The sequence below is a fragment of the Bos taurus genome, chromosome 12 (genome assembly GCF_002263795.3).
Source record: "Bos taurus isolate L1 Dominette 01449 registration number 42190680 breed Hereford chromosome 12, ARS-UCD2.0, whole genome shotgun sequence".
Classification (NCBI taxonomy): domain Eukaryota; kingdom Metazoa; phylum Chordata; class Mammalia; order Artiodactyla; family Bovidae; genus Bos; species Bos taurus.
The window spans coordinates 15,643,857-15,765,424 of NC_037339.1; the positions used below are offsets into that span (position 1 = coordinate 15,643,857).

At 47.0% G+C, this 121,568-nt stretch overlaps 1 protein-coding gene across 3 annotated transcripts; it reads right to left on the minus strand.

Moving 5' to 3' along the window:
* Nucleotides 1–3,815: 3,815 nt before the first annotated feature.
* On the minus strand, nt 3,816–81,565 carry ERICH6B (glutamate rich 6B). Of its 3 annotated transcripts, none has more exons than XM_059892212.1 (16): nt 81,266–81,565; nt 69,901–69,952; nt 61,954–62,075; nt 57,470–57,847; nt 50,506–50,551; nt 46,603–46,721; nt 40,266–40,340; nt 39,586–39,624; nt 35,968–36,059; nt 28,460–28,596; nt 26,099–26,160; nt 21,076–21,254; nt 13,800–13,885; nt 13,493–13,645; nt 6,879–7,104; nt 3,816–6,135 (listed from the first exon to the last, which is right to left on the minus strand). In XM_059892212.1, exons 4-16 carry the CDS (start codon nt 57,798–57,800, stop codon nt 5,821–5,823), a joined length of 1,860 nt encoding a protein of 619 aa, XP_059748195.1. In that variant the 5' UTR covers nt 57,801–57,847; nt 61,954–62,075; nt 69,901–69,952; nt 81,266–81,565; the 3' UTR covers nt 3,816–5,820. The 3 variants fall into 3 exon arrangements, with proteins under 3 accessions (XP_059748195.1, XP_059748196.1, XP_024855798.1); XM_059892213.1 differs by having other exon boundaries at nt 3,817–6,135; nt 46,603–46,718; XM_025000030.2 differs by lacking the exon at nt 61,954–62,075 and having other exon boundaries at nt 3,817–6,135.
* Between the last annotated feature and the right edge of the window lie 40,003 nt (nt 81,566–121,568).

A 121,568-nucleotide genomic window follows, 5' to 3' on the forward strand; every position in this document is an offset into this window, starting at 1 on the left:
GCACATATAGTTGTGTTGAACTTTAGCATTATTGAAGTCAGAAGAAAAACAAGCCTTGTATTTTTACAACCCCCTATCTAAATTCTTCTCTGCTGTTAAGAAGGAACAAAGAGTAGTCAGCCTTAGTTTTTAAAAAGAGGCCGTTTGTCAGAGGAGCCTGCGGGTATTGGTGGTGGGAAGGCTGCTTCTCAGAAAGCAGGAGCTTCATTGCTTCCTCTCGGGAGCACTTTCTTCTAGTGGTGGTTCTTCCCCAGCTTGTCTGTCTGCTCCCCCTCAGCCCCCTGGAAAGGAGGCAGCTGCTGGACACGTGGTAAACGGGCATCTGTTACATAGTCATCCAATAAATACATTTGGGATTTTAAAAACCATTCCCAGTTAAAATATGTTCACTATTAGACATTTCTACAGTGTTTGAATTTTAACATAAAATGTGAGTTTGGTAAATGAAACTTGAAAGGTAAACTGCTGTTAAATGTTTGCATATTGCTTCCAGATTTTTTCTATGTATATTCTAAGTAATTTTTCTTACAATATTGGGCTCTTTTACACTTTTAATCAGGTGAGTTTTACTTTTTTATTTTGGTTGTGCTATGTGGCTTGCAGAATCTTAGTTCCCTGAACAAGGATTGAACCTGGGCCCTGGCAGTGAAAGTACCTAACAGCTGAACCACCAGGGAATTCCAGTCGGGTAAGGTTTAATTATCAGTTATTAGTGGTGTTTGTTACTGTTCATTCACTGACTCGGGTCCAACTCTTTGTGACTCCAGGAACTGCAGCACGCCAGGCTTCTCTGTCCACCATCTCCCGGAGCTTGCTCAAACTCACGTCCATTGAGTCAGTGATGCCATCCAACCACCTCATCCTCTGTCGTCCCCTTCGCCTCCTGCCCTCAGTGTTTACAGATAGGCATAGTCTCATCTCAGTTTACAGATAAGATCCCTGGGTTGGGAATATCCCCTGGAGAAGGGAAAGGCTACCCACTCCAGTATTCTGGCCTGGAGAATTCCATGGACTGTATAGTCCATGGGGTCAGGTCGCAAAGAGTCAGACATGATTGGGCGACTTTCACGTTCATTTGCTGAACTATTTGAAAGTAAGTTGCAGGCATCATGACATTTTACCCCTAAATACTTAAGCATCCATCTCCAAACAGTAGGCACAGTCTCCTACATAACCCTAATACCAATATCACACTTCAAAAAATCAGTAGTATCTCCTATGTAGTCCATATTTCACTTTGCTCAATTGTTACCCAAAATGTTTCATAGCTTTTTCTTACCCAAGTGCTTATGTGTTACTTGGTGGTTACATGTCTTTAGTCTCTTTTAATGTAGAAATTCTTAAGGTTTCTGTTTGCTTGTTTTCATGGCATTGGCATTGACTTTTTTTTTTAATAAATCTGTCTCAAGAGTTGGACACGACTTAGTGACTAAACCACCACCAGGTTAGTTATAGAATGGACCAGAGTCGATGTCCCTGCGTCTCCTCATTGCTTAATTCAGAATACTCAACTGTTGCAGAATACATTCTTCTCAAGTATATGGGACATTTGCCAAGACAGACATGTGCTGGGGCATCAAACAACAAAACAGAAAACCCAAACACGATCTACAACAGTAGTTCTCAATAAGATGACCCCTGCCCCTGCCACCAAGAACACATTAGGCAACATCGAAAGACGTTCTTGGTTGTCGTGACTGGTGTGTATGTGTGCACAGGGGTAGAGGTTTCATTGGTTTCTATTAGTAGCTGGAGAAGCAACTAGAATGGCCAAATATTTTATGATGCATAGGCCAGCGTCCTACAACGCACAGTTATCCAATGTGGAGAGTGGTGGAGTTGCAGAACCCTGGGATATACACAGCAACCCCCAATCTCCAGCACTTGCTGTTCCCTCACCTGTTTTCATACCAACAAATGGTGTCTTTTGCTAGTTTATTGTCTGTCTTCCGCACTGCAGGTTGTAAGCTGCTCTGTTGACAGCTTTGTACCTGGTGCCTAGAATAGATCCTGCAGTAGATGCTCAGTAAGTACGGGTTGAAAGAATCCCCGTGGACCCAAGTCACATAGCCTTCCCTTCCCCATCCCATTCCTACCGAGTCCTGCCTGTCCTCTACCCCTCCTTCCCCCCTCCTTTATTCCCTCCCCTCCTCTATTTACAGTGCCATTGCCCTGAGTCAAGACCCTCATTTTCAATATTCCTTGCTGGGAATATTGAGGTATTTTTACTACAAGAACCTAGGCTTACTAACGCTCTCCTTTCCCTTTGCGTACAACTCCTGACAGCACGCAGGCTGTTCAGACCCCTGCGCATCTATGTGTCCAGCCCCATCTCCTTACTGCTCGTGCTCTGGATCCATCAGGGTCCTGGAGTGTAAGCATCAGAATGCATCATGTCTGACTGGAGCAGGAAAGGGCTATTGGAAGGAAATGTGGGTATGGGGGACAGACCAGAAGCCGGAGGACCAGAGGAATGAGAAGAGGAAGCTTTAGAGGTGCAGAGGTTTTGTCGTTGTTTCCAAAGCAGGAAGTGTTGGTGCACTGCCTTGGCAGTGTCCTGGCCTTGGCATGATTGCAGCTGCTTCCGTCTTGGCCAAGCTGACTTTGTGTGTGTGTGTGTGATTCTCCATGCTTCATTAATGCTGGAGCAGGGAGAAGGAAGATCCTCTGTGTCAGTATCCATGGAGTGCCTCTCACCTCCAAATCCACCCCCTTTTGGCCCTGCTTTGAGATTCTGGAGCCGTGCCCAGAGAACATTTCTCCACCGCCAGCTGGTGCAGAGTGAGGCTCTGTAGCGTGCTGATGCTGTGCCGACAGGCACGGGGGAGGGGGTTTCTCCTCCTACACTGCCCCGGGCAGTGGTGTGGGGCGGGAGGTGTGGGGAGGTCAGGGGGCACTTGCTGTCTCGTGAGTTCTCCTGCTACCCAAGCAGCAAGTGTCTGTGAACCAGCTTGTTGTTGCAGATGTAGTTGGCTAAGACACTAAAGAGGCAGGTCCCTCATCCAGCATGACTGGTGGTCCTATAAAAAGGGGAAATTAAACAAACATTTACTTGGCTGTGACGACTCTTAGTTGCAGCTCGCGGGCTATCTAGTTGTAGCTCACAGGCTTATTAGTTGCTTCTTGGCATGTGGGATCTTAGTTCCCAGACCAGGGGTCGAACCCACATCCTGTGCGTTGCAAGGCCGATTCTTAACCAGTGGGCCATCAGGGAAGTCCCTGGAAAGGGGAAATTTGATCCAGAGGTGCGCACACAGGGAGAAGGCCATATGAAGACTGCCAGAGAAAGGAACTCCTAGAAGCTGGGAGGTGGGCCTGGGCTACATTCTTTCCACACCCTTGATCTTGGACTTCCGACTTCCAGACCTGAGACGATCAGTTTCTGTTGTGTAAGCCACCCAGCGTGTGGTCCTTTGCTACAGCAGCTCTAGCAAGCTAACACAGAGGGTGGGGGCTGGGTTTTTCTAGTTCCCGGTCACCTAGCTGCTTTCACTACATTCTTCATCGGTTAGGGGCCTCACTTTTCCTTATGAAGTAGTCCCTGGCTGCTGGGTTATTCTGTCTGGTCCATGATAAACTCACACAGAGCAACAGCTGCAAGAGAAGTTAGAAATGCAAAAAATCTCTGTGAAATATCGCATCTAAGTAAGTGCTGGCAACAAGATATTTTAATGGTTAAAGATTTTTTTTAATATTTATTATTCAATTATTTGGCTGTTCTGGGTCTTAGTTGCAGCATGTTTGACCCAGTTCCCAGACCAGGGACTGAACCCAGGAACCCCAGCGTTGGGAGCTCGGAGTCCTAGCCACTGGACCACCCAGGGAAGTCCCTAAAGATTTTGAAGAGATATTTATCTGCTGGGCTGTGCTGGGTCTTAGTTGCGGCACACGGGATCGTTAGTAGCAGCATGCGGGATCTTGTTCTCTGACCAGAGATAGAACCCGGGACCCCTGCATCGGGAGTGCAAAGTCTTAGCCACTGGACCAGCAGGGAAGTCAGAATATTTTAAAACAGGGAGCTGACCAAACCCAGTGCCTCTTTGAGGCCACCTGTTGACAATCTCTGCATTAATGGGGTGAGTCACGCTTTTGGGTTTCTTGGAAGGAGCAGGACCAGGGGAGGCACTGGCTGATGATCCTAAGCGCTCACAGCTGGGAAGCCCCACGCCGAGCACTTCCCCAACACCATCTGTTCTCATCCTCTACCTGCGAGCTGTGTTCTGTGGTTGTCCTCCTGTTACAGAGGAGGGAATGGAGTCCCAGAGGGGCTCCCTGCGTTGGTTGAGGTCGCACAGCTGGCATGTGGCGGTGCCAAGACCCCCACCAGGACCATCGGCTTCCAGGGCACATGTTGGAGAAATGTCGGGGCTTTGAGATGTGGGCAGGCCTGGAGGATTTATTTGCTGCTGAGATCGACCCCGGAGCTTCTGTCTCCAGCGCCTGGTAAGAGAAGGGGCCCCTGCCCACACCCAGCAAAGGTGTAAACCAACAAGCTCCGTAAATGTGGACGTTGGCCCGTGATGCTTTGCTCCCCACAGTGGTCACTGGCAGCGTTTGTGGCTCACTGCCTGGCAGCAAAGTAACTGTAGTAGTAGCTGGTGATGCTACGTGCCAATAAGATGTGAGAGTCAGAGGGGAAGTGGCCGGTAGGGCCCGCTGCTACCAGCCCGACCACCCCGGACCCACCCCAGGTGCACAGTTGTCTGGGTTTGGAGTGAGGATGGGACTTTGGTGAGGGTTTGGAGGCAGGAGAGCCCAGCTGCAAAAGTAGGGCTTGTGTGTCTGTTCACAGCAGGGATTGGCTAGTTGCTAGGCTGAGCAAAGAAGAAGGGGTTTTCCACACTCTTTTGGTTCAGGCTGCAGTTGGGGTCATTTTGGAAAGTCTGCAGTGTCTCAGGGATGTAGAAAAGGCATGCTGTACAGGACCCTCAGCTCCCAAACCCCCCTTTTCTAGAAACGACTGCCCCTCCCCATGCTTGACATCAACTAGGAGCTATGGTTAGAAGACATAACCCCGCCCTCCCTACCACACTGGATTGAACCAAGAGTGACCTAATCAAGCCAGGCCAATCGGAGACCACTGGAGTCTTTGAGAAAGATCAGGAGACAAAGCCACACAAACTGAGATGCCTAGAAAGCACGTCTTTGGAATAAGACGAGTGTCGCTGAGCTGAGAATGATAGTCCTGGCTCTGGAGGCCTCCCACACACCAGTCCTTTCTGGACCGGAGACCCACTGCACCTTCCACCCAGATCACACGTTTCCCATTTTGCTTTACCTACTCGAGTTGGTAACTGTTACCAATGACCAAAAGGGGCCCAGAGATTGAAGAGGCTTTGATTGTGGGTCCTTTTGGGCTTCCCTCCCCCAGTTGAGGGACTGGCTGCAGGCTGGTGCTGCTTTACTGAGTGAGTGTCCCTCTGACTTGGCAGGGGCAGAAGAGGGGGTGTTTGTGAGGCTACTGTTTCTAGACCCATTTTACAGGTGAGGAAACCGAGGGAGGAAACTACATGCCCAAGGTCACACAGTCAACAATGGGTGGAGCTAGGCTTTGAGACAGTCTGTGTCTTGAGTCAACCCAAGGACTAGAAAGAACTTCTGCATTCAAATGACCAGTAGAAGCCAGCGGGACAGGTGTTGACATGTATTCTCTGAAACAATTTGCCTCTGATACCCTCAGGGCACATGCTTAAGTCTTCTGTGCCCAGCCACAGGTGCTGTCAGTCCTGTCTCTGCCCCCCACCCCCCAGAACTCTGCCCCACCAAACCAAGGAGCTGTGGTAGGTACCAAATTACAAACCAGCTCTCATGAGATACAGCTTAGGGCTTTGGGGGTTTCCTTGGGGCTTTTGACAACTCCACCTCCCCCAGACATCCAGCACCTGCCAAAGCCCCTCTGGGACAACTGGGTGATGGCTTGAGCTTGGCGGGAGCGAGCTCCTGCTCGGACCTGTGTCGCCTTGTTGGCAAGATCTTGACGCACCAAATGAAGTTTTCCAAGTCGGGGATGGTCAACAGCCTCAGGATCCTACTCATTTTCCCTAGAAGGATCTGGATCTTCTGAGCCGTGGGACTGACTTCCATCTCCAGAACTGATTTCTTTCTCATTTCGCTCAGCATCTCCAGGGTGATGTACTGGGGGAATTCACAGAAGGCTGGGTGAGGATTAATGTTGCCTGGATACCACGTGCCCCCCACAGCAGGACTGGGACCCTGTGGGCAGAGTCTTCTTGGACCCTTCCAGGACCGAGTCTCTCCAGGGCAAACCTGAGTGCCCAGTCCTGCCACCAGTGACATTTCTTCTGCTTCCCCAAGACACTTGACCTGTGCCTCTGGACACACAGGCTACAGTGATTGGGCTGAGGCCACATGCCAACCTGACCCCAAACCAAAGGCTGTGCCCTCCTGGGGGCATCTGGCTGCTCCCCACGGACTCCCTAGCGCAGCAGGAGACAGCCCTGCCACAGCCAGGGGGCCAATGTCTGCCCGTGAGCCCCACCTCCATCTGGGGCTCCCCTGGGGCCTGTCCAGGATGAGGATGTCAGTTTCCTCAACTCTGAATCTCAGGGTGTTCGGATGTTAGCTGATTGCCTCTTTGTTTACATACGTCGTGTTGGCTTCTGCCATACAACGTGAATTGGCTGTCAGTGTCCCCTCCCTCTTGAACTTCCCTCCCACCCTCCACATCCCACCCCTCTAGGAAATGACGGCCTTTGTACATGGTCACACGTTGGTCCCTGAAGCTGGTCTCATTTCCCTAGGGGCTGGGCTGAGGCAGAACATAGCCCGGAGGCCAGGGCGTGGACCACCCCCAACCCGCAGTGGCCAGGAGCAGGTGGTTCCTGCCTGGCAGGCAAGGTGGGGAGTTGGGGCCGAACCTTGTACTTGGTGCCCAGGTTTAAGCAAATGTGCTTCTTGCGGTGGGTGAAGTGGAAGATGATCTTGTCCTGGCTCCTGATCTGCACCTCGATGTACTGGTTGATTTTCAGGGAGATGGGCTGGATGGGGGGCGCGTGCACGTGGAGACTGAGATCCCACCAGTTCCAGGCCTTCTGGTACTCATCTTTGGCGAAGTAGTAGCCCAGGTTTTGGCTCAGGCTCAACCTAGACCAAGAAGGCATCAGGCAGCCGCAATGCTGGGCCCGGGGTGGGAGGGGCTGGGGGGCGTGGCCTCCCCCTGCAATGCAGGCCTGCCCTTCCCCGGCTCCCGCCTGGCCCAGCCTCTGCCCCCAGGACCCAGACTAGGTGCAGCCCCTCAGCCAAGGCCTGCCCCTAGCCCCTCACACCCAGTCGCTCCTTTCAGTTCCGGGTCATGTGTGCTTTTGACCTCCTCAAGGCTTTGCCATGCTGTCCCCTCTCCCTGGAGAAAGTGTTCTTCCAGCCTGTGTGGTACAGTGGGTTCTAAGTCTTGGCTTAAATGTCACCTCCTCCGAGAAGCCCTCCTTGACCAGCCCCTCTGGGTCCCAGTATGACAATTCAGCCTTAGTTAGGTTTCTTCGTATAATTTACTAATACACGTTAATTCTCATTATTTGCTATAATTAGATTCCATAAAGTTGCCTCAAACACAGAGTTAGCAAATAGTAAACCATTGCTCCCCAGGGAAAGAGGTGTGTGTATATACATTATGGGGACTTCCCACGTGGCTCAGTGGTAAAGAACCTGCCTGCCAATGCAGGAGACGCATCAGACGCAGGTTCGATCCCTGGGTCGGGAAGATCCCCTGGAGGAGGAAATGGCAACCCACGCCAGTATTCTTGCCTGGAGAATCCCATGGACAGAGGAGCCTGGCGGGCTAAATTCATGAGGTCGTAAAAGAGTCAGACGTGACTGGGCAAGCACCGCAGCAGCACACACATGGATACGCTCACGTCCTAGAAACACCCCATCCTGGCTCCCACCAGCCCCAGGGCTGGACTTCCCAGCACCACCTGCCCTTCCCCTCCCTGCTCCATCCCCTGTTTCCCGTGTTAAGAGCTGCGTCAAGAAAGCAGAGCAGCTGGGAACGTGCGCACCAGGCAACTCAAATTCTGCCCCGTGCACGTTTGTGACTCGATGTAACGTGTATACAGGCATCCTTCCCCCGGAAGCAACGGTTCAGCGTTTGCTAGTTCATGTCCTTGAGACTTGACAGAACTGAACTATCTTGAATAATGAGAATCGGCCATCCTTGCTTATCATCCGTCCTTCCCACTAATATGGAAACATAATTGGAAGTCCAGAGTGCAGGGTCCCCATCCGTGTGGCTCCCGGGCGGATGCTGTCCCCGCACGGCGCCTGGTGCCCGCGTAACCAGCCGTGGGTGAGTGTGGACTGGTGGGTTCCTCCCTCTCCCAGCCCAAGCCCTGCTCTCCTGCGAGCATCCTCTCCTGGCATTTCAAGCCCATCATATATCCATCTGCCCTGGCTTCTGCTTTTCTCATCCCACCGGTCTGTCCTGAGAACCGGTGCAGAAGGTTTTCTCGGGAACTGAACACAGAAGGGGAGAGAATCTGAGCCCTGGGCTAGTCAGGAGAAGGCGGGCTTTGGGGCAGTCTGGGTCACTCAGATCACCTGCCAGGCCTCATCCAAGCTGTCCAGGGGCCTTTAAGTTCGGCTCAGAGGGAGAGGCCGGCTCAGACCTGCTCAGGGCAGCCTCGGTCACCTTCTGGTCAGTCCCCAACACTAGGTCCTCCTGTTGCTTCCCACTCCTATTGAGCCAAGTGCAAACTATTAAGTCCCTTCACCGTTGAGCCCAGCCTGTCGACCACACCCCTCTTCACCTAGCCGAGAAGCTGTGATGCGTGTAATGAATTAGAAAAAAACCTAGACTTTTGTAAAGCAATTATCCTCCAATTAAAAAAACAAACAACAAAAAAAGACAAAACAACCCGGACTCTGGAGTCAGACTTTCTAGGTTCATAGCCTGACTTGGTCACTTGCAAGCTGTGTGACTCTGGGCCAGTTACTTAAACTCTCTGTACCTCAGCTTCAGTGGTAAAATGCAGATAATAACAGTATGTTGCTCATGGGGTATCTGTGAGGATGAAGCACCTGTACAGAGAAGGCCCCTCTCCAGCCCCGCCCCAGATGGGCAGAATCGGAATCTTGAGGTAGGGGGTAGGGAACAGCCTTTCCCCAGCTCTCAGCACCGCCCTTCCCCCTGGGTTTGGGTGTGCTGCCCTAAGATGTGCTTTCTCTTGCAAACTTTATTTGATCATTGAAAATACTGCTTTAGTTCAAGCCGAGTCAAAAATTCCATAAAACCTCTTTCCTGGGACTTTATGTATGACTCGGGGCAAACGACTCATCATTTTTTCTGCACCCAAGTTAAAAAAATAAAGTCAGCCACTGTTTCTACTGTTTCCCCATCTATTTGCCATGAAGTGATGGGACTGGATGCCATGATCTTAGTTTTCTGAATGTTGAGCTTTAAGCCAACTTTTTCACCCTCCTCTTTCACTTTCATCAAGAGGCTTTTGAGTTCCTCTTCACTTTCTGCATAAGGGTGGTGTCATCTGCATATCTGAGGTTATTGATATTTCTCCCGGCAATCTTGATTCCAGCTTGTGCTTCTTCCAGCCCAGCGTTTCTCATGATGTACTCTGCATAGAAGTTAAATAAGCAGGGTGACAATATACAGCCTTGACGGACTCCTTTTCCTATTTGGAACCAGTCTGTTGTTCCATGTTCAGTTCTAACTGTTGCTTCCTGATCTGCATAAAGGTTTCTCAAGAGGCAGGTCAGGTGGTCTGGTATTCATGGGAAATAGATGGGGAAACAGTGGAAACAGTGTCAGACTTTATTTTTTGGAGCTCCAAAATCACTACAGATGGTGATTGCAGCCATGAAATTAAAAGATGCTTACTCCTTGAAAGGAAAGTTATGACTGACCTAGACAGCACATTAAAAAGCAGAGATATTACTTTGCCAACAAAGGTCTGTCTAGTCAAGGCTATGGTTTTTCCAGTGGTCATGTGTGGATGTGAGAGTTGGACTGTGAGGAAAGCTGAGCGCCAAAGAATTGATGCTTTTGAACTGTGGTGCTGGAGAAGACTCTTGAGAGTCCCTTGGACTGCAAGGAGATCCAACCAGTCCATCCTAAAGGAGACCATCCTGGGTGTTCATTGGAAGGACTGATGCTAAGGCTGAAACTCCAGTACTTTGGCCACCTCAAGCGAAGAGTTGACTCATTGGAAAAGACTCTGATGCTGGGAGGGATTGGGGGCAGGAGGAGAAGGGGACGACAGAGGATGAGATGGCTGGATGGCATCACCAACTCAATGGGCATGAGTTTGGGTGAAATCCAGGAGTTGGTGATGGACAGGGAGGCCTGGTGTGCTGCGATTCATGGGGTTGCAAAGAGTCGGACATGACTGAGTGACTGAACTGAAGTTTCCTTATCAAGAAAATAAAAGCAGATTTTCCTCATGGTCTCTTATTTCCAATATTTAACGATATTTAGGAGAAGAGCCCCTACTGTGTGTAGCAGATACTGTTGGAGATAAAGTTTCTTGGCCCCATTCCTTGGTGCTTCTTGTATGCAGTGCTTTCTTCTCACTTTAAGACAGCAAAGTCTTTCTTTTAAAAACACTTTTCTTGTTGACATACCGTTGATTTAAAATATTTGTGTTACACTGAGGAAACCAGAACTGAAAGAGACACGTGTACCCCAATGTTCATTGCAACACTGTTTATGATAGCCAGGACATGGAAGCAACCTAGATGTCCATCAGCAGACGAATGGATAAGGAAGCTATGGTACATATACACAATGGAGTATTACTCAGCCATTAAAAAGAATACATTTGAATCAGTTCTAATGAGGTGGATGAAACTGGAGCCTATTATACAGAGTGAAGTAAGTCAGAAAGAAAAACACCAATACAGTATATTAATGCATATATATGGAATTTACAAAGATGGTATTGATGACCCTATGTGTGAGACAGCAAAAGAGACACAGATGTATAGAACAGTCTTTTGGACTCTGTGGGAGAAGGTGAGGGTGGGATGATTTGAGAGAATAGCATTGGAACATATATATTACCATATGTAAGACAGATCGCCAGTCCAGGTTCGATGCATGAGATGGTGCTTGGGGCTGATGCACTGGGATGACGCTGAGGGAGGGATGGGATGGGGAGGGAGGTGAGGGGGGTTCAGGATGGGGGACACATGGACACCCATGGCGGATTCATGTCAATGTATGGCAAAACCCACTATAATATTGTAAAGTAATTAGCCTCCAATTAAAATAAATTAAAAGAATATTGTGTTAGTTTCAGGTATATATGTAGCAAAGTGACTCAGTTTTATATACAGATTCTTTTCCATCACAGGTTATTACGAGATACTAGTTCCTTGTGCTGTACAGTACATCCTTGTTGTTTATTTTATATAGAGCAGTGTGTATCTGTTAATACCATATTCTTAGTCTGTCCTCCTTCTACCCTTTCCCCTTTGGCAACCATAAGTTTGTTCTCTCTGTCTGTGAGTATGTTTCTGTTTTGTACATAAATTCACTTGTATTATTTTTTTAGAATTCACATATAAGTGATATATATTTGTCTTTCTCTGACTTAGTATGATAATCTCTAGGTCCATCCATGTTGCTGCAAATGGAATTATTTCATTCTCTTCTATGGTTGAGTAATAGTCCACTGTATATATATACATATATATATACACACATATACACACACACACACACACACACTACATCTTTATCCATTCATCTGTTGATGGACTTCTTTTTGGATTAGGTTTTTCACCTTTTCTGGACATATGACCAGGAGTGGGACTGCTGGATCATACGGTAGCTCTATTTTTCGTTTTTTAGGAACCTCCATACTGTTTTCCATTGTGGCTGCACCAGTTTATATCCCCACCGACAATGTAGGAGGTTCCCTTTTCTCCACACCCTCTCCAGCTTTTATTATTTGTAGACTTTTTAATGATGGCTATTCTGACTGATGTGAGGTGATATCTCACTGTACTTTTGATTTGCATTTCTCTAATAATAAGTGATGTTGAGCATCTTTTCATGTGCCTATTATCCTTCCGTAGATCTTCTTTGAAATGTCTGTTTAAGGCTTCTGCCCATTTTTTTTTTTTTTTTGTTAGGTTGGTTTTTTTTTTTTTTTATATTAAATTACATGAGCTGTTTGTATATTTTGGAAACTAAACTCTTGTTGGTTGCATCATTTGTAAATATTTTCTCCCAGTCCATGGATTGTCTTTTCATTTTGTTTATGTTTTCCTTTGCTGTGTAAAAGCTTTCAAGTTTTATTAGGCCCCATTTGTTAATTTTTGCTTTAATTTCTTTTGCCTTGGGAGACTGATCTAAGAAAATATTGTGATGATTTATGTCAGAGAAGATATTGCCTATATTCTCTTCCAGGAATTTTGTGGTGTCATGTCTTATATTTAGGTCTTTAAAACATTTTGAGTTTATCTTTGTATATGATGTGATGGGGTGTTCTAACTTCGTTGATTTATATGAGGCTGTCCAGCTTTTCCAACACCACTCGCTGAATAGACTGTCTTTTCTCCATTGTATAGTCTTGCCTCCCTTGTTGAAGATTAATTGTAGATGTGTGGGTTCATTTCTGGGCTCTCTGTTCAGTCCCAATGATCCATATGTCTGCTTTTGTGCCAGGACCACACCGTTTTAATTACTGTAGCTTTGTAATATTATAGACATCAATTTCTATACAAATGGCCCTCTAGGAAGAGCAGATCCACCTGAGAAGAAAGTAGTCAACTAGCAAATGGTGTTGAAAACCTCATAACAGGGAAAATATTCCTAAAAACCAAGGCCTGGAGGGTGAAAATATTTCTTTGGAATTAAAATTTGGCCTTAACTATCAAGAAGTATAAAGTTGGCTCAAGAGACTAGGCATTCTCCACTTTGTGACCACTAGAACAGAAGGCAAGGGAGAAATCCTGAAAAGACAGAGTTCTTACACCAAAGAGATGGAGAGAAGTTCTAAAGTGACTGAATTACCTTGAATGGGTAAGATGAGGTTCCCTACCATTACCAGAAACGGGAACATAACAGCCAAGTTAGTTACAATGAAATTTTTAGAAGTTATGTTTTTAAAATATAATACATGTACCTCCAGTGCACTAACCATACCTTTCTCTCAGCGGCACCTGGAACAGAGGGGGCACTGGATCTTTCTAAGGTCATTCTTGTGAAGTTTGATTCTTAAGTGAGAGGAGACGAAACCCAAAGCTTACTCCAGCTTTTGAGTCTGTGACTGCTATGTCCTGGAGGGGAAGCAATGGTGCAAAAAGGCTGAGGCACCATCTGAGGTCAGGGGCCTGTCTTACAGGCTCATCACAACACCCAGCTCCCCACGTATGGGTTGGACGGATGAATTCTAAGTGAATGAGCGAGAGAAAGGCTTACCCAGAAAGAGGACGGCTGTGCAGACTGGGAATCAAAACCTTACTCACAGTGCTTCTCCGCAGGGAGGGGTGTTTGGGACTCATGCCCCAGGCTTACCAGATGTCTCCATTTTCATCATGGAAGGTGGCATGGCCAGAGTTGTTGATAAAGGCCCGGATGCATGTTTTTGCACTGTCTTCCAGAATGATGTACATGAACTTGCCTTCTTTTATACTGAGGATGAGCATAGCCAGGTGTCCCGATGGATAACTGGGAGATGGTTAAGGCACAAGTAGTCCCTTGGGGTTCCCTGCAGAAGGCAGAGAGCCCTGAAGAGCGATGCAGGCCCCAATAAAACCCATGCCCTGGCCCGGAAACACAAACTTTCCTGGCATCGTATTTGTCCCTGTGTTCCAGTGGATACTATATCTGGCCTGATCCATCAGGAAAGAGAATTTGGAAGATAATCTCATCGGGATAGAGAATTATTTTTCCATCACCTTGAAGTACCTAGGGAGAAGAGAGAAGCCTGTGTTGTCACCAGAAGGCTTGACATGGGTCTATTTACTCTCTGATTCCTGCATGCCACCCACCCATCACTCCCCCACCCATCAGCACCACCAACTTGCTGGGGATTCCAGAAGGGAACCTTCGCAGGGGCCTGGTTTACCTGTCTTGGTGTTTGAAATGGACCACTCTGTGTTTATGTGTGCAGGTTTTAAACTATCATTTCAATCTAATGGTTATCAGTTATATTAATTTCACAGGGCTACCACAGCAAAGTACTGGGCAATTTTAAATTGTAGAAATTTATTCTTTCACAGCCGTGGAGGCCAGAAGTCTAAAATCAAGGGGTCGGAAGGGTCAGTACTTTCTGGAGGCTCAGAGGAAGAATCTATTCCATGCTTTCTCCCAGCCTTGGTGACGACCTGCTGTCCTTACTCTTCTTGGTTTGTGTATGCAGGGTTCCGAAATCCGGCTCCATCTTCCCCGAGTCTCAGCCTTCACTGTCCTTCATAAGGACACCAGTCATACTGGGTTAGGGGCCCACCCCACTCCAGCATGACCTCATCTGAACTAATTACCAATTTTCCAAACAATGTCATAATCTGCGTCAGTGGGGTTTAGGATTTAAACATCTAGGGAGGCACAGTTTCACTGATAACATTAGTATATTCAGGTATTGTATCTCTGTTTGAATCAGTTTTAGTGAATTCTATTTTTCTGGGAAATTGTTTATTTTATGTAAATTTTCAAATTTTTTGTCATAAAATTTTGTGATATAATATTTTCAAAAACCCTCTACTGTCTCTAAGTTGGGCTTCCCAGGTGGCTCAGTGGTAAAGAATCTGTCTGCCAATGCAGGAGATGTAGGAGACGTGGGTTTGATCCCTGGGTAGGGAAGATCCCCCGGAGGAGGAATTGGCAACCCATTCCAGTATTCTCTCCTGGAGAATCTCATGGACAGAGGAGCCTGAAGGGCTACAGTCCAGAGTCAGACACGACTGAGCATGCACACATGCACGTCTCTTAGTCATGCCCTTGTCTTCACTCTTTATAGCATGTATATGTTTTCTTTTTTCTGGATCATTTGCCTGGAGATTTGCTTATTTCACTCATTTTTTTCAAAGGCCTAGCCTTTTGGTTTGCTCATTCTAATATTTTTTTGTTTTCCAGTGTATCAATTTTTGTTTCCAGCATTATTTTCTATATACGGCTGCTTTCTGTGGGTTTTCTATGTTAGACTATGTATTTTTCTTCTAATTCCTCGAATTGAACGTTGAGCTCATTGATTTCCATCTTGCTGCTTCTTCACGACCTTCTTCTCCTCTTCTTTAAGATAGGCATTTAAAGCTATAACATTTCTCTCAAAATTTTAGCTCTTTCCTCCAAGTGTAGATACTCACCTTTCATTTCATTCTGAGTATTTTAAATTGCCAATATGCTTTCCTCTTTGACACACAAGTTATTTACAGGTGTGTTTTTGAGTTTGCAAATGTACGAGTTGCTTTTGGCTACGTTGTTAATATTACCAATTAAAATCCATAGGGTTGGGCCTTCCCAGGTGGTCCAGTGGTTAGGAACCCACCTTCCAATGCAGGGGAGGCAGGTTTGATCCCTGGTCGAGGAACTAGGATTCCACGTGACTCAGGGCAATTAGGCCTGCAAACTGCAACTAAGACCCGACACAGCCAAAAATTTATACAGAAATACTAAAAAAAATCCCCAGGAATAAGAGAGCAGAGTACATATGGTATCAGCTTCCCATCCACACCTCCATCTTTGGCTGTGCTGGGTCTCACTTGTGGCAAGTTGGATCCAGTTCCCTGACCAGGGATTGAACCCTGGTCCCCTGCATTGGCAGTGAGGAGGAGTCTTAGCCACAGCACCACCAGGAAAGTCCTGGTATCAGCTCTTTAGTGTTTGCAAAGTGTTCTGTGGTTAAATGTGTCACCACTTTCTGTAGCTACTTCACTTGTGCCTGAGAAGGATACGTGTCCTCCAGGGACCTTGAGTCCCCGTCAGACATTAAAAGGCAAGCCTTTTCTCCTGCTTCCCACACCTCAGTCACTCTCACTATTCTCGTTTTCCAGTTTCTGTTTCCGGTATTACCTCCCTTACTTTCTCATATACCCTTCTATGTGTGTATGTGTGCTCAGTCGTGTCCGACTCTTTGCTACCCCATGGACTGCAGCCAGCCAGGCTCCTCTGTTTGCGAAATTTTCCAGGCAAGAATACTGGAGTGGATCGCCATTTCCTTCTCCAATACACTCTTATATACTGTAGATTTAAATACTGTACATATATACTTCTGCATTTAAATACTATACATTTAAAAGGACTTTTTTTCTTTTTACATTTTATTTGAATTTCCCAGGTGTTTGTAGCAGGATGCCTTTTCCGGTCATGTTTCATCCTGCATTACTCTAGCTAGGTGTGGCTCAGACAGTAAAAAGCCTGCTTACAATGCAGGAGACCTGGGTTTGATCTGTGGGTTGAGAAGATCCCCTGGAGAAGGAAGTGGCAACCCACGCCAGTATTCTTGCCTGGAAAATCCCATGGATGGAGGAGCCTGGTAGGCTACAGTCCATGGGGTCGCAAAGAGTTGGACACGACTGAGCGACTTCAGAGGAGAGGAAGAGGAGGTGTTAGATCAGTGGTTTTCAAGCTCTTATTTTTAATGACTGAAGAATCCTTCACTCAAGAGAGCTCACTGCAAAGTGCCAAAATCTGAGACAATGAAAGAAAAAGGTGCAGCTGGTTGATGAGCTGCTGTGGACTCCGCAGGGCGTGGCCTTCAATGCCCAGGAACCGCTTCACCAGGTGATGATGAAGATCCTGTAACTGACTCTGTCCCCACATCCAGCGTTTGCACTCAGCATGTGACTTCTACAACACAGTGACCCTATAGGAGGCGCTATCATTTCCCCCATTTAAGAGAGGCGCCTCCACTAGATGGCGCTAGTGGTAAAGAATCGGCCAGCCAATGCAGGAGACACAGGAGACGCCGGCCTGATCCCTAGGATGGGGAAGATTCCCTGGAATAAGAAATGGCAACCCGCTCCAGTATTCTTGCCAGGAAAATCCCACGAACAGAGGAGCCTGGCGGGCTACAGTCCATGGGGTTGCAAAGAGTCAGACATGACTGAGTGACCTACACAAGGCTATCCAATGAAAGGGGAGCCAGACTCCCACAGTCTGTCCCTGCGGCCCCCCAGCCCGCAGGCTCATCCTTGGAAACGCACCACCTCCAGCCATTAAGCTCCCAGCCACCTTGCGCATTTACTCTACAAATCACTGCTCTCTCTCTCTTTTTACCCTAAAGAAAGCACTTTATAAGGACATCTATGGTTGGTTTCTTCCTTAGAACTGGTAAGAAGCTTCTAGATTTTGCTCACGGGGGAGGATTTTATATTTTAGGTCTTATTTTCATAAAGCCACCCGAAGCCAGAATTTCTCGATACACTTTCTTCTCTCATCAAATTCACTTGTCATGGAATGACATTTTCCTAAAAACAAGAAGCCACGGGCAAAGAAAAATCCCTGACACAGAGATAGAGTCATTCCATTTTCCCTCACTGGGAAATATACCACACAAAGCCAAATGGAGGAATCTAAGAATTTTGGCCCGAGCAACTGAGAAAAAGCTGTATTATCACTTAGTAAATTGGAGAACACATGAGAAACTAACATTTATGTAACATCATGCAGCTTTTAAAGCACCTCTGCATATAATGTAGACTTAGCCTTTTCCAACAATTTTGTGGGATAAGTATGGTCTTCTTATCTTCACTTTAAAATTCAAGAGAGTGAGACCCAGAAAAACATACATGATGGTCTTAAGCACAGAGGTTGTGTTATTAGTCAGGGCTACTTAAAAAATACGCCCAGTGAGACAGCTTCTCACCACCTCCTTCACCAGCCTAGTAGAGATGCACGTCATCTCTCACCTGCATTAATACCTGGCTTCCAGCCGAACTTCCTGCCTTTCCTCTTGCCCCCTTAAGCCTGTTCTCCATAGAGCAGCCAGAAAGATTCTTCCAGAGCTTAAGCCAGATGATGTTCCTCCTGCTCTAGCCCCTCCAGTGGCTCCACAGCATCCTTTGGATAAAACCAGGACCCACAAGGCTCTACCTGACCTAAACACCGAGCTCATTTCCCATCCCTTTCTCACTTGCTCACCACCGTCCTTTAGGCCACGGGCCTCAGGGCCTTTGCATGTGTTAGCTCTGCCTAGGACACTCCTCCTCCAAGTCTCTAGTGGCTCACTCCCTCTTTTCGTGCCTGCCTAGGCTCAAATGGCACTTCTGCAATTGCACTAAAAGCATGACAGTTACTCCTTTCTCAGCCCAGCAACTCTAGAGCCTCTCATCCTGCTTGCCTTCCTGCGGCACCTAACAATACCTGCCTTGGCACTGAACAGAATTTTGTGCATTGACTGTTCAGTCACTCAGTTGTGTCTGACTCTCTGTGACCCCATGGACCGCAGCACGCCAGGCCTCCCTGTCCATCACCAATTCCTGGAGTTTACCCAAACTCATGTCCATTGAGTCGGTGATGCCATCCAGCCATCTCATCCTCCATCACGTTGACTGTGTGCTCAACTAAAACATAAGTTCCCTGGCTCCCAAGGCTTTGTTTGTTCACCCTTGTGGCTCCAGCACCTAGAAGAGGGCCTGGGGCACTGCACGTTCTCAATATATATTTACAGAAAGCGGAGAGTCTATCACATCTTCCTACTTCCCCCTTGAGTGCCTTTTTTTTTTGAACTCCGGACCTTACTAGCTCATGTGACTAACTGAGACTAGTTTTCACTCATGGCTTTATAGTGTCCATCTTTATAAATATACCATGTGATTGGCTTTTACAGATAGGCTTTATTTTTTAGAGCAGGTCACAGCAAAATTGAGTAGAAAATACAGAGATTCCCCATAAATTCTCTGCACCCCCACACACATGCACAGCCTCCCCCCCACTATCAGCATCCCACACCGTGGTGTACATGTATACAAAGAATCTACACTGCATATCACCATTACCCAGAGTCCATAGTTTACACTGGGGTTCACTCCTGGTATTCTACATTCTGTGGGTTTATACAGATATATAATGACATATGGTCTTCCCTGGTGGCTCAGCTGTAAAGAATCCACCTGCAACGCAGGAGACACAGGTTCAATCCCTGGGTCGGGAAGATCCCCTGGAGAGGGAAATGGCAACCCACTCCAGTATTCTTGCCTGGAGAATCCCATGGACGGAGGAGCCTGGTGGGCTACAGTCCATGGGTCTCAAAGGCTCAGACACGGCTTAGTGACTAAAGAGCAGTACTAATGACATATATCTACCGTTACAATACAGAATGTATGCATGGCCCTGAAAGCCCGCTGTGCTCCTCCTGTTCATCCTTCTTCCCAGATACCTGCCAACCACTGGGTCTTTTTACTGCTGCCATGGTTTTGCCTTTCCCATAGTGTCGTTTAATTGGAATCATACAATATGTAGCCTTTTTGGATTGGCTTCCTAGACTTAGTGATACAAATTTAAGTTTCCTCCATGTCTTTTCATGGCTTGATAGTTCATTTCTTTTCAGCACTAATATTCCATTGTATGGATGTACCACAGTTCACATACGCATTCACCATGCAATTGCTTTTTGATATAGATTTTAAATTTGTTAAGGGAGGGACCTACATATTATAGATTTACTTTCCTCTACTCCCAATTCCAACCAGTTGGTTACTGTAGGCCCTGCAAAGAGAAGTGTTTCAATGACAATGATCCCAGTTAAAGTCCTGGCCAATCTGTGATAAACCACACACTCAGCTGTGCCTCGTGTATATGGGACATATTTGTCTCATTTGTGTTCACATTGTGTATTGGTCCTGACAGCTCTCTGAGGGTATGTGTATATGTCCCACCTGAACCACCCCCAGCCCCCCCACCCCCAGTTCAGTTCAGTTGCTCAGTCGTGTCTGACTCTTTGTGACCCCATGGACTGCAGTATGCCAGACTTCCGTGTCTATCACCACCTCCCGGAGCTTGCGCAAACTCATGTCCATTGAATCAGTGATGCCATCCAACCATCTCATTCTCTGTCATCCCCTTCTCTTCCTGCCTTCAATCTTTCCCAGCATCAGGGTCTTTTCCAATGAGTCATTTCTTCCCATTGGGTGGCCAAAGTATTGGAGTTTCAGCTTCAGCATCAGTCCTTCCAATGAATATTCAGGACTGATTTCCTTTAGGATGGACTGGTTGGATCTCCTTGCAGTCCAAGGGACTCTCAAGAGTCTCTTCCAACACCACAGTTCTAAAGCATCAATTCTTTGGCGCTCAGCTTTCTTTATAGTCCAACTGTCACATCCATACATGACTACTGGAAAAGCCATAGCTTTGACTAGATAGACCTTTCTCAGTAAAGTAATGTCTCTGCTTTTTAATATGCTATCTAGGTTGGTTATAACTTTTCTTCCAAGCAGCAAGCATCTTTTAATTTCATGGCTGCAGTCACCATCTGTGCAGATTTTGGAGCCCAAGAAAATAAAGTCTGTCGCTGTTTCCACTGTTTTCCCATCTATTTGCCATGAAGTGATGGGACTGGATGCCATGATCTTAGTTTTCTGAATGTTGAGTTTTAAGCCAACTTTCTCACTCTCCTCTTTCACTTTCATCAAGAGGCTTTTTAGTTCCTCTTCACTTTCTGCCATAAGGGTGGTGTTATCTGCATATCTGAGGTTATTGATGTTTCTCCCAACAATCTTGATTCCAGCTTGTGCTTCCTCCAGCCCGGCATTTCTCATGATGTACTCTGCATATAAGTTAAATAAGCAGGGTGACAATATACATCCTTGACATACTCCTTTCCCAATTTGGAACCAGTCTGTTGTTCTGTGTCTGATTCTAACTGTTGCTTCTTGACCTGCATACAGATTTCTCAGGAGGCAGGTAAGGTGTTCTGGTATTCCCATCTCTTTCAGAATTTTCCACAGTTTATTGTGATCCACACAGTCAAAGCCTGTGGCATAGTCAATAAAGCAGAAGTAGATGTTTTTCTGGAACTCTTTTGCTGTTTTGATGATCCAATGGATGTTGGCAATTTGATCTTTGGTTCCTCTGCCTTTTCTAAATGCAGTAAACCCCCACCCCCAACGCCAAACAAACAAAAAAAAACCCTGGACAAAATGCAAACACCAGGGCATTACCTTAAGCTTGCTGTTGATCCAGTCCGTATCTAGTTCTAACGTCTTTGTACGGTGAACAACACGACGAGCTTTTTTGACTTCTTTCTCTGGCTCCACCTCCTCCTCCTCCTCGTCTTGTGGTGGTATATTACATAAGTGAAACGTGAACGTGCTCTCTGCAGTCCTTTGGCTAAATATGGCTTTGGTAGAAAAGAGAAAGAAAACTTAGATCTATTTCTCTCAAGGAACCCAAAGAGAGTTTGAGGAGTTGGGATATTGACCATATTTCCCCAAGCTCTCTCATTTTTTCCCATTCATTCTTTCATTCCACACACAATTATTAAGGGCCTGTGAGGTGCCAGCTCAGTGTCAGATGCCTGACACCATGGTGAATGCCACACAGTCCAGACCTGGGGATGCGAGGGGTGACACACCAGCCATGTGCCAGGAACAAGTGAGGCTGCTGAGTCTGGTAATTGAGAAAAACAGGCTAAAGTGGGAGTCATTAAAAAAAAAAGGAAACATGCCTTAGGCATGCTGCTACTGCTAAGTCGCTTCAGTCGTGTCTGACTCTGTGCAACCCCATAGACGGCAGCCCACCAGGCTCCCCCATCCCTGGGATTCTCCAGGCAAGAACACTGGAGTGGGTTGCCATTTCCTTCTCCAATGCATGAAAGTGAAAAGTGAAAGTGAAGTCGCTCAGTTGTGTCTGGCTCTTAGCGACCCCATGGACCGCAGCCTACCAGGCTCCTCTATCCATGGGATTTTCCAGGCAAGAGTACTGGAGTGGGGTGCCATTGCCTTAAGCATGCTATTTTAACTTAAAACACAAATGTATACTAACAATATTTTAAAATTTTATTTTGAATTGGAGGACATTGCTTTCCAATGTTTGTTAGTTTCTGCTGTACAACAAAGTGAATCAGCTGTATGTATACATATATTCCCTCCCTGTTGAGCCTCCCTCCCACACCCCCATCCCACCACTCTAGGTCATCACAGACCACTGAGCTGAGCTTGCTGTGCTGTATTAGCAGGCTCCCACTAGCTAGCTATTTTATACGTGGTAGCTAACACACCAATTTTAACTGCAGGACTCTGTGATCACATTTGCTCAAACCCCATTCATAATTTATCATTGGTCACTTTCAACTTTGGCAATTTCTACATAGTTTGAGTGCAGGATTGTAGACTTGAAAAAAAAATCTATATATCCCGCAGCCTTTTGTGTATGTTTGGTGCACGCCTAGTTCTAAGCAGTATTTGTAAAGCTACTTACTTTTTTTTTTCATAGCTACTTTCTTATTGAATCTTCTCAAAAGTATTCCACTTAGTTTTCACAGCAGCAGCAGGGTTTTTTTTAGTCTTCATTTCAGTCCATTTTTATAACTATTGAATTTTGGAGTAAGCTAGCAAGGACTACTTGCCTGGAAAATCCCATGGGTGGAGGAGCCTGGTGGGCTACAGTCCATGGGGTCGCTAAGAGTCAGACACGACTGAGCAACTTCACTTTCACTTTTCACTTTAATGCATTGGAGAAGGAAACGGCAACCCGCTCCAGTGTTCTTGCCTGGAGAATCCCAGGCGGAGCCTGGTGGGCTGCCGTCTGTGGGGTCGCACAGAGTTGGACACAACTGAAGTGACTTAGCAGCAGTTAAGAGAGCTTGGTTGTCCCACCATTGGGTCCAGCCCAGCGTTGGAGGAGGTGTTGGAGAGGACGTGACAGCTTGTTGACCCAGGAGCTAGACGGGGCATGGAAGTCTCCCCACCCCCTTCCCGGTCCTTGGAATGTACGTTCTGACCACAGTTCCCACACTGGGAACCCTTTGCAAGGATGCAGCTTCGCGGGCACTGTGTTGTTGAGCCCACCTGGATGGATGCCTCCCTGAAGTCAGGTAAGGCCTCCATTTAAACTGTAAGAGTCTGGCCAGTGGAGGTGGAAATCCACAAGTCTTGTGCCGCCAGAGAAATGCACACGTCGGGTGTAAGTTCTCTTGCTTTTTAAACCTGCCACCTACAATTCGGAGGGGACCGCCTCTCAGGCCTTTCCTTGCCCTCTGCTTCTTGTCGTTCAGTTGCTCAGTCATGTCCAACTCTTTGCGACCTCATGGACTGCAGCACGCCCTGGCCTTCACTGTCTCCCGGAGTTTACTCAGACTCGTGTCCCTGAAGTCAGTGATGCTATCTTACAGCGGCTGATTTAGAATTTCACCCCAGGAACTCTGAGGTTGCCAACACAGAGGGCAAGGTGCCATCGGAGCACACAGGGACCCTATCCAGGCCTGGAGGTTGTGCACAGAGTGGAAATTGTCTCTAGTTTGCCAGGTGGAATTCCTAGCATAAGTGCTGCGTGGTTGAAGGCTAGCGTGAGACCAGCTTAGTAATAACGGGTGACTCTGGAGAGAGAGGCAGGGCTAGGTCATTCCTTTATTCACTCACTCAGGAAATATCCATTGTGTTCACGTATGCCCAAAGCTGTCCTAGGTACCGGGGGTGGCACAGAGCCTGCTGCCCGTTCTAGTAGGGGCATTGGATGCTACACAAGTGAACAGGTGAAAACTTCACCTGCTGGTGGCTAGGCGTGCCCCTAAGAAACGGTAAGCAGATGAGAAGAATGGAAAATGATTGTGCGTGTGTGCACACTGGTTTGTAAAGGGTAGCCAAAGAAACAGTTTCTGAGAAGGTGACTTTTAAGCAGAGACCTGAATAAAGTGAGGGAGCAAGTCACAAGAATATTGGCGTGCAGAGTGCTCTAGCCAGAGGACCGCACATTCAAAGGCCCTGTGTCAGGGAGGGCTGCTCATGTGATGAATAACAGAAAAGCCAGTGTGTCTGGAATGGACAAGAGCGAGGGGCCTTTGAAGCCACGTGGGGAAAATGTGGAATTTTCCTGGAGGTAGTGGAGGGCCAGGGAAGTGTTTTGAAAAGATTTTGCTGGAAAGAATGTGAAGAAAGGACTGAGAAAGGAGAGGATGGGAGTCAGGGACACTGGGGCAATGAAGGTGTCTGAGGTGGTGTCGGTGATGTCGGAGAGGTGTGGAGTGGGGCTTGGGGAGAGGAGAACACGGCTGTGTGCCCCTGAGGAACGGGAGGAAGCTGCTCCTTAGAGCTCAGAGAGGAGCTTGTCCTCAGGGAGATGAGGAGAGAGGTGGGTGGGGGCAGAGTCGATGAGAGCGCTTTGTGAGAGGTCTGGACGCGGGCCTCAGTCTCGCTCGGAGGAGCCCTTCTCGGTGCTTCCTTCTGGAGTGGAGGCGATTTGTGCAGGGGGAGGCGAATGTGAGCCCGGCTGCTCTTCCTGAGGGTCAGTCAGAAATGAACAGACAGCATTCCTGAAATGGTCACGGTAACAAGGGACACAGATATGCTCATTTTTTTCCCATCAGACGGCTAGAAGCACGGATTTTTTGGTTTGTGCTGTATAACCAGCTCTGTCTTTAATGGGGGAGGTGTTAGGCTGCCTGTCTGAGCCTCAGTTTCCTTAAAGTGGGGTCAGGCTGGCTGCAGAGACCTGTCAGGTTCCTCTGAAGTGATGTTGCTTGGAGGCTGCTGCCCAGAGACGGGCCGCAGGCCTGTGTCCTTCACACGGGGAGCTTTGGGGTCTGGTGGCTCAAGACACGAGCTGTGTAGTATCTCCCACTTCTTTTCACCCACGGGAGAGGCTATATAATTTCAAAATGCAGGTATCCTTGTTTTAAAATTATTCAAGATTTCGGGGACTTCCCTGGTGGTCCAGTGGTTAAGACGCTGCCCTCCCAGTGCAGGGTGCATGGGTTTGATCCCTGGTCAGGGAACTAGAACCCCGCATGTTAGGCAACCAAAATAAATTAATGAAGGATTTCAAGACAGTGGCAGCCGAGCATTAAAAGCAAGCGCAGGGCCCTAAGTGTGGGGCCTGTGTACCTGCACAGCTCACATGCCTGCGAAGCCATCCTTGGCTTGGAAATAGGAGGGTTCAGAGACAAGGGGCTGCCCACAGCAGTCATTCTATAGGAGTTAGGTCAGGGCATATACTTACTGGTATGGGGATGGGAGCACTTCTTGAGAGGGAACCTGGGGTTTTGTCCTGGCTCAGCAAGAAAGAGCGCCGTGATGGAGGAGGTGTGTCAGCTCTGGCTGTCGTTGCCAATTCTATGTCAGTGGGATCTGGTCATCTGAAAGATGTTCCAGCTGGTGGTTTGGAGTTTCTGAATTAAGTAGCCTGGTAGCTTAGGCTCTTGGCTCAGAGTTTTTGATTAGACCCCCAAAGCTGGCAGAGTCCATGATTGGCAAGTCTTAACAGCTGGACCTCCAATGCCTTTCAGTCCAGTTCAGTTGCTCAGTTGTGTCCGACTCTTTGCGACCCCATGGACTGCAGCATGCCAGGCCTCCCTGTCCATCACCAACTCCCACAGTTTACTCAAACCCATGTCCATTGAGTCGGTGATGCCATCCAACCATCTCATCCTCTGTGGTTGCCTTCTCTTCTCGCCTTCAATCTTTCCCAGCATCCGGGTGTTTTCAGATGAGTCAGTTCTCGTCAGGTGGCCAAAGTATTGGAGTTTCAGCTTCAGCATCAGGTGGCCAAAGTATTGGAGTTTCAGCTTCAGCATCAGTCCTTCTAGTAAATATTCAGGACTGATTTCCTTTAGGATGCCTTTAGTATCTGGTAAGGGGCTATTTCTTTCTTAAACTTTGTGTTAATGACTCTTAGAACCTCCCCCAATAAAGGTTAGATGCCTTCTTGTGTGGTCCTATAGTATCCCCTTCCCACCAAAGCATTAACTATTTTATGTGCAAATTCCCTGCTTTCCTGTTTATCTTCGCCTCCTGCCCTCCCTGCCACCCTCATCACAATCAAAGGATAAGCCCCTTGAAGTCCCAGACTGTGTTTGGCTTGCTCCGTATTTTAGTCCCTGGCAGCTGAGACTTTACTGGCCCAATGGATGCTCAAGTGAGGGAACGAGCATTTCTGCCTCCTTGAGGGACAAGGGGGAAGGTGGGAGACGGCAAGAAGCACCCGGGGGAACCAGGTGATTGGATGGAAAATGGGGAGAGGAGCTCTTACTTTCACGTTTCCTCATAATCCAGAGGATCGTCTCCTTGTATTTTTCAAAATTTTTCTTCAACCTGGAAGGAAGGGGAATCGTCTTTAAAAGCTGAGACCGAATTCGTGTTTACATGTCATGCTACGCGACAGACAGAGCTGGGGCCGGCTCCATCGTTTCCTAGGTGGAGACTTGGCTGGATAGCTCTGCCTTTGCAGCCAGCTTTCTTCCAGTCTCTGCTCAGGAATAAAGGGCCAGCACTTGGTGCTGTGCGTCCCTCCTGGCCTTTAACTGGCCTTCAGCCTCGGCACCTGGGCTGACCCCAGATCCTTCCAAATGAATTCAGTGGGGTTCCTCTTGGGAATGAAGCCAGGGTCGGGAGATCCAAAGCCAGCCAAAGCTGACTCTATGAGTTCAGCTCGTGCAGGCTGTTTTTTTTCTGTGGCTTGAGCACATTTCAGTAAAGCCTTATTCGGAAATAGCTTAGAGAAACAGTATTATTTGTGAACCGGACACAGCCACCTGAAACTCCTTTACACTGAGTAGGAAATTTTCAAATAAACTCACTCAAAAATGACTCACCATGAAGGCCACATTAAGGCACAGCTCTTCAAAATGATCAAGCCTTCAACCCTCCTTTCATGTCAATATACAAAACGAGTCATCCTGGCATTTCAATGGCTGGGACTGTTTTCCTGCCAAATAAGGGTGGTCTCCGGAGACAGCAGCCTTTCCTGGTCCTCAGATCAGAGACCTTTTGAAAGGGAATCTGCCGGAAGGAGGGAGCTTCCAAGGCTTAATTGGATCTGAGCAGAGGGCCTTTGACACGGCAGATTTTAAGTTCTCGCTTCGGAGTCCTCGAAGAGAGTGTAATAATTTAACCCCGAGCAACCTCAGGAAGCAAATATCATCGGCTGAAAAGGGCTGGACTGTTTGCCTGGCGGAAAAGAGGTTTAGTGTCTGTACTTTAGAAGCTATTTGCAAGTTGAGAATGAGCTCCTCGTGGCCCATTTGTGCCAAGAGTTCCTTGTTTTATTTGCAAGCACTGTGAATGGAATTGAAGCAGTTACCTCGCCTACCATCACTTGTAAAAGAACAAGGAGGAAGAGGGTGGGGTGAAGCCTGTCCAGGCTGACAGCAGGATGCCAGGTGCATGCAAGAGTTAGATTCCAGTGGGGGGATCCCTCCAGAGGCACCCAGTGCCCTTTGGGGAAGGTTCTTTCCTTGGTTCTTTGCTCAGCTTGGCAAGCTAATGGAATCCTTACTAGCCTTGCTAGTAAGGGTACGCACTACTGTACAGACCAGCACACAGTAGGTGCGTTCCCTGGGTGCAGTTAGGTTAGAATGAGCCTCGGTTATGGGCTTAATGAGAAAGAAGGGGAGAAAATGTAACCTAGCATGTAGGATAACCTACAATGGTGTTATTTGGAATTTTTTTTTTCTTGTTTTATGAGGATCTGAAAACTTGGGTGTTCTTTGTATTTTGCATTGTGTATTTAGCCTTCCCTTTTCCTAGAGAAGCCTTAGGGGTCTCTGGCCCCAGGACTCTATTGAGCCCAAAGCAGAAGTTGCTGGCAGTCAGTGTCTCCCTGATTTTTTGGGAGTCTTCATTCAGCAAGGAGGTTATGCATGGCACCCCATCCCCCACAGCCTGTTCCTCGGAGCCCCTGCCAGAGAGTGCCTCAGATGCCTGACCATGTACCTTGTTCACCAAGGCTTCTGACAGCTGGATAAGTGAAAATCCAGGCTTCCTTGTACCACAGGCTGAATGTGCAGATGGGGTTCTGGAACATTTTGTGACTGGGGTCATGCCAACTAGAAACATTTGGTGCCAGCAGCCATCTGCAATAACTTTATCCCTCCCCAAGCCCCTGCCATGAATCCCAGGTCAGTGATGCTTGGGGCTTATCCCCCTCAAGGAGCATGGAGATGCAATGGCTAGCCTAGGATGAAACTAAGGAATTTCTTGGAAGATGCCCATGATCCCCCCAATGTCCCTTCTCATCAAAGGCTCAGGGGTCTGAGCCTTGCCTCCCAGACTTCGGTATAAGTTCACAGTCCCTTCAAGACTTTTTCTTGCCTGGGATTTCCAGCCTGTGTCCCTGCTCACCTTTGATGCTATCTTGTACATCGCCTGTTCATAGATTTCTTTGCCTTTGAGTTTTGGCAGCCGGATCATCCTGTCCCCTGACCCCTAATCTTACTCTTGTCCTGTGTCTGGCTGTGCCAGCTCTTTGACACAAGGAAGCTTCTGGACCCTGGCCTTCCTTGTGCTCTCGTGGCCCAGTTAATACTTTTCTCTGCCGCTAGCTTTGGTCTACCTCCACCCAGTGACCAGCACCTTCCCAGTGACCACCAGTTCTATCCCTCTTGTCACTTACAGAATTCCCAGTTTCCTTCTGGTTTCACCCTCCAGATGACCAGTCAGGGGAATGGTAATATCCTCCTCCAGTTCGTCACGAACAGCCATTTCTTTGAGCACGGTCCTGAACACTGACTGATAGGAGGTGGTCGAAACCTGCAAAAGAGTTAATCTTTAATGTGTATAAATCTTCTTCATCTACCTCTGTTTAACTTTGCATATCTCTTCTTGCTTTCTTTTCCTCTCAAAATATTTGTTAGTTTTGTTTTCATTGCTTTATTCCCCACTTGGCACCTTGCTTTTGTTTTGTTTTCCAGTTTGTGCTTTAGTTAGTTTTGTTCTTAACTGGTAAATATAATTTTTGATTTCCTTTGTTTGCCGGGTCAATCTACTGTATTTTATTTTTGTTGGACTGCTTTAACTTTGCTCATGGGTGTATATATATGTGTGTATATTCCATTATTTTAATTATTATTTGCCTGATTTTGTGACTGCCATTTGTCTGGGGTTCATCTTTGGTTTCTTGGTTTTGGGTATTTGTTTTAATCTCACTTAATGCCATAAAAAAACATTTGTGGAATCCTCCTTCCTGACCAGAGATCAAGCCCTGGGCCTGAGTGGACTCCAAGACCCTAGACCACCAGAGAACTAACCCTAGAGAGTATCAAATAGCGAGAACTCACGCAAAGGAAACCACTTGAAAACAAGTCCCGACATCACCCAACCACCAGTAGCACCTGTGCACCCTCATCTAAACAACAAACAAAACAAAAATACAAACCCAGTCATCGGCAGACAGGATCACCACCTCACTCAGCCTTGCCCATCAGAGGAAAAACAAACAAAAAACTCAACACAAATTTCACCCTGTACGAAGCTTACACAACCACTGGACCAACCTTACAAAGGCAGAAACCAAAGAAAGAAAGAATTCAATCTTGAAGTCTGGGAAAAGGAGACCTTAAACACAATAAGTTAAAAAAAATAATGAAAAGGGTGAGAAATACTACGCAAATGAAGAAACAAATTAGAAACACAGAGGTCCAAATAAATGAAGAGGAAATAAGCAAACTACCTGAAAAAGAATTCAGAATAATGATAGTAAAGATGATCAAAAACCTTGAAAACAAAATGGAGAAAATGCAAGAATCAATTATCAAAGACCTAGAAGAGTTAAAAAATAAACATACAGAGACAAACCACACAATTACTGAAATTAAAAATACTTTGGAAGGAATCAGTAACAGAATATCTGAAGCAGAAGAACGACTCAGTGAGCTGGAAGATAAAGTGGTGGAAATAACTTCTGAAGAGCAGAATAAAGAAAAAAGAATGAAAAGAACTGAGGATAGTCTCAGAGACCTCTGGGACAATATCAAATGCACCAACATTCAAATTATAGGGGTCCCAGAAGAAGAAGGGAAAAAGAAAGGGTATGAGAAAATTTTTGAAGAGATTATAGTTGAAAATTTCCCCAACAGGAAAAGGAAATAGTCAAGTCCAAGAGGCACAAAGAGTCCCATACAGGATAAACCCAAGGAGAAACATGCCAAGACACATACTAAGTGAACTAACAAAGACTAAACACAAAGAAAGAATATTAAAAGCAGCAAGGGAAAAGCAACAAGTAACATACAAGGGAAACCCCATATGCTATCTTTCAGCAGAAACTGCAGGCCAGAAGGGAAAGGCAGGATATATTTAAAGTACTGAAAGGGAAACATCTACAACCAAGATTATTGTACCCAGCAAGGATCTCATTCAGAATTGATGGAGAAATAAAAAGCATTTCAGACAAGCAAAAGTTAAGAGAATTCAGTATCACTAAACCAGCTTTACAACAATTGTTAAAGGGACTTATATAGTCAAGAAATACAACAGAAGGAAAAAGATCTACAAAATCAGTTTAGTCGCTCAGTCATGTCCGACTCTTTGCGACCCCATGAACTACAGCATGCCAGGCCTCCCTGTCCATCACCAACTCCCAGAGTTTTCCCAAACCCATGTCCATTGAGTCAGTGATGCCATCCAACCATCTCATCCTCTGTCATGCCCTTCACATCCTGCCCTCAATCTTTCCCAGCATCAGAGTCTTTTCAAATGAGTCAGCTCTTCACATCAGGTGGCCAAAGTACTGGAGTTTCAGCTTCAATATCAGTTCTTCCAGTGAACACCCAGGACTGATCTCCTTTAGAATGGACTGGTTGGATCTTCTTGCAGTCCAAGGGACTCTCAAGAGTCTTCTCCAACACCACAGTTCAAAAGCATCAATTCTTCGTCTTTCAGCTTTCTTCACTGTCCAACTCTTACATTCATACATGACTACTGGAAAAACCATAGCCTTGACTAGACGAACCTTTGTTGGCAAAGTAATGTCTCTGTTTTTCAATATGCTGTCTGGGTTGGTCATAACTTTCCTTCCAAGGAGTAAGCGTCTTTTAATTTCATGGTTGCAATCACCATCTGCAGTGATTCTGGAGCCCCCCCAAATTAACCCCAAACAATTAAGAAAATGGCAATAGGAACATATAGATCAATAATTACTTTAAATGTAAATGGATTAAATGCTCCAGCCAGAAGACACAGACTGGCTGCTGCTGCTGCTAAGTCACTTCAGTCGTGTCCGACTCTGTGCAACCCCATAGACGGCAGCCCACCAGGCTCCCCCGTCCCTGGGATTCTCCATGCAAGAACACTGGAGTGGGTTGCCATTTCCTTCTCCAATGCATGAAAGTGAAAACTGAAAGTGAAGTCGCTCAGTCGTGTCCGACTCTTTGAAACTCCATGGACTGCACCCTACCAGGCTCCTCTGCCCATGGGATTTTCCAGGTAAGAATACTGGAGTGGGTTGCCATTGCCTTCTCCGATAGACTGGCTGAATGGATACAAAAACAAGACCCATATATATGCTGTCTACAAGAAACCCACTTCAGACCTCAAGACACATATAGACTGAAAGTGAGAGGATGGAAAAATATATTCCATGCAAATGGGAAGCAGAAGAAAACTGGAGTAGCAACCCTTAGATCAAACAAAATATACCTTAAAATAAAGAAGATTACAAGAGATAAGGAAGGGCACTACATAATTATCAGGAGATCAATCCAAGAGGAAACCTGCAAAGGGACCGCAGAATGAAATAGCCCAAAATCTGATTCCCTAATGTGCCAGATGAGATTTCAACATGCTATTGGAAAAAGACAGTGGGAACAGTAGGGTGACTAGCAAGGTTTGTTCTGAAGATTGTCTCCATAATGGTCACACCCTCTTCTCATTCCTTAGTTCCCTTAAGAATATTTTTTTAATAGTAGCATACCAAGAAATCTTTTGAGAGCATAAAATTACCTCCTTCTTCCAAATGTAGAGAAGGCTCTAGAACCTAAAATTGGATCCATGGCTTGAGAGCATAAAGCTTTTTTAGTTCCTGGAACGACCAAGCTCTCAGTGGTTGGTTATTTATCGTATCATAAATAACCATGAAGGATACGAGTCTTCAGGAAACCAGGGTAGCGCATTCTTGTAGTGCATTATTCTGTCTTTAAAGATTCTTCCAAAGTAATGACACTGCAAGCTACCTTTTCATTTTGTAGATTTGTTCATTCTATCTCAAGTCTGTGAGGTTAACCAGGACTGACCCCTAGGTTGGTCTTCACAAGAGTTTCTTTTTTCAGCTCCGTTTTGGTAGAAGGTGAAGTGTGACTTGGTGTCCAGAAGAACTGCAGGTTGTCACATCGGCCTGCTCACTACAGGTTGAGGTTGTTATGGAGGTTGTTCTGCATCTGATAATGTACAGTCTGCCATTCACTTATAAGCCTCCTAAAGTAAGTAGTGGGGGCAGGGGGGCGGCTTCCCTGGTGGCTCAGTGGTAAAGAATCCACCTGCCAATGCAGGAGACGTGGGTTCAACCCCTGGGTTAGGAAGTTCCCCTGGAGAAGGAAGTGGCAACCCACTCCAACATTCTTGCCTGGAAAATTCCATGGACAGAGGACTGTGGTGGTTTACAGTTCATGGGGTTGCAAAAGAGGCAGACATGACTTAGCAACTAAACAACTACACCGAAAGGAAGAGGGCGACCCACATATCCAAAGTCGCAGTGACCTGGGGCAGATACAAGAATGGAGCTTGCGGTTGGCTGGTTTTTCCAGGTTGGGGAAAAGCTGGGGTGTCTCATGACTGACTTGCTTGATTCTCAGCTGCATCTCTTCTCATTGCTGGTGTTCAATTAATTAAACACAGAGGCCATCAGACTGAGGATGCTCTGAGGCCATGGTGCCCCAAGTTAGCAAACAAAAACCTAAGCCTGTAAATGCCTCAAGCCTAAAAGATCAAAATCCAAGGACAACCACTCACAAGCAGCTTTAAGCTTTAAGCCAGTCAGTCAATAATTTCCTTGTTCTGCTTCTGCCTTTTCTGTCTCTCCTCAGCTCCTGTTGGCCGAGGGCTCTTAGCCACTTCCGGTCTGGTACTGCCTGATTCTAATCATGAAAGTGAAAGTGAACTCGCTCAGTCATGTCCGACTCTTTGCGACCCCATGGACTGTAGCCTACCAGGCTCCTCTGTCCATGGGATTTTCCAGGCAATAGTACTGGAGGGGATTGCCATTTCCTTCTCCAGGGGATCTTCCCGACCCAGGGACTGAACTTGGGTCTCCTGCATTGTAGACAGACTCTTTACCATCTGAGCCACATACAGGCTCAAATAAACTCTTCAGATTTTTAATAGGCCTCAGTTTATCTTTTCACACTGGAATGTATCAGTGCTTCAGGGCGGATTGAGGTGATGGCTTGTGGTCCCAAAATTTCTGCCTCTAAATTCTTTATTGTGGACCATTCCTCCCTTGAGTTGGAGCAATGACCCAATTGCCCAGGCCGGTCTTTCATGAGTCCTTTTTTCTTTTTTTTTTTTTTTTAATTTTATTTTTGGCTGTGCTGGGTCTTTGTTGCTGCCTGAGGGCTTTCTCTAGTTTCTGCGAGCAGGGGCTACTCCCTAGTTGCTGCGTGCAGGCTTCTCAGTGTGGTGGCTTTTCTTGTGGAGTGTGGGCTCAGTCGTTGCAGCTTGGTAGTTGTGGCACTTGGGCTGGGTTGGCCCGAAGCATGTGAGATCTGTCAGATGCCACTGTCAGAATAACCACGGTCTAGGGTGATGGTGGCCTCCAAGTCAAAGGACCTCAGCGACATCTCTCCCGTGGGAACCTCAGTGGCTTCTGGTGCTCCCCTTCCCAAAGGCCTCGGAAGTCCACACAGACAAGTCTTTCAGCTGCAGGTATCCTGTGGCATTGACTCCATTCCTTCTGTTCTGCTCTGGCCCTGTTTGGGCACATCTGCCGCCCATGGGATGTGGAGAAATGGTGCTTTTCAGGGTATACTGTAGCTGGGCCACAAGTGCTGCCCCGTCATTCACCTAAGTGTCTGATCTTTGGAGGCCAGGTTGTATAGACAGCAGGGGGTCGTACCCCCCTCTCTGTGCCATACTTTGTCACCTGAGGCAAGTCCCTGAGATGGCAAGGCAAGGTGTTTGTGACTGGGGCTCATGTACACAGGCCGCGTGTCACCCAGAAGCCTCCCAGCATCCTCTCTCATCCAGAACCTCACACAGCTCCATGGCGGGTGTCCCCTTGGCTTACAGCTGCAGCCCCACCAGACACACAGAACCTCAGTTGACAGCTGCACTGAAGGTTTTTGAAAATTTTGTTTCTAGTTAAAACAATTCCTTTCGATTTCAATTCTTGCTAAAAAAATCTCTCTAAAATGCCTGAGTTTACTTTCCTGTCTTATTATATTCAGTGCCGTGAATCTAGGTTCACGTAATCCCTTCTCCACTGTCTGACATGGTAGTTCAGTATTTGAAAAACCAGTAGGTTTTTTTCTTATTAAAATGGGATTCTCTGGTGGCTCCGATGGTAAAGGATCTGCTGCAATGTAGGACACCTGGGTTCAGTCCCTGGGTGGGGAAGATCCCCTGGAGGAGGGCACGGCAGCCCACTCCAGTATTCTTGCCTGGAGAATCCCCATGGACAAGGAGCCTGGTGGGCTATAGTCCATGGGGTCGCAAAGAGTCGGGCATGGCTGAGCAAAAATACTTTTGCTTCTTATTAATATAAGTGTATAGAAGCATGTCTGGAAAGTAAGGAATTTAGGGTTAAATAAGAACTGAAATCAGAGAATTTTTTTCAATTTAAAGTAAGAGCAAAAACTAAATGCCTCGGTTATTCCTCGCTGTACCCCCCGCCCCCCGCCCCCGCCTTTTTAAGATCAGGAAAATGTATCTGCTTAATTTTGAGTTTCAGAGACACAAGCTCTCACTTTTGTGATTGTAGTTAGTACCTACAATCCTGAGAAAATTTCTCAGCTATAGTGGAAAGGATATATAACTTGAGTAAACAGGTGTTGGAAGCCTTGGAGGTAAGTTGACACAGGAAATTATAGCCACCAAGCTGCAGTAGCAGGTAAAACATTTGTGCAGTAAAGACAGTACAAAACTTTCTGTAGATGTAAGACTATTCAAGTTTTTGGAACTTCCCATGGTGTCTCTAGTTATTGGATACAGCTGGGAAAGGACCGCCATTAAACTTCCAGGGCTGGTTCTGTGCTGCTTTGAAAAGTGTGGGGGCAGGACTCAGATCTGTGGGCTATGTTCCGTTGCTGTTTGTTGCGGGGTTTGCACTGAGGACGCTGTTGTCTGAAGTTTCCGTCTTCTGGGCTGCTCCATGCCTGGTCCTTCAGTTGGAGATGGTAGGCTTTTTGGGGGGCTTTGGTCTGTGCTTGTTGGGGTTTCTGATTGTGGTCTTTTCAGGAGGATATGAAGCCAACAGAAAACTCAGAAACTCACCTCCATATTGTTCCTTGGATCTCACGGTCCCTTCTTTTCTGTCTTCTTTTCTCTGTCTTTTAAAAGCTGCTTGTGTTTGTTTTATATATAATGTCTAGAATTTTAAGTGGTGTGTATATGTGTGTTAGTCACTCAGTCGTGTCTGACTCTTTGCAATCTCATAGACTGTAGCCCACCAGGCTCCTTTGTCCATGGAATTCTCCAGGCAAGAACACTGGAGCAGGTTGCCATTCTCTTCTCCAGGGGATCTTCCCCACCCAGGGATCAAACCCAGATCTCCTGAATTGTGGGCAGATTCTTTACCGTCTGAGCCACCATTGCTTAGCAGGAAAATTACATCTAGTCCATGTTTCCAGGGTCTAACTTCATTTTTACACAAGGTTTCTACAAATAAGTATCTGGGTAGCTTGTGTGTTTTGTTTTTAACTTTGCTGCCTTCAAAAGCAATCTTGAGGGGGGTTTTATTCATGTTACTGAATGCAGGGCCTTGTGGTGTCATCCTTGGCTTTCTTTTGACCCTCTTTGGATTAACACATGTCATTTACACTTCAGCCTGTTTTAAGAGAAGCTCTCTTGGGCTGTGATAACAGTGGAGCAACGCTGTGACTCCCGGGGCTCAAGATGCAGTGTCCAGCTGGCCCCCGGGCCACCCTACCCCAACGTTCAGAGCCAGTGTTCCCAGTTTTTAACCCAACTTACTTCATCTTCGAAGACCTCATCACCTTCCAGTGTGCTAATGGGGTCTTTTAATACACGATCCCAAAAGTTCTCTTTGTAATCAAACTCCGTGGCTTTCAATGGTGGAAGGCACGGCCAAAGGAGAGGCATTTGGAAAAGGAGCCAAAATGACAAACAAACAAAAACAAAAAGAGAAACAGATTTACGGCATTTACACTTGACCTTTTAACTACAAATGCATAGGTCATCAATAAGACTTTAAATTCATCAAACCACTTAAAATTTGACTTGGAGACATTAGTAAAACAGGAATGAAAGGGTATCTCAGTGGCAGATTTAGGAAAGTGTGTGTTTCTGGTGGTCAGGGAAGGTGCATCTGACAAGGTGACATTTGAGTGAGTCCTGCACGAAGCAAGGGAGTGAGCAGGCAGATGGCTGGGGAAGACCATCCCTGGGAGGGGGCAGAGGAGGTGCAAAGGCCCTGAGGTGGGAGGGAGTGGGAGCATGTTGAGGCATCTGACAAACTGCAGGAGGCGCAGGATGTGTGGAGGGCAGTGAGAGTGAGGTGAGCTGGGAGGGCCAAGGCCAGCTCACGGAGGACCTAGTAGGCCCTGGCGAGGAATTTAGATCTTATTCCCAGAGAGATTTATTCGGAGTGTGATTTTCTCTTGGAAATCCTGAGAAATATTCCCATCTCCTGTCAGTTTTGTCAATTTTTGTCAATATTCCCATCTCCAGAATTGTAGATGGTTCGTAATTGCTAATTAAAGCATAAAAGAGAATCCCCAAGCCAGTGAGCTAAAAAAAAAAAATAAAAAAGTGTCTGGGAGATAGCAGATGCCTTTGTTCTCAAGGTCAACCACAGCCTGGTGACGGTGGGCCAGGAGAGGGGCTGGAGACCTCCAGTGTGGACGGGGTGCAAATTGAATGGAGGAACGGATAATTACAACTTGGGCCTGGATTCCCTGCTCCAGGAAAGGTGTGGATCCTGAGGCGGAGCTGGGGGGACAGGGCTCGTACACGATGATTGGATCCCCGGGGAAGTTATGGTGGCCTCTGTCTTGGCTCCAGGATGACACCAGCCCCTGCTTGCTGGGCCATCCAGAAAGCCCTGAACATCTACCGGGAGTGGCGCTGGGTTGACTGAGTCTGTCTGATGTATGTCCCTGTTGGGTCTCTGGGGGTGGAGGGGGCATTCTTTGTGATTTCCATACACGATATCTCTGCATTGCCTCTGGACTTTGGTTCAGTAATGGAAACGCTGACTCCTCTGGGCCCCTGGAGGGATGGTGAGCTCCACCCAGCTGGATCTGCCTGTCCTGACATCAGGCCAGGGGCCTCTCTGCCTGCAGACCTCCCACCCCAGCCTTGGCTTGTTCCTGGTGGAAACCTGCCTCATTGCAGGGGCCCCTGTGTGGCCAGAGTACCCCTTCACCCCCACGCTGGTAGTTCTTTCCCGCCAAGTCCTTCCAAGCACACACCCTCTCCACTGAGGGGCTCACAACTGGCAAAGGCAGGGGGGCCTTCCAGCTACATTCCAGAACACTGCGTCCCCAGACTGTCCACCTGGGCTGTGGCCTGGAGAAGTTTCTTCTTGTTGAGAAAACCTGACGAGAACCCACGGGGATTCAGGCAAGCCCTCAGGAGAAGTAGTGGAGGAGCTGATAGAACGCAAGTCTGGGCAGGCCGGGTGCAGAGCCCCCGAGCAAGGTTCTTTGAGGACGTGCCTGCCGGCCGGGGAGGAGAGGAGCCTGCCTCTGACCCTGCTAGCTCAGCAGCTCCCTGTGATTTGTCAGTGCTGTCTTTTAATAGGCTTTATTGAATAATAGACACTTAATTTGAGGGGGGGAGAGAAAGAAGTAAGTGTTTGTCCAGGGAAGAAGGGGACTTGGCAGGCCGGAATTGGGAGCAGCCGTGTTCAGAGCCATTTGTTTCCTCGAAATCATTAACCTTATTAATGCCGTTTATGGGGTCGCACAGAGTCGGACACGACTGAAGTGACTTAGCAGCAGCATCAACCGTCCCCGCCTACATGTCAAGACAAGCCCAGTCAATCCTCAGTAACGCAGCCTTAACTGGGGCAGGAGGAGAAGGAAGAGCTTTAGTCCTAATTAACTTTCCCTTTGGGGATTTCTGTCAACCTCTACCTTTGTTCTAGCGGGATTATCTTCCCTCGAAGTCTCTCCTATGGGAGGACTGGGGAGGCGGGGGAGGTGTCAGGCCAGGTTCCCGAGTGGTGGCCCTGTTACCCAGGGCCTTCCCAGCGGGTCACTCAGCCCTTTGCACCCTGGGCCCCTCGTCCATGTAGCGGACTTCAGGGCGGCTCAGGGGACCAGCACCAACACGACGAAGCCGGGCACACAGCGCTCCCTGGAGTGGGACCTCTCTCCCGGACTGATTACCAACAAGTCTTAACTCCTCTCCTCCCAGTCAATAGCTTGCCTCTAACAGCTGTTTTTTTCCTGACAGAAGGATGCCTCCAGAATTTGGGGTGGATATTGGAGTCCTGTGTGTTTGCTGGGCAGGGCAGATCCCCACATTCTAAACCAGGGCACGGAGGAGAGAAGCAGTAGGCGACTGCCCCCGGGCCGGCTCGGAGAAGTGGGCACAGGGTGAAACTCGGGCCTGTTGTCTGCTCCTCCACCCTGCCTGTAGGAGCTGCTGCCGGGAGCTTGTGAGAAACGCGGACCCTCAGGCCCCTGGACTCAGGGTCTCCGTTTTAACACACGGCCTGGGTGAATGCCTCTGCACATGAAGGTCTGAGCAGCACTAGCCTACCCTGGCTCTCTCCTCTCTGGAAATGGAATAAGATCCAGAAGATTCTAGAGTGAGAAAGAGTTTGTTTGATAAGCCTCCTGTGCAGGTAACCCTGCTCCTCCCTGCCCCCATCCCAGCAATTCACCATCCCTCCGTTGTTTCTATTCAATAAAAGGATGTGTGCATGCTAAGTCACTTCAGTCGTGTCCCACTCTTTGCGATCGCATGGACTGTAGCCCGCCAGGCTCCTCTGTCCATGGGATTCTCCAGGTTGGAATACCGGAGTGGGTTGCCATGCCTGCCTCCAAACCATAGACTAGGTCTGGTTAATTGTAGGACTTTGGTGGAGCGATGTGTACAAGTTAGGATTCTGCCACCAAAACCCAACCTGCTCCCCTGTCCTTCTCCCTTAGAGGATTCAGCTGTCCCCTCCTTTAATAAAAACGGAATTAGGCTCTAAGGGTACCATTTGAGGGCTCTAATTCATTCCCTGCCAAAGTGCCATGGAATGAGTCTGTCTGGAAGGACCCATGCATCCCAGTTAAGCCCTGCTGCCCAGACTTCAGAGAAGCTAGTAATTGACTGGCTGGCCCCTCTTGAAATGTGGGTGTCCCTATAGAGACCTTGGGTAGAGAGAGATGGACTTCTGGGCTGTTCCCAGGCCATTCTTTCTCACCTCCAAGACCCTCTTTCTATCTCCCCTTTTCAGTTAAGGGCAGGGAAGCACATCCAGGTTCGTGGACTGTGTGCCCAGCACTTCCCTCGATTTTCTCTAGGACTCAGCACTGGCCAGACCAGCAAGGCACCCACCCACCCGGGGGGCACCATTCCCAGACACTCTGCAGGGAGCAGGAATCTTTAGTTAGGTTCTGTGGGACTCACCATTTTCTGCCATTTGGGGTTCTTCACTGGGAACAAAGGCTGAAAACAAATAGGAAAAATGATTAATAGGAGGTGGAATGGTGAACTCTTCACCCTTAAATGTCTGGAGAGACCAGGGCGGAAACTGCATATTCTAGGATAAGAGGCTCCCGTGACTTTCAGCAGTTGGAGCGGTAGCTTATGCTCAGCACACGTCGAGTCCCCTCCACTGGTTCATGGTTCGTCTTTTCCACTAGAGTTTACGTTCTGAGAGGGTAGGATAGCTTTGTCCATACGAAGATGGACATACCACTGCCGAGTACACGGTAGGTACACAATAAATATAATTTCATACACAGAAGATGTCATGGAACAAATTGAGTATGGGTAATCCATTATCATCCTTTCTAACTCTAGTGGTAAATAGTATTCCCTCCCCTTTCAAAACTCAATTTTAACTCACGATTAAAAGCATTTTACCCTTTGGTGAACTTTCTTCCCTGAGCCTTGACATCAAGTTCTAGAAATAAGGCTTTGGCCCACTGACCTTAATGAAGGCTGCCCTAGTCTAAAATGATCACACGAGGACTCTCTTTGGCCTGCGGCGTGCTAATTCTGTGCTTCTCACCATCTCATAGATGGACCTGAAGCTTCCACGAGTCATTTAAAATCATCGTAAAATTATAAAGTTAAAATGATACCTTGTGACTCAGACTTGAAGGTGGCCAGCGTCATTGTTGATTCTTCCTCTCTTAGAGATCTTGATTTTGAAAGTACTGTTAAAAGACAGACGATGATGGCCATTGACAGTTTTAACCTTATTCTTTTCAGTGGGTTCATATTGGACAGTTAGGGTCTGAGGTTCTTTCTTGGCACCCAAAGTTGATCCACAGAGGAGAAAACTTGGGTTGGAGGCCCCTGCTGAGGTATACTGCATGCTTCCTCTGCCCAATTCCTCCTTTTAGCTTTGCTGACTTACTCTGGGGCTGCAGTAAACAGTGGCTGGGAAATGCAGGCCCTCTTCTTGTCTGGTCAGTTAGGGTCCCCAGGACAGAGGGGATGGCTGGGGAGACCTGAGGGATATTTCTCCTTCTATAGGAACCACAGAGCCAAGTGGCTTCCAGGCCGTGTAGGCTTATAACGGGGTGCACCTGTCGCTGCAGGAAGTATGTGTCTCTGGTGTTCTGTGGTCAAGAGCTCCCAGAGAGGAGCAGAATGAGGGCCAATGGGGAGGCCCTGGGGCCTGGTTAGTACAGATGAGTTATGTCACGAGAGGCTACTGTAGTTTTTGAGAACTTTCTTAAAGTTCTTGGTTGAAAGTGAAAGTGTTAGTTGCTTGGTCATATCTGACCGCAACCCCATGAACTGTAGCCTGCTAGGCTCCTCTGTCCATGGGATTTCCCAGGCAAGACTACTGGAGCGGATTGCCATTCCCTTCTCCAGGGGATCTTCCTGACTCAGGGATCAAACTCTGGTCTCCCGCATTGCAGGCGGATTCATTACCATTTGAGCCAATGTTTTCTAGAATTTTGTGATCCCTGCTCTCTCTCACACACATACCCACACACCCACACACCACACACACACACACACACACCACACACAAACACCACACACACCATTCCATTCCTAATAGCAGGGAGGAGCAGGCCCATGATACGAAAGCCGAGGCAAGCTGCACCCACCTCTGCTTCCCTGCTCATGGGAGCATTAGGATTTGAGCCCTTTCTGTGGACATGGATCTTGTCTATGGAGGCAAAGCCTCCCTGACGAGGGCAGGATCCATGCTGCCAGCCTGTCAGCTAAGACTGAGCCCTCCATAGACAGAGAGCTCTCTGACTACTGAAAAGTGAAAGTGAAATCGTTCAGTTGTGTCTAACTCTCTGTGACCCCGTGGACTGTAGCCCACCAGGCTCCTCCGTCCAGGGGATTCTCCAAGAGTACTGGAGTGGGTTGCCATTTCCTTTTCCAGAGGATCTTTCCGACCCAGGGATCGAACCCGGGTCTCCCGCATTGTAGGCAGACGCTTTACCGTCTGAGCCGCCAGGGAAGTAGTTCTCTGACTACTAAGAACATGCATTCTACCGCGCATGGCTCCGGCTGTCGGGACCCATTTCGTTTTCTTAACCAGTTTTCCTCAAGCTGCCTTGTTCTAGCCCTTCTGTGCAGGTGGGTAGGCCAGGTCTCGTTTTCTCGTTTTGTGTGGCAGCTCATCAGATATTCGAAGGCACTTATTCTGTCTCAGACTCACGTGTCTTCCAGACTTAACGGCCTCGTTTGCTTCAGCAGTTCTCTGTGGCGATGTTACCCCCAGGCCGGCCTCATACCAGCTTCTCCTCTGAGTCCCAGCCAGTCCACTTCTGGCCCCCATGGAGGGTGGAATGCTTCTAGTGAGCAGCGCCCTGGGCTGCTCTTGTGCAGGCTGGAGCAGGACTCATCTCCCTCTACATACCCTTGTAGTTGTTTCTGCTTATGTCAACCTTCTGGCCGTCACATCAGTCATCCTGCTGACTTCTGGAGCCTGTGGTTGAGTAAATCTAGAGCAGACAGGGCTCCCCCGCCTTGTCCTTCTCCTTCCTGTATTTGTGGGCCTACAAGCAGGGTCTAATCTAAAGGAGCATTCTATTTTATTTAGCCAGTCCTGAGCCAGTGTTTCTGGCTGTCAAGATCTTTCAGAATCTGATCACATGATCATCATGACTCAACCGCTTCCAGTCGTGTACAGATATCAGTATTCCTCCTATATCTGTATTTGAGTCTATGATAAAATATTGTGCTGGACGGAGCCCCGTGGCCCCCAACTGGAAAACGGATGGACTCGATCCTTAAACAGACTCTTTGGATGCTTATTCCACAGCGCTCATGCAGTTGTGATCATGATGCTCCCACCTCGTGTTTGTCTACTTTGCCTATAGGAACATCAGGAAGGCTCTGAAAATGAAACATGTTTTGGAACTCAGGCCTCCTGCTTTACCACAGCTCCTGATTTAATGACCTTGTCAAAAAGTGACGTAAGAGCCAGCATCACTCGATCTGTTCTTTTTTCTTAAAGTATTTGTTTATTTATGGCCGCACGGTGTCTTTGTTGCTACACGGGCTTTGCTCTAGTCTCGGCTGGTGTGGGCCGCACTTCGTGGCCGCATGTGGGCTGCTCATGGCGGTGGCTTCTCTTGTTGCAGAGCACAGGCTCTAGGCGGGCAGGCTTCAGTAGCTGTGGCTCATGGACTTCATTGCCCCTTAGCATGTTGGGTCTTCCCGGACCAGGGATGGAACCTGTGTCCCCTGCATTGGCAGGCAGATTATTAACCACTGGACCACCAGGGAAGTACTTGATTGGTCTTAACGATCCTGTGCTGGCTCCTCCTGGTCATTTTGCTCTCGATATTTGGCCCAGGTTGATCATAGCTGTTTTCCACGTGTACGAACGTCTGCATACAGCTCCTTGCCTACCAAGACCGTCTCTTGAGGGAAGGGTGCACCCTCTCATCATCATGATCGGGAGTCTGGTGAGGACTCAACAGCAGTTTCACAAGCATGTAACAAATATTTATAGGTGCTTATTGTGTGTGTGTGTACGGGGGGCACCAAGTTTTGAGGATTTCTACCAGCGGGGATATAATGCTCTGTGTTAGAATTTCTGGTATACTTTGTTTATGACCCTGCTCTGTGCTTGGTGGTGTAGACACCTGGGGCCATAAATAGTCGTTCTGGTCCTCCTCCAGCCTGCTTCATCACCCAAGCCATATTATTTAGCCAATAAAGCCAAATTTATTTATTTATTTATTTATTTATACCTCCATGTTTGTTTCAAAGTGCTGTTTATAGAGTCCATGTAAAATGCTGTCTCTGGTGTCTGGGGTTGAATTTGTTGTTCAGTCACTAAGTCCTGTCTGACTCTGTGACCCTGGGACTGTAGCATTGCCAGGCTCCTCTGCCCTCCACTATCTCCCAGAGGTTTCTCAGATTCATGTCCACTGAGTCAGTGATGCCATCCAACTGTCTCATCCTCTGCTGCCCCCTTCTCCTTTTTGAGTCTTTCCCAGCATCAAAGTTTTTTCCAATGAGTCAGCTCTTCTCATGAGTTGGCCAAAGGATTGGAGCTTCAGCTTCAGCATCAGTCCTTCCCATAAATATTCAGGGTTGGTTTCCTATAGGATTGACTGGTTTGATCTTCTTGCTGTCCAGGGGACTCTCAAGAGTCTTCTCCAGCACCACAATTTGAAAGTGTCAATTCTTCAGTGCTCAGCCTTCTTTATGGTCCAAATCTCACATCCGTACGTGACTACTGGAAAAACCATAGCTTTGACTATACAGACCTATGTTGGAAAAATGATGTCTCTGCTTTTTAATATGCTGTCTAGGTTTGTCACAGCTTTCCTTCCAAGGAGCAAGTGTCTTTTAATTTCAGGCTGTAGTCACTGTCTGCAGTGATTTTGGAGCCCAAGAAAATAAAGTCTGTCACTATTTCCATTGTCTCACCATCTATTTGCTATGAAGTGATGGGACTGGATGCCATGACCTTAGTTTTTTGAATGGTGAGTTTCAACTCCATGGAGAGTATGGGGTGAATAGTCCCGTAATAAAAAGAGGCTTTAAAAGTGGGAATCTATCACCCATGAAATCCATTCTGCCTTAGAGCTTCGCTGGTTCTCCAGCACTCTTGTGCTGAGTATCCTCTGGGGATGTAGTTAAGGATGCAGGCAGGGATTGTTAGGAAAGCCTGGGAATCTGCATCTTTACAGGCAGCGGGTGCTGGGGATGCCCAGTCCTGGACCCTGAGCACCATCACCACCAACACTCACCTCCGCTCATCCCTGGGGATCCTCTGCCCCCGACAAAACCAGCACTTTGAGTTGCTTTAGCCTCAATTGTGTTTCTCCAACTAGTGGATGGGCGGCTTTTGCCCTGGGCCAATCAGTTTTTTTTTTGCATCTGCCATGCTCAGGAACCCTTAGTATCCTGTCCTCCAGCTGCAGGGGGACTGGCTTTTCTTCATGGCGGGGGTACGTCCCCATCACACACGGAGCATCTTCCCTGTGTCACTCTCCTCCACCTTCTCCTAACTAGATTTGACCTCCTGTTTGGAGCTCCATACTTCTGGGGTTCCCCTTGCACCCCACTCCCCATCGCTTCCTTTTCACTCTTCACTCTTTCAGAGAAGTCTCTTAATGAGCCTCTTTGCTCCATTCCCCTGGCCAGACACAATCATGTAGCTATTGCCAGTAAAATCTGTCCAGTTATTATTTTAACACCCTCCAAAAGATTGATTGTAAACCATGGGCAGAAGGGAAAAGAAAAACCTTCATAAATTTTAGGAAATTGCTGACTTTTCTTTGTGTTCCAATCTCGGCTGTAGCCACCACCCTTCATGTCTCTGTAGGAGCCTGGGGTGTGACCTTGACCCTGGCTTAGAGGCTCAACACTCCACACCGTCGGTCCAGGCCACCAGCATCACAGGATCTGATCAGTAGGTATTGCTGTGGGTGGCCAGACTTGTGCTAAACACTAAACACATGTTGGGGACTTCCTTGGTGGTCCAGTGGTTAAGATGCCACACTTCACTGCAGGGGGCACCCCAGTTCCATCCCTGGTTGGGGAAACTAAGATCCCACACGTCATGCGGTGTCATCACAAAGGAACTCAGTAGTGGAAAGAGACTTGGCTGGAAAACATGCCCCTACAGTCCAAATGCACAGAGCACTTAAAACCTAAATTAGATCCAGACATAACTGGCTCTATAATTAAGCCTGGAGACCAAAAGGATCGTGAATGAATATGGCAAATGAAACATTGATTTCCAGAGGGCCTCCCTCTGAAGGAAGGTGCCCCGTGGAGTGAACAGGCTCTGGTGCCCCCCCTCCCCCACCTCAGCCTCCCTCTGTCTCCTTTTCCTATCCCACCTCCTTTCAAGCTTAGCATTGGCACTTTACAGGCGATTACCCAGTAAATGACTTCCAGAATCCTGCTTATGAATATTTAGATAAGTGCTCAGATTTTTTTCCCAGCCATCACGCTTACTGACTCTGAAATGGTTCCAGTTTTCAGGGCTCCATCAGAGCGCAAACCCTGACACAAACCCCACATGCACCGACTTAGCCTGTAAAATCCTCCCCATCGTGTGCTGGCAGCCAGCACCCTGGAACTCCTGGCTCGTGTGGGCTTGCCTCCACTGCCCCTTCTCCCTCATAGGGTTTCTGGCTCCTAATTTCATTTAAGCCACATTTGAACTACAAAATCGAGCAGGCACGGATGGGGGCAGGGAAGTGAGGTGCCGGTCAGGAATCTAATTCACGGCTGCCATGACTACAGATGTGAAACTAATGTGTGAATCTGTGATGGATCAATCTCACTAAGGCTGGGTTTAAATTATTAATCATGGCGAGAGAAGATGCCATTCAGGGGTGCGTTCCCAGGATCCTAGGGCAAAAGGCCTTTGGGCTTAACTGGGCTGAGAATTAAGATCCTCAGTGCAATCTTGCCAAACTGTCTCTTGCTGCTGCTGCTGCTGCTGCTAAGTCGCTTCAGTCGTGCTGTCTCTTGAGTGTCTCCTAATTGTGGCCACACAAATTCCTGCTATGGATAGTCTTGGCTCGTTCTGAACCAGGGCTGGCTTTGACCGCACGCTCGGATGGAGGTTCTGGGGTGGGTCCCAGTCCTCTCACCACGTGATTATTTAGAGATGGGCTCTGTCCCCGGGGAACCGGCCTGTAATCTGGGAAGGAAATGGCCTGTGTCCCCGCGGGAAATAGGGCCTGTGTTCATGTGGAACGAGAACAGGAAAACTAATGAAGAGAGGGAGATGGGAGAAGGTGTTTGTCTTAGCACTCTGCTGATGCTCTTTCTCTGAGGGGGGTCTAGGATGAAGGGAAGCAGGGGGTCACCGGGACAGGATGGCCCAGGAAGCAGTATGCATCATCAATCTGACGGGTGATGCTCCAGCCTCGATGTTCCACCTCCATGGGACACCCACGAGGCCACATCTCCCCAGCACCCCCGGAGCCTGGCCTCGAGGTGGATGTGGGGTGCGGGGTCCCTTACCCATCTTGCTTTCATAAATCCACTCCGTCTGTGTACTCTGGTCCTGGGAGGGCAGAAACTCTCCCTCGTGCTTCACAAATGATGTAGATGGCATCCTGTCCTCGAGAAGAGGCCTGCTGCTGGCAGATTCAGGGGATGGGAGAAGGGACAGTGAAGAAGGTGGTTACCTGAGGGATGCCAGCCACAGGCAGTCCACCTCCAGGCAGGGGCCGGGTTAGAAGCCCCACGGCTGCTGCCTGCGGGGAGGTTGGGGTGGCAATGGCTGCTCCCTGGCCTGTGCAGGGTTCCACCCATTCCAGGACCATCACAGGGGAATGGAAAATAGCCCTGTGGGCCATTCTGGGTGCCAGCTGCTGCTTCACTTAGAGTGAAAGGGTCTGCAGACGCCTTCAAAGGCCAGCAGGCCAGGCTTCTGTAATAGACAGTCCAACCTTCTAGAACATTCTCTGCCCCTGCAGGCTCACCACCCTGCTCATTCCAGTCGCCCTTCCCGCCTCACAGCTGCCTCATGCAGACCAGAGCAGTGCTTCAAGTCAAGCACTGGGGTGTGTGCCTGCCAGTCCACCCACTGCACACACCATTTTCAGGGAAGGTTTTGCAGGGCCCGAGGACAGGCCCTCGGGTGTGAGGCACAGACCCTGCTGCCGGGGAGCTCGGGATCGAAAAGGGGCCCCAGCACCCTGCCCTGCACCATACCCTTCCTCAGGAATCTCTGCTGAGTAGACAAGAAACCACGTCAGAGGGATGAGAGGGGCTTTTGACCCTGAAGTCATGTCATGTCAACTGGCCCCATTGGCAGAGACAGGCGTGAGGGAAATGCCCAGCTGATAAGGGGGGCAGTGACTATGGACGGTAGAAAGAAAGTAGACTTTGGGGTCGGCTGGTCTGAGTTGGCGTCTTGGCTCTTTTGAGTAGAGTGAAGTAACCTTGGGTAAGCCCCTTGACTTTTCCATGCCTTGGTTTCCACACCATTTTTTTTTTTTAATTGGAGGATAATTGCTTTACTATTCTGTGTTGGTTTCTGCCGTCCAACATCGTGACTCAGCCAGAAATATATATATATCGCCTCCCTCTTGAACTCCCCCCCACCCTACCCAACCCCTCCCGCTAGACAGTCACAGAGTGCCAGGCTGGGCTCCTTGTGTTACAGGGCAGCTTCCCACATGGTAACCAAATGGTGAAAGCCATAATTCAAAAAGACGCCCATACCCCAGTGTTCCACACCTTTTAGATAATCATACTTCCTCCCAACACCAGATCTCTATAGGTGAGGACAAAATGAGAGTGGGCAGCGTTGGCTCTTAGAGGCAGTGTTGTTTTTAGAGGCAAAGTAAGAAGTTCAGTGGCCCTTCATGAGATGAGCTGGTTCCCTGTGGGGCTCAGGGTGCCCGATGCAGGGAATTCCCCAAAGAACACCGTTCTCCCTTCAGCGTCTGTGGGCATTACAGGCAGATTTGTGCCACCTCCCTGGGCCCAAAGGGGTTTGTGGAGATTTTGGTCTCTCAGCAGCCTTGGGTGAGGAAAATCCAGGGCCTCTCTGAGCACCCCAGGCTCAGCCTTGGACCCTGGGGAGCCAAACTGAGCTGCCTGGGGGCAGACCCAGGGGAGGCCTGGGGCTCCCTGCTGGGCCTGGGAACAGGAGCACACTCAGCAGCAGTACAGCTGAAAGACTGGACAGGTGCTTGTGCTGGGAACAAAGCTGATCAGGAATCCTGCTCCTTGTTCTATACATGTTAAGTTTTCTACGTGGTGGCTCTTGGGGAGCAGAATGAAGGCTAACAGTGACCCTTACTGCACATACCCTGGGTGGTAACCACGGCTCCACTGCACCCCCATGAGTTCAGTTCAGTTCAGTCGCTCAGTCATGTCCAACTCTTTGTGACCCCATGAACTACAGCACGCCAGGCCTCCCTGTCCATTACCGACTCCTGGAGTCCCCCCAAACCCATGTCCATTGAGTTGTTGATGCCATCCAGCCATCTCATCCTCTGTCGTCCCCTTCTCCTCCTGCCCTCAATCTTTCCCAGCATCAGGGTCTTTTCCAATGAGTCAGCTCTTCGCATCAGGTGGCCAAAGTACTGGAATTTCAGCTTCAGAATCAGTCCTTCCAATGAATATTCAGGACTGATCTCCTTTAGGATGGACTGGTTGGATTTCTTGTCCAACATCACAGTTCAGAAGCATTAATTCTTTGGCAGTCAGCTTTCTTTATAGTCCAACTCTCACATCCATACATGACCACTGGAAAAACCATAGGCTTGACTAGACGGACCTTTGTTGGCAAAGTAATGTCTCTGCTTTTCAATATGCTATCTAGGTTGGTTATAACTTTCCTTCCAAGGAGTAAGCGTCCTTTAATTTCATGGCTGCAATCACCATCTGCAGTGATTTTGAGCCCAGAAGAATAAAGTCATCCACTGTTTCCCCATCTATTTGCCATGAAGTGATGGGACCGGATGTGATGATCTTAGTTTTCTGAATGTTGAAGTACTTGTTTAATCCTCACCACAGCCCCACCCCAGGTTGCACAATGGTAAAGAATCTGCCTGCCAATGCAGGTAGACCTAGGAGACTCAGGTTCCATCTCTGGGTCAGGAAGATCCCCTGGAGGAGGAAATGGCGACCCACTCCAGTATTCTTGCCTAGGAAATCCCTTGGACAGAGGATCCCTGGCATGCTGCATCTGTGAGGTCACAAAGATTCGGACACAACTGAGTGTGTGCGCACACACACAAATACACACAGCCCCGGGGAAGCAGAAACTCTTCCTGTCCCCATTTTACAGATGGGAACACCAAAGCAGAAGATGAAGCGGCTGCCCCGTAGCACACAGCTGGCTGGGTGGAGCAGCTGAGATCCACGCCCAGGCAGCCTGGCTCTGGGTCCCTGTTCTCCATCCCAGCCTGACCAGTCACTTCATCGTCAGGCCCCTTCAGCATCACGTTGCTTGCTTCTGTAAGTGTCAGTAACTGAAGTGGAGGGGATTCCGGAAAGCACTCCCTCTGTGGATTGGCGTAGTGGGGTGGTCCTGGCAGATGCTGAGCCTCTGAAAGCACGAAGCATGATACAGAGGGGCTGGTGGAGGGTGGGAGTGGGGAGCCGACCTCACCAGGTGGAGGGGGTGCCCCTGTACGGAGCCCCGGGTCCTCAAGTTGTAGCCTATGTCTTCCCTGCACAGTAGAGCAGGTTTCATTCCTGCTTCTCAGTGTAACCCAGCCAGCCTCGCGCTTTCTTTGTATCTAGTGTCCACCCACTTCCCCTCTGGAGGTCAGTGACCGCCTTCCCCTAGTCATCCTTTGGGGTGGATGTAGGGGATGAAGACTGTGAACCAGAGCTTGCGTGTCCCCTGCCCCACAGGGGTGTCTACAGAGTGGAGCACACAGAGGCTTCTGTCCACGGCTCTCGCAGTGACCATCTAGCGTGGGTCAAGCCCTGTGGCAGGAGTTCCACGAATACTCACTGCACGATCATTTGGAGCTTGGAATATGCCTGAGCAAGGAGGATAGCAACTTCCTTGTGGCGTTCACACACCTCTTCACTACGAACGATGCCCAGGGCCCTTGGCCGTCTTTCCCCACACTAACCTCCTTTCTAGACTCAGCTGGCCTCTGCTCTTTCCATAGTTCTGGGTGCCCAGGGCTCTGGATCCTGGGGCTCCTCTCTCAGCTTGTGAGTGGCTTGAATGGCAAAGGGGAATAATCTTGGGCGATCCTTTGTGTATGACTTCTAGGAGACCGCCCCTGAACCCCTCCTTCTCGGAGGTCCTGCTCCCTGCACCCCTACCCACTCTCACCCCTGCTCCCAGTCTTTGGGACTGCAAAGGCTACGAAGCATCAGCCCTCAGCATGAATTTTCACCCTGATTTATCAGGAAAAAACCCCAAAAACACCAAAAAACTTTTACCTTGCTCTAAGACCAGGCAGGGTTTGTGAAGAATGAGCCTTGAAGTCTGTTGGAAAAAATAAAAGAAAGACAATGTTAGGGAAAAAAAGGAAACTTTCTTTCTGTTAAAAAACCTGTCATTAATTATGTGATGCTGGGTTTGAGGTGGAGAAGCCCTGATTTACAGAATTTTTCTATTTTTGCTTTTTTTTTTTATGGTGTTCTCTTTCTTAATCGTTTCCTTTAGAAATTATGAGGTTAAAAATTTTATAAAATTAGAACTCAAGAAGGTAATTTTCATGAAATTGTGGATTTGGGACATTCAAGTTTGCTTTGTTAATCTTTCGGGTTATCATAGAGTCCCTCCTCTGTCACAGGATGAAGGATATTTTTTTCCATACAGGAAAGAGGGCTGAGGTTCAGAGGACATAAATATTTTAAAAAATGATATTTAATTTTACAAGTTCTATTTGTGTCATTTAATCACCTGACTAGTGGGTTTGAATGATATGACATCAAGAATTTCAGGTACAATTGGGATAAAATAGAGCATCAGTTCTAGCAATAGAGGATGGCCCAGTGGAAGTGTAAAGAAATCAGAATCAGAAAACTTGAATGAGAAACTTAAATGTTCAACACTTATCCATAGTTCACCCATGAGATAGACTATTACTGAGGAATATTACTTGGCTATTAAAATGATGTCTACAGGGACTTCCCTGGTGGGCCAGTGGTTAAGAGCCCCCCTTCTAGTGCAGGGGATGTGAGTTTGATCCCTGGTCGGGGGGCTAAGATCCCATCCCGCCCGCATAACTAGAGAAGACTGCCTGCCACAGTGGAAGATCCTGCATGACACAATCGAGACCTGACACAGCCAAAATAAATAACAATAATAAATCCATACTAAAAAATAAAATGATGGCTACAAACACTAAGCAATACGGGCAGAGGTGAAGGTCACAGGACTAAGTAACAAAAGTAAAATACAAGCTTGTATATACAGCGTATTTGAAATGGTAAAATCAAGACAAAACAAGGACCACCACCACCAGCAAGCAAAAAATGAGAGCAGGAGGGACAGAATAAAAATTGCTGAAATGTGAATCAGCCTTATTTATATTCGGATGTTGGTAGGTTGGTGTCTTCCTACTTTTCACATTTCCCACGAGAAAAGGAACAGAAGTAGATTTTGCTTCATTTTATGTTACTCCTCTCGAGTTAAAATATGCATATAATTTATTAAAAAGCAGAAGCAAAGGACGAAAGGAGGGAAGGAAGGAGAAAAAGAGAAGCGATTAGAAGAGAAAGAGAAGGCCTGGGAGCGTCTCCTGACTCTTAGTTATTTCCCATGACCTTGAAGAAGTCACATACCCTCTCTCAGACGCCAGGATCCTCATTTGTAAAGGGAGGAGGGTGGTAAAGAGTGACTGAAGACCTGACGGAAACAGAGACTGAAATGAACACTATACACCCTATGTCGCTGGACTCTATTCCTAACCTTCAGGACAAGACAGCTGTAGAAGATAATGCTGTTTGTATGGGAGCAGCGTGGAGGCTGGGGGAACTGGGGACCCAGCATCTCTCCCCAGTAGTGGCCGACTCAAGGCACCCTGATTGGGAAGCTCTGGCTTATTTGTGAACTTTGCTGCTTGACAAGTTGTCTGTCTCCCCTGTCTCTGCCTTATCAGTGTATCGCAAGCCTTTCTTTTTAAATACACAGAATTGCTAGGTTCCCCATTTAGATATGGTCCCTGGGATGCCAACTCTCACCTGGAAACAGCAACCAAATTATAGCTTTTAAGTCAAAGAGCATTCAGAGCCGCCAAAGAAGAGCTAGCAAGAGGCAAGAAAATCAAATCCTGTGGATTGTGTGTCTCAAAATGTCATTAAATAGAAACATTATGAATCAGTATACTGTGACATCTCTACAGCATCATTTGCCACAGAGCAGAGTTCATCTTTAGGAAGGTCTTCCCAGGTGGCGCTAGTGGTAAACAACCTGCCCGCCGACGCAGGAGATGTGAGAGACTCGGGGTCCATCCCAAGGTCGGGAAGATCCCCTGGAGGAGGGCATGGCAACCCACTCCAGTATTCTTGCCTGGAGAATCCCAGGGACAGAGGAGCATATCATAGGAAGGTCTTAGGTTCTAAATGAACAAAAGGGACCACGTTGTGCGGTGGTTTCCTGTTCTATGACAGCACGTCAGAAATGCAGATTGTATTTCTTCCTTCTAGAACCTTCCTGCACCTTGTGAGATCAGACATGCCTTTTTGCACTGGGCAATTGTGTGGTGTGGGAGTGCTTTCAAAGCATTTTCAGAATGAAAATGAAAGAACATTGCCACAGTCACAGGGTATTTCTTCACACGGCAAAAGTGAAACCTGGAACAGGTAATCCACATGCCCAAGGTCCAAGGCCCACCCTTGTGCTGGATCTTCTAACTCTGACACCCCTGGGTTCACACCCATGCTTCACAACAATGATTTGGAACCTCCCAGTTCAAATCCGGGGAGATCTGTCACACGTGACCATTGATTATTCAGTAACAGTTGATGCTGCATTGATATCATCCAATTTTATTGGATTTTCTCACAAACCATGGAGAAAATCATCCCTTTAAAGAAGAGAGGGGATGGGGGTCATTGGTCTGACACTACACTGATTGGTCCAGGGCAATCAAAGTCTGTGAAATTGACCTGCCTGCAGAGTAGTTGGGTGGGGGCATAGATCCCTCCCACACCCTAGTTCATTGCATCTTCTCTTGTCTTTCTGTTATGTCCATTTTACAAAAGAGAGCAATGTGGCCAGGGGATGTTACCTACCCATCACAAGTCAGTGGTAAAGGGGAATGATAATATATTATAATAATAATACCTAATACTTACATAGGTTATATGCTTAAAATGCTATATGCCTGGCATAGCTCATAATGCTTTACATAATTTAACCCCTTTAATCTTCACATAAGGTAGGTCTAGTGTTATCCCTATGGGCCTTCCTGGTAGCTCAGCTGGTAAAGAATCTTCCTGCAATGCAGGAGACCCTGGTTGAATCCCTGGGTCACGAAGATCCCCTGGAGAAGGGATAGGCTACCCACTGCAGTGTTCTTGGGCTTTCCTGGTAGCTCAGATGGTAAAGAATTCACCTACAGTGTGGTAGACCTGGGTTGGGAATATCCCCTGGAGAAGGGATAGGCTACCTACTCCAGTATTCTTGCCTGGAGAATTCCATGGACAGAGGAGCCTGGCGGGCTATAATCCTTGGGTTCACAAAGAGTTGGACATGACTGAGCAACTTTCAGTGTATACCTAATTTACAGCTAAGAAAACTAAGAGCAGTTAAGTGACTTGCCCCAACCCATGCAAGATAAATGGGAGAGAACTGGTGTTCACACCTATGCAGTCAAGCTCTTGAGAGAGGAAGGAAAAAGTGCTCTTTGTGACAGGTTCACATCTGCCACCAAATCAATACATGGCATCAGGCTCCTTCCTCCTCTCCTGATGCTGCAGCAGACATCACTAGTAGATCACGGCACTCTCTCCTTCTGAAGCTAGATGAGGTATCACAATCCATGTCATGACAGTGCTTCACCACTAACCTCTAATAATCCATCCATTAGCCTGTGATATGGAAGCCTATTTGTCATTGTGGGTTCATTTTATAGACACTGATTAATTCACAATACTGTTTTAAAAATAAATATGAGTGATTGGGATTGATGTATACAAACTACTATATATAAAATAGTTAATTAATAAGGACCTACTGGATAGCACAGTGAACTCAAAACTCTGTAATGGCCTATATGGAAAAGAATCTAAAAAAGAGTAGACATACGTGTATGTATAACTGATTCACTTTGCAGTATACCTGAAATTAACACAACATTGTAAATCAACTATACTCCACCATAAAAATTAAAAATCAAAATGAAAACAAAAAAAAAACAAGGAAAAAATGTGTTTGTGTATGTGTGTGTCTATGTACACACCTGGCTTTGTGAAATGAATGAAATTGAACTTGATCCAATTTGCATTTACTGAACATCTGTTATGAGTCAGGAAAGCACTCTTGTTTTTGAACTGAGGTTCAAAAGAAAGGATAAACAGTTACATCTTTAAGGTATTGGGGAGAAATTCTACATAAAGAAATCTTGATGTAAAGTCTTTTGAAAATTAAAGATCCTCTTGTAAACCGTTTTAACTTAATCTGTTTTGTACAGTCTGGCTTGGTACCCTGAGTTTTCATAGACTAAGACATGCTTGCATGTGCCTTTAAAGGCATTTTAGTATTCTCCTACAGTTTTTTTTTTTTTTTTTTTCAGTGCCTCGCCAATATTTGCTAGCAGGGCATTTATATATATATATATATATATATATATATAAAGCTTTTGCTTTATACACAATTCCATTCATTTGACAGCATTCTATTTGTCCTACTCTGGTGGGTAATATATTTGCGAAGGTCCGACACATAGCAGGGACACGTGAAGAATGCTTGATTCATACTGTGCAAAAGAAATGGCTTGAATGTTTTTCAGTATTAGAATTACCCTTGGTACTTGAAGAACAGGGCTGTCAGGATCCTGAGAGGGAGCTCAGTGGTGCAGATACACAGAAGAGAGAATTTCCCAGCGAGAGGAACGACCTCTCCAAGGTACTAACTAAACTGCTGAGGGCAGTACGATGTACTGATAGGGTGAGACATCTGTCATGATTTGATGAATAGGATGTAAAGGTGAAACACCTGTGTGGCTGCCGAACCCACCCAGCTTTCAGGATGTGGGTTGTGCGCAGTCAGATTGGGATTTAAAGATTCAAGCTGCCTGAGATAGTTGCTTGTTCCAGAAAATAGTTCTATTTCTAGGTCAGCATTAAGGTGATGCAGATGACCTGGATGTTTAACTTTCTGTTTCTGGTTGGATATGGCCATGCAGTCATAACATCAAGGGAAGACACTGTGTGGCCTGTGAATAAATGCATGTTACCCACTTGGAGCAATAGCACAAGGAGACCACTGCCAAATGACAAAACCCAACTTAAGGAAAAGTTGCCAACTGCAGAAGCAGTATGGGAAAAATGTGAGCCTTAGGATAACAGAAATCACTCCAAAGTTAAATACCCACCAGCAGGGTAAGATGATGCCTTCCAGGGTCTGAAAGGGCACCCAGGGAACCATCCTAGTTTTTGTTGACTTGGTAACACATTATGGAAATGTGTTCTAGAAAATAAGTAGAGCTTATTAATAAAATTTAGCTATAAGGATATTTATCAACATGCTATTTTAAAAGGTAACAGAAAACAGAAGCAATAAATGATTAATAATAGGAAACCAATTAAAAATATTATGGTTTGGGGAAGTTCCTGGCAGTCCAGTGGTCAGGATTCGGTGCTTTCACTGCCAGGGGTGTGGGTTCAGCCCCTGGTCAGGGAACTAAGATCCTACAAGTCGTACAGTGGGGCCAAAAAAAATTACGGTTTAAAATATAATACAGTGTGATGTAGCCATTAAAACAATGTGTAGAAAATTGAAAGTGTGAAATGATACTCCTATAAATATGTAATATATATATGTAATTATGATACAGAAGGGGCTTCCCTGGTAGCTCAGCTGGTAAAGAATCCACTTGCAATGCAGGAGACCCCAGTTTGATTCCTAGGTCGGGAATCCCCTGGAGAAGGGATAGGCTACCCACTCCAGTATTCTTGGGCTTCCCTGGTGGCTCAGATGGTAAAGAATCTGCCTGCAATGCAGGAGACCTGGGTTCAATCCCGCAGCTGGGAAGATCCCCTGGAGGAGGGCATGGCAACCCACTCCAGTATTTTTGTCTGGAGAATCCCTGTGGACAGAGGAGCCTGGGGGGCTACATCCATAGGGTCACAAAGCGAACACGACTGAGCGATTAAGCACAGCACAGCACATGATATAGAAATAAATATGCCTTAAAGGCGGGTTACAAGCACTATACAGTGTCTGGGGAGGACATAATCAAGGTGCGAAAGTGATTATCGTCTCTGGATGGGAGTGAATTTTTCAGAAATTAAAAAAAATTTTTTTTTTGGCTACACAGCGTGTGGCCTCTTAGTTCTCCAACCAGGCATTGAACCCATGGCCCCTGCAGTGGAGGTGTGGAATCTTAGCCAGTGGACCACCAGAGAAGACCCTGAATAAGACTGATTTTTGCTTTTGCTTTTTTCTTTTTACTTGTATACAGTTTCTCAAATGTCCACCATGCACATGTATTACTTGTGCAACAAGGAAAGGAGAAGATACAAATTAGGGGGTGTGTTCTGTTTGGTTTTGTTTTTTATGAACAGAGGCTTCCCGTTGGATCATCAGGTCTCCCTGTCTGCTTGGTAGGCTCAGGGCTTGGGGGCACAGCTATTGAAGTCGTGAGTAGGTTGGTCAAAAATAGAAGGAAAAACACCAATACAGTATACTCACGCATATATATGGAATTTAGAAAGATGGTAACAATAACCCTGTGTACGAGACAGCAAAAGAGACACTGATGTATAGAACAGTCTTATGGACTCTGTGGGAGAGGGAGAGGGTGGGAAGATTTGGGAGAATGGCATTGAAACATGTAAAATATCATGTATGAAACGAGTTGCCAGTCCAGGTTCAATGCACGATACTGGATGCTTGGGGCTAGTGCACTGGGACGACCCAGAGGGATGGTATGGGGAGGGAGGAGGGAGGAGGGTTCAGGATGGGGAACACATGTATACCTGTGGTGGATTCATTTTGATATTTGGCAAAACTAATACAATTATGTAAAGTTTAAAAATAAAATAAAATTTTTAAAAAATAAAGTAACTATTGATAAGTAAAAAAAAAAAAAAAAGATTCATGAGGCTGTCGGCATGGTGAGTAGGACTGATCATTTGCTCTTTGGCTGTAACTCAAGCCTGTTCTTTTTTTCCCCAGGCCTTGTGATGAGCTAGAACCACGATCTACGAGATGTCCTCTCCAGATACTCACCTGCTTCCAGAAACTTCTCATACAGAAACATTTTCCCTTCCAGGAGCTCTTTCTTCGGCAGATCCTTATGGCCCCGATAATCCTGTTCATACGGATAATCCTGATACTCATTTCCTTTCAGGTAATTTGTCTCCTCCTCCAGGTACTGTTCTTTCTCTGGAGTCTCATCCTCTTCAGGAAGTAAAACTCCTTCCGTTAAACTCTGCTCATCTCCCTTAGTATCTTCTTCCTTCGAGGAGAAGGTCTGCGTGTCGTGGTGGAAAGTTGTGGAAGGGTGAGGAAGTGGTGTTCCTGATGGCTCAGGATTTTCAGCAGACATGCTGGGAGTCATTTAGCAGATGAAAGCCTTTTGCAGCAGGCAGTCACTACTGCATCATCCTGGCAACCGAGGAAGGAATAAAAACCCGTTAGTCAGTAATGACCTACTGCAGATCGTGCACTCATTTCATTCAATGGTCTCGGGATGGCCCTTGGAGAGTGTAGATCAGTACCTGGTGGCCCATGAAAAGGCACAGAGAGAGGAGACAGAGGGTTTACCCTCTGGGAGCTGGTTGGAGAGAGCCCACAGCTGAAGGCATCACCTTTGAAATGACATGAAGTCAACCAGGAGGGCTGCAAAGTGAGGGAGTGATTGGTGTTTAGTAGCGCCATCATTAGAAGACTTGCTTATTCATTAAGAAATACCATTGCTACAATAACCAGAACACAGACTTGTCTCCCAGGAGTTTCAAATTGGGGAGAAAAACAGACAGTCGGAAACAGATTTCCATACACAGAGTGACAGGCACAGGGGAAGAGGTGCAGGCAGGGCGGTCTGGATACCGTGAGCGGGGCCTTGGTCCGTGGCTGGACGTCTGCCAAGGTCCCTATGGTTGGACGTCTACCAGGCACGTTCCCCAGGCTGCAGCCTCTGCTGGAAGCACCACCCCCTTGGCAAAGTCAGTTTATTCAGCAAACACTTATTTTTCCTCCCCAGATTTAACATAACTGTGAGCACCTACCCGCCCAGGGGGTCTTCCATGTTCCACCTTAGGCTCCATCTATACCTTCTATAGTTCCATGAAAGTAATGATTTTGCTATATTAAACAGTTTCTATATCTGTCTTTCCACCAGAATGTAAACTTCTTGAGGGTAGGAAGGATTAATTCTCCTTTTTAAAAAGTATTTCTTTAAAAAAATAATTTTATTCTTACCTTTGGCTGTGCCACGTGGCATGTAGGATCTTCGTTTCCCGACCAGGGATCGAACCCCCAGCTTCTGCATTGGAAGCACGGGGTCTGAACCACTGGCCACCAGGGAAGCCCCAGGAAGGACTGATTCTTGTTTGCAAATCTATTTCGGATCCTTGCGCTCTCCTCCGACCCGCCGTGACTGCTCGCAGCTAACCGCGCCGTCTCTAGTCTGGGTTACTGCTGCATGCTCCTAACTGGCTTTCCTGTCACTGGTGCTGATGCCCTACAGTCATTCTCCACCAGGAGTGTTCTTGGGAAAATATAAACCACGTCAGGACATCCACAGCTTCACAGTCCCCCGATTGCTTTCTCTTGCACTGAGAATAAAACGCGAACCCCACTCCAGGGGGGCTTCCCTGGTGGCTCAGAGGGAGAGCGTCTGCCTGCAATGTGGGAGACCCAGGTTCGATCCCTGGGTCGGGAAGATCCCCTGGAGAAGGCAATGGCAACCCTCTCCAGTATCCTTGCCTGGAGAATCCCATGGACGGAGGTAGACTACAGTCCACGGGGTCGCAAAGAGTCCGGCACGACTGAGCGATTTCACTTTCACTTTCCACTCCAGGGCTCCCAGGGCTGGCCAGTCTCTCTGACCTCTCTTACTGTTCCTTCTTGCCTCTCCCACCCTGTTATTCTCTCGTGGAGCACTTACCCTACTTCTGCTTTTGGTTCTGTTTCCATGTTTACTTGTTCAACCTTTCTTTTCCACTAGGCCCTAAGTGTTTCAATGACAGTGACCTTGTGTGGCCTGTTCCCCACTTTTTCTCCAATAGTTGGCTCAGTGCCTGATGAATAATAAAAGGTCCCCAAAGTAAATGATCAGTAACTGAATGAAGGACCAAGAATAGATGTCTCTAGAACAGGGCATCCCCCAATTTAAAAAATGTTAGTAAATACTCTGCACAATGGGATAAGCTGCAGGTAACAGACCCGAAATCTTCCTGTCTGCTCTAAGCACTTTAGAGAGAAATTTCTTTGCCTGTCTTTCCCAAGATACCTGATTGGGAAGCTCTCTTCTAGGGAACCAGCCAGTCGAGATCATGAGGCTAACTCTCTAGCATACGTGCAACATGATGCCTGAGATGAGGGGTGTGATGTGCAAAGACATTCCTAGTGAGACAGGCTGGACCTGGGGCCTTTTACTGCAGTGCTTGTACTTGGAAAAACATCTCTTCGAACAGCATACAAAGAAACCATAAGAGACTAGAAACCATAAGAGACTAAAAATAACTGTGAGCGTGTGCAGTTGGGGCAAGTGATGAACAGTGAGAAAACAGAAAGCTAAAACCTAACTTCTACTTCTGAGATGCCAGGGTAGGCAGACCAGGGGGGTAGGCAGACCATGCAAGTCACCCCTCCAACTAGTCCCACTGATCGGCTCTCACCCTCACCCCATTTAAGGGACCAACTTGCCCCTGTCTCAGGGGGCTGCAAGGGCACCTGTTACTTGCTTTGGCTCCCTAGTACTAGCCGCAGCACAAGTCCCTAAAGCCTTGCCTGAATTTCTCATCTGGCCTCATCAACTGCTATTGATTAAAGAATCCAGGACTTCCATGGTGGTCCAGTGGTTAAGGAATCGCCTGCCAATGCAGGGGGCATGGGTTCCCTCCCTGGTCTGGAAAGATTCCACATGCCGAGAGACAGCTAAGCCTGTGGGCTACAACTACTGAGCCTGTGCTCTAGAGCCCTGCTCCCCAACAGGAGGAACCACCGCATGGAGCAGCCCTCGCGCCATACCTGGAGAGTAACCCTCACTTGCCAAACCTATAGAAAGCCCACACGCAGCCATGGAGACCCAGGGCAACGAAATATAATAAATAATTTAAAAAATAAAAAATCCAAGAACCCGGGTTGATATCAATAATGGGCCATATTTGTGCACCCCCCAGGGTTGCTAGAGCCCGTGGATTACTAGATTCCCATAGGATTTGCCTGGGGGCGGGGTGAGGAACACATAGAGGTGTGCTGCCCAGACCTCTTTTCCAAGAAGGACTAGCTGCCCAGCTGTGGGGTAGTTGGTCAGCAGCCAGCCCCTCAGCTCCCAGCTCCTTTAAGGTCTGCCTCAGCTGCTGGGGGCCACCTTCCAGAAGCCACTCCCTTCTTGGGGCTGCCTGCATCTGGTGATGAAACAAGGCGGGGGTATAAAAGTCCAGGCGAGCCCAGGACACCACTGAGAGATCATAGGCCCCTCTGCCCCCAACCCCACTTCCTCCAGTTGGGTCAGGGTTGCCAAGCCTGCTCCACGGCACTGTCCCCCTTAGCCTATCCTAAGCTAGGTCCTAGGTCCTAGAAAGGACCTAGCTGGTTGGTCCCAAAGGCACATTTAGCATTTCAGCCCGGTTGCCTCTCAACAGTTTACATCTTACCCTCTATTTCTAGAGAACCCAGCTGTGACAGGCAGCTTCATAAAATGTAAATCTGGAAAAGAACTGACTGTGAGATCCGAGGAGAAGGGGAAAGGCCTGGTGGATCGCTTGATGGTGTAAAGGATGGTCAAGTGGGGAGTAACCGGACCTGCCTTGGCAGGGGTGACAAGGCAGGAAAAGTCAAGACAGCCAGGGTGGTGGGCTTTAACACCCATATTGAGCATCTTGTGCTGGGTGGTGACCTGGAAGGCGGTGTGATTCTGGTGACTCTGGCGACTCTGGTGCAGGAGGGTTCTGGTGGCCACTCTCCAGAAAGTTAGAAAGTAGAGCCTGGGAGCTCGCCCCGCAGTTGACTTGCTCTCTCTCCATCACTTACAGGCCTGTGTGCACGTTCTTTCACGTAGGCTATCTCAACTGCTTTTTGGAGGCGGCGACCGTGGAGGATGTTGCCTTTGCGGCAAAGGCTGAGCTGTGGGAAAGCTTTGGGGTTTATATCTCTGTCTCTGGGAGCCTCTTCTGTTTTAAAGGAGCCTCTCCAGCCTTATTTTGATGTGCAACTTAAATGCATCACCTGTTATGATGTAGAAGCTGAATTAAGGGTTAGCTGTCCCGGTCGAACTCCTGCTTGCTCCTGAGGCCTGTAAGCCACGGGGACGAGGAAGGGGTGGGAGGGCCGTGAGAGCCCATGGAGAGGGGGTTCTGTCCCAGCCGAGCCCTGGGAGCCGTGAAGCGCACACCCAGGCACCAGCCACTCCATAAAAGTCCTTCTTGCACTTCGGAGACCCTCCTGATGTTCATATTTTTTTAGCTGCTTAAGATAAAAGATCAACATCAGCCAGTCCCCTGGACAGCCCAGAAGGTGTTTATCAACAGCACGCTGTCACTCACGGTTAAGAGTCTTCTCTCTCTGTTTCCTTATCAGGCCTTGTAAAAAATGCTCCAGTCAGCTGCAATCTCATTCCAGAGGTCAGAAAAGAAACTGCATTCTCGACACTGTCCCTTTAATTCTCCTAGAAATTTATAAGAAAAGCTGTCGGGCAGAAATAGATGGCAACCAGACATCCAGTGTCTGAGACAGACATCTCGGTTTTGACTTGGGATTTAGATCTTGACTCATTTTGACCCTGGTTTCTGAGCGATTGCGGGTTAATTTCTGTGGTCACAACACAAAAGATCGGCTTTATAAGGGCTGCTTATAATCAGCCGATTATAGCTCGTTCTTCCTTAGATCAGCTCTACAAAAAGGTTGCCTCAATCAAAGGAGGCTGCCAGACTTATCTTATTCAAGTTAAATAATTTTTTTAAACAATTAGAGCAAATATTTAGAATTGGCAGAATTCACCAAAAGACAAGGGTTCTGGGTTGTCCTGGAAATAGGTGTCTCAGGGACTCTGGGCTGGCTTCCCCTTGCGGGGACAGTGATATGGAGTGGAGGCTGCCCTCTCTGAATGGGATGGGTCTCCCTTTCTGCTTCTGTCCATGTTGCTACCTTGTTTCCCAGGCAGGCTTATCATTGCATGTGTCCTGTTGTTTTCTGGTAAGAAAGCCTAGTTCTCTGTCTCTATCAGAAAATAGAGCCACGTCACCATCAAAAGCAGGAAAACAAAAGCTCCCGAGAGGTCTACTCTTTCTCACACTATCCTCCTTGGCTTGATCTTTCTGGCAGGTGGAGGGTGGGGCCTTCAACTGTTTGGTGGCAGAGGGTACAGTGTTAGCACAGCTCATGGCTGCACGCCCGCCCCCAGCATGGCGTTTTGGGCACGTGGTTGCTACCCAGTGATCCCTGCTGAATGAATGCATGGATGATCAAAGAAAAGCTGTAATAATGTGCTACATGCTTTGCCCAGTATCCTTACTGAGGAATGTGCTTATTTAGTGAAGAGGGGAACACTTGATGCCAGAGGTCAACATGGAACCATAGAAATCTCGTAGATTTCTATCTGCGTGACCCCTTCCACATTGCGCTGTGAGTCAGAGGCCAACTGAATTCCCTATGGTGAGGTTTTCTTTGGATCTCATCTGTCATTCTGAGGGGCTAAGGCCAGGATTCCTGAAGTATTCTTACTTGAAATAAAGAGGGAGACACAAGTAACTAAAACAAAGAGACAAGACAGAGCACTCTGTCTTTACAGGGCTGATTGGATGACTAGACTGAAAAGAGGAAGACGAGAGACCTAGGAAGGGCTCCACGTTCTGGTTGTGGGGTCAGCAAGGTCTCTCCTCTGGTTTCCATGGTTGGAGGAGGCTGCTGCTCCTGAGTTGTTCTTTGTCCCTCCCACTGGGGCTGTGGCCCAGCTGACATGCTGAAAGGCGTCATGCTTTGGAAACCAAGTGTGGCCAGAGGGCCGGCCTTGCAGTAGGGCAGAAAACCAGCTGTGCTGTAAGGACCGGGCTCTGCCCACCTCCTGAGGCCCTCTGTGACGCCCTGGGTGAAGATCAGGAAATCTAAGGTTCGGATTGAGGGCAAGAGGAGAAGCGGGTGACAGAGGATTAGATGGTTGGATGGCATCACTGACCCAATGGACAGTTTGGACAAATTCCGGGCCATGGTAAGGGACAGGGAAAACTGGTGTGCTGCCGTCCATGGGGTCGAAAGGAGTCGGACACAACTGAGCGAAGGAACAGCAGCAACAAGGTCCTGCTCTGACGGCTTGGCCAGCACAGCTGTCCTCCCCTCATGCCTCCTCCTGGCCCCTCCTCTGCCCTCCAGGAAAGCAGCCCAGGGACCTCATTTGACCCCTGGCTTCTCAGCACCAAAGGGCAGTCCTTTGTCACCACCATCGCCTGCTTTCACATCTCAAAGGGAAGGAAGGCTCCCCCTCCTTCCTGACACGCAGGGCACATGATGGCCCTGCCCCAGTGACCCTGAGTGCCCTCTGGCCCCTCCTCAGGGTCTCACCAGGTGCCTGGGTTCCCTTGCTTAACCTCCCTCGCCCCACGTTCCATGCCCTCTGGGTCCCACCACCACCCCTCCCCTGGCTCCAGCAGTGGGGTGCAGCTCTGTGCCTTGGCCAATCCCTGGTCAATAATTCAACATTGCTTCTGAGGCACCTGCTCTAGACCGTCAGGAGAGGAGAGGTCTGTGTGAGAATGAAAGGGGAAGGCAAGCAAGATTGAAAACTCACCTTGAGAAAGAGAAGGTTGGGATTGGGGCTCCGTTTCCTGGGGTTAAATCCCAGCTTGGCCACTTACAAGCTGTATGTTTTTGTCTGAGGTTCTTACCTCTCCTGTGACTTAAGTTTCCTCATATTGGGAACAGTAATAGTACCAACTTCCTGTGAGGATTCAGTGAGGCAATATGTACACGTGTAAGTAGCGGCAGGCACAAACATGAGCTGTGTTGCTGCTTGTGCACGCATGCTCAGTCATGTCTGACTCTTTGTGACCCCATGGACTGTAGCCCACCAGGCTCCTCTGGTCATAGGATTCTCCAGGCAAGAATACTGGAGTGGGTTGCCATATCCTTCTCCAGGGGATCTTCCTGACCCAGGGTTCGAACCTTCATCTCTCGAGTCTCCTGAACTGGCAGGCAGATTCTTTACCCCTGCACCACCCCGGAAGCTCATGTTGTTACTATTGCACACTTATTCCTAACCAGCTCTGAGGGTGTGTGTGACTGGACATGTTTGTAAGTGTGTATACGTGTGAGTGTGTCTTGTGTGTCCTGCTAAGGCCTTAAATAGTTCGAGGTACAGAGAGAGGAAAAAGACTGCTTCCTGGTACTGACGGAAGCCTAGGTGTTGTTCAGTCGCTCGGTCGTGTCCGACTCTTTGTGACCCCACGGACTGCAGCACACCAGGCTTCCTTGTCCTTCACCATCTCCTGGAGATTGCTCAAACTCATGTCCTTTGAATCGCTGATGCCATCCAACCATCTCGTCCTCGGTCGTCCCCTTCTCCTCCTGCCTTCAATCTTTCCCAGTGTCAGGGTCTTTTCTAAGAGTCAGCTCTTCGTATCAGGTGGCCAAAGTATTGGAGCTTCAATTTCAGCATCAGTCCCTCCAATGAATATCCAGGGTTGATTTCTGGAGGTTTAGATATTCAGGTCTGCCCATCCTTCAGTTCAGCTCCTAGTGGCTGGGCCCCAGGGAAGGTGATGGCCCACGGGGAGTGACCGCGGTGAGTGAGCGCCCTTATCCTTAGGAGATCAGACCCCTCTTTACAAAGCTGCTTGGCCCAAGGGAACTCTGTGGTGCTGTTTTATCTGTCGGTAGAAGAACCTCTCTCCCCATGGGTCAGTCTGTTTTCCAACTCTCAGCCCTGATTTCAGCCATTATTGTAAAACAGCCTGGATGAGGCCACTCATTCAGTCTCTGATAGCCAGGTTCAGAAGTCCTGGCGTTGAATCAGAGCCTTCTTCACTTTGACTCCCCCCACTCATCGGCTGTTTTCAGTCCTGGGGGAGCCTCAGTGAAGAGCTCTTACTCCTCCACTGCGCAGCTGCTCAAGGGTCTGAGGGAGCGACCAGACCTTCTCCCAGGACTCCAGGCTCAGCCCTTCAGCTGCATTTTCAGCACCTCCACTCCCCACCTAACAGACATCTGAGACTCTCGCGTCCAAACTGGGTTCCTGCTCTTCCTCCCTGGACCTCTTGACTGATGACAAAGCCTTTGGGGTCATGTGACACTTTTCTGTCTTTCCCACCCTACATCAGCCCACCGAAGGACCTCCCCACTTCTCACCCTCTCTGAGTCCTGTCACTTCCCCTCCCGGCCCAAGCCACCATCACATCTTGCCTGGGTTACTGAGGTGGCCTCCAGCATGTCTGTTCTTCACAGGGTAGCCAGTTTGCAAGACACAAATCACATCATCTCACTCCCCCCCATACATCCCTTTGAGAGCTCCCATCTCTTAGATTAAAAGCCAAGATCTGGGATTTCCTTGGCGGTCCAGTGGCTAAGTACAGGGGGCCTGGGTTCATTCCCTGGTTAGGGAACTAGATCCCACATGGCCACAACTAAATATCCTATGCGCTACAACTAAGACCCCATGCAGCCAAATAAATAAATACATTAGAAAAAAAAAAAAAAAAGCCAAGGCCTTTTCAGGGCCTGTGCAGTCCTTCCTGACTGGCCCTCCATGCCTCCCATCTCCTTCCCCCTCCCCTCTTCGCCCCTGCCACCCTGGTCTCAGTGCTGTCCCACCCAAGGCCTTTGCTCTCCTTGTCCCATGGGCCTGCTCCCCAGGTATCTGCCTGGCTCACAACCCCTCACCTCCTTCCCACCGCTGTCTCAGTGAGGCCTGTCCCCACCGTCCTGCTTACTGTCACCCGCCCCATCACGGCATTTCCCATCTCCCTTAAGCTTCTCCACTTTCCCTTTTTTCCAGAGCACGTATCGCTTCCCTAACATTTTTTTGTTCAGTCACTCAGTCGTGTCCGACTCTGTGACCCCATGGACTGCAGCACACCAGGCTTCCCTGTCCTTCACCATCTCCCAGAGTTCGCTCCCTAACATACTACATGCTTTATTCACTTGTTACAGGCGTTGTCTGTCTCCTCTCACTAGGCTGTAAGCTCCCGTAGGGCAGGGATCTTTGTTTTCTTCACTGATCAGCCCGCGCCTAGAACCATTACCATGGTAGGTAATGCTGCGTATTTACTGAATGGAAGAGTTCCTTCCAGAGCTCATAGCCGGTGTGGTTTCTAGGTCCTCCTCCACAGTCTTGGCTGTCTGCTGCCGTGCTGTTAGGGTGTCAAGAGCTCCGGCTTGAACGTGAGGCCACCTCCCCGCACTGCGTGGGGGTCTGAGACCACTTAACCCTGGGGGCCCTGGAGCGCCATCTCCAAAAACGGGCAGGGCGTTCCTTTGCTTTCTAACTGGGGCCTCACATTTTCTCCAGCTCCTCCCAGTAAGTTTTTATTGGGCTGCCGGCCATTTCCTATTAACTGTGTCCTCTTCAAATCATGGACACAAATGTTAAACCAGAGAGCGCTGAGGACGGGCCCTGAGACCGCCCCCTCTGCTCTGTGACTCTCCCTCTTAGCTCCTTGAGACCCCTCCTTCTTGGCTCTCAGAACCCCTCCCCTTGACTCTTGAGGCCCCGCCCCTTGACTCTTGAGGCCCCACCCCCTCAATTTTCTACTATCCGCCTTCTCTTTGGCTCCCTGAGACTTCCGCCCTCCTCAAGGTCTACCCTCTTCTTTAAGGGGTGGGTGGAGCAGTCCTGCCCTCCATGACCTGCTCTTCCAGGAATCCACACAGCCTGTCAGTTCTCCCAGATGCTTCCCAACCATCACAGGACATGTCCTGGAATTCTGCCCAGCACCAGTATCAAAACCACCAGGGCTATAAGTTTTCACCTCTGCCTTCTCTCCTTTTACTTAAATCAGGAAAATGTTCTCCTCTTTTCACATTTGGGGTTCTACTCTGTCTTCTCTAGTCTTCACCAATTTGTAGAATACTTTGAGTTGTATTATATGTATTATGTATACATATATGTGTATTATATAATACATATGTATGTATTAAATGTTTGTAACAAATGTGCCATATTGAATGTATTCATCATAGCCGTCTTGTGCAGTAAACGCTATTCTATGCATTTACAGATGATATCACTGAGGCTCAGAGAAAGCAAAGGTCTTAGTTAAAGTCAGACAATTAATAAGTGGCCAAGCTCAGACTTGAACCCGTATCTCCCGTCCCCAAGTATGGCATTCTTTTACAATACTGGCTGCTGTGTGGGCAGAAAGTCTTGCGTAGTTTGGAAGACGAGCGCTCAGTGCACTAGTCTGTAAAGAATCTGCCTGCAAAGCAGGAGACCCAGGTTGGATCCCTGGGTCAGGAATCCCCTGGAGGAGGAAGTGGCAACCCACTCCAGTGTTCTTGCCTGGAGAATCCCATGGACAGAGAAGCCTGGCGGGCTGTAGTCTATGGGGTGGCGAAGAGTCAGACGCGACTGAGCTACTAACGCTTTCACTTTTCCTTCTCAAAGCCTTTTCCTCAGCTGTAGTTAAAAATGCATGTTCTCCATGATCCAAGGAGAGTGAGGAGAGGGAGGGAGGGGAAAGCTGGCTTTCTGTCATTTACTGAGCACTTACTATGTACCCAGAACAAAGTATTTTACTTTCATTTTTAAACTTAAAGATTCACCAAAATCTGTTAAAGTATTATTATCCTATTTTTCAACAAAGAAAACCAGACCTTGTAGAGATTGGTAACTGGCTTAGGCCATGGTTCCTAAGCACCAAATTTGGGATTCAGACTACATCCGCTCAGTTCCAAGTCTAAACCGCCCTGTACCAGAGGGGATTAGCAAGAGATGTCATCTTTCTAGTCTTTACAACTCAAGTTCTTAGCGGTTCCTTCAAATATTCCGAGAACAAAGAAACTATTTAAAAGAACAAAGAAATAATCTTTAGAGTTTCTAATTGCTAAAAGGAAATTCATTCAGATGAAAAGACATCCTTAATTAAAAGCTTACTGGACTCATTTTCAAGAGTCATATAGAATGGCTTTGAATTAACCTCCCTCAGATTGTCAGTATGGTGTGAAACAAAGCAGGTAACTGTTATAACCGATGCTGTATTCTTTTCAGATGGTTCAACTTAGCGTCTCAGTAGAAGCATGTATTTTGAGTGTGCCCCAGCAGAGTGCTAAGACACCTGTGTTCTCAACATGTTTGAGCACATGTATTCACTTTCACTTTTCCCTTTCATGCATTGGAGAAGGAAATGGCAACCCACTCCAGTGTTCTTGCCTGGAGAATCCCAGGGACGGGGGAGGCTGGTGGGCTGCTGTCTATGGGGTCGTATAGAGTCAAGACACGACTGAAGCGACTTAGCAGCAGCATAGGCCACCTTTGCAGTGGTAAAGAATCCACCTGCAGTGTAGGAGACCTGGGTTCAATCCCTGGGTCCGGAAGATCCCCTGGAGAAGGAAATGGCAATCCACTCCAGTATTCTTGCCTGGAAAACTTCATGGACAGAGGAGCCTGGTGGGCTACAGTCCACGGGGTCACAAAGAGTCGGACACGACTGAGCGACTAACATACACAAACATAGGCTGCTTTCTGGGGCAGCAGGTGGCAGGAGAAATAGTTCTGTCTTGGCTGAGGGAATATGTGATTTTGAACATGTTCCTGGCTCCTCCCACACATTTGTCTAGGCTTCTTTTCTCACTTCTAATGTTAATGGATTGACCTACAAGAGATCTAGGTTCCTTCCTGGCCTCTGTTTCTAAAGACTATCTCTTATTCAAAACCCCTGGGGCCAGTGTGTTGTGGAATTCAGATTTTTTTCTAATTTCAGCTGACCTTAGGGTGAATATATCACAGATGTATAACAACCTACTGTAATGAATCTTAGTATTTCTGTAGCAAGACACATAATTGTTCACAATAAGTGGGATAAAAACAAACTTTAAGTAGTGCCACATCAGTTCAAGTTGGATTTTGCTTCCAGGATCAGGAAGATTCCCCTGGAGCAGGAAATGGCTTCAGTATTCTTGCCTGGAAAATTCCACGGACAGAGGAACCTGGCAGGCTACAGTTCCTGGTGTCACAAAGTCAGACATGACTGAGTGGCTTTAGAACCTTCTGGATTATAGGTGTTGTGCATAGGGTTTATAATCCTATGTCTGTGTTTCTTCAGATGCCCCGTGGATGGTCACATCTAGGCTTTATGTAATGTTATGCCCTTGATGGGAAACAATATGTTTAAAATACAGTTCATTTCATGGAGATGCATTTTATCATCACTGTTTCTGGGATAACAGTATGGCCCACAGGGAGGATAGTAAGGATTATTTGCAGTCATGATTATGCAGCCTTCGAGACCTAGAAGATGCAGTTGCAGTTATTAATACATCTAGATATGCTCATGGGCAATACTTACAATGTCAGGGAGTGAACTGAGTCCAAGCCAAGAGATTCTTCAACAGTAACAGCTGGGGAAAAAAAGAAAAAAAGTTTTCTGGTTAGCACTTTCTTTAAAGAATATTTATTTATTGGCTGTGCCGGGTCTTAGTTGCTACATTCAAGCTCTTAGTTGCGGCATGTGGGATCTAGTTCCCTAGCCAAGGGTTAAACCTAGGTTCCCTGCCTTACAAGTGTGGCGTCTTAGCTGCTGGACCACCAGGGGAGTCCCTCTGGTTAGCTCTTAGTTATCCAGAAAATTAGCCAGAGAACACCTTGTTTCTTAAGAATACTGGATAGTAGAGATTTTTCCTAGGCTAAGATGAAATGGAATTTGTTTTTGAAGTACATGTTTTTTGCTTAGTCTTTCTTGGTCAATAGCTCTTCCTGGGTGTTCCCCATGGAAATCCCTGAATTTCCCCCATGGAAATCGAACCAAGCAACCCTCACTTATGTATCTCCCCTGCCATTCCTCACCCATGTCCTGTCACTAAATGGTCTGACCAATCTGAGCATCAAAGCTCCCCAGGTACTGCAGAGAACTCACAGGGATGCTGCAGTGGATTTAAAAGTTTTGAGGAAAACAGCCATACTCAGCATCTGGTGCATATTGTATGAACTAGTGCTTTAGATTCGGGCTTCCCTGTGGCTCAGATGGTAAAGAATCTGCCTGCAATGCAAGAGACCTGGGTTCGATCTCTGGGTTGGGAATATACCCTAGAGAAGGGAAAGGTTACCCACTCCAGTATTCTGGCCTGGAGAATTCCATGGGCTGTATAGTCCGTGGGGTCACAAGAGTCGGACACAACTGAGCGACTGAACTAAACTGAACTGACGTGCAACCTGACTCCAAGACTGGAGTCACGCAGTGCCTGATAGACACACACATTTCATTAGGAAGGCATCGTGGCTACTTAAGACTGAAGTAAAAGCATTATTTTTTTCTTTCAATTTTTGTGTATTAAGTTTCAACATAAATATATATTTACGTTTCAACATGTCAGAGAAGGCAATGGCACTCCACTCCAGTACTCTTGCCTGGAGAATCCCAGGGACGGGGGAGCCTGGTGGGCTGCCGTCTATGGGGTCGCACAGAGTTGGACACGACTGAAGCGACTTAGTGGCAGCAGCAGCAGCAGCACATTTCAACATAAATATACATTCGTATGACAATAAAAATGTAACACAAGTGTTTATTAAATTCCTTGGAGATAAGTAATAAATGAAAACCATTGTAGGTTTCTTTTTGCTTAGGGGGCATTGTGAAAAATTCACTGAAATATTGAGAGTTGTGAACAGAAAGTTTGGGAACCTCTGGTATAATTCATGCAGTTGCTCAGATGTAGAAACATGGAATTACCCTTGATTCTTCCCTCTTTCATCCTTCTAAGACTGCTGATGAACCAATAAGTCCTCTCCATGCCATCTTCCAAAAAATGTCCTGAATCCATTCTTCCTTCCATCACCACTGTGATCACTCCTGTCTAATACACCATCTTCTACAGTGGCCTCCCTGTTTTGGCTCTTGCTTTCCAAGAATTCATTCTTCAGAGGTGATTGTTTTTAACACATAAATTAGATCATGTCTTTTTTAAATTTTTGGTATTCCAATAAAACTTTATATACAAATGCAGGGCCATAGTTTGCCAATGCCTCAGCTGGGGAATTAGTCAATAAACTTATAGAGCTAATGAATGGTACATTATGTGCTCATTAAGATTTAGTAATGAATATATTGAAAAACATGAGAAAAGTTTTAGTAAAAAAAAAAAGCAAGATACAAAAGCATATAAACAGGTATGATCATGGCTGTAAATAACACATGAAGTATATAATACAAAGATGACAAAATAAATTACTAACTGTGGTTATGGGCTTCCCTGGTAGTTCAGCTGGTAAAGAATTGGCCTGCAATGCAGGAGACCCCAGTTCGATTCCTGGGTTGGGAAGATTCCCCTGGAGAAGAGTCAGGCTACCCACTCCAGTATTCTTGGGCTTCCCTGGTGGCTCAGACTGTAAAGAATCTGCCTCCAATGTGGGAGACCTGGGCTGGGAAGATCCCCTGGAGGAAGGCATGGCAACCCACTCCAATATTCTTGCCTTGAAGATTCCCATGGACAGAGGAGCCTGGAGAGCTACAGCCTGTGGGGTCTCAGAGAGTCGGACACGGCTGAGTGACTAAGCACACAGCACACACACACAATTGTGATTATAATAGGATGGCAAGGCAGTAAATGGGTGACTTTGTTGGATCGTATCTTAATGACCTTGCTTGAAACCCACCAGTGGTTTCCACTTCATGTTGAAAGGCCTCCCAGGCCTGCCATATTGGCCCCTGCTTCTTTTCTGACCCTCCTGGAACCCTAGAACTGCTCCCGCTGAGCACCATTCCAAGCTCAGGGGTCTTCCATTAGTCCTTCTCATTGTCTGCGAGAGCTTCCCTCGTGGCTCCGATGGTAAAGAGTCTGCCTGCAATGTGGGAAATCTGGGTTTAGTCCCTGGGTCAGGAAGATCCCCTGGAGAAGGGAATGGCAACCCACTCCAGTATTCTTGCCTGGAAAATCCCATGGACAGAGGACCCTGGTGGGCTGCAGCCCATGGGGTCACAGAGTTGAACATGACTGAGTGACTAACACATAATTGTCTGCAAAGTTCTTCATCCAGATCTGCAGCTGCCTGGCTCCTCCTCCTCGAGTGTCAGTTCAAATGTAACCTTCCCGTGATACCCTCCCTGAGCAACTGATCTAAAATAGCTCCTCACATCCCAGTCTCTATGTATTTCATCATGTTGGTTTCTTTTCTGCACAACGTTTGTATCATGTTCATGGATCTGTATATCTGAGAATAGGAACTTGGCTCTCGTTTGCCATTGTATTCCTGCCACCTAGAATAATGCCTGGTACATAGTAGAAGATCAGAAGTATGCACTGAAAGTGATAAATGCATAATTATTTTATATGGTTGCATGTTTGGATCACTCACTGTTGTCTCCTAATAGAGAAGATCCAGAAGTCTGTTGGGAGGGAGGAAGTTGTAATTTCACTTGACTGATACAAATATATGTGTGTTAAGCCTCTTGATGAAAGTGAAAGTGGAGAGTGAAAAGGTTGGCTTAAAGCTCAACATTCAGAAGATGAAGATCATGGCATCTGGTCCCATCACTTCATGGGAAATAGATGGGGAAACAGTGGAAACAGTGTCAGACTTAATTTTTTGGGGCTCCAAAATCACTGCCGATGGGTGACTGCAGCCATGAAATTAAAAGACACTTACTCCTTGGAAGAAAAGTTATGAGCAACCTAGATAGCATATTGAAAAGCAGAGACATTACTTTGCCAACAAAAGTCCATCTAGTCAAGGCTATGGGTTTTCCAGTGGTCATGTATGGATATGAGAGTTCGACTGTGAGGAAGGCTGAGCCCCGAAGAATTGATGCTTTTGAACTGTGGTGTTGGAGAAGACTCTTGAGAGTCCCTTGGACTGCAAGGAGATCCAACCAGTCCATTCTGAAGGAGATCAGCCCTGGGATTTCTTTGGAAGGACTGATGCTAAAGCTGAAACTCCAGTACTTTGGCCACTTCATGTGAAGAGTTGACTCATTGGAAAAGACTCTGATGCTGGGAGGGATTGGGGGCAGGAGGAGAAGGGGATGACAGAGGATGAGATGGCTGAATGGCATCACTGACTCGATGGGTGTGAGTCTGAGTGAACTCCGGGAGTTGGTGATGGACAGGGAGGCCTGGCGTGCTGTGATGCATGGGGTGGCAAAGAGTCGGACACGACTGAGCGACTGAACTGAACTGAACTGAAACACACTGATATAGAAAATACATTGTACAACTAGGTATTGTAATCAGGGGTTTCCTGTATTTTAGGTTGTGTATATTCCTGTACTGTTCAGCCAGGAATTGTATCTGCAGCTCTTGTTACCCAGGATATACAGAGACAACAGATAGTGACCTTATATGAACTCCTTTTTTCTTAGCAATATTAGCAGCACTGGTTTATCACATGTAATTATATTGAGTTGGTCTCAATGAGGCAACTCATTATTCCACTTGTTATTCTTCACAACAGGCAAGTCTTTCAACCCATTCCTTTTCTTTCATTAAGAAATCGACATAAACATATATAAAGGAACATTTCTACAACTACAGCATTAAACCCAAAGTGGGAATGCCATTGTCCAGCCTAGGTTCGCTGATGTGTTTTCTCAGACAACACTAAATCCGGGAAAGGCCCGTGGTAAAGCAGCAATAGATGTGGAATTATTCAGCATCTCCAGCAAACGGCAGTGGGGATTAAACAGAGCTTTCTTTAATAAGATTAATTCTGAAACACTAAGAGTGGTTTGGCATATCCCCAAAGATACAAGGCATTTGTATCTATATAAGATTAAGGGAGCTTTCACACAAAGCAATTTTATTTTTCAGCATCAAAGAGATGCTTCTGAGGGGTGGCTGGAAGGAGGCACACTGCAGCAAACGCAGGCAGTGCAAAAGCTTCTTTGTATGAAAGACAGTTTGCTCAGCCAGGAATTGTATCTGCAGCTTTGCTACCCAGGATGTACAGAGTATTGTTTTTCGAATCACAGGATTCCAGGGAAGGCAGGGCTGGGGGTTAGGAATCTGGTTGACAAACTCCCCAGACAGGTGGCTACGCAGTGATAACCTTGAATTTCCAGGGAGTGGAGTTCAGTGCTTCTTGAGGCAGACTGTTGGACAGCTCTTATAAATAATAAATCACGACAATGATGCTGGTAATAACAATGATAAGAAAGATCACCACAATAAGTGGTGGAATTATTCAGCCACCATTTCTACGTGCCAGGCACTGCATTTAGCACATAACAAATGACACAGACTTCTGCTGTGAAATCTTTCTCCCTTGGGCTTTCAACCAGCGCCCCTCCCCCGCCCCAGGTCTGTCATCTGATGATCCACAGTGGCTGCATATATTTGAAGATAGCTTTTATGTTCCTTTACCTTTTTTTTTTTTTTTGGTGCTAAACTTAGGTTTATTTTTGGAAGCTGATGCAGGCATTTATATGGATCAGTATTAAATTTCATCTTGCTGACTTTGCCTCCCGCTTCAAGGCTGCTCAAACATTTGTGAATCTGATTCTATCATCCTGTGCATTAACCAGACCTTATAACATTTGCTACTGAGAGGGATAAGCTTCCAAGGCTCCCTCCTATCCTTCTCCCTTTCTTCTTTGCTTCTTTCTTTCTGCAGACACTTACTGAGGACTTTCTATGTGCCAGACACCGTTGGGCACAGTGGCTGCAGTGTTGCAGAGGGCACACCTTGAGGGAGACCTTGAGAAAGCTTTGTGCTTAAGCCGGGAGACAGAAAAACAAATTATATACAGTGTGATTATGTTATGAATGAAAGAGGGGGAGGGGGATTTTAGCAGGAGTCAGAAGAGTAATTATCTGTCAGTGGGGAAACAGGGAGCTAGGAGGGTGCCAGGACCACCTCCAGCTTCTGGAGTGTGGGGTCCATCGGGGCCATGGGCCGTCCTGGTGCATTAATAACTCAACGCTAGCCAGAGCATATCTCAGGGCCGGGGACGGGGGACGGCTTTAGCTAACATAGGGAAGTGGAAAGAGAATTGAAAGAAATGGAAAGAGGATGGAGGCGGGGAGCACCTACTTCTGGAGTGTGTGCATGCTAAGTTGCTTCAGTCGTGGCTGACTCTTTGCGGCCGCACGGACAGTAGCCCACCAGGCTCCTCTGTCCATGGAATTCTCCAGGCAAGAATACTGGAGCAGGTTGCCGTGCCTTTCCCCAGGGGATCTTCTGGACCCAGCGATTGAAACTGCGTCTCCTGTATTGGCAGGCGGAACTTTTACCGCTGAGCCACCCTGGAAGCCTTACAGAGGGGGCTGGGCTCTTATGTCCAGTGTTACAGCCTTTGCTCTTCTCTGCTACTGCCTGCTCAGTGGGCTCCTCCCTCCTCTACTCCAGGCAGGCCTCCCCAAAGGATGAAGTTCAGCTGTTTTGGCTAGAGGGGCTAAGTTTCATATGGTGGACTAGAGAATCAGGTGCATTTAAGTAATTGCTTTATTGATTTTAAACTTTTTATTTTATATTGGAGTATATAGTTGATTGGGGCTTCCCTGGTGGCTCAGACAGTAAAGAATCTACCTGCAATGCAGGTGACCCGGGTTCTATTCCTGGGTCGGGAAGATCCCCTGGGGAAGGAAATGGCAACCCACTCCAGTATTCTGCCTGGAGAATTCCATGGACTGAGGAGCCTGGTGGGCTGAAGTCCGTGGGGTCGCAAAGAGTTGGACATGACTGGGTGACTAACACTTGCTTAGTTGATTAACAATGTGTTAGTTTCAGCAAAGTGGTTCAGTTCTACATATCCATGTATCTATTTGTTCTCAAATCCTTTTCTCATTTAGTTGTTACATAATATTGAGTGGAGTTCTTGGGGGCATTAATTTATCTGGGTGCTCCAGGTCTTAGTTGTGGCATGTGGGATCCAGTTCCCTGACCTGGAATCGAACCTGGGGCCTCCTGCATTGAGAGTGAGGATTCTTAGCCACAGGACTATCAGGGAAGTCCCCATGGGGACATTTTAGATTTCAATGAGAAACTGGAGAGGGACAGAATGAGAGAGGAAGGTTGTCACATGTGACCTGAAAATGCCCAGTTAGTCGCTAGGAATGCTGATAAGACCAAGGGCAAAGGGAACCTTTTGTTAATGGCTGCTCGCAGGGTTTTTCCATGAGTAATTCTCTGGTCGTTTAGAGGCTAACCTCGATGTGAAGACTGGAACCTCAGGCGTCCAGGTAGAGGGGCTTGTCTGCGCATGTTGCAGACCCCGGGATGGTGCTGGGCGCCTGCAGGGTGCCGTGTTAGGAATTTTGTAAGACAGAGAGTAGCTGACCTTGGTAGACCCATCATCCCAGGTTGGACATGCGTCCTTGTTCAAAGAGGGATACCTCTGAGGCAGTGAGCTCCTCCAAGGGAAGAAACCTCTGTAGCCAAAAGGCGACAGGGTCCTGAGAACGAGTGGGTTCTGGGTCTGTGCCAGCCCCCACCTGGGAGCTAGCTCTGCGCTCCTACCCGGGCCTCCTAGAATCCCCAAAGCCTGTAGAAAGCCTCTTGCACATGCTGATTTGATTAGGGCTGCGGGACTCCACCTGTTGCTGAGGGATCGGAAAATTATGACCTGGGTGAGGACTGTGGATGGTTATTTTCTTACACAGACTGACCATGAATGTGGTTGGAGTAGCCCCAGAGTCCTATGTGTGTGACCATAGCTGGGAACTAATGTAAAGCTGGGTGGCTTTACATTACCCTGGTGGCTCAGACAGTAAAGCATCTGCCTACAATGCAGGAGACCCAGATTCGATCCCTGGGTCAGGAGGATCCCCTGGAGAAGGGAATGGCTACCCACTCCAGTATTCTTGCCTGGAGAATTCCATGGACAGAGGAGCCTGGTGGGCTGAGTCCATGGGGTTGCAAAGAGTCGGACATAACTGAGCGATTAACACTTTCACTTTCAATGTAAAGCTAAAGTTGATCATACCCACTGGTGGAAGCAGGACTGGGGATCTTTGATGATTTGGAGCTGAGAGGCAGGCTCCGGACTTGGGGAGTGCTGCCTAAACACTCCTTTCTTCTGAAAGGCTAAGACATCAATCTAAGACGGCACAGTGGACTTCCCTGGTGGTCCAGTGGTTAAGAATCTGCCTGCCAATTCAGGAGATGCGGGTTCAATCCCTGATCCAGGAAGATTCCACATGTCTCGGGACAACTAAACCCATGTGCTGCATCTCCTGAAGTCCGGGCGCCCTAGAGCCTGTGCTCCACAAGAGAAGCCACCGCAATGAGAAGCCTGTGCATTGCAATTAGAGAGTAGCCCCCACTTGCCGCAACTAGAGAAAGCCCACATGCAGCAATGATGATCCAGCAGAGCCAAAAATAAACACATAAATAAATAATTTGAAAAAGTAAATAGAAGAGCTTTGGTGCCTGGCTCCACATTTAGAGTTTCATTTAGAGTTTGGAGGGATTACATATTAAAAATGAATAAGCTCTGTTTTTAAACCAGCACCTGCTACTTTTGATGGGACAGGAAGAGCACAGGCAAACATTTCTAGAGTCAGAGATTGTGAGTCACATAAGGCTGAAGTCAAGAGGCCAGGTAAAGCCCTAAGGCAGGATGGGACCAGCCGGTCCTGGGTGGAAGACTAGTGGCTGAGATCATTGGCGGAGGACTGGAAGGGGTGAAGAACTAGCTGCGGAAGTCCTCCCTAGCAATAAAAATACATCAGCAAAGATGTGACGGCAGGGCTCCACTGTCTCATGGTTCAAGAAAAGCCTGGAGGTTCGATAGGAAATAGATGGTCTCCTTCCCAGAGGAGACTGCAGGGAAGTCTGGTTCTCCAACAGGCCTGTGTATTCATTCAGAACTCTACCTGGAGGGCTCATATCTTTCTTGTCAGTCCTTCAGGTGCCCAGAAGGAGGCCCTGTTAACATTTGCATTGCAGGCAGTCTTTAACCATCTGATCCACCAGGGAAGCCCGTATTATTTATCATTAGGGAGTCAGTTCAGGAAGAGGCCAGGCCATTGGGCTAGCCGTGGAGCAGCTGGCCAGATGGGTGCTGCAGGCCTCTCTCAGAGCCCAGGCCACAGGGCCGTGTGCGGGGCAGCCCTCCTGCCTGCTTCCTCCCTGCTTCTGTGTCCCAGTCTTTTCTTGGTCTCCTGCTCACAGTCCTGCTTTATTTTCTGGAGAACACTGTATACACATTCAAGAACTCTTCACAGAGAGGGATTTCTCTGGGGGATTCTAGCCTTGCTTCTGGATTTTCTTATCACTGGAAAGGAAGTCTATTCATCCTTTAAAACTTAACTCAGAGTCGCCTCCTTGGTGAGGACGTGCAGAGTCATCTGGAAACAAGTCTGTTCTCTTCCCCCCACAGCTCCCTCAGCCCTTCTTTTCTTGCTCTCTGCATGCTTGCTTGCATGTGGGCTTCCCAGGTGGCTCAGGAATAAAGAATCTGCCTGCCAACGCAGGAGACACAGGAGATGTGGGTTCAGTCCCTGGGTGGGGAAGGTCCCCTGGAGGAGGAAATGGCAACCCACTCCAGTATTCTTGCCTGGAAAATCCCATGGACAGAGGGGACAGAGGAGCCTGGCGGGTTACAGTTCATGGGGTCCCAAAGAGTAGGACCTGACTGAGTGACTGAGCAGTAGCTCAGTGCTTGCACGTGGCAGGATTTCAACTGGAGTCTGTGGACTGAATGAATGAGCCATATAAGAAGAAAGGTACACAGGAGACTGCTTATCAAGTTTCAGAATTTGGGGACTTCCCTGGTGGTCCAGTGGTTAAGAATCTGTCTTCCAATGCAGGGGCCTCCAGTTCGATCCCCGGTCATGGAACTAAGAACCCACGTGCCATGCGGCAACTAGACCTGAGGGCTGCAACTAAGACCTGATGAAGCCAAAACTAACTAACTATTTCTAATACAGTTTCTGATTTGGACTTTTCAGGTCCCCATCCACTTCGTTTTATTTCACGTCATGGAGAAAAAACCCAAGATGGGTTGTGGGTGGGCTCAGACTGCAAAGATGCAGCTGATGAAGAGGATGGGACCCTTGGGTGCAGCTTAGGGGTTGCCAACCAAGGCTTGGAAGCCTTTGTTGTTGTCGTTCAGTTGCTCAGTCATGTCCGACTCTTTGCAACACCGTGGATTGCAGCACGCCAGGCCTCCCTGTCCTTCACCATCTCCCGGAGGTTGCTCAAACTCATGGCCATTGAGTCAGTGATGCCATCCAGCCATCTCATCCTCTGTCATCCCCTTCTCTTCCTGCCTTCAATCATTCCTAGCATCAGGGTCTTTTCTAATGAGTCAGCTCTTGTCATCATGTGGCCAAAGTATTGGAGTTTCAGCATCAGTCTTTCCCAGGAGTATTCAGGATTGATTTCCTTTAGAATTGACTGGTTTTATCTCCTTGCAATCCAAGGGACTCTCAAGAGTCTTTTCCAACACCACAGTTCAAAAGCATCGGTTCTTTGGTGCTCAGCCTTCTTTATGGTCCAACTCTCACATCCATACATGACTACTGAAAAAACCATAGCTTTGACTATATGAAGCTTTGTTGGCAAAGTAATGTCTCTGCTTTTGCTCATCTCTGCTTTTTGGAAGCCTCAGCCGGAGCTAGCTGGAGCACCAGAAGAAGTTTCATTTCTATAAAGAATCCAGGGTATTCTCTGGTGCTGTGCAAATACAAGGCTTTCTTGTTGCTATTGTTACCATCTTCCATAGCTGTTTATAACCTCTCTGACTAACTGGCAGGATTCTTGGCTGATAGTGAATTCCATGTGTCTGGGCTGACCGGGATCCACGTGAAAAAGTGCCAGGGGACAAACACTGAAGTCAAAAAGTGACAGTCACCCCCCCCTTAGACTGATCAGTGCCATTTTCAGCAGTATAGACACCCAGTGCACTCATTATAACATAATTTCTTAAGGCCTTTTGTAAAGAAATAGAGTTTCCAGTGCATTCAGGTTTGAACTTTCAGAGAAGGTGACCTTGTGACGACAGGTAGAGGAGAGCCTGTGGAACACTAGCCCCAGCCACTCCGGGCCATCACTCTGGAAGGTTAGGGCTGCTGTTTCTGTCCTATTTTATTTTTTTAATTAATTTACTTTTTTATTGAAGGATAATTGCTTTACAGAATTTTGTTTTCTGTCAAACCTCACCATGAATCAGCCATAGGTGTCCTACTTTAGAGGAGGGGACACAGGGGTGGGGGAAGAAACACAGGGAAACGGAGTCATTTGCTTTGGGTCACAGGAGTTGATGTGTACTCAAGGCTGCAATTTGGGACATGGGGAATTCTTTTCCTGCTTAGTTGACTGGTCCATGAAGGCTGAAAACAGTATAACACACCCAGCACTTTCCCCTGAACTCAGGGCCAGGGCTGTCTGGAGTGGAAGGGACCCAGCCCTCCTTTATTGGCAGAAGTATCTGACCGCATAGAGGATGCGATGGTTGGGTGACGTCACCGATTCAGTGGCCATGAACTTGAACAAAGTCCAGGATAGAGTGAGGGACAAGGAGTCGGATACAACTTAGCAAGGGAACAGCGACGATTGACCGCACACCGCGGTTCACAAAGGGGAGAAGCGCAGCATAGCTGGGAGGAGAAAGGCCAAGGAAGGGAGAGCAGAGAAAGGAAAAGGCACAAAGCTGTCAGCGCGCTGTCGCTTCTTCGTCCCCCACCCCTGGACTCTGCTCTCCACTCCCTGGCGGGGCTGCACGGGGAGGAATCGGGTCTGTCTGAGCGCGCGGGACGGCGGAAGCTCGCAGCTCTTACCCGAGCCGGGCGGCCGCGCGGCTCCTGCACAGAATCCCGGCGCCGGAGTTTGTTTGGTCCCGTTACCATGGTTACAGTGGCGCCCCCGTCCTCCCGGCGCCCCTGGAAGCGGCGCTGGGGCGCAGGGAGTCCGGAACCTCTGGACGTGCTCTGGGCGTCTCTCTCCCACGCCTCCCCTGGCGAGGGAGATCTTGGGGCTCAACGGCAGGAGGTTTCCTTACTATCCGCGTCACGGTCACCTGCATCGGGTGTCCCCTGAAGTGGGAACTGGGGACGACAGGCTCCAGGACCTGGAGTCGCTGGCGCCTGCCAGGCCAGACTCCCGACCCACCCACCCAGGGCTCCCAGGCAGTGGAGGGGCGGCAAACACTGGGCAGAGTTTTATTTTGTTCTGTTATTTATTTAATGGTAGGTAATTTTTATAACCTCTGTGAAAACCCTGGAGCATCCTTTCCCGGATCCTGGGCCCGATGCTGAGCTTGCGGGTGGGTGGTATCTAAGATGGAGAGAGGCAGGGTCTGAGGCTCCCGGAGCTGAGACCCTTTAGCTGATCAGGTGTGTGAGGCTGCAGGCTGGGCTGACAGGGTGGTGAGTGCACGAGGCATCCTGAGTGAACCCTCCAGGGCTGGCCCTCAGGACAGACACCCCTAGGCACGCTGGAGGGCCGCTCCTTTGCTCTCTCCGCGGCGGTACTGTTGGAGAGGGAGGGGGCGAAGGAGGAGACGGAGTCCTGGTGCCTGGACTTGGTCTGAGGTCAAGGGCACGAGTGTGACAAGGAAGCTCACCTTCTCTGGCCACTCTGAGTGGACTCTGGATGTGCATAGAGGCCCAAGAGGCCAGGTGGAAAGCCATTTATTTATTAAAATTTTATTCTCATTTAGAAAAAAAAAGATTACTTATTTATTTAATTTTTTTGGCTGTGGTGGGTCTTTGTTGCTGCTCGCAGGCTTTCTCTAGGTCTGGCAATCCAGGCCTACTCCCCTATGCGGTGTGTGGGCTTCTCCTTGCCATGGCTTTTCTCTTGTTGCAGAGGATGGGCTCTAGAGCGTCAGCTCAGTAGTCGTGGCACACTGGGCTTACTTGCCCCCATGGCATGTGGGATCTTCCCAGATCAGGGATCGAACTGGCGTCCCTTGTGTTGCAAGGTAGATTCTCAACCACTGGACTGCCTGGGAAGCCCTGAGATCTACTTCTGTGTAGGCATTTCTGGCCAGTTGTCCCAGAGTCAGGAGAAAAGAACCCAGATCTTTGAGGCCCCAGTAATTTTCTGTGAAATCTTTTCCCATTTGGAGTAAATATTCCCTTTGGCTCCTCAATTCATATTCAGAATCTTTCATGCTTTTTCTCAAAGAGGGACCACCGGATTGTGTAAGCCCCATGTATCCACCAAGCCTGAAGACTCCCTAGTACCCCATGCATCTCAGGAGTGTTTCTTCATGTTGTCTCTTGGGGGCCTGTGCCAGGCTCTTGGGAAGGGGGTGGGAAAGACGGACAAAGGGGCTCCAGGGGAAGAGGCTTGGGACACAGAGAACTTGGTTGGTTCTTGGTGGTTTTTCCTCTGTTCAGTGGTCCCATAGGAAGTAAGCAAGTGGAAGATGACCAGATGGCAGTTTCTGCCTCCCCCTAACCCTGCCCCCAATGTGGATGGAGAAAGTTGAAGACAGGCAGAGAGAGGCCAAGCCCATACTAGTACCAGGGGGCAACAGCAAGATTCTCAGTGAGTTGGGGAGGAGTATAGGAAGGAAATAGAAAGACAGAGGATGCTACCAGCTCTCCAAGAAGCTTTGTGTGTGTGTGTGTGGCGTATATTTGATTTACAGTGTTGTGCCAAAGAACTCTTATGTTTGGTTCCCAAGAATCTCTTGAAATACAAAGGAAAAATTTGAGGCTAGGTTATTAAAACAATTTTTGCTATGTGTGTTTGTGGGGAACTGCCAAAGTCTGTTTTTGAGATTTATATCTCTCAAATATACTCTGGTAGTGTCAAGAGTTGGCTTGGGGGAACTACAGCTCCCCCTTTGTTCAGTCACTCAGTCGTGTCTGACACCTTTTGACCCCATGGACTGCAGCATGCCTCACGTCCCTGTCCTTCACTGTCTCCCAGAGTTTGCTCAAACTCATGTGCATTGATTCAGTGATGCCATCCAACTGTCTCATCCTCTGTTCCCCCTTCTCCTCCTGCCCTCAATCTTTCCCAGCATCAGGGTCTTTTCCAATGAGTTGACTTTGCATCAGGTGGCCCTAGTATAGGAGCTTCAGCTTCAGCATGTCCTTCCAATTAATATTGAGGATTGATTTCCTTAAGGATTAATTGGTTGGATCTTCTTGCAGTCCAGGGGACTCTCAAGAGTCTTCTCCAACACCACATTTCAAAAGCATCAATTCTTTGGTGCTCAGCTTTCTGTATAGTCCAACTCTCACATCCATACATGACTATTGGAAAAACCATAACTTTGACTATACAGACCTTTATTGGCAAAGTGATGTCTCTGCTTTTTAATAAGCTGTCTAGGTTTGTCATAACTTTTATTCCAAGGAACAAGCATCTTTTAATTTCAAGCCTGCAGTCACCGTCTGTAGTGATTTTCTAGACCAAGAAAATAACGTCTGTCACTGTTTACGTTTTTTTCCCCCTCTCCCTCTCTCCCCCCCAGTCCCAATAATCTCCACCAACCTCACCTGAATTTAAGTCAAAAGTGTACGTGGTTTGCAAACACAGCTTCAAAACACAGCTTCTAGCACAGCGTGCCTGACAGTCCATAGCCGCTAAAATCCATGTCGTACAGAAATTTCAGTGTCTGTTCCCCATCTGATGCCAGGAACCTTGGATGCATCCTGGTAAGGCTGTCCACCAGGTGGTGCTGATGGGTTTTGTTTTTACTTTTTTTTTTTTTTTTAATGCTGATTGATTCATTTCTTTGTTAGTATTGATATTTTACTGGATACCTGCTGCTGCTAAGTCGATTTTAGACGGCAGCCCACCAGGCTCCCCCGTCCCTGGGATTCTCCAGGCCAGAACACTGGAGTGGGTTGCCATTTCCTTCTCCAATGCATGAAAGGGAAAAGTGAAAGTGAAATTGCTCAGTCATGTCCGACTCTTCGCAACGCCATGGACTGCAGCCCACCAGGCTCCTCCGTCCATGGGATTTTCCAGACAAGAGTACTGGAGTAGGGTGCCATTGCCTTCTCCAGGATACCTGCTATGAGCTAGTATTGTGTTAGGAGGTACTGGGAATACAGACTGAACGAGACTAAGTCCCTGGTTCCAAGGAATTTTTAAAGGTTATGATTTTTATACTTTCAAAGACAAAACTCAACTGTGATGTAAGTTTCCCTTTTTATGTTGCAGGTATATACTCTTGATAGTTCTGCTACATTTCTGACATTCCCCGCCCTGGAGGAACTATAGACACTGTTATTATTTGGCTGGGGACAGGATTAACTTATATGTGTCTGTGTTTCCTGTCTGAGAGCCATCATTTTTCCAGGAGAACACTACATTTTAACTTGGAGGATTCTAAACACCAGCTTATCATTCCAAGACCTCAGCTTGTGATTCATTGGCCCATTTGAGTAAATTAAGAGCTCCTTTTTGGGGAAAAAAAAAAAAATTATTCATTTGTTTGTTTTTGGCTGTGCTGCATCTTTGTTACTGCTTGGACTTTCCTCTAGTTGTGGCGAGGGGGGCTCCTCTCTAGTTTCGGGGTGCAGACTTCTCATTGCGGCGGCGTCTCTTGTTGCAGAGTGCGGGCTCTAAGCATGTGGGCTCCAGCAGCTGCAGCACGTGGCTCAGTCGTTGTGGCTCCTGGGCTCTGGCGCTCAGGCTCAGTGGTTATGGCACACGGGCTTTGTTGCACCTCGGCATGTGGGATCTTCCTGGACCAGGGAGGGAACCTGTGTCTCCTGCATTGGCAGGAGGATTATTCTTTACCACTAAGCCACCAGGGAAGCCCCACAGCTCCTTTCAAAGAAAAATTCTGGTAGGTTGTTCAGATATCCTGGTGGCCTGTCTCCATATAAAGTGAGGTGGGCCTTGATCTGGGTAGACTTGATCAGACACTTTTGCTTTTCACAGCAAAATGTCTGCTACTTGACCATCTGCCCCAGAGAATAAGAACAACCAAAGAGTTCACGCTTGCCAAAGGTACATCTGAAGTCATAGTTGAGAGAGAGACTGGCAGAGGTCCGTGGGAACTGCCCATTCCTTCAGCTTTGTAAGCTCCATCTTTGCTCAAAGTTAGATTCCCAAAGGCAGCATCTTTGAGGACGTTTACTGCACTAACTTGGCTGCTTCCACAAATGCCTTCACTTAGCTGTGATTGAAGATGTTGACTTTTATTGAGGACTGATATAAAAGCGGTCATAAAACAAATGTTTCTGCACTTTGGGCAGAAATAACTGTTACAGACCTCATTCGCTTTACCACACTATGTCCTTTACGTCAGAGCCCATGACAGCCCCAGACTCACCAGACCCTCTGCTTGTGTCGACCTTTCCACTTGTGTGTCCAGCAGGCGTATCCCGTTTCACAAGGTCAAGGCCAAACTCCCGTCCTCCCCCACGGTCTGCTCTTCCCTCAGTCTTTGTCGGCTCTGCAAATAGCAGCTCCACCACTCAGCCAAGCATCTCAGAACCATCCTGGCCATTTACTTTCTGCCTCACCTCCCATGTAACCTGGTATGAAGTCCTGCCTTTGCCTTCAACACACATCCAGAGTCTGATCGTTTTTCACCACCTTCTGTTGTCTGGAAATTTCACAAAACTTCTCTTTGTAAAAATGAAGCTTGGGTCTTCATTGCTGCTCGTGGGCTTTGTCTCATTGCCTCAAGCCGGGGCTACTCTCTAGTTGCGGTGCGTGGGCTTCTCATTGGGGTGGCTTCTCTTGTGGTGGAGCATGGACTCTAGGGCTCTCGGGCTTCAGTAGTTTTGGCGTGTGGGCTCAGCAGTTGCAGCTCCCAGGTTCTAGAGCACAGGCTCAATAGTTGTGGTGCACGGGCTTAGTTGCCCTGTGTCATGTGGAATCTTCCTGGACCAGGGATTGAACTCGTGTCCCCTGCATTGGCAGGTGGATTCTTAACCACTGGACCACCAGGGAAGTCCCACACACCTCCTAACTGGTCTGTCTACTTCTGTGTTTTGTTCCCCTCCATCTACACTCGACACAGCATCCAGAATGAGCCTTTAAAATATTAGGTCATGGCTCTTCTCTGCCCAAAATCTTCTTAGGACTTCCTGTCTTGTCAGAAGGGGAAAAAAATCCCCCAAGCTCTCCAATTTTAGTCCCTCCCTTCCCAGCTCTGAGTCGTGTCCTGACTTTCATCACGGGGCTCACCCTGGTTCCATGCGCTCCCATCACAGGGTCTCTATCTGGAAGACTCTTCCCCAGAGAGCCATGAGACTCCTCCCTCTTCCCTTCCCTGTGTTTCCTCAAATGTCACCTCCTCAGTGAGAGGTTTCCTGACCACCCTGTTAAAGCTGCAGGTCACTGTCTGAGCTCTCTGTCTCCTCTGTTCCAGTTTTGTTTTTCTCCATAGCACTTATCACTGTCTGACACACTCTATATATATTGTGTGTGTGTGTTTTAAGTTTTTGGCCATGCCTTGAAGCGTATGGGATTTTAGTTCCCTGACCAGGGATTGAACCCATGCCCTGTGATTGGGAGCTCAGAGTCTTAACCACTGGACTGTCACGGAAGTCCCTCTAATGTGATGTTTATTGTCTGTCTCATTCAGCTGGACGATAAGCTTCCTGAGGGCAGGAATTTATATCTGTTTGCTCTTCTTTGTACACTTCTGTATCCCACTCGGTGAACACTGCCTGGGATGTAGGACATACTCAATAAGTACTTACTGAATGAATGATGAGTTTCTAGTAGAATTAGTGTCAGAGAAAAAGTATCTTTTCCATTTCCTTAAACAATATGATTGCTGCTACTCATTGTACTTTACTTTTTGGTTTTGCTCCCAGATTCAAAGTCGAATGTAAAGGGAGTTACCATGACTGTCTCACCTCTGGTCTCTGACTCAGTCATCTTCCCCCTCTACATGGGGTTTCAACGCCTTCACTTTTAACTTTTATTCAAACAACTTTGTCCGTATCTGTATCTGTGAGTATTCAAGGAACTTTTTGGCTTCCAGTAAATATTTGTCAAGTGAATGCGTGGTGTGCATTAATTCTTTTTGAAAGTAAGTGGGCTATAAGTACTGAATTATTGATGATCTCTGTTATGACTAAAAAGTGATGGGCCAGAGAGAAGCAAGTGGTGGTCACGAGAGGACGGGCTGGTGAAGAAGGCATTGCAGGTGCCCCATGGCTGGGGTGCATGTAGGATTTATCCTTCTGACCAGGACAGTGAGAGGCAGGAGGGGACTCATTTTCCTAGGACAGCCGGCATAAACTGAGACTGTCCTGGCAGACTAGGGCAAATGATCACTTTAGCAATGGTTAATATTTATTGAAGCATAAATATTTAGTACAGGCTCATGTTCAGAGAAGTAAGCGTAAGTGAAATGGGTTCCTTTGGCAGGATCAACAAAAGCCGCCGTGAGGTACTACCAGCACGGAATCAGGCCAAGTTCCTCGGTGTCAGAAAAGAGTGCGATGAACAGGCTGATTTTTGTTGCTATTGTACTTCTCTCCTCAATACTGACTTTGGTGGAGCAGTTTTAAAACCTGGGAAAGAGGATGCATCAAACGCCACAGGATACAGGGAGATGAAACAGAGGGTACCAACCCGAGCCACTCCCTGGGCCCTGGCCAAGCCCAGCTCCACTCAGTCTGCGGCTCATCCACCCCGAAGCAGGACGGAGGTGAGCTGATGGCGAGACCCCTGCCTTCTGTCCCCCTTGGCTCCCCACACCCAGCTCCTGTCCTCTCCAGCCTCCCAGCCCCCAAGTCACTCATTCAGGGAATTCCTGAGGTTCCTGGTGTCAATAAGAGCACCCAGAGCCTAAGTGCAGATTTTGGCGATAACATTTTATTGCTTCCTGGCACCTGCCTGTCCCTCCGCGTGGAACCAAGAGAAATTCGGTTATCAGTTTGTTTTCCACAAAAATCAGACCAGGGACAGGTGATTGCAAGTGGATGCATGGAAAATCCATTTTAACACCTCTGTAGGTGTTACAGGGGGCTTCCCGGGGGCTCAGTGGTAAAGAATCCAGCTGCCAATGCAAGAGACATTGGTTCGATCCCTGGGTTGGGAAGGTCCCCTGGGGAGAAAGAAATGGCAATCCACTCCAGTATTCTTGCCTGGAGAGTCCCATGGACAGAGCAGCTACAGTCCATGGGGTCACAAAAGAGCTGGACACAACTGAGTGACTAAACACCACCACACCACACACCAGGAGTTATGGTTCAAGGGAACACTCTCCAGTTGCCAAGGGCACCTATCCTTTGTCAAGCTAGACATCACCTTCTTCCTGTTTCAGAGAATCCAGGCCCTGGGGGCCTTAACAGTTGAGTAAGACCTCCACGGGTCCCATTTAGCACACCCTGTCTTGTGATAGCTAATAGTTCTTTTCTAATTTTTTTAAATTGAAGTGTTATTAACTTACCATGTTGTGTTAATTTCAAGTATACAGCAAAATGATTAAGTTATATGGATATAGGGGTTTCCTTGGTAGCTCAGACGATAAAGAATCCACCTGCAACACAGGAGTGAAAGTCACTCCGTCGTGTCCAACTCTTTGCGACCCCATGGACTATACAGTCCATGGAATTCTCCAGGCCAGAATACTGGAGTGGGTAGCTGTTCCCTTCTCCAGGGGATCTTCCCAACCCAGGGATTGAGCCCAGGTCTCCCTCATTGCAGGTGGATTCTTTACCAGCTGAGCCACATCCCTGGGTCAGGAAGATCCCCTGGAGGAGGGCATGGCAACACCCACTCCAGCATTCTGGCCTGGAGAATTCCATGGACAGGGGAGCCTGATGGGCTATAGTCTGTGAGGTTGCAATGAGTCGGACACAACTGAGAGACTAACACACACACACACACACACACGTTTAGATATAGATATTCTTTTCCAGACTCCTTTCCATTATAATTTATTACAAGTTCTTGATAATTGAGCTTATTTGGATTTCTACCTTCTACAATGGCAACTCATTTCTGCGCCCCGCCCCCCGGCCCCCGGAAGACAACAGAGCTAAAAAAAAAGTTTTGAAAATCCTGCCTTTTTGTATATGGACAATCAACTTTTCCTCTCCTGGAGCAATGTTTCCCTTGTTCCTTCTCTAACTAGAAAATTGAAGAGTGTCCTCCACGTCAGACAGCTCTCATGTGCCTTTTGTATGCATTCTAGATATAGAGAGTTGCACCCCAGGGGAGCAGAGTTCAGGGAGAGAGCTCCAGGCTTAGATGTATACGAAGAACAGACACAGCAGCACATTGCTAACTTGACTCTGCCATACAGAGCCCTTAACTACAGTTGGAAGGAAGTTACCACCAAAGAATAGCTTGTGTGCATGCTAAGTCGCCCAGTCGTGTCTGACTCTGCGATTCCATGGACTGTAGCCCACCAGGTTCCTCTGTCTATGGAACTTTCCAGGTGAGAATACTGGAGTGGGTTGCCATTTCCTCCTCCAGGGGATCTTCCCCATCTAGGAACTGAACCCACGTCTCTTGCGCCTCGTTCATTGGCAGGCGCATTCTTTACTACTGGGCCACCTGGGAAGCCAGGTATGGGGACAGGGCCTTAGTCAAAGAACACTTTGTGGAGGGAGGGGACATATGTGTACTTATGACTGATTCATGATGTTTTATGGCAGAAACCAACATGACATTGTAAAGCAATTATCCTTCAATTAAAAATAAATTAAAAAAAAAAAAAACACATTGCAAGAGTCATTGGCACAAAGTCCCTTGAATGGGATCAACAGATGTCAACTCTGAGAACACTGCTTCTCTGTAGAGACTCATGGGATTCCTGGTCTGAAGCAGGCTTGGGCACTGTCCCAGCCTCCTGGCCCTCTGCTGCCACCCCAGATGGACCAAGTCCCTTTGAAGGCACGAGTGACACCATGATTGACAAGGAACACAGCCAGGCTGCCACACTGCTGGGTGGCAGCAGGCAGCAAACCTTCCACACGCTTCTTCCTCAGACTTTTGGGAAGATCTCCCTGGAAACTGCTAGAAGAAATCTCTTTTGGCCATACCTGTTTGCTGCAGGGCTCCTGGTTCTTCATAGTGATTTGGGTGGGGGTAGACATCACCAGGTAGCTCAAACGGTAAAGAATCTGCCTGCAGTGCAGGAGACCTGGGTTCAGTTCCTGGGTCGGGAAGATAGATTCCCCTGGAGAAGGAAATGGCAACCCACTCCGGTATTTTTGCCTGGAGAATCCCATGGACAGAGGAGTCTGGTGGGCTCCAGTCCATGGGGTCACAAAGAGTCAAGACACAACTGAGTGATTAACACTTTAACTCTCTGATGTCACAGCATCTGTTTTATCAGCACAAATGGTTTAACTGCATCCAGGGATGGAGAGAAATTTGCACAGTTTTCCTCCCCTGGAAAAACTGAGAGAAGCAAATCTTGTCTCTTAGGAATCTAGAAATGTTTGTTCTTCAAAGTAAAGCTTTACTGTAATGAAGGGACAATGTGGGTTTCCTGTAAAAATTCTTACTTTTGATCCACAGTCAAGAGGATTCTTAGCTATAAGGACCATAGCTTTATTATCTTGCACCATCTTCAGACTTTGAAGAAGGACATGGCAATCCACTCCAGTATTCTTGCCTGGAAAATTCCTTGGACCAAGGAGCCTGGTGGGCTACAGTCCATGTGATTACAAAGAGTTGGCCACGACTGAGCGACTGAGCACATCCTAAGCCTTAAGTTCTGTTAAATCTCTGTTAAGGGACTTCCATGGTGGTCCTATGGTTAAGAATCTACCTGCCAATGCAGGGGACACAGGTTCAATCCCTGGTCTGGGAACTAAGATTACACGTGCTGTGGGACAGCTAAGCCTATGTGCCACAACCTTGAGCCCACACCCTAGAACCCAGGCTCCACAACAAGACAAGCAACTGCAATGAGAAGCCCGCAAATTATTATTATTTAAAGAAAAGCCCTATTCAATTGAGGACAGTCTATGGCAGGGCTGAGTGTGGATCTGAGGGTGGTCTTCTCAAGGTGGGGGCAAATGGAAGGCCCTTGGAACCTGGTTGTTCTGTCTGTCTACTTGCTTGTTGGTCCACCTGGGTGAATAGTGAACCGCAGTGTAAAATAAAGAGCCTTTGAATTATTATCTCACAATGTGAACAGTTTTTATAGCCCATTCTAGGGGATGATGAACTCATCAAGGGAAGAAAGTTGCCTGGCTGTGAGAGAGCCGGGCTGTGATTGGGTGTCTGTTTCAATGATTTATAGTCCCTTTTAATGCAGTTGGGATTGGGAGCAAAGGTCAGAGTGGGTCTTTCAGGAGACACAGGAGAGTGGATTTTAGATATAAATTATGCAACCCTTAAATTTCAACACAGATACAAACTGAGCGGCTCTTTCATGGTGTTTGGGGTTATGACTGATTTGTGGTCTGCTTATGAATGGAGATAGGTCACCTTCCAGTTCTGAAACTATTTTTTCACATTAGGACACCCATAATTAATTAGGAGTTCATGCAGTGAGGTCATGAATGGGATTGCTTGGTGCTTTGACCCACTAAATCTGTGTTCCTGCCCACAGGGCCCCAGTGATAGATCTCTTTCAGAGTTCACAGAGGAATTATGAGGGCTTGTCTCTGAGTCCAGCACGAAACACTTTTATGGCACCATTAAAACTGGAGCCTGTTCAAGTTGCAGCCAGGAAGCTTCTTTTGTCTAAGATAAATCATACGGCATATTTTATTTCAATCTGAGATTTAACTTTGAGACTCCTGGGTGAGGCTTTTGTTTTTCAAATATTTTGGATAGAATTGGTTTACTTTTCCATGAGAGGGTAAGAAGGAATTCTAAGCAGCTCAGCCTTCACCCAGTCGAGCTAATCAAATGAAGGAAGACTTAGATTCATTTGCTTCATCGCTGTGTGACAGCTGGAAATAATTCACCTCCTGGTTACTGATTTGCACCCCTCTCTGATGATAGCATGGATACCCCAGAGCTTTAGCTTGAGATGTGTCTGAAATCTGGAGGAAGCCCCAGGAGCCAGGGTTGTTACTTTTACCTTGGTTTTGATGCTAAACATAAATACTCTGAGGGGCTGGGCTCTGGGAAAGTGGAGATTTTATTTTGAAGCCCCAGAGGCTGGCTTTCTACATCCCATTAGAGGGAAAGTCACCACAGGGGACTCTGCCAACACTCGTTCCCTGCTCCAGGCCTGTGGGGTCGGTGCTGTCGCCTCGTAGAGAACCCTCGTTTCTAGTCTCTGAGTGGCAGTGCCTACACGTTCCGACCATTTGTTCCTGAAATGTGAGATTTCATACTAAAGTTTTCCAGAGCAGATTGGCGTACCCCAGGGCATAATCATCCTGTAATGCAGTGGACGTCTTGTGATTTTCAGAGTCTACCGTTAGGATTTGCAGGTTCAGTGTGATCTAAAGGTTTTAAATCAAAATCCTCTCTTCGTGTGGTTGTCTTCCAGGAAATGCTGCAGGATTTTTTTTTCTCCTCAGCATCAAAGGAATTTCTTTGTCTCTTCTTATAACCCACCCGCACCCACCCCTTTCCTCTTCTTGTCCACTTGCTCCCCTTTCTTGCTTCATGACTCTCGTGAGCACTTTTTTCTCCTTCTTCTGTACAGGAGAAATGGACCAAGTCAGGGAGAGCTGGAGGGAAGGAGGGACGGGGAATAACAGCTCCTGTCTACTGGGTACTTCAAGCTGAGAGGCACTGCGGTGTCCTGTCACTAAAATTTGTTGAGCAGAAGTGACCGCCATCCCTGTGTTCAACAGGGAACTTGGACTCCTTTGAGGGTAAGGAAATGGAGAGTGAACTGGCTCAAGCTTGGCCAAGAGTGACCTTGGGTCAGCCTGGGGCACCCAGCCGTATCGCACCACGGCGCCCCCTAGTGGATGCAAGACTGACCTGAGCGGTAGGAAAGGAATGTCTGTTCCTTGAGAATCACCCTGCGCCTATAGCTTGCGTGTGCTCAGTCACTCAGTCGAGTCCGACTCTTGAACAGTATCCCACCAGGCTCCTTTGTCCATGGCATTCTCCAGACAAGAGTCCTGGAGTGGGTTGCCATTTCCTTCTTGGTGAGATGTTTTCACTTATGTGATCTCAGTCTTCACAGTATGTTCAAAGTGGGTAATATTTCTTCCATTTTACTCATGAGAAATTGGAAACTAAGGTAAAATAAGTTGCCAGTGGCTAAGCTATGGCTACATTTTTTTAAAAAAAGTAAACTCTATGCTCTTTTTTTTTTTTTTTTAATTATTTTTACTGCTCCAGATCTTTGTTGCTTTCTCCAGTTGCAGTGAGTGGGGCGCCACTCTTTGTTGCAGAGCATGGACTTCAGTAGCTGTGGTGCACAGGCTGAGTTGCCCTGAGGCACGTGGAATGTTCCCGGACCAGGGATTGACCCGTGTACCCTGCATTGGCAGGTGGATTCTTAACCACTGGACCCCTGAAAAGTCCCTGTGAACACATTTGAATTGAGGACACTGGTGCCTCTAAACCATGGTGACTGGTCCTCATTCTGGGTGAGTGAATTCTCTGAGAATTTGGTACTTTTTGCTGGTTTTGGGAATTTCTGCTGTGGCGAGGTAGAGCATGTTTATACCAAAACCATTCCTAGGCATCAGCTCCTGATCCTGTTGTTTCGTATCATCTATTCTTATCCTGAAGTAGGTTCTCATAGACAGAAAATTAAGATACGTAAGTACTTCTTGTGGTTTGGGGTGATGGTTCCAATGGAGGCGTTGTAGTGATGGGCATGGATGGAATGGTATGTGTAACCTTAGCACTTTTTTATATTCCGCTCAGATGTTTGCCATCTTTTATAAAAGTAAAGAATTGGGGACTTTCCAGGAAGGTAGTGACTGCTCTCCATCTTCAGCTTGAGCTCTTCTTCCCTTTGTGATGGGGCAGGTCTTCAGCTCCATATGAGTGAGGCCAGTTGGGGCCCGCAGTCTTCACAGCCCACTTATGACCTGGGGGAGCATCTCAGAACAAATCGTTAATGATCAGGAAGGAACATGAGTATTGGGATTCTTGTGAGTAGACGTGTACCATCTTCTGAAAAGATCAAGAAAATGCTGCATGAAAGCTTGTAGAATGGGATTTAGCAGCTTGGATGAAAATCCCAGATAACAATGGCACACTCTTTCAAGAACTTTCTGGATGCTAGAGGAAATAATATCAGGTGGGAAAATCTGGACATTGACAATTTTGAGTTGATAGGTAATTTGCTGCTGCTACTGCTGCTGCTAAGTCGCTTCAGTCGTGTCCAGCTGTGCGACCCCATAGACGGCAGCCCACCAGGCTCCGCCGTCCCTGGGATTCTCCAGGCAAGAACACTGGAGTGGGTTGCCATTTCCTTCTCCAATGCAGGAAAGTGAAAAGTGAAAGTGAAGTCACTCAGTCGTGTCTGACTCTAGCGACCCCATGGACTGCAGCCCACCAGGCTCCTCCATCCATGGGATTTTCCAGGCAAGAGTACTGGAGTGGGCTGCCATTGTCTTCTCCAAGATAGGTAGTTTAGGGTATATGAACTCTGCATGAGAAGAGAGGTTAGAAGTTTCTGCCCAATTTAACGTGCTTCATTGTACATGCTCACTCATATCTGATGACAGATACAAGTTGTCACAGCTCGTATCTGTTGTGACAACAGGGTCCTACTGTAGAGCACAAGGAACTATATTCAATATCCTGTGATAAACCATAATGGAAAAGAATACTAAAAAAATGTGTATATATATCAGGTCTCCTGCATTGCAGGCAGATTCTTTACCATCTGAGCCAGTGGAACCCAGCAATAAAAAAACAATTATGATCAAGTAGGGTTTAGCTAAAGAGAGCAAAGATAATGAAATATAAAGGAAATGAATCAGTGTAATTCATTACATCAATGAAGGTCATATTAATTAATGTTGAAAAGCCTTTCAATGAAATTCAGCATCCTTTCTAGACAAAAATGATGTGTAATTGGCTTAGAATATTTCACAAATTCTGAGGTTGGCTAGTCCTGACCTATTCCCAGTCTCCATTGTTGGGACTGGTTCCATTATTGAGGCTGGATTCGTTAAATAACTATTTTCTTGCAGTTAGAAGTTGCCATATGACTTCATGTTACCTGAAGTCAGATGAAAGTTTTCTGATAAAGCTTTTGCTAATCTGAAATAAAGGGGTTTGTACAGTTGGTATTGTCCCTTCCCTGTTGTTTCAGCCTTGAACATGTCTGTGATGGCTGCAGCTAGGGCAGCCATTCTGCAACCATGAGGCAGCAAGCATGCAGGATAGGCCAGACTAGCTGCAAATATTTCATTCCCAACTTTCCTGAGCTACTAAATGAATACCCATCATTGTCTGCCTCCACATATCATTATTGTATCTATGTCTACTGACTTGGAGGATGAAATAAATTGGCATAGGAATCATCCCCAGTGAATTAACCCTTCCTGGTTCTCCAACCATGTGTGATCCCTCTCACTTTGACACTGGACCAGTCATGTGACTCCCTTTGACCAATGGGACAAACAATGCAAGCAGTTGCTTACATCTGTGCATTGGGCTTACCCTCTTGGAATGCTGCCACCATGTGAAGAAATCTGCTGGACACTGTTGGTAAGCTGATAACCAGCACCAAATGCCAACAAGTGAGTGAGACCACTTGGCCTGTTCAGCTGCTTAATGACTGAATTCCTATGAGGGACTGTAGGTGAGACCAGCAGAAGAACTGTCCAGCTGAGCCTTGCCCAAGTAGCTGACCTGTGGAATCAGGGGGAAGTAAATGGTTGCTATTTTGAGGCAGAAGTGAGCAAACCTTTTCTTAAAGGGCCAGATGGAACATAGTTTAGGCTTGTGATCTCTGTCATAGCTACTCATTTCTCATGTTGTAAGACATGAGCAACTGTTGGCAGTACAGAAATGAATGGATGTGGCTGTGCTCCAATATGTTTATTTACAAAGGCAGGTGACTGGCTCAGAGCTGGAGTTCGGCAGGCCCATGCTGAATTATTCAGCTGCAGAGCAATTGCTGTAGTCATGTACAGATGTGAGAGTTGGCCTGTAAAGAAGGCAGAGTGCCAAAGAATTGATGCTTTTGAACTGTGGTGTTGGAGAAGACTCTTGAGAGTCCGTTGGACTGCAAGGAGATCCAACCAGTCCATCCTAAAGGATATCAGTCCTGGGTGTTCATTGGAAGGACTGATGTTGAAGCTGAAACTCCAATACTTTGGCCACCTGATGCGAAGAGCTGACTCTTTTGAATAAAGCCTCTGATGCTGGGAAAGATTGAGGGCGGGAGGAGAAAGGGACGACAGATGATGAGATGGTTGGATGGCATCATCAACTCAATGGACATGAGTTTGAGCAAGCTCTGGGAGATGCTGAAGGACAGGGAGGCCTGGTGTGCTGCAGTCCATGGGGTCGAAAAGAGTGAGACACGACTGAGTGGCTGAGCAATGACGACAAACAACATAGCAATTGTTAACTGACCCCAAGGGATGTCCATACCACTGTCAAATGAAAGTCAAATTACGGAATGATGTATACAGTATGAGTCTCTTTGGGCAAAAAAACTCCAAAAAAAAAAACCCCAGAAAATTTTATATATATATATATATATATATATATATATATATATAAACCCCCCTTCCAGAAAGGTGGGAAGCACCAGCTTCCGGGCTCTGGATTCCTCAGAGTGGTGATTGTTGGATATCTGCATGGAGAAGGAGGGGTATGCAGAGATGAATAAGTTTTCATACAGTTACGTTTCATGTATTACAATGAGCATGCTTGCATGCCTGTGCACTCAGTCACTTTAGTCGTGACTTTTAGTGGCCCCGCCAAGCTCTTCTGTCCATGGGATTCTCCAGGCGAGAATACTGGCATGGGTTGCCATGCCCTCCTCCGGGGGATCGTCCTGATCCAAGGATTGAACCCACATCTCCTGTACTGCAGGTAGATTCTTTACCGCTGAGCCACTGGGAAGCCCACAAGGAGCATATGACTTGTGAATTTGGGGAAAAAATAAGGAAAAAATGCGAAATAATTAAACGTCTCAAAATTCCTCTTTGGTGTGATAGAGGACCACCCAGAGCTGAAGAGGCCATTCAAAGACACCTTTAGCTCTGTCCACAGCCATCACTAGAGGATGCTGGCATTCCCTGGGGCAGGAATGAAGCGGTTGGTGCTAGTAGGAAGCACGTACATGCTAAAGAAGGTGGGTGAATTTTCTGCTTGAATCACTTTTCTAGATTTGGCTTTTCTGAAGGCAGAACAGAGGCCTAAAAGTCATGGTCAGCGCCTAGTGGCCCAGACACCTGAGAATTTATCAGAACCATCAGCCTGGATTCCTCTGACTGAACCACTTTGTGTCAAGCCTCAGCTCTTGGCCAGCTGTGGTCTTCAGGGCATTGCCTGCTGCTGCTGCTAAGTCACTTCAGTCCGACTCCGTGCGACCCCATAGACGGCAGCCCACCAGGCTCCCCCGTCCCTGGGATTCTCCAGGCAAGAACACTGGAGTGGGTTGCCATTTCCTTCTCCAATGCATGAAAGTGAAAAGTGAAAGTGAAATCGCTCAGTCGTGTCCGACTCTAGCGACCCCATGGACTGTAGCCCAACAGGCTCCTCGGTCCATGGGATTTTCCAGGCAAGAGTACTGGAGTGGGGTGCCATTGCCTTCTCCACAGGGCATTGCCACAACACCCCAAACAGCAAGGCCTTCTGATGAGCTCTTGCAACCTCTATCCGTGAGCTGTGGGATCCTCTGCTACAATTTGTGAAAACCAGTCCTCAGGAGAATGTGAAATTTCTCCTTTTCTCTACAGAAAACCTTTCTTGATCCATCATTCCAGCTGTTGTGAGCAGGAAATCATTTACAAAAAGGAATGCTAAACGGAAAAGCAATTTTAAGAAGAAGTGTTTAATAGCCTTCACCAGCAGTTCCCTGCCTGGCCAGTGAGTGAGGGCAGGGAATATGAGATGAGCCCTGTGGAATGTTCTGGTGAATCCTGTGACCTTGAACACTTAGCCATCCCCTCACATAAAAGCCAGCAGAGCCAATCTGAAAGAAGTTGCTGTCAGCCCCAGATGACTGAGAATTTGAACATATGTGGGAATCATGTACCAATGGGTGGAGGAGTTAAGTTTGACCAATTCTAATAGTATTTCACCTATATTATATATATCTCATAACACGTATGTGCACAGCTTATACTTAAACACAGTGTTTTAGCTTTTCTAAAGCAGTTTGATATCTAATTATATCATTAAAATCAGCACGAAGACTTACTGGTCACTGCTTAACTGAAACTTTGGTTTAGTTTTAGCTTGTAGGTGAAAAGAGTTTCATTGATTAATGACATCGTCATGCTGATGTAATAATGAGTAATAATGAGTTTTGAAGAACGGACAGTGGAGGCATATGTTCCCAGGCTCCAGGCCGTAGAGGTGCACCACGGGCACTGGTTTTGCAAATGCCAGCCTGGCCGCCACAGTGGTGGGGGAGAGGAACCCACCTCTTGCTGCTGCCCTCTGTGAACCAAAAGCAAGGATCAAGAATAAAACGCAGAGCGAGTTAGAACTATCAAACCCCGTCACCTTTAAAGGACATTTTGAGACTTATTTAGTTTTAGTGTTTTGTTTTAGGGGCTTCCCTTGTGGCTCAGCTGGTAGAGAATCCGCCTGCAATGTGGGAGACCCGGGTTTGACCCCTGGGTTGGGAAGATCCCCTGGAGAAGGGAAAGGCTACCCACTCCAGTATTCTGGCCTGGAGAATCCCATGGACTGTATAGTCTGTGGGGGTTGCAAAGAGTTGGACACGATGAAGTTTTGTTTTACTGTTTATTTTTAAAGAAAAAAAATACCACCACAAGTAAGTAGGACTTGATACACCAAAACCAAGTTTCAAGAGTTGTTTTGCAGGGATTTCCCTGGTGATCCAGCAGTTAAGACTTCGTTGTTCCATTGCAATGCACCTTGGTTTGATTCCTGGTCAGGGAAATAGGATGCCACATGCCACATGGCCAAAATACAAAGAACAAAAGCAAAACTAGAAGCACTGAAAATCTTAAGGAAAAAAAAAAGAGTTGACTGGAAACCATTCTCCCCCCACGTGGCAAGGAGTTTGGGAAGAAGTGCTCCTGAAGCCCCTCCCAGCCCTATTTCCATCATTTCTTTGACGGTGAAGACCACCATGTCAGAACGCCCCAGGAGTCCCTGTTACCAAGTGGGATGGCCTGTATCACAGCTCAGCTGAGCCGTGTCTTGGCCGTAAGACTGGCTTATGCACTGCCTTGCAAAGCCAGGAGGACTTCAGTTCTGGAATTTTGGACACAGGAGGGACTCTGGAATTCATCTTGTCCCACCTGTGCTAGAGAAGAAAGAATACCACCGCAAGTAAATAGGATTGATACAACAAAGCCAAGTTTCAGGAGTTGGTTTGGAGAGACTTCCCTGGTGATCCACCTGCATTAGGGGGCGACAACCTTCTCCATGTTTTGCTAGGACAGGTGACAAAAACAGTAGCCAAAGTTGGAGAGATGCAGTCCTTGTTGTGGGTGCACGTATATGATCGTGTTGTAGAGGGGAAGGGGGGTAGAAGGGTGTCCCTCTGGGAGAAGATGGGTTTTTGAGGGGACTTGGCACCTGCTTTGGTCTTGACTTGCCTTTGCCAGCAGTGGGTGGGGGAGAGGCAGAGAGAGGGCAGAAGGCAGCTTTGGTAACAAGCCCATCGACCTCCCTAATGCACGCATCTCCTATAGAAAGCACCTCTGTGTGTCTGTCTGCCTTGACTTGCTGGCTTCAGGGAGTCAGTGCTGGGAGGGGAGGCCTCTATTCTCAGGCAGGAAGTGCAGGAAGTTCAGATGGGATCCGGAGGTGGGCTCTTACTGACTCTGGGCAAGGGACTTTCTGTTTTTCTTCTCTCATCCGTTAAAATGACAGTGACATGCTTCTAGGATCAGAGACGATTCAGTTGTATCTTCACGTGAACCAGAGTATTACCAGCATCTCACAATCCAAGTATTTAATAAGCCACTTTGTACATTCATTGGTTCTCACCGAGTGTTTCCTGAGCTCTGTCTTGGGCATCGGCTTTCAGATCAGGGCCAGCTGCTACCCTGCAGAGTTTATGACCAGTGGTGTCGGTGTTTCCTCAAAGGAGATGGGAGAACATTCCCCGGAGACGTGCTCCTGGTTTAAGTGGTTGGATGAATTGTACTGAGCCTGATCATGTGGACAGCGAGGTGGCAGCCCCCAGGGACAGGCCAGGGGGCGGGTGTAACTAAGAGCAGCGTGTTGTTACTCACATGCTGTGTTTGGGGACCACCAACCCCTGGGCCAGTTATCCCGGTCAGTGAGGCTGTACTTCCCACGTGAAGCCGCCCTTCCTACGTTAACGCTTATTCCACCGTCATCCAGTCACAGAGCACTGACGACAGTCATTCATTAGTCCCCTGAGAGGGCTCTTCGTCTCGAGCTGCGTTGCAGAGAACGGGACTCGAGCTGCCGACCGGGGAGAGCGGACGTAACCACTCAGCTTGTATTAGCAGAGAGCGGGGAATGTGACAAGTCTGCAGTTGCTGCTCTTACAGAGATGATGAGCTGTCTCGAAGCAGCGATTTGGCTACAAGAGAGCCCACAAGACTCCAAGCAAATTTGTCACTTTGTGTTCCCCTCCTTTTTTGCTAAGTGTTAATGCAAGTTTGCAGTTGAATTTCAGATATTCTGAAATGGTGTTTCTTTCTTGGCATTCATTGATGCCACACTGAAAGCAGAGTGCTAAGTAGAGCATGTTTTTCTTTTGCACCCAAAATGAGTCTTGGAACTACATCTTCGCGTTATCTTTCTTCAGTTATTCTCTTGCTTTGGCTTTCCAGTCCCCTGACCCAGACACCATCCCATCTCATTTAGTTCCTGAAGCTTCTGTTTAGCCAGTGCTATTGCTCCAACATGGCTTCCCAGGTGGCACAGTGGTAGAGAATCCACCTGCCAATGCAGGAGATGCAGGAGACGTGGGTTCGATCCCTGGGTCAGGAAGATTCCCTGGAGGAGAAAATGGCCACCCACTCCAGTATTCTTGCCTGGAGAATTCCACGGATAGAGAATCTCATGGACAGAGAGGCCTGGTGGGCAACTGTCCATGGGGTCGAAAAGAGTCAGACGTGACTGAGCACAGTGAAGCAACTGCTCCAACATGACCATGAGAACTGCACTTGGACTTTTAAAATAGGAGGCAGATGTGTTTTTTTGGAGTCAAGTAAATCATGTCTGATTTTAGGATCTGTCCTGGCATTCCTTAGGGTCAGAAAAGACTTCAAAGAAAATATTCAAAAGAGGGGAACTTGAGAAGAAATCAGAAGATATCTATTAGAAATACGCTCTTAAAATGCCGCCGGCTGGAAAGGGTAGTTTTCAGATCACAGGAGGAATCGGAGCTGTCCGAAGGAAGAATCTGCCTGTGGAATTCTGACCGATCTCAAAATGATGTAGTGACAACCGTCAGATCGGAGAAGGGTGATCAGTCCCCACCAGGAGGCAGGTGACAAAGTTACGGAGCCCGATGTCTCCTTGAGATAGATAATGCGGGGTTCCAGACGATGTGGTCTTAAAAGGGTCATAAAAAGCCCTGAAAGCTTGATGGATGTGGACATCATATATATTTTTTTCCCAAAATAAAGAATGGGATCCTATAAAAGCATTTCCTAAGTAGGAAAAGATGATCTTTGCATGGATGGACTGAAGCCCTCTGGGCCCCGTGTCACTTGCTGCCGGCTGTCCCTACCATATGCGTGTTTTCTGGTTGTGCTCTCGGGTGTTTCTTTTTTTTTTCAGATTTATTTATTTTTTATTGTTTGGCTGTGGTGGGTCTTCATTGCTGCATGTGGGCTTTCTCTAGTTGTGGTGGTCGAGGGCTGCTCTTCATTACAGCGAGCAGGCTTCTCATGGTGGTGGCTCCTCTCGTTTCAGGGCACCGGCTGTAAGCCCAACGACATGGGCTCGGTAGTTGCAGCTTCTGGGCTCTAGAGCGCAAGCTCAGAAGTTGCAGTGCATGGACTTAGTTGCTCCTCGGCACGTGGGAACTTGCAGCACCAGGGATCGAACCCATGTCCTCTGCATCGGCAGGCGGATTCTTAATCACTGGACTACCAGGGAAGCCCCTATTAGATGTTTCAGGCTTCCTTTTAATGGCAATGGCAATGATGTATTGTTTTCAGCCTTTTGGGAATCTTTCTGCATTTTGAGAACTCTTTTTTTGTTTTTTAATCTCAATATTGGAGCTAGTGGTAAACATGTTTCCCCCCGCACCACCCGCCCAACACAGAAGCCCAACTCACAAGCCCAGCTGCAGCTCCAGTCAAAGGTCAGGCAGGTGCCCAAGTCTCGAGTATTCCTCAAAAAGCCTCCAGCAGTTCCCCGCTGCTGTCAATAATGGTAATTATAATTATAGAGCCAGTCCCCTGAGGAGCTCAAAGCACTTTCTGGATGCTGCGGCATTGATCCTCATAACACGAGTGGAACAGGGGAAGGAGCAAGCGTTGTCATCACTTTATAGATGGAAAACGTCACCAAGGGAGGCAGAAATGATTGTCTGTTCACATGGAGCAGGTTACGATGTTGAGGTTTTATGGATTCAGTTGTGTGCACTAATTGCTGGGTTAAAATGCAGCACCGCCCCACCCCCGCCCCAATCAGCCTTTGCCCAGAAGGATGTCAGCACAAGCCTATCACAAGGACTTTGCTCTATAAGTGTTAGTGATAGTAGCTCAGTCGAGTCTGACTCTTTGGGATCCCATGGACTGTAACCCACCAGGCTCTGTCCATGGATTTCTCCAGGCAAGAATACTGGAGTGGGTTGCCATTCCCTTCTCCAGGGGATCTTCCCGACCCAGGGATTGAATCCAGGTCTTCTGCATTGCAGGCAGATTCTTTACCATCTGAGCCACCAGGGAATTTGCTCCGCAATGCAAAGTCATTAAAAGATAAGTTAGTTCTTTTTCTTTTATTTGTATTTTTACCTAACAAGCTATAGGGCAGCTTGTTGTAAAAGTTATATCCAAGTAAAGATAAAAGAACAAAGGCCAAATATTAGGTAATGGGCATGGGGGTGGGGGCAGCAATGGGATGGGGGTAAGAGAGTGGTGCTGGAAGGTATGTGTCAAAACCAGTTAGTACCACTGAACTTAGCATTTAGCTGTGGGATTCCTGGCTGCTGCTGCTGCTGCTAAGTTGATTCAGTTGTGTCCGACTCTGTGTGACCCCATAGATGGCAGCCCACTAGGCTCCCCGGTCCCTGGGATTCTCCAGGCAAGAACACTGGAGTGGGTTGCCATTTCCTTCTCCAATGCATGAAAGTGAAAAGTCAAAGTGAAGTCATGCCTGACTCTTCGAGACCCCAAGGACTGCAGCCTACCAGGCTCCTCCGTCCATGGGATTTTCCAGGCAAGAGTACTGGAGTGGGGTGCCATTGGCTTCTCCTGGCAGCCAAGGCTAAAAAGGGAAGCTAAAGATGTATGAAGGTTGTGTGCGTGCTTGTGCTCAGTTGCCAAGTCGTGTCTCACTCTTTGTGACTTCATGGACTGTAGCCCGCTAGGCTCCTCCATCCATGGGATTTCCCAGGCAAGAACAGTGGAGTGGGTTGTCATTTCTTTCTCCAGGGGATCTTCCCCAACCATGGATCAATTCTTCACTGAAGGCGGATTCTTTACTGCTGAACCACTGGAGAAGCCCATGAAGGTCTCTGTATGTGATGAAATACACTGTGATGCGAGAAGAATTTAGGTGTGTGAGCTCAATCAGATAAGTTAGCCTAGGAACAAAGGTTTCATTCTGCATCTTATGAGGGAGCACCTTGAGGCTAGATCACAAAGACTGGCTGCTCACACACCATGCACATGCACACACACGCCCACCCTCATGTTTCTGTACTTAAATGTTGAAGGTGAAATGTGGTTGAAATTCGCATCAAGGGCAAACTTGAAAGGGGCAATGGGATTAGAAGGCTGTAAAGTGGCCATTTGGTGGTTGACAGGTGAAGGCAGTGGCGGAAGTATTTTGCCAGCCTCCGTCTTTCTGCAATATTCCATGATGAACCATGGATTCTTCTTAACACTCATTCTTTCAGTTTCCTTCTCCCTGACCTGCATATCGCTTGCTTGTATAGAATCTCCGAATGTGAATGACCCTGGGGGCAGTTGTATCAACATATACCCTCAGGGCAAGCTCTGACTTCCAAATAAGTACAAATTCCGAAAGGACTCCTTGCTCATCATTGCTGCAAAGTAACCAAGTCTCCAAACTCTCTGCAAATTGGAGGTTCTTTACACAGTGTTTGTAAAAGAGGCAGCTGGGTATTTCTGTCTTTTTTCCTTGTGTTCGTGTTAAACTGTCTGAGAATAACCGTGAGGGTTTCGCTTTTAGAGGGTTAGCTTTTTCAGTTCTAGAAAATGGATGAGGATGTATTGTCCAAACAAAACATTGGTGTTCCCAAAGTGTTCAGAGATCTCGAACATTCTTTCAAACATCATCTTCATGAGCAATGTCCCCTCCATTAAATCCTGCCCATGGGGGTGTGTATGTGTGTGTGTGTGAGAGAGAGAGAGAGAGGGAGAATGTGACAGCTAGAAACGGAGCAGAAAAGGAAAAGATTGGTTAATGTCACCTTAGATAATAGTGCCTCTGAAGCCACTTGCCGCCTTTTTAACCAGGGGTAAAAAACAACTTGATTTCAGTATTATTGATATTATTTCTGGCTCTTGAAGACCTATGAAATGAAAACTAAGCTTTAAAAGCTTTGCAGTTAATTGCTGCTGAGTTAAGCATTTTTTTTAAACACCTTTGTGCTGACGCATAATTTAGAAAATCGATCAGGAAGATGAGGAATAAAAATATGGGTCTAAAATATTCCTGGCTAATTACACACTGCTGTAATAAACTCTGAATGGCCCAGAGCACCATGGAGAGGGGCCGAGGCGCGTGTGGAGGGCGGCCAGAGAGCTGGCGTCACAAAGCGGGGAAAACACAGCAGAGCAAAGGGCCCCCGTCTGCCCTGATGAAGGGTTTCTTATTTGAAATTAGTCCTGGCATAACGTTTCCTTTAAGCGCTGAGCCTGCCAAAGTGTGGGGAGAGCCAGTGATTTTAGAATTGGAGGTGGTATTTATGCCTCTCATGAGTGAACAGGCACCGGTTGGTGAATAAGGCCAAGTCTCACGCCTGGCCCTGGACAACATTATAAAGGATGGGAATTGGCCCCCTGCTTCCGCCCCACCCCTTCCCTCCAGATTGGCCCCTTTGCATTTGGCTCTCAGTTTTCTCCATGCAACAGGACATGTCTTGATAGCAGACCATCACACCTTTCATGTTGCCGAAAGTGGGGTCCAGCTTCTCACAGCTCAGAAGTCAATAAAGACGCAAACATGGTGGGAAGGAAAGTTTGCTTTATTTCAGAGGCTGGCAACTGGGGCAGGGAAGGGCTGGCTCCTGTCCAAAGGCCGGCTCCTTCCCTGACAACCAGGGGCAAGAGCTTTCATAGACAGAGGGAGGGGGCTCCATGCAGAAACAGCACAGTCAGGTCTGACCGCCGTCTTGAAATTGGTCGTGAGGTGATCTGATCAGTGTCATCTATCTGATGGTTTTAGTTAGTCTTCAGTTCCAGGGTTGGTTTTTCCCCATTTCTTTGAGGCCAGTTCTCAAAACTGGGGCAGCTTATGTCATGGCTATAGTCTGGTCCTCATGTAGTTAACTTCATCCACCTGGTGGGGGTTTTAGTATCTGTAAGACAGCTCACAGGATGTGGCACAGAATATTATCTATAACCCTTGCTGCTGCTGCTGCTGCTGCTAAGTAGCTTCAGTCGTGTCCGACTCTGTGTGACCCCATAGACGGCAGCCCACCAGGCTCCCCTGTCCCTGGGATTCTCCAGGCAAGAACACTGGAGTGGGTTGCCATTTCCTTCTCCAATGCATGAAAGTGAAAAGTGAAAGTGAAGTCGTGTCTGACTCTTAGCAACCTCATGGACTGCAGCCTACCAGGCTCCTCTGTCCACGGGATTTTCCAGGCAAGAGTACTGGAGTGGGGTGCCATTGCTTTCTCTGCTATAACCCTTGAGAAGGAACTAAAGGTCCTTGATTTTGCCTCATTACTAAACTATTATTCTTTGGTCTTGTTTGACTATTTTTCGTTGTTTCTGCATTTTCTCACTTCCCTGATTAAACTTCTTTGCTTGGCTAAAGATTTTTGACAGACGGAAGGCTGGCTGAGGACACGGGGGACAAAGACCATAGCGTCCTGCTCTGTTTCACGTGGTGTAAATTTAAGCCTGTATTTTTCCTCCCAAAGAGGGCGATAACACTCCCAAGAACGCCAGAATTTGTTCTTGGGGGTAGGGGGGCAAAAAAAACCCCCCAAAAAAACCCTTGTACTTTTTATGTATAAAGCTCAGATAGATATACAATGCATGAACAGATTCATTGTATCTGTATATCTGTGGCATTAAAATTCTATAAATGAGGGGCAATTAGGAAAAAAATGTTTAAGGCTCAGGAATGGGAGGAGGTGAGATCATGAAGATAAGCCGGGAAAACCCTTCCATCCATTGAAGAGCTTTGGCCTAAGTCAAAGGAAGCGGCCGTTTCCCAGATGGCCAGTTCTTTGGCAAGACTCTTTGCCAGTGAGTCCTTCTTTCGGGGGTCAGGAGGCTGAAGAAATTTATTGAGAACCATTGCGTTGTCTCAGACACCCGTGTGTGTGGGGGGGTGGGTAAAAAGTAGACTTCCTCATGCAAGGAGTCATTCCCACCCAGGAAATGAAAAATTTCAGAATCATCTGAGAGGCATTAGGAAGAAAAGCAGCAGGAGGAGAAAGCAGAGGAGGAGGAGACGAGGAGGAAGAAAAAGCCGCTGCAGAAGCGGCCGTGACTTAGAGGAATTTGCTTTCCCTTGAGGATCACGTCCTCTTCTTTCTTGGTTTTCTGTGATTGAACATATTTGGCTGATAAAGAAGACTGCTATCAGAACAGAAAGGTGGGAGGTAAATGCTTGCCACCGGTGGTCTCCCTTGCTGGAGTTTAAGCCCATCCCTTTCGCTGCCTGGCAAAATCCAGTTCTGGGATCCTTCAGAAAACAGCGCAAAGCTTCTTCCCTTCCCTGCCTTTGGCATCTTCTGTCTAGTTGGGTCCTTACTTTGTTCTCAGTCCTTTCTTTTGGCTGAACGAGCTTCTTGGTGCCCGATCTTGTGTCTGCCACCAGCCAGGGACAGTCAGTGAGTTTTGATAAGTCTTGCAGATGAATAATCAGCTCTCTTATCACCATCAGGGCATCCAAGGAGCACAGCGTTCTTCTAAGGATTAATTTAGCGCCAAACTTTAAGAAGTGAAGGAAGAAATGTATAGGAAATGACTAACCCATAGCTCGAATTCCCTACCTGGTAAATTGCTGAAACAATCAATGGCACAGTATGGAGGCCTCCTTGGGAAGTGAAGGAGATAAATGTGTTGCAGTTCCGTAATGGAGGGGATGGGGTCTGCAGATGGAGGTCCTTCTCAAGGGGGACATGGAGGGGCTGCCATGGTAACCTTGGCAGTGTACTCCTTGGCTCTTGCAAGTAGGTCTGGAATGTATTGGGCTAACTGGTTGGAAAAAGCAAAGGGAAGGGTCCCCTGTGGATTGTCTAGGGGTTTTCTCCCGTGGGTCATATGAATAGAAATCCATACATGTTTGGGCTACATGAATTTTTTATTGATAACAATAGTGAGTTAGAAGAGTCCCTGCTGGCCAATGAGGATCAGACTCGATTCAAACATGAATCAGGTGTGTTCAAGGCCTTAGTCATGTCTCCGTTTTGGCCATGAATCCTTTATAGTGTCCTAAGTTTATGGTATGATTTTAGTAATACTGGACATTAAAGGCTTTAAGTTTGCATGATTAATTACACTGACCTTGGTTTATACTAACTAATTCATCTATGCCGGCTGGCGTGACACCTGGCAGTGGTCAGTCATACAAAGATAACGGTGGACAGATGGCCAGACACTATGGCCCATGCATCCATGTGGATCAGAGCTTGGAGAGAACTTGTTTTTCTTCTCAGATCTCATGTAGGATGTCTTAACCCAGGGATCGAACCCAGGTCTCCCAGATTGCAGGCAGATGCTTTACTGTCTGAGCCACCAGGGAAGCCGCTTTTAGAGATAGGTGGGTTCAATTAGGCATTCTCAGATCCTATGTTGGATAGGGTCTGGGTCTTTGAGGGTGACAGCTGAATGACAGTTATGGATCCCGACGGGCACACTGTCCCAAAGAGGAAGCTGCCACCATCACCGCCTTCAAAGCCAGAAAAGTGAAAAGTGGAAGTGTTAGTCACTCAGTGTCTGAGTCTTTGAGACTCCTTGGACTGTAACCTGCCACACTCCTCTGTCCATAGAACCCAAACCTGGGTCTCCCACACCGCAGGCAAACTCTTTACTGTCTGAGCCACCAGGGTAGCCCCAAAGCCAGAAAACCTGGCTTCAAATCTTAGAACTACTGCATTTTCCTTGAATGACCTTGGACAAGATGTTGCTTCTCTTATCCTGAGTTTCCCCCTCCATTATTAAATGGAGATAATTCTACCGCTCTTAAGAATGAGATCTTGTATTTGCATGTTATCTCGGCATATCATATCACATTATTTCTAAAGAGACACGGACTGCATCCTGGTTGAGGAATCAGCAACATTGGTTCTCAGGCAAGTAAGTGATGCTGAAAGTCTCATAGAAGAAGAGGTCTATGTTTCTTTTCTTGCACTGACTTCAGGAATCTCTGTGCTGAATGAGGCATCCTCTGGCATTCCTCATCTTTCTAGTGACCGGGCAGAGATGATCCTGAAGTAGTTTGTGTCATTTCTACCCACAGAGTTGGACAGAGCTCAGTCACCTGGCCTCACTGTGGCTCAGGGGGCATGGGAAGTGCAGTCCCTGGCTGGGAAGTCACTTTCCAGAGACATCTACACTCCATGGTGGGCGAGAACACAGTTCTTTGGTGATCTGTAAGCTGTCCTTGATACAGGTAGTAAATGCAGAAGATCCTGGTATGTGGAGGAGAAGAGTCACAGGATAATAGGAATTAAGGGGAAAGAGGGAAAAAAGGGTTGGTGACCCTACCAAAAACATCTTGCTACACTAAGTAAACAGAGCTGTCTGTCTGCAGAAACTGGCCTCTTAGCTACTCTCATAAATAAGGTCTTGTATTTATTTTATTTTTTGGCTGTGCCATGCAACATGTGGGATCTTAGTTCCCAGACCTGGGATCGAACCAACACGCTCCTTGGTGGAAGTGCAGAGTCTTAACCACTGGACTGCCAGGGAAGTCCCAATAACTACTTTTTTTTCTTTTCTTTTTTTTTTGTTTATCTTAAAAAAAAATTTTTTTAACACCAAAATACTTTGTATTTGGGTATAGCCAATTAACAATGTTATGGTAGTTTCAGGTGAACAGCAAAGGGACTCAGCCGTACATATACGTGTATCCATTCTCCCCTGAAGCCCGCTCCCATCTAGGCTGGCACATGACACTGAGCAGAGTTCCATGTGCTGTATGATAGGTCTTTGTAACCACTTTTAAAGTCAACTCTCCAGGAATAGTCAAAAACCACTTGGCAACCATTTGATTTCTCATTCATGGCGAGTGTTTCATTGCAGTTTGGGCTGTATCTACTGCGTGCTGCAGTCCATGGGGTTGCAGAGAGTCAGATGCGACTGGGCGACGGAGCGGCTGAACAGACACTAGGGCATATCTGTGAAAGTGTCAGTCGCTCAGCTGTGTTCAATCCTGTGCGACCCCATGACTCGCCCGGCTCCTCTGTCCATGAGATTCTCCAGGCAAGAATACTGGAGTGGGTTGCCATTTTCTTCTCCAGGGGATCTTCCCAACCCAGGGATCGAACCCAGGTCTCCTGCATGGTGGGCAGATTCTTTACTGTCTGAGCCACCAGGGAAGCCCTGAGGATATTCCAGTAGAAAAAGGAATTTTGACTCTGATAGGGTTTGTAAGGTAAGCAGATTTTTCTTCCTATCATCATTCGGGAAATTGGTAGAAGACATTTAAGAGCCTCGGTTCAAGGTTACGTGGCAAACTCACACACTGTCCGGGAGCTTGAGTCTAGCCATGTCAACCACAGCCCTGGGGACCATTCACTATGTGGATAAACCTGGACTTTACTTTCCAACTCCAACACCTGCAGTCAAAGGAAGTCTTTTTTTAAAAAAATAATTCTTTTTTTTAAACTTATTTATTTGGCTGCATCGGATCTTAATTGCAGCACTCAGGATCTTTCACTGTGGCTCCCGGACTCTGTAGTTTGGCATGCAGGCTTAGTCGCCCCTCGGCATGTGGGAGTTTAGTTCCCTGACCAGGGATCGAACTGTGTCCCCTACATTGCAAGGCAGATTCTTAACCACTGGATCACCAGGGAAGTCCCAAAGGAAGTCCTTTTGTTACTCTGGCTGTGTTAGTAAAGAAATGCCTTCTGCTCCCCCTGCCGCTCTGCCTACACTTCTTTTAATATTGAGTTGTGTTACTTTTGTGGAAAACAATTTGCCATTTATCTGTGCAGTGTGATGGGAAATTCTGAGCTGCTTCGCCCATGTAAGTCCCTAGGAATATGTGGCTGGAGCCAGGACCTGCAGACAAACGTGTGGTCCAGGCTGGGTATACGCCTTCTGTTTTCCCTTCTCCTGGGCCCAGTGTTCATAAATAACATTCTATATTCCTGGACATAATACTTTTCTTCATGCCCTCCTCCCTTTTAAAGAGTTGAGTTAAAATGGAATTTTCCTTAATGATAGTAGGTAAAAGCAGTTTCACAGAATCAATTTCAATTTTAAGAGCACCTTGAGAATTACCAGGAATTGTGAGTTTTATTGTATTGAATTAATAGGCATTTCTGAAGCCAAGAGTCTAGAGTTCAGACTGTCAATTTTTCCCCCTTCTGGCTTCACTTCAAAAATCATAACAGAAAGCCTTATCTTAAAATGAAACTTCTGAACGACGTGCCTTGCCTTATGGAAATAAATTTAAATAAATAAATTTATCCATGAGAGCCTGCAATCATTTCAAGTTGAGGGTCTAGATTTGTATACAAAGTTTTCAAGGCATCAGGTCTTTTTGAGCCATTGCTTCTATTTTCTACTTAGCGGGTAAAGGGACAATCGAGTTCCAGTGCAAAAAACTTATCCTTAGACTCAGCTGTCCTAAGGATTAGCACTTGAGGATAGAAAGTGACACAGTTCTCTCTCTGACTGATAAGGGCTGCCCCAGACCCGACACTGTAATAGTGTAAAATGCAATCCCTTTACAGAAGATTCTTAGGGTGATTGGGCCTTGTGGGCTCGAATTTATGGTGAGACGGAATTTTGTGACCTGCCTTTGCATTTTCAAGGTCATTTGTGTGTCTTATAAAGTCAGAGATTTCAAACTTGGCTGTGCATTGGAATCATATAAGGAATTTTAAAAAGCATCGGTAGTTTAAATTCCACCCCTCTATTTTGTTTAGCTGCTGAGTGGTGTCCGACTCTTTTGCGACCCCAGGGACCATAGCCCGCCAGGCTCCTCTGTCCACGGGATTTCCCAGGCAAGGATACTGAAGCCCGTTGCTGTTTCCTTCTCTACCACCCCTATATGCTAACTCTGAATTTTGGGGAAAGGGGGTTGTCTCTGCAGGATTCCCGTGTTTTATTTATTTATTTTTTATATTTGGCTGTGCTGATGCTTCACTGCTGCGCTCGGGCTTTCTCTTGTTTTCGGTGAGCAGGGCTTGGGGAGGCTGCTCTTTGTTGTGGTACACAGGCTTCTCGTTGCAGTGGCTTCTCTCGTTGCAGAGCGTGGGCTATAGGGTGTGTGGGTTTCAGTCGTTGCGGCCTGTGGGCTTGGTTGCCCCAAGTCTTGTGGACTCTTCCCAGACCAGGGATCGAACCCACGTCCTCTGCATTGGCAGGTGGTTCTTAACCACTGGACTGCCAGTGCTTAAGTCCTCACACATTTTTAAAAATGTGCCTTGAGTAGGCTCTGATGTAATTGGTTCCCTCCGTTTGGGAATCACGTGGGTCATCCTGTGTGTTCCTTAGGTCCAGGCGCTGCTCTTCTCTTTGCTCCAGGATGCCGACTCCATGAAGGAGCTCTCTTGCTGTCTGGATTTGATCAGTGCAACAGGAGACGGGAGGCAGGAAGGTGGTGCAGGCGGGCATCCTTTCTCCTGACTCCCCTGTGGCATCTCCTTGGGCTGGCTGTGGCCTGTGTTGAAGGTACTGCTCCTCTCCCAGTGGCAGTCTTCCACACTGTCTTCCATGTTCTCAGAGTCACTCCCTCCTCTCGCCTCCTTGGGCCTTGGGCTGGGAGCCTTGGCCTAGGGGCAGCCCAAAGGGACTGCGCGGTGTCCTGGGGTGTCCCTACGCCCTGCCCACCATCTTGCAAACATTAGGTCATTCTGAAAAAGTGAAAGTTGCTCAGTCACGTCCAACTCTTTGTGACCCCATGGATTGTAGCCTGCCAGGCTCCTCTGTCCATGGAATTCTCCAGAGAAGAATACTGGAGTGGGTTGCCATTCCTTTCTCCAGGGGATCTTCCCAACCCAGGGATGGAACCCAGGTCTCCCACATCATAGGCAGATTCTTTACCACCTGAGCCACCAGGTAAGCCCTGAAGTCATTCTGAACTTACCTTAAATTTGGGGGGTCGCCTGATTTCTGCTGGGACCCTGCATGGTATAGGAATCACTAGAAAACTTGACTTTCCAAGTCAGCTCTCCTGTTCTGAAAGAGCTACTGCTTCTTTAAAGGTACCTGAGAGAGCCCAGACTGGGCTGACAGTGGAAGGACCAGAGAGAAATCCAGTTCCCCCAGTCTAGTACAGGAGGCAGTGCTGCAATGACTGGGGAGGCATGAAGCCACCACTGCCTCTTAGGGGCTTGGAGATGGTTCCTTTACCCTTAGGGAGACTCGTCTCAGTGAATGGTATCTTTGCTTCTTGGAAAACATCCAGTGTCACATTCTCATCGGAGAAAGGAAGTGTCCTGAGAAAAAGCTGGACTTTCCCAAGCAGTTATGGGGTGATGGTGGTTGGTGGACGGCGGTTCTCGTGCATCAGGGAGAGTGGATTTGAGGATGATGTGGTCTAGTCTCACATAAATCACTCACCCGCAAATGAACATGTGGCTTAAGACGATATCTGCAGTGATCGTGGGTAGAAGGTAAGAATAAGTGCACAAGAAGTGGCAATGACAGTCTCACTTCTAGAACTAGATATCACTTTTAATTTGAATTATTTTCATTTTGGGTAGCAGTTTAAGAGTCAGTTTAACATTCTTTGGAAGGACTGACACTGAAGCTGAAGCTCTAATACTTTGACCACCTGATGCAAGGAGTTGTTTCATTAGAAAAGACCCTGATGCTGGGAAATATTGAGGGCAGGAGGAGAAGGGGGCGACGAAGGATGAGATGGTTGGAGGGCATCACTGACTCAATGGACATGAGTTTGAGCAAGCTCTGGGAGATAGTGAAGAACAGGGCAGCCTGGCGTGCTGCAGTTCATGGGGTTGCAAAGAGTCAAACACGACTGAGCGACTGAGCAATGAAGACTCAGAGGAAAATTAGGCGGAAGGGACAAAGACTTCCCCTATGACCTTTGCCCTCACATATGTCCAGCCCCACCCCTAGCAACGTCCCCCACTGGAGTGGTGTGTTTGTTAGAACTGATGAACCTATGTAGACCCATCATAATTACTCAAAGCCCGTAGTTTAAGGGTCATTCTTGATGTTGTACAATCTATGGGTTTGGACACATGTATAATGATGTATGCTTATCATTACTGTATCATGCAGAGTATTAATATTTTCATTGTTCTAAAAACCCTCTGTGCTCCATCTATTCAACTCCTGTACCTCGTGCCCACTGATAAGTACTGGTGTTTTTTGCTATCTACAAAGTTTTGCTTTTCCAGAATACCATATGCTTGGAATCATATGGTACATAGCCTTTTAAATTGGCGTCTTTCATTTAGTAATATGCATTTAAGCTTCCTCCATATCTTTTCATGATTTGATTGCTCATTTCTTTCTGGTGCGTGTACCCACTGTAGTATCCTTGCATGGGAAATCCCGTGGACAGAGGAGCCTGGTGGGCTACAGTCCATGGGCTCACAGAGAGTCAGACACGACTGAGTGACTAGACAACAATATGCATTCAGCACTAAATAATATATAATATAAAGTATCTGGAAATATCATAGTTTGTTTATCCAACCACCTACTAAACGACACCATGGTGGCCTCAACTCTTTTAGTGAAGTTACTACGTAGTTGCACAAATACAAATTTATACCCACTATTACTAACGATGACCTTCACCTGAACTATGGTGTGTCTTGGAATACTATCTAATAAGGGTATAAAGCCAACAAGATAGGAAAAACAGACAGTAAAGATGTCTATCATCTTTTTTATATTGACTTAAAATAATGTCCTATTCAATGTAACATCTTAAAATTTTTTAATTAGTATAATGGAAAGTGCTTAAAAGCATCTTCTGAGGTTTCTTACTTGGTCGTGAAAAAAATAAAAGAGGCATACTGCTGGAGGAAATACTTGTTCTTCCCACGGCAATAAATACAGCTGAAATAATACATGGGAAAATACAGTGACAAGGCTTTTAATACCATTTACACACTGACAAGTTTCAAATTTATATTTCCATTCCAAATGCCTCTCTTGTAACTCCAGACTCTTCTTATAAGTGGCTGGTTTCTTGACACCTTCCCTTGAATGTAATCTTCCTCAACTTAGCATGTCTAAACTGAATTCTTAATCTCCGTGCCTTGCCCCACCCCCAGTCTTCTTCCCCCTTGTAAATTACCACCACATTTTCTGCAGTGCTTTGATTAAAAGCCCTAGCTCCTTTCTCCCTTGCCCTATATCCAAACCCATCAGCAGGTCTCTTTGGTTCTTTATTTGGACTCTTACAATTTTCTTACCCTCTTATCATGACCTTTGAGACCATCTCTTGTTTGGACAATTGAAATTGGTCCCCTGTTCCTGCCTTGCCACATTGCAGTCTATACTCCATGGGCGGCCACAGAAATCTTTTAAAACTTAAGTCAGATCTCGCCACACTGCTGAGCACCCTCCAGGGGCTTCCTATCCTGGTTGGGGAAAAAAATCCTCTGACCTCTGGTCCTCTTGTCTTCCTGCACTCACTGGCTTGAGGCACACCGACCTTATGGTTCAGCCACACCAGTTAGGCTCCTACCCCAGCACCTTTGCCCCTGCTGCCCCTCTGCCAACTGCTCTTCTTCCAGATACTCCATGGATTACCCACAATGCCTTTGCTCAAATGTCACCTTCTTAAGGAAGTCTTCCTTATCACCTGAAAAGGCTCACTCTCCCACTTGCTATCCCAATATCCTGTTGAACTTTTCTTTGGAGTGCTTACCCTGATATGTACTTGTTTTTTTTTTTTTTTGCTTACCATCTGTTTTCCTGCATAGGCATACAGCTCCGTGAGAACTTAATTTTGTGCCTTACTTTTTCAGCACCTAGGACAGCGACTGACTCAGAGCACTTGCTCAATAAATCCTTTCTGAATGCCTGAATGAAATGAATATTCATTCCTTAGCCAGCAAAACTGCTGATAGATGCAGAGAAAACTTTGAAGAAAGTAGTATTGAAACAAATCAAGTAGTGTTTGTTATACAGCTGAGGGAAGTACAGATACAATTTCTCCTTCAATAATAAAGCATACAAAGAGCTATTCTTTTGTGAACCAATTATAGGATGACAAGTCAGAAAAGATGTCATCTCAGCTGTAAATAACTTTACTAGAAATATTGTTCTGATGGAACAATTGTTTAAAATAACATTTGATGGAGCATCTGCTTTAGAATATGAAGAGGATGAGGGGTGAGTGTACAGGGATAGCATCACTCAGGCAATTTATTCACTGGGTGGTAATTCACAGTCAAAGTGTCACAGCAAAGCAATCAAACCCAAGACATGCACAATGAACTAGATGATACCATGGATGCAATTGATCTGATTTTTACAAGTGGGAGAGATGTACAAAATGCCAGGATCTTTGCAGTTATTTTGTAGCAAGATGGGGAGTGATGATAAAAATCACTTGTGTCTCAGAGATTTTGCAGTTGTCTCTTTTTACAGAAGAACAGTGTTCTAAATTTGCTAACCTTTTCTTGTGGTGACAAGTGGTTGTTAACTGTGTGATAGGAGCCATTTTTTAAAAGATTAAGAAACAGTTTTTGCCTTCGTGGAAGTGACAGCGTTTTAAGAATAAATAAGAGAGTTTAGAGTGTTTTTTGTTTTTTTTTTTTTAAGTAAAACCTCATTCAGTGAACATTTGGGATGCAAATTTTAGCAATAAATTTTGCATTATTTGGGGATAGGACTGAATACTAAATATTGCTATTTAGAAATTGCTGTCAATTCTGTAAATATTTTTCCATTTGGATCAGCAGACCATTGTGAGGTACCCTTTTCATTGAGGACAGTCATTAAGTCCAAAAACAAAAGTAAACTGAACTTAGAATCTGACTTTTGGCTTACTACATTAAACCAAGATTTTAAGAAGGAATAACATTTAAAAAAATTCACACTGTGCTCAATAAAAGTATTACTCTCTATTTTTTGGTAAAAACAAAAATTATTTTGTGTTTTTAATGAATAAGATAAAATAGCATTCTTATAGAAGTTATTTTCTTTGTTTATCCTGTAAAATTTCAATTTTGAGTGTGTTTTATCACATGCATGCCTTAATAATATGTAAGAAAAAGCATCAAATTTATAAATTAAGAAATACACCTTTAGGGGTTTACACTGGAAGTATATTTTTGGTAGGATTTACTATGAAAAGATTTTGTAGCCCACTGGCTATAGATTACCAATGTTCATATGTAATTCCCTGGTACAGTGTTCAAAATAGTCTGGGTCAAATTTGTGAGAAGATCTGAAGAATATTTAGTGTCCAGGGTTTGTCTTGGGGCAGTAGGGGCACTCAGGGCATTTAAGCTGATGGAAACGCTGGTTTATAAACAGTGATCATATGACTGAATGTTATTAATAAGCACATACTGCATGCCAGACCCTGCACAGGGCACTCATACCCACCTTGTTTCATGATGACAGCAAACCATTCCTTCAGTTCAGTTCAGTCGCTCAGTCGTGTCTGACTGCGACCCCACGGACTGCAGCACATCAGACTTCCCTGTCCATCACCAACTCCTGGAGCTTGCTCAAACTCATGTCCATGAGTATATTAATAATGAATAATAATTATTAATAATGATTTCATGTGAGATACTCTTCAGCTGATTCCTCTGGGGACAGAGGATGGCAGAGGGATGCTATTCTGATAGGGAAGGGAGAAGGTGAAGGAGGGCAGGATGTATGTGAAGTTGAATGTTCACATCCTAAATTATCAGCATAAATCTGAAAGTCATTGAATTAGAAATGGACAGAGCAATATAGTCTGCCATTTGCTGAAGTAGAAGGTAAAAATCAAGAAATAAAATGCATTTTTTGTTCCAAAAAATGATTTCAGTTCACCTGAACTTTTTGTGAATTATTTTATATTTTTTAATTGTGGTGAAATACACATAACTTCAAATTTAGCATCTTAATAATTTTGAGTGTGCAGTTCATTGGCTTTGAGAGCTTCATACTGTTGTACAACCATCACCGCCATTCATTTTCAGAACGCTCTCCATCCTGCAAAACTGAAACTTTGTATCTGTTAAACCAAAGTTTTTCTTTACTCCCTCAGTATTATAACTTTTAAAAACTTTTATTTTCATTTATTTAATTTATTCTTGAAGTTCAGTTGGTTTACAATATTGTATTAGTTTCAGCCACCCGAACTTGTCAATCAACACAGTTACCTATCACTATTGTGGGTGAAGCCTACCCACCACTGTTCTGAAGTCTTTCGTCTCCTACATTATCTAGTTTGGCCCTCCCCACAACTCCAAATTTTAAGGACTATCACACCTATTCTATCGCCAAAGAAACTGAGGCTTAGCAAAAGTAAGTGGCAGAGGTCACACTGCCAGCTCAGAGTGGAAAAGGGGTCTTAGGTAGGTGCTGACTTCACTGTTTCAATTCCAGTGAGAAGGCGAGTGTTTCTCTGACATGGCCACCTTTAGAGGTTGGCCTTCCGTATGGTGTTGCCAGCCCGATCTCAGACCCACGTTTCAGACGTCTGAACACGTTAAAACTCACTGAGGAAGCTGAGCAGATGGAGCCCTTGTTACTTCTTGAAGAGACACTATAATCAATTTATTTGGCACAATTTAGAGATCACATGCTATTAAACATTTTGTTATCATCAGGGAACAACTAACGGATACTTAGTTGAAGGGGTTACACATTTAACTAATTTGATGATTTCAAAATTTTGCTTACACTGAATGTACAGAATCACATAAATTACTTTTGAAAGTGAAAATGTTAGTCACTCAGTTGTGTCTGACTCTTTGAGACCCCAGTGACTAGCCTGCCAGGCTCCTCTGTCCATGGGATTCTCCAGGCAAGCATACTGGAGTAGGTAAGTCATTCCCTTCTCCAGGGGATCTCCCCAACCCAGGGACTGAACCCATGTTTCCTTTTTTTTTTAATATATTTATTTTAATTGGAGGCTAATTACTTTACAATGTTGTATTGGTTTTACCATACATTCACATGAATCTGCCATGGGTATACACATGTTCCCCATCCTGAACCCCCCTCACCTCCCTCCCTATCCCATCCCTCTGCGTCATCCCAGTGCACCAGCCCCGAGCACCCTGTCTCGTGCATTGAACCTGGACTGGCGATCTGTTTCACATATGATATTATACATGTTTCAATGCTATTCTCTCAAATTATCCCACCCTTGCCTTCTCCCACAGAGTCCAAAAGACTCTTCTATATATCTGTGTCTCTTTTGCTGTCTCGCATACAGGGTCATCGTTGCCATCTTTCTAAATTCCATATATATGCATTAGTATACTGTATTGGTGTTTTTCTTTCTGGCTTACTTCACTCTGTATAATAGGCTCCAGTTTCATCCACCTCATTAGAACTGATTCAAATGTATTCTTTTTAATGGCTGAGTAATACTCCATTGTGTATATGTACCACAGCTTTCTCATCCATTCATCTGCTGATGGACATCTAGGTTGCTTCCATGTCCTGGCTATTATAAACAGTGCTGCAATGAACACTGGGGTACACGTGTCTCTTTCAATTCTGGTTTCCTTGGTGTGTATGCCCAGTAGTGGGATTTCTGGGTCATAAGGCAGTTCTATTTCCATTTTTTTAAGGAATCTCCACATTGTTCTCCATAGTGGCTGTACTAGTTTGCATTCCCACCAACAGTGTTAAGAGGGTTCCCTTTTCTCCACACCCTCTCCAGCATTTATTGTTTGTAGACTTTTGGATAGCAGCCATTCTGACTGGCGTGAGATGGTACCTCATTGTGGTTTTGATTTGCATTTCTCTGATAATGAGTGATGTTGAGCCATCTTTTCATGTGTTTGTTAGCCATCTGTATGTCTTCTTTGGAGAAATGTCTGTTTATGAACCTGTGTCTCCTGCACTGGCAGGCAGATTCTTTACTGCTGAGCCACCAGGGAAGCCTACCCTCCTCAGCGAAAGTAACAGACCTTCCTCAGCACATCTTGCAGTTTAGAGAGGACAGGCGTCATGTAATTCACTTCACCCATGCAACGCCTCATCTCTTCCTCGACAAATGAGAAGGAGAGGAAGGTCAGCACATACCCCTGCGCGCTTCCGACTCCTGGGGCCGAGAGCTGCAATTTCTGTGGCTCTCTGGAGGAAGCACGGGGGCCCCATGCTCTCTATGGACCCTCCTGCTTGTTGAATTTCCCCCTGCGATTCATCAACAGGCAAGTTGCAGACGTGCGAAGCCCGTGTGCGTGCTTGCCCTTTGCTTTGTGTCTGCTCTACCTGTCTGCTTAGATTAGAAACCCATGAGGCATATCTACCTCCGAGTTCTGGGCCGCGCCCACCAGTTGTGGATGCTCACGGCACGTGGATGATTGATGATGGTGTTAATCTGAGTAATAACAAGGCACGTGGAGCACAGTCTCAAGGAAGGTTTTCAGTGCTGGGTTATGGATGCGTGTCTCCTGCTGAGGAAGAAGGGACCCGTCACGGGCAACTGCAGATGCCAGTACCAGGATGCCCAGCTCGAAATGCTCTTCCCTTAAAAGCAAAAGGCAAATCAAGCAAGCAAAGAAACAAGCCGCCGGGCAAGCTGTAGTGTCGAGCAGGTTTTAACAGCAGCACCAGTTGAGTGTCAGCTGCTTTGAGATTATAAATCAAAGGGAGCAAGGTAATTTTCTATGAAGGCGCCAAAACAATGATTATTGAGAGCTTACTGTCAGCTTCTTTACATCGGTACTCTCAAATTAATTGTAATTTCCTCATTTTGGAGATGAGGAAACAGGGCTTCTGAGATGTGGGGTCATTTGCCCAGGTCACATAGCGATACAGACTGAATATTTGCATCCCTCCAAAATTCATATTTTGAAGCCCTCATCCACAGTGTGATGGTTATTTCGAGGTTTGGCCTTTGGAAGGTAATTAGGTTTGGATGAAGTATTAAGGATGGGATTAGTGTGCTTATAAAAGAGAGAGACAAGAACACACATACACACACACACACACACACACACACACACACACACACACACTCTGTCTCTCTCTCTTTTTCTCTCTCTCCTCCATGTGATGACACAGCGAGAAGGTGGCCATCTGCAAACCTGGAAACGGGCCTTATCAGGAACTGAACCTGCCAGCACCTTAATTCTGAACTTCCCAGTCTCAAAAACTATATGAAATAATTGTCAGTCATTAGGTCATCCAGTCTGTGGATGTGATAGCAGACAGAGCTGACTAAGATCCGTAGTAAATAACTATTTCTGGGCCCCCAGATTTGTACCCAGGTCTGCAGTGGCCAGTGGCCATGACCTTGCTATCTTGCAGCCTTCTTTATTCTTATCAGAACTTTTTGTTTGGGTTCAGTAAAAGAAGTTCTTTTCATGCTAATGTGGCAGGTCAGTCCATGTGCCTATTTGCTTTCCTTCCTTCCCTCAGCACTCTCCCTCCTAGGACTAGGTGGGAAGGGGCTTTGATCAGATAACAGTGGATAACCGAGTCTCCCAGAATCTGG

Bases quoted from the DNA above. Each gene is read 5' to 3' on its own strand.
- ERICH6B (XM_059892212.1), bottom strand. From the start codon at position 57,800: ATGACTCCCAGCATGTCTGCTGAAAATCCTGAGCCATCAGGAACACCA. The intron at 40,341-46,602 runs GTAAGGGACCCC...GTCTTTTAACAG, and splicing joins GATTTATGAAAGCAAGATGG to TACTTTCAAAATCAAGATCT. The intron at 26,161-28,459 runs GTAAGTGACAAG...CCTTCCTTCCAG, and splicing joins AGAAGGAAACTGGGAATTCT to GTTGAAGAAAAATTTTGAAA.